The 143,016-nt window shown below is 43.0% G+C and overlaps 5 protein-coding genes across 13 annotated transcripts; 3 read left to right on the top strand and 2 right to left on the bottom strand.

Annotated features, from left to right (window-relative positions):
* The first annotated feature begins 17,122 nt into the window (after positions 1–17,122).
* Positions 17,123–21,460, top strand: C1GALT1C1 (C1GALT1 specific chaperone 1). 3 transcript variants are annotated; one of them, XM_050964547.1, is made up of 3 exons: positions 17,123–17,383; positions 19,477–19,802; positions 20,030–21,460. In XM_050964547.1, the coding sequence occupies exon 3, from the start codon at positions 20,053–20,055 to the stop codon at positions 21,007–21,009; it is 957 nt and encodes a 318-aa protein (XP_050820504.1). In that variant the 5' UTR covers positions 17,123–17,383; positions 19,477–19,802; positions 20,030–20,052; the 3' UTR covers positions 21,010–21,460. The 3 variants fall into 3 exon arrangements, with proteins under 3 accessions (XP_050820504.1, XP_050820503.1, XP_050820502.1); XM_050964546.1 differs by lacking the exon at positions 19,477–19,802 and adding an exon at positions 18,258–18,484 and having other exon boundaries at positions 17,124–17,383; positions 20,047–21,460; XM_050964545.1 differs by lacking the exon at positions 19,477–19,802 and having other exon boundaries at positions 17,125–17,383; positions 20,047–21,460.
* Positions 21,461–24,871: 3,411 nt separating this feature from the next.
* MCTS1 (MCTS1 re-initiation and release factor) lies at positions 24,872–46,342 on the bottom strand. Of its 2 annotated transcripts, none has more exons than XM_050964555.1 (6): positions 45,915–46,342; positions 35,343–35,495; positions 34,493–34,590; positions 33,156–33,289; positions 30,465–30,532; positions 24,872–26,021 (listed from the first exon to the last, which is right to left on the bottom strand). In XM_050964555.1, the coding sequence occupies exons 1-6, from the start codon at positions 45,932–45,934 to the stop codon at positions 25,940–25,942; spliced, it is 555 nt and encodes a 184-aa protein (XP_050820512.1). In that variant the 5' UTR covers positions 45,935–46,342; the 3' UTR covers positions 24,872–25,939. The 2 variants fall into 2 exon arrangements, with proteins under 2 accessions (XP_050820512.1, XP_050820513.1); XM_050964556.1 differs by lacking the exon at positions 45,915–46,342 and adding an exon at positions 37,512–37,691.
* Positions 46,343–47,779: 1,437 nt separating this feature from the next.
* Positions 47,780–79,499, top strand: CUL4B (cullin 4B). Of its 2 annotated transcripts, none has more exons than XM_050964491.1 (21): positions 47,780–47,903; positions 49,019–49,525; positions 52,659–52,774; positions 57,984–58,087; positions 59,171–59,240; positions 59,772–59,845; positions 61,484–61,646; positions 61,745–61,834; positions 62,272–62,354; positions 64,229–64,296; positions 65,508–65,626; positions 67,354–67,546; positions 69,615–69,719; positions 70,059–70,169; positions 72,362–72,447; positions 74,402–74,509; positions 74,816–74,929; positions 75,511–75,616; positions 75,690–75,862; positions 76,553–76,705; positions 78,745–79,499. In XM_050964491.1, the coding sequence occupies exons 2-21, from the start codon at positions 49,315–49,317 to the stop codon at positions 78,838–78,840; spliced, it is 2,343 nt and encodes a 780-aa protein (XP_050820448.1). In that variant the 5' UTR covers positions 47,780–47,903; positions 49,019–49,314; the 3' UTR covers positions 78,841–79,499. The 2 variants fall into 2 exon arrangements, with proteins under 2 accessions (XP_050820448.1, XP_050820447.1); XM_050964490.1 differs by lacking the exon at positions 47,780–47,903 and adding an exon at positions 47,970–48,137.
* An 11,807-nt stretch (positions 79,500–91,306) lies between these two features.
* On the top strand, positions 91,307–115,798 carry LAMP2 (lysosomal associated membrane protein 2). 3 transcript variants are annotated; one of them, XM_050964524.1, is made up of 9 exons: positions 91,307–91,431; positions 96,756–96,874; positions 98,330–98,540; positions 99,193–99,354; positions 100,233–100,444; positions 101,115–101,234; positions 101,674–101,752; positions 103,184–103,351; positions 113,190–115,798. In XM_050964524.1, exons 1-9 carry the CDS (start codon positions 91,353–91,355, stop codon positions 113,330–113,332), a joined length of 1,293 nt encoding a protein of 430 aa, XP_050820481.1. In that variant the 5' UTR covers positions 91,307–91,352; the 3' UTR covers positions 113,333–115,798. The 3 variants fall into 3 exon arrangements, with proteins under 3 accessions (XP_050820481.1, XP_050820480.1, XP_050820482.1); XM_050964523.1 differs by lacking the exon at positions 113,190–115,798 and adding an exon at positions 109,966–110,145; XM_050964525.1 differs by lacking the exon at positions 113,190–115,798 and adding an exon at positions 105,293–107,717 and having other exon boundaries at positions 91,308–91,431.
* Positions 115,799–118,545: 2,747 nt separating this feature from the next.
* Positions 118,546–142,235, bottom strand: ATP1B4 (ATPase Na+/K+ transporting family member beta 4). 3 transcript variants are annotated; one of them, XM_050964537.1, is made up of 9 exons: positions 142,072–142,235; positions 141,633–141,697; positions 135,676–135,838; positions 128,894–129,022; positions 125,605–125,709; positions 124,178–124,374; positions 123,200–123,256; positions 122,080–122,175; positions 118,546–120,245 (listed from the first exon to the last, which is right to left on the bottom strand). In XM_050964537.1, exons 2-9 carry the CDS (start codon positions 141,693–141,695, stop codon positions 120,084–120,086), a joined length of 972 nt encoding a protein of 323 aa, XP_050820494.1. In that variant the 5' UTR covers positions 141,696–141,697; positions 142,072–142,235; the 3' UTR covers positions 118,546–120,083. The 3 variants fall into 3 exon arrangements, with proteins under 3 accessions (XP_050820494.1, XP_050820495.1, XP_050820496.1); XM_050964538.1 differs by lacking the exon at positions 142,072–142,235 and adding an exon at positions 141,836–142,046; XM_050964539.1 differs by lacking the exon at positions 142,072–142,235 and adding an exon at positions 141,900–142,046.
* Between the last annotated feature and the right edge of the window lie 781 nt (positions 142,236–143,016).

Below are 143,016 nucleotides of genomic sequence, written 5' to 3'. Positions count from 1 at the left end.
GGGGCTTGATCCTGCTCCCCTTAAATTCTATTTGCAAAATTGACTTTAATGGGCACAGGGCTGGGACCAAAATTTGTCTGGTGATCACAGTGGAGTTCCTGGTGAACTTTAGATCAGAAAAGCCACCGGACAATAAAACACAAGCAGTTCTGCATAACCGGACTGACAAGCAATCTTGGGTCAGGAGAGACTCTACACCAGAGTCATGAATATGCATGGAAGGTGCAATTGCCTACACTATGAGCAGCTCTGTCAACAGCTATCAGTTCCTCAGTGCTGAAAGGACAAGAACTAAATCCCACACGATGTTTTTAAATTATAAGAAGTTGCCTTAATAAGTGTAAGTCATTCTGCTTCCCAAGACACTCAACCACCATTTTAAAAAGTTCCATTGCTATAAACAGACCTAAAGGACCAAGCATGGACAAGAGACCAGGTCAAAACCAACATGAAAATACCAAGGAAGGGTAAAACACAAGAAGTATCTAAACTTAACTAGACAGAACTAGTTTTGAAGGTGGGTGTTTTGAAGTGGATGTTCTGTTGGGGACACCAGGCCACCAGGAAATAGACAGACTACCAATTTGTTTCCCATTGGCTACCAAATAGCCAGCCAAGTCTTTTAGTCAAAACCAACTTGAAGTTGTCTCAGGAAGTAAGGACTATACTATTAGCAAAATTAGGGCTGAAATCTTCTAGTGTAAATAGGTGGCCTGATTTTCAGACGTGCTGAGAACTCACATTGCCCACTGGAATGGATTTGCCAATAGCAAATTACCACTGCTCCAAGTAACTAACCATCAATTTTCTTTAATTTTCCAAAGTAGCACAGTGTTTTGTCCTTGCCGTGGCTCCTCCCACATTTTTCTAGATTCTTTTCTGAGCTATTTTGAGGAGCTTCTGTCGGGGACTATTTTTGGGTTCTAAGTTGCAATGGCAGCATCACCAACTAACAGACTTTAGCTTGGGTGCAGAGGTTGGAGGCAGGTTTTGTAATAAGCTGCCACATCTTTCAGCACACAAGCCTCAAAAGCAAATGGCCCTTGATATCTTGGCCCTTCTATTTCAATATCAGCCTACAGTTCCCCAGCTGTTTTCTTCCTGCTGTTTCATTATCACAGCTGAATATCTCATCTAAATCACTGGACAACTCTTTGGCGGAGATCCCACTGTGATGAGGTCCACTGGACTTGTTTCACTGTTTCAATTAACTGAACTATGACCATCAGAATGCTTCTGAGTATTGTAGTGCACCATCCACCCTCCAGGCATTTCTACACTTATATTCCAGTTATCATTTTCCAAAGTCATTAGCTCAGAAAGAGAAGCCAGACAATGAACAAGAAGCTGATGAAAATGCTTCTGGCAATTCATTTGATAAAAGCTCTTTACACAAACTCCAGGTGTATTATTCATAGTTTATTTCAAAACTACTTAGAAGTGCAAACTAAAGCCAATTCCAAACTAAGCATCTTCTGACTTTGTTCTCATTGGGAGTCACCATGTCCAATCATAAGATGACAGGAGCTCTATTTCTGAGAACCACTGTTAAATGCTAATTTTGCTCTAAAACTGGAGGAGAGAGGATTCATTATTGAGTCCAAAGACTGTCATGTATTTTGTTAGGTTTGGATTTGTTGCCTAGCAGAAAGTATGTCTTGAACAGAAACTCATTTATGTTTTTGCTACTCCCAGGCTACTCTGATTCCAAGCTTTTTCATTAAGTAGCACATGCATAATGGCATTACACCTCTTGAGCAGCAAAAACAGCACATAATTTTATCACTTAGAATTCAGTCTTTTAGGCTGTGACTAGATACAGTACATTGCTGACAATTCACATTGCAAAACAGATTTATCTAGCCAGTATGTATTACTGTGCTCTCCCTGTGCTCACAAGAACTTTCACTTAAAACTGCTCGCCTACTTTTCTGAAATAACTGATTGTAACATGCCTAATTTTAATATGTTCCATTAAGATTTCCTCAAGTTAATTAAATAATAAAACTGACACCAAAGCTAAAAGTGAGCTTGGACAACCAGCTATTGCATTTCTCTTATCTGAATTGAAATGTATAGGTCTAACTTGGAAAAAGGACACATTGTCCTTTTTGAAACGGTAGATTTATTCTGAGATCCATGTGCTCCTCTCCAATGCAGATTGTGCACAGGATCAACCCATGGAAGTTCTACAGAAAATAGAGCAAGGAGGGGAAGTGACTATACAATACATACCTCCCCACCACCATTCCTCCCGTATCCACATCACGGAACCTCCTTCTTATGTAAATGGGGCAGCATGACCTGGCAGGAGGGAGGAGTTAGGAAACAGCTCTGGCCCCTGGCATGCTGTCATCAGAAAACAGCATAACTGACAGTAAAAACAAAATACAAAACCCACAGCTCATCTGTGCTGCTGACCTGAGCTGCAGTAACCATCACGTTGTACTCTCCAGCACAGGAGTGCTCCTGGACTAATAACAGCTTGACACCTCTGCCAGCCATGCTAGGGGATGACCTGGAGCAGTATAGAAAAAAGGGAAGAACTTTGTAGAGCCCAAGATCCATGGGGACCTTTTTCATGGCTCTGAAGCCTGTGCATGAAATTTGGCTATGCCCCTGTGGCTTGCCCAGCAGTTCCAAGGGGTTTCAAGGGATAACAGAATGGCACCTCCTGAAATGCCACACAGCTTTTCAGGTAAGCATTCCACTTCCATACATTTTTACATAGGAAAGGGGTCCATAAGGCCTAGTGGAAGAGAGGACTCAGGAGCATTTTGGTTCAATAGTTGACAAAAATGTTCTTGTTAGAGCAAAGACTGCAGCACTAGATGAGTGGCTTAAAAGACAAGGGTCTGCGTGCAAGCCAAGAGCAACCAGTACAGCCCACTGTGTTCATTAAATGATCTAACAGAAACAGGGCAGTACAGAGAGACTGGCCAAATTCTGCCCTCAGTTGCCCCTATAGAGCTGCATTAGCCAGCATCTGTTTAGAAGAGGCAGGGTTCTAAAATTTGACACATAGCCCCGATCACCACAAGAAGTGACAGAGAACCCCTCGGATCTCAGGCCTTGCACAGTTTCCTTCTAGCATTGGCAGCACAGCTGCCATTATTCCACCCACTATCAGCATTGCTCAGGTGTCTGTTCCAATGAGGATCAGAGAGTGCAAAGCTGCTACTGTTCATTCTCTTCCTGATCACAGTCACACAGTCAGCATGTCCCTTCCCAGGGACAGACAGGACAATCCACCTGGTCCATGAGCCCTTGACTAGTAGGGATGCTGAAGAGTGATGCTGTTCTCTTCCTTCCTACCCACACAGTAAGTATGTCATGTTCATGATGCACGTGGTCTCTGCTAGCTCAAAGAGTAGGAGTCCCAAGGTAGGTCTCACATTTGGGCTGCCTGTGTAACGCCAACAGACCCCAGACATCAGCGGATGGGATCAAACCTGGGACTTCTGGAGCTTAGTGCATGAGCCTCTACCGCATGAGCTAAAAGCCAACGGGCTGTTAGCTAAGGTAGTACAGCAAACTCTTTAATCTCTCTCTCTAAGTGGTCTCGGTGCCACAAGATGGGACAGAACACCACACCCAGGAGGTGTGTGTGTTACACCTGCACAGCAATGCATTTGCTGCTGATACTCTAAACACTCTTAACAATCCAGTTTTGCACCAAAAACACAGCTAACAGACATTTTTGTTTTGTCCAAACAGCCTCGGATGTCTCTGTGCTGACACTCCTATTCCAGTCTCAGTCTAGAAAAATAAACATCTTTGAGAATCTGACATTTATAATTCTGACATTCTTAGCCTTCTTCTAAAAGAACAGATATGGTCAGTAGGGGGACGATGTCCATCCTCCCTAACCACTGGGTACTCAGAATGCATCTTATAGAAGCTATTGAAATTCAGGCGTGCCAAGCTTTCATTCATCCTTTTCACTATTTACCCAGTCCCTCTCCTTTCAGAATAGTTTGTCCTGCCATAAACCTTTTGTCCCAGGTAAACCCCATAACAATATAACAACAACAGCACTTAGAGCTTTCCATCTTCAAACATTAACTAACTAATCTCCACAACCCCAGGGGAGGACGGTCCAGGCCCAGGCCCAGAAACATCATCATCCTCATTTTACAAATAAGGAAACAGAAAAGTTTAAGGAACTGGCTCAAGACTACAGAAGCACACGTTGTCAGACCCAGAATTAGGAGTTTCTGGCCCCCAATCCTGGGCACAGACCTCTGGGCAACACCTCTCTGTAAAAGCATTTTTCAAATACTGGGCCCTACAAGTTATGTAGCTCTGAGACCAGATTGCCAAATACAAACTCCTTGAGAACATGCCACAAATAACATCCTGATCTTTGTTTCATATTTTTATTTAAAAAGACAATTGAGTCTTTTTTTTTAAAGAGAGAATTCTGTTTCCATCTCTATTATATGCAAGGTCTTGCCGAAGCTTGAAAATAAGATTTTTTTACCTAAGGCTTTTTCCTGTCCTTTTCTATTTGATCGACAGTGACTCTCTGCCTTGTGTTTCTGAGAAAGAGAAAATTAACACGGCTATTTCCCCTTTTTTCCAGTCGTATTCGTGCACAACAGCCATCAGCTATGATGTCAGCCCAACTCTGGGTAGTGTGTTTGTTCAATACTAGCAGCACTGCTGGATGTAGCAGGACTTTAGTATTCAATTGATCGAGCAAGCATAGCATAGACAAAGATGATGATGATTTTCTCATTCCGCTACATACGTGTTAAAAATAGAAAGAATTATAAAGCCATCCCGTGGGCTCCTTTAGAGTCACACAATATCGTCGTCTTCTTTCCATATATTCCTATGCACCAGAGGTCATCTTTTAAATAATGGTTATGTTCAATGCCAAGCTCCTTTCTTTATTTTTCTCATCGTAGAAAGAGGAGAAAAAGTGATATGAAACTACTCTTACAATCTTTAATCAATTTGGTAGATTAAAAGGCCAGAAGAGAGCATTATGATCATATAGTCTGTATAACACATGCCATAAAATTTAATCCAGCAATTTCTGCACCTGGGGGATGAACTAGATGAAATGTTACCACCTGACCAGGGATTTGAACCCTATATTCTCTGATTAAAAAGATCCTTTACTAATTGAGCTATACAGGACTATATATTGCTTTAAAAGACCTGTTGTTATCCCTGATTAAACTGCAGCTGTGTCACTTGCAGCTACTATACATTTTTGCTCTGAATGGTCCTGATCCCACAAGATGCTGAATGCCCTCTACTCCTCAGTGGATATCAAGAGTGCTCAGCTTCTTGTTGAATTAGGCCCAATATGTCTTTCAGTTTCTGTTCTATTTGCCGGCCAAGGATTTGCTTAAAGTTAATATACAAATTTAAATTTTGATACACGCCTCTTTAGTTCAAGTCACAGAACAGCTTTGTCTTTGATAGAGATTAAATACACTGACCGTTAAAAATTTACATTTGAACATCAGAGACAAAATTTGAAGAACAGGAGGCTGAAGTTAGGCTCTAGCCCAGTGGTCTCCAAACTGTGGAGTCTGGAGGAACGTTTGAGGGGGAATGGCGGGGCACAGGCCAGCCCCCATGGAGGGGCAGGGAGGGAGTGCCACCCAGCCCCCAGCTCTGCTCCTAGCCCTAGTCCCAACTCCTGGCCATGGCTCCATTCCCGGCTACGACCCCAGGATCCTGGCCCCAACCATGTGCCTGCTCCTGGCCACAGCCGCCACCTTCTGGCTGCCACCCTAGCTGCAGCACTGACTGCGTCCCCACTCCCAGTTCCTGGCCCACTCCCAGACCGGGCTCCTGATCGCAGCTCTGGTCCCGCTCTTGACCCCCAACCATGGCTCCTGGGGGAGTGTGGGCCAAGTAGGTGAAAGAGTTTGGGGACCACTGCTCTAGCCACAGAAGCAAAGGAACTTCTAGGTATACCCTAGCTGGGTTAGACCCATGTTATAGAACTGTGCTCTAGTCCTAGTAAAAGTCAGGGCCAGAACACAATTCTTTAACATGATCTGGCTTTATCCATATAAGCTGGACCAGTGGAGTCCAATGCCTTGCCAGTAGGCTGGAGCCCATGGGGCTCAACATAACAATAAAGGCATTGAATAAATAAGTGATGGGGATTTAGCTACTACATAGTGGTCATATTCTACCCTTGCACTCAAATCTATTGATGTCAGTGGGAGTCCCTCTGTGGAACAAGGAAAGTTTGTGACCCTAAATGTATATCTCGATCCATGGACCATAGTTCAAAGAGGAGTCGACCCTCTCCATTGAATGAGTTTTATGCCCCTGGCTTTGCACAAACTGTGCTATAATAATTGGAACTCTATACAAAAAATGGCCAGTCTAGCTATGACCTAACTCATGGTTTGGAAAGCAAAGTCCTTTGGGAAAAAAATCCCTATTCACTCTGGACAGGAAGATTGTGCTAGAACTCTCCTGCTGACAATTACTAGCATAATTCCTACAATAATGTAAATGTTCCCTAGAATTTTTTTAAAAATCAAGGGAAGAAAAGCAGGAGGTAAGTGTGGTATCAACAAAACGTTTGTAAATAGGAGGCTTTAGAGAAGGTCTCAGGTCTTCTATAAAGAGTTTAGTTTATAAGATCTCCTCTAATCTGCCAGAATTTAAATAGCTATTTTATTGCTAATGAAACAGATTTTTTCGTGCCCATCCAACTATTGCTTGGTGTGTGCTTTATGAGGTTTGTGTGCTGTACCTCGTGCTCTGCTGTGAGTGGGGGTTAATTCACTTGATTAAGATGAATGACCTAAATGACTAAACCTACATCTGCATCAACTGATCTTGTTCAAAACAACCAGGTATCTCATCCAGAAAGGAAGCAGTCTGGAAAAGGAGTCCATGGGGACAGTGCAAGGAAGAGAAGGAGCAATAGGAGACCAAATAAAGTGCACACGAAAGCTTATCTAGACAAACAGCTAGTGTGCAGCAAGCTGGGATGTAAATATACAGCTCATTAGCCTGTCGCATACTGACTGTCTGAGTAGCCCCTGCTACCATGCACTAAAATTGCACTATGTGTGACACACTAGTGTGCTGTAGATTTACACCCAGCTTGCTGGTCACTACATGCTCATCTAGACAAGCCTTAACTGTTTGAGTCAATGGTGTTACTCTGGATTTACACCAATGTAAAATCAGGATCTGGACCATAAAGCACAACTGAAAGGTGAGGGATGGAATGTAATGAAAAATACCAGGGCTGAGCAGTGAAGTTCAGTAGTTGTGTTTAGTTCTACAATTTTTGTTCCAATAATGTGTGTGTGTGTGATATTAGCTGTCCATAGTGTGATAATTGTTTTGTTTCTTCTGAAGAAAGCTAGTTACACTCTCTGCCTTTGCTCTTGGTTTCACTACCTCCTCCCACCTGTTCAGTTTTTTTCAGCTGGAAACACAGAGAAGGAGCCAGCACCATGTGACTCCACACCCTACCAGCAAGTGCAGTTTTGGGAAATCTAATGACTGTTTTGTCCACTGACTTCAGTGGGTGCAGGATCAAACTCAACAGGATTTTGTTTGCAAAGAAAATGCAAGTACAGCCTTAACTAGTGAGACAGATGTGACACTGCTACAATCAGCTGAATGAGTTCCAAACTATTAGCAGCATTGTCGAGGTTACAGGAGGGAGATGTGTGACGTAAAGCCACATTCGGTGAGATGTGTGTTCTTCCATTAATTACTAGCTACAACTTGTCATCCCAGCTCTCTTCTGACCACATATTACTTCTCAGCAGCTTTTACACATACTATCTACCTTAACAGCAGAAGCTGTCTCCTTCCCATAATGCATCTATAAAGGCATCTGAAAAACCTGCTATACTGAAGGGTACTGTATGGGCAAAAAAATAGCCACTAAATCAGATGGACTGATGAGATATTTTCAGACTCTGATTTATGCACACATATTCATTTGCGGGGAAAGTTACCAGAGTTTGTCCCAATTCCTCTGTTCATCTGGTTTTCTAATAACTTCATCAATATCTTCTTATGAAAAGTTCTTCTTGGCCAACAGCTCAGACAAGGAGTGTTTGCTGCCTGACACTAATATATTAAATATCATCTCTAATGTTCACTATCTACCTCTGAATTAGATGGGATAATTGTAGACCGAATGTTGAATTATGCAATCTCAGTCAACATAAAAACCATAAATATAACCTATCTGGGAGACCAAATGTCTCAGGGGCTTGCTAATGGCCCTTTCAGCTCCAGGTTCTTGGTTTTAATCCAGCCAAAAGATGGTAGTGATCAGGAACTGGTGATTGGGGATGTGGCAGAAGTACTATACCATCAAGAGCAAGAAGGAGTTTACATTGCTGTTTAAGGACAGTAGGCACAACACAATCCCTCACTATTGGAATTTGATCTTGACACGAAGGTTGATAACCTGTACATGCATGGAAAGAGGGATCTTTAAACCAAGGCTGTGGACATCTCAGCTGAAAGTAACACAGAGCTCCCTAGCACCATGCTGGGACACCAGTTCAATACTGCTGAAGAATTCCACCTATTGACTCAATAAACCCACATGCTGCTAGCTCTTGGTTTTCCTTGCAGTTCTCCTGTCCTAAGCCTGACCCTGCCTGGTTCATGAGATTTGACAGGATTCTAGCCCAAGGCGGCCTGGTTTAAGTAATCTACCTGAAAAACTAATTTACTGGAGTCTTAAGAATGAAGGTGATGTGACATAGTGTAATAATCTTCTCAACTTAATTTTTCATTAGTAATTTGAGATGGAGTATGGCGGGAACTGGTAGGCAGAAAACTGTTGTGCTTTATTTTGGGGTGTTTTTTTTTTAAATATGCTATAATAGCACTAAGATACCTAAGTGTTGCTGAACTGGCCTATCCTGTAACTCCTGACACTTTGTGATGAAACAGGACCTCATCCATTACCATGTCACCTTACTCTATAATTATTTTACTATCAAGCAAAAACATCAGTACTGAGAAGCTCAAAAAGTCATTTCATGCTTATATTATGTTTTACATGCTGCTTAACTTTGTCCTCCCTGATCTGCTGCCTGATAAAAGCAACAATGAAAATATATTAGCGTGACATTTGAAATCTGTAGTTACATTAATCATTCTGTCAGGGCCATAGAGAATCTCACCAAACTCCAGCAGGAAAATAATTTGCTGAAGCAGTGAGTTGCAGCTCACTGAAACCCTTTCTAGTATACATTTAAGCAACTGCTGAAGCAGTTGAAACCTGGGCTTGATTCTTCAAACAGAAGATACAGAACACAAACTTTGCACTGACCTCTAGTCATTGGAATGTGATAACCACCCTGAGGGACAGAGCTAGGAAGAGGCCAAAGGCAACTGCATGAGAAAAGATAGGATCAGTGATCTATCTTTAATTTAGGAACTTCCAGAATACAGATACTGGACCATATTTTCCTCTCAGTCACACCTATGTAAACTGGATTTACTGTACTAATGTCAGCGGAGGTATTCTGGATTTGCACCAATCTGACTGAAGGCACAAGTTGGCCCACTCTGTCTTTATTTTTCGATGAACCACAGACAGTGGTGCTCCAGGACCTTGGGCTGACAGCAGAATGTTGTGGTAACCAATGTGCTTACTGTTCTCCTTCTTGTCATAGCTGATATTATTGCAATGTTTGTTACCTAAGATACAGATAGTCAATAAAAGTAAAAAGAAACATGGAAATGCCATTTCAAAGCACACTGCTCACTTAGCATTATGGCTAAATTCAGCCTTTTTGAGTTAGAGGGGATATGGAGGAGTTGCGCTGTAGTCCAGAACCTCAGGAGGAATTGAGCCTGACTCAGCCAGAATTCCTCCCAGGATTCCTTGGGAATGGATACTGCAGTGGTGAGCTGGGCTATCCTCTCTCCCCTTTGTGGACCCATATAGGGCAAGGCCGTAAAGGTACATGGTCCCCTTGCGCCTAAGGTCACCAAAATTAAAGTGAGCATGAAGAACGACCCTTAGAACTAAGAGTCTGAGCTCAGCTCACCTGAGTTGCCCACTTACTTCATGTAAACTCACTGGGTCAGATCCTCAGCCAGGGGTAAATCAGGACAGGCCCTTCAAAAACAACAGAGCTACCTCCATATACCAAGCTGAAGATCTGGCCCATTTGCTGTAATCATGAATCATTACAAACTGATCAAGAGATCATAACCACATGGTGAAGCCAACCTTTCCCTCTTTCTCTGCTTGATCAGGCTAAACATCTTCACCACTGAGCAAATACCTGATAAGCTGAAGGAGGAAGACTTGGAGCCAAGGAAAAAGCCAAATCAGAAAAAAACATCAGCCCTCTAATATACATGGAAGCAAGAAGGCCTTATCTGAAGTGCAAAAGGTCTGTTATATCATGGTAGAGTCAAGAGCCTCCCTTTGTAATGGGCTAACAATATGTTTTCATGACAGGAGAGCTCTATCTCCCAGGAGAGGCAACATTATCCATTCTCAAAGGAGAAAGTGAACAGGGCTTTTCTAGCAAAGTCTGTCCCTTCAGTGACTGAAAGTTTGCCCCAGCAACTAGACCACAATGTAAGAAACTCACTCATCTCTTTGTAACAATCCCCAGAGGTGAAGCATCCCAGGAAAGCAAACGATGAGAGGGGATGGGCCTCACCTAATGATGCAAAGGTTACTCCTGGGGGAATTCTGCACCACTGCGCAATGCAGAATTTTTCAGAAATTAACATTGTGTGTGCAGAATTTATTTCCCCACAGAAATGCGCTGCAGTGCTGCTAGCCACCACTAGGGGCTGCTGGACGCAGCAGAGCCCAGATCACACATAGAAGACACTGTTGGGGGGTGAGGGAGCTAGAGGGTTCCTGGCAGCTGCAATTCCCAGCATGCCCTGGGGGAAGGAGAGCATGGCACACAGGAAATTCTGTGCAAGCCTGAGATCAAACATTAGGCTGTTTCTCCCTCTGGATCCCTGGGCTCTGCAGGGGGAGAGGGCAGGTGTCTGCACAGGGCTGGGTTGTGGGGGTAGGCATCTGGGCCGGGGGGGGGGGCCTACAGCTGGGCTCTGGGGGGGAGGAGCTGTGGGTGTCTGGCCCCCTGGCTGGGCTTTAGGGGGTGGAGTAAGGGAACAGAGAAACAGGAACTGGGTTGTCATAGAGGTTTCTTTAAATCTCTCCTCTTATGGGAATTTTTGTGCGTGTTTGCATTTTTACAGACATACCTGCTGACAGGCATTTTGGAATAAATTACCAAAACAATTGAAACTGGCATGATTATGTAGTGTTCTTTTGACAAATAAAATTTGCAGAATTTTAAAATATTGTGTGCAGAATTTTTAATTTTTTTGGTGCAGAATTTTTTAATTTTTGGCACAGAATGCTTCCAGGAGTAAAAGCTCCACACAAATCTGAAAATCATCAAGGCTGGACCTCAACCAAAGTGAAAATCATCAATAGGTGAGGGACCAAGTTCTCTGCAAAAGATGTGAAATAATAATGCCTGACATTGACAGCACTTCACATTGACATAGCACCTTTCATCTAGGAAAATCTCAAAGTGCTTTAAAGGCTACCAGACAGATCCTGGGTTGGTATAAATTAACATACCTGCAGCGAAGTCAATGGAGCGACACTGATTTACACCAACAGAGGATCTGGCCCTTTATATTAGAGAAGGACCACATCCCTTAAAACTACAGTGCAGGCCATGAGGTAGGACATAACAGCTGTTTAACACAAGTACACTGCTACCAAATTATATCAGTGATATGCTAAAGATACGGGGTCAGATTCCCTTTCATTTATATCCAGACTAACTCGATTCACTTCAGTGAAATTACTGTGGACTTACACCAGTGAAACTGAGAACAGAGATTGGCCTGACTTGTCTGTTAGTGTTGAAAACTATTGAATATTTCTGGAATTATATCTCAAATTAGATTCTACATGACAGTAGAGTTGCCATATATTTAATGCTAAAATCACTGATGCATGGTTAGCAGCAACATTTCTGTTCTTATTGTTTTCTTCAGTTACTCATCAAAGCTTATTGAAGTCCAATAAAATGTTCCTTTGGGGGAAGAAGGGGTACAAATATTAGAAAGAAATTCAAGGTGGCGAATGATACTGCTTTTGGGAATACTATTCTTCTTTGTTTTGCTAAAGCTTCCAATTCCCACTCGCAGGAGGAACGTAGGAGAAAAGAAATGACTGAAAGGCTAAAAACATTAATCAGACTGCACAGCATCAACTTTTCCATCTTGGTAATGTGGTATATTAGAAATAAAAATTTAGGGACACAAATCTTTAGGTGCACCAGAGATCTGCATAATGTAGCTGGGGAGGGAAGGGTAAGGAGACTTTATCCCATCTATGTGCTCCCCTGAGGCTGCTAGGGGCTAGTTTGGGCCACAGCTTAACTCAGAGTAGCATCAAGGCTGCTCTAAATTCTGCCCGCTGGTATCTGGTTATATGAATATTTTACCAGGCAGTGAGTATCTAGCCTGGCTGGAGATGTTATCTGGCTGACAAGCAGCCTGCCTCAACTGAAGCAATGACCGCTGCAGCTCTCTAGAAACCAAATAAAAAGGTTTCTGTTGAATTGGGCTGACCTCCTTGATCACTTGAGATAGGCTCCAATAATCAGGGATGTGGGAGAAAAAGCATGTGTCTTGCAACAAGTTATTTATTGTGTGAAGTGTATCCCAACAAACTAGGCTTCACCTCAAAGCGCACCTCAAGCAGACAGTACAGTAAAAAGTTTGCAAAATGCTTACACAGGCAGTTGGTGGACACCAGCAAAATGGGAGCGAATCAGTGCTGTTCACTGACACACATTCAATTCAAACCAAGGCCAATTCTGAATACTTAGGAGTGGTTCAGGAAAATCTATTTATAATCCATTTACCAATCTGCTGAGGGTTCTTCTTTCATAGAACAAGAAATAATAATAAGCATCACTAAAGGAAAGTTCCTCTGTATGCAAAGTATTTTAATTAATAATGAGGTTTTATTTGCTGTTTAGAGATTGACTTGAGTTTTTTTCCTGTTGTGTCACATTGTGATGCAGAAAGCCAGCTGATGAATTATACTACGCAGATCAAATCCCCTCCTAACACAGTACATGGTGCTGATTCAACTAAATGATATATTACTCATTGAGTATAGGTCTGATGGTGTTTATTTGTATGGGACTTTATCCTGGACATGGTCTAGAGTTGGTTCTGTCTCCTTTACCTTTCATTTGCTATCCTGTATTCCTTTCATTAACTAGCTTGTTTTAAAGCAAGGGAGCAATGCTGGGAAATTAAACTAGTCACATAAATACACTCAAAAAGAAAGATGGAGAAGAGGAATAACAAACAAAATGGACAGTAAGAATCCTGCACTACATATTACAATTCTTTCACAGCAGTTGCATAGCCATTCCTACCACCACAGGCCCCGACTCCTCTCATAAAATATAATGCCTGAAACAATCTACATTTACTTCACCACCGATCTATAAATTCAGCAGAGAAAAAAATAAATGACAATACACCACAAGATGGCAGACTTTCTCTTCTTATTTTTTCTATTCATTTCCCCATCATTTATCATAACTTCCTCAGGACCAAGTAAGTTCCTTTGTGGCTACAAACTTCAGAGAAAAGAAGAGGTAATTTTTGCTACAAGTGAAATAAGCTATGTTTGGCCACATTTTATGAACAAGGTGTACGTTTTCCCTCTGCAAATATACAAAGACACTGAGGCAATCTGATCTTTTCTATAATCATGTTTACTTGCCCCAGGTGTGGAAAACTACTTCCATGAATCTCATGGTGGCAGTACACTAGCCTATTCCTAGGAACAGTTGTGGTGAGGTTTAGTCTAGCCATATTACCTCATGTTACTATTCCCAAAATAAACATAAGATGGATCTTGTTCTTTTATCTGTCCATTATCAGTTAACTGTTTAACAGATGGATTTTTTCCCTTATAAAGTATTATCATTGCTCTCTGTAGGCATAGGTCCTGCATCTCATTTCTGTTACCCTGGGGAAAGGTGGGGGCAGAATGAGATGCCCAAGGCACTGATCTCTGTCATTGATACGTACAATAACCACGGAGAGACAGATTCTAATATTTATATGTCCAAAAAGAGGGGGGAGGGGACAGAAAAATGTAAATCCTTTACTCATCCTTCAGTCCCTTCTCTATTTTGCATTCTCCTGCATGTTACATGGAGCTGCAGAAAGACCCCTACTCTAATGACCTCATTTTACAAAAAGGCCATTGACTTCCCCCAACCTCTGCCTTCTGGAACAGAGAAACTCAGTAGCACCTCATCAAGCTAACCTAATGATAGCATGTTTTGTCTAGTGTGTATGTTTACAGCTTCTCACTAGTGAACACCACCAGAATTACTCAAATGGGGTATAATTTTCCCTATAGTGTTACCAGCAGGATGAGAGTCTCTCTTACCTTAGGCTTGGGCTCTGAGGACCCCATGTCAGCAAGGCACGTAAGCACATGCTTAACTTTAACCTGAAACATCTGTGTGTGTGTATGTGTTATGTGTGGTGGTTTTGTGTGTTATGGGGGCAGTTCTCATATATATGGGGCAAATGATATATGTGGGTGGTATATAACTGATGTTGCATTGCATTGTGTTGTGCTGTGTATGCTGTAGTGGGAGTGCTGTGTGACAGACAGTAGGTACACGTGGATTGGTGGTGCTGTGTTTGTGAAAAGAAATATAAGGAGCAAGCATATGTGGAGGGGGATTGTACTTTGTGTGTGTGAGAGATGATGAGACGGCAAGTGGGGATGTGGGGATGAAGATGGTGCTTGGTGGGATGGATGGCAAGAAGGTATGAAACCTGGTGGTGACTTGTCTGTGATGGGGGGCAGATGGTATGTAGGGGGCAGTGCTGTGTGCAATACTGGATGGGCACTGTGATGGAATGAGACTGGATGAGGTAGTGAGTTAGTGAGCTACCTGGGATGTACATAGGGATGGTGGATGGATGTACAGGGAGGGACTGTGCTGTGTGTGGGCTGGATAGATGGAGGGCAAGTGGGTGTATATGCCAGGAGGGGGTTGGTATGTGGGTGTGGAGGGGGGCTGTGCTGTTGGGCGGGATGGATGACTGGTGCAGGGAGGGGGGTTGTGCTGCAGGGAGGCTAGATGGTGGGTGGGTATGTGGGGAGAGGGTGGTGCTGAGAGGAAGGGAGGGATGGTGGCTGAGGCTGTAGGGCTGTGCTGGGGCAGGGGATGGATGAATGGATGGGGACAGGGAGAAGGCTGAGCTGGGGGGATGGATGGATGGATGATGGGCAGGAGGGGCCCTGCTGGAGTGGGAAAGGGTTCTGTGGGGGTGGGAGGGACGGTCAGTGGACGGGAGGACCCGTGCCGCTGGGGGGAAGGGCTGTGCGGGGGGCAGGAGGGCTGGGGTGGCAGGGAGGGACCATGCTGCAGTGGGAAAGGGCGGTGGGAGGGATGGTCAGTGGACAGGAGGGACCGTGCTGCTCGGGGGAAGGGCTGTGCGGGGGGCAGGAGGGCTGGGGTGGCAGGGAGGGACCGTGTTGCAGTGGGAAAGGGCTATGTGAGGGTGGGAGGGACGGTCAGTGGAAGGATGGGATCGTGCTGCTGGGTGGAGAGAGCTGTGTGGGGGTGGGGGTTGTGCTGGGGGGGAGGGACCGTGCTGCTGCGGGGAAGGATGGGGGGGAAGAGCTGGGAGGGAGGGCTGTGGAGGGGGAAGGATGGGGGGGGAAACCTCGGGGGGAGGGACGGTTGGTGGAAGGAAGGGTCCGTGCTCCTGCAGGGAAGGGCAGTGTGAGGGGCAAGGATGGGGGGGAAGAGCTGGGGTGGGAGGGATGGTCAGTGGAAGGAAAGGACCGTGCTGCTGCGGGGAAGGGCAGTGTGAGGGGGAAGGATGGGGGGCAGGGAGGGAGGGAGGGACTGCGCTGCCGGGTGGGGAGGGCTGTGCGGGGGGGGAAGGATGGGGAGGAAGAGCCTGGGGGGAGGGACAGACTGCGCTGCTGGGTGGGGAGGAAGAGCTGCGGGGGAGGGACAGACTGCGCTGCTGGGTGGGGAGGGCTGTGCGAGGAGGAAGGATGGGGAGGAAGAGCTGCGGGGGAGGGACAGACTGCGCTGCTGGGCGGGGAGGGCTGTGCGGGGGTGTAAGGATGGGGAGGAAGAGCTGGGGGGAGGGACAGACTGCGCTGCTGGGTGGGGTGGGCTGTGGGGGAGAAGGATGGGGAGGAAGAGCTGGGGGGGGAGGGACAGACTGCGCTGCTGGGTGGGGAAGGCTGTACGGGGGGGAAGGATGGGGAGGAAGAGCTGGGGGGGAGGGACAGACTGCGCTGCTGGGTGCGGAGGGCTGTGCGGGGGGGGAGGGACAGACTGCGCTGCCAGGTGGGGAGGGCTGTGCGGGGGGAGGGACAGACGGCGCTGTGGGTGGGGAGGGTTGTGCAGGGGGGGGAGGATGGGGAGGGCTGTGCGGGAGGGAGGGACAGACTGCGCTGTGGGTGGGGAGGGCTGTGCGGGGGGGGAGGATGGGGAGGGCTGTCCGGGGGGGGAGGGACAGACTGCGCTGCTGGGTGGGGAGGAAGAGCTGGGGGGGAGGGACAGACTGCGCTGTGGGTGGGGAGGGCTGTGCGGGGGGGGAGGGACAGACTGCGCTGTGGGTGAGGAGGGCAGTGGGGGGGGAGGATGGGGAGGGCTGTGCGGAGGGGAGGGACAGACTGCGCTGTGGGTGGGGAGGGCTGTGCGGGGGGGAGGGACAGACTGCACTGTGGGTGGGGAGGGCTGTGGGGGGGGAGGATGGGGAGGAAGAGCTGGGTGGGGAGGGCTGTGCGGGGGGGAGGATGGGGAGGAAGAGCTGGGTGGGGAGGGACGGACTGCGCTGTGGATGGGGAGGGCTGTGCGGGGGGGGGAGGATGGGGAGGGCTGTGGGTGGGGAGGGCTGTGCGGGGGGGGAGGATGGGGAGGGCTGTGGGTGGGGAGGGCTGTGCGGGGGGGAGGGACAGACTGCGCTGTGGGGGGGAGGGCTGTGCGGGAGGGGGGAGGATGGGGAGGAAGAGCTGGGGGGAGGGACAGACTGCGCTGTGGGTGGGGAGGGCTGTGAGGGGGCTGTGCTGCGGGGGGAAGGGCTCTGCTGCGACGGCCGCTGGGCGGGAAGAGAGGGACGTGTGTCCCCTCCCCCTCACCGAGCCCCGCCCCGGCTCCGGCCGCCCCGCACTAGAACTCCCCCGCCCCTGCGAACCAGCGAGTGGCCGCGGCTAGAAGGGCCGCGTACGGCTCGCGCGCCAGGCTGGCCGGAAGAGGAAGTAGTTCCGGCTTCGTCTCGCGGTGGGGGTGGAGCTCGTCCTCGCTGGGCCGGTGGTCCTGTCCGATCGGCGGCACCGGTGAGTGATGGGGAGGGGGCGGCTCCCGCGCACGTGCCAAGGAAGTGTCAACGTTGAGAGAGAAAAAAAACCCCGTTCCGACGGGCTCCAGTGGCGCCCCCCCCGTTCCAACGGGCTCATCTGGCACCCCCCACCGGAAGAGGGGCAATACGCCCCCCGTTCCTACGGGCTCCCGTAGCGCCTCCCACCCCGGAAGAGGGGCGTAACCCCCCCACCGACGGGCTCATCTGGTGCCCCCCACCAGGAGAGGGGCATAGCCCCCGCCGTTCCGACGGGCTCCCGTAACCCCCCCACCGACGGGCTCATCTAGTGCCCCCCACCGGGAGAGGGGCATAATCCCCACCCCATCCCGTTCCGACGGGCTCCTCGGGTGGTCGTCCTCCCCTGGGGGTGATAGGAATAACCGCGCCCCTTCCATTTTACTGCTCTGGTGGGCCCCACCCACCTTTCCCAAAACGTGGATGACTCCCCCCTTCCTTTCCGATTGACCCGCCTCAGGAGAACAGGTTACGGTAAGCAGATGTCCCGATTTTATGGGGACAGTCCCGGTATCTAGGGCTTTGTCTTATGGAGACACCTGTTTCCAGGAGCCGCGCCAGGGTTTTTGGCGCCCTAGGTGCAAGGTCGGCTCGCCGGTCCCGCGGCTCCGGTGGACCTCCCGCAGGCCTTCCTGCGGATGGTCCGCTGGTCCCGCAGCTCCGGTGGACCTGCCGCAGTCTACCGGAGCAGTCTACCGCCCTCCCAAATCCTGGCGCCCTAGGCGACCGCCTAGGTCACTTAAATGGAAGCGCCGGCCCTGCCTGTTTCCCCACCACCACCATCCGCATCCTTTGTCCTGGTTTTTCTTACCTAATATCTGGTCATCCTATAACAGGTGCTGACAAGAGTAAACATCCCTCATCTCCTAGGCTACGTCCAGACTACCCGCCGTATCGGCGGGTTAAAATCGATTGCTCGGGGATCGATATATCGCGTCTAATCTAGACGCGATATATCGATCCCCGAGCGCGCTTATATCGATTCCGGAACTCCATCAACCCCAACGGAGTTCCGGAATCGACAGGGAGAGCCGCGAACATCGATCCCGCGCGGTGTGGACGGGTGAGTAATCCGATCTTAGATATTCGACTTCAGCTACGTTATTCACGTAGCTGAAGTTGCATATCTAGGATCGATTTCCCCCCCGTAGTGTGGACCAGCCCCTAGGGACCTGCCCCTGCACCACTTACCTTCTGCTTGAGTCTGTCTTCCTTCCACGTACCATATTTGTGCAGCAGCAGCAGTCACACGTGTCTCAGCAGTTACTGTCATTAGAAGAAAGTGTCATGGTCTAGCTCAGCCAGGCCAAGTAAAGCTCAAAGGATCCTCTTTGTTCCTGTGCCCTTTCCTAGGACAAGATTGTTAATAAATTGAAGACTCAAAATAGGGCACAACACTAAATAATAGTGACTGTTTCTGCCGCCCACACCTGGGAAGGGGAATGATTTATGCTTCTATGCTAGGTAGCGCTTTCCTGCCTACCATGGGGAGACCCACACTAGCACTCCCCTGACCTTGGGAATCTCTACTCTGCTGCCCTTATCTAAGAGGAAGGAAACCTTATACAGTATTTACGTTTCTGTAGGTTATATGCTTCCTCCTACTCTTGACACTTGCACCTATAACTCCCAGTTTTAAAGGCCCAACGGCTGTAACAGATTAACTGAAATGTATCTGTGCACCCACTGCCCTGTTACAAGGACCACTATGCTGGCCTTCCTTATAAAGGCACTAAACTCTCAAACCCTTTCCCACAGCTCAGGTAATAAATCTGATTAGGACATAATCCAGGTGATTGTTTCCCAGGACAGACAGCTAAGACTATTCTGCAGTTTAGTTGTTAAGGAGACAGCCCACAGAAAGAGCGTGCATCTTACTATACATGTGGCAAGACTCAAGTTTAGCCTGATCTCTAGTGATAAATTCCCCAGCCAAGGAAATGCAGTCACTCTGTGTGGAATGAGAGAAGCAGGATTGTGAATCATACCTGGTAATGGCAAGGCTTTGTCCTTCAAAATAGCTTTACTTGATTAAAGTTTTGGATTGTATTACAGCGAAAACCAAGTTCTTTTGACGGATGTTTCATCTGAGAGCTGCCTGTATCAGCAACTCTGCTTCTCTGAAGATACCTGGATTTCTATGCTAGGGTTCTCAGCTCCCTGGCTTGAGACAGGCTGGAGCTTCCTTAGCTCGCCAAAATTTTAAGCCCACGGGGCATAGGCAGCTAGTACTTATTCTGATACCAACTGCCAGTTTCCACTTCCTTTGTTAGAATAAAGGTAAGCTGCTCCATCCAGTGCACAGACAAGAGATTGAACACAGATTTCTGAGGATAAAGACCTTGAGGGAATACTTTTCCCGAGTTAATTTGGAAACAACTGTATCCTGTAACTTTACCATAATCTTTAGGATTGGTAAAAAAGCATTATAATTCTTGCTGCTCCTCTCATGACAATGTACAGTGGCTTAATTTAAACTACAGTAGAAAGTTAGAGGAACTATAATTGCAATGTAAAAGTTAGGAACCTCTTTTAAACTATGAACAGAAAAAGTTTATGTTGAGATAAAATTTAATCTTTACAAATAATTTCCATAACCTCTCAAAAGGTGTCTTTTCTTTCTAGGAAAAAATGATTTCCGAAAGCAGTTCTTTTGTGAAAGGTATGGTGTTAGGAGGACTCTTCTGTGTATTTGTTACACTCATAGGACATAATAAGATGGGCCATGGGACTAGAGCACATCACCATGAGCATCATCATATTCAAGCACCTAACATAGAAGATGTCTCAAATTTGTCAGAAGCTGAGCGCATGGAGCTCAGCCATAGTATCCGTGTTTATTGTATCATCCTTGTCAAACCTAAAGATCTTGGAAATTGGGCTGCTGTGAAAGAAACATGGAGCAAACACTGTGACAAGGCCGAATTCTACAGTTCTGAAAGTGTTAAGGTGTTTGATTCTGTTGTTCTCAACACAAATGACATGTGGGTGATGGTGAGAAATGCTTATAAATTAGCATATGAACGCTATAAAGATGAGTACAACTGGTTCTTTCTAGCACATCCAACTACATTTGCTGTTATAGAAAATCTCAAATATTTCTTGCTGAAAAAAGACCCATCGCAGCCTTTTTATATAGGTCATACTGTAAAATCAGGAGAGCTTGAGTACGTAGATGGTGATGGAGGAATTGTCTTAAGTATAGAGTCCCTAAAAAGACTCTCTAAAATTTTTGAAGACCCTGATAAGTGTCCAGAACAGGGAGGCTTGCTTTGGAAACTCTCTGAGGATAAACAACTAGCAGTCTGCCTGAAATATACTGGAGTATTAGCTGAAAATGCAGAAGATTCTGAAGGAAAAGATGTCTTTAACACCAAATCAGTTGGTTCTCTTATTAAAGAAGCAATGGCTAATCACCCTCAACAAGTAGTAGAGGGATGCTGTTCTGACATGGCCATCACTTTCAATGGATTGGCTCCTAACCACATGCATGTAATGATGTATGGCGTTTATAGGCTCAGAGCATATGGGCACAATTTCAAAGATGCACTGGTTTTCTTACCTCCCGCAGATTCAGACAATGACTGATAACTGTTCAAAGGCGGCATATGTATTGTGTAGAACATGCAGTCAGCTGTTAATGCATAATGTGACTTGCATGTATACAAGCTGGTGCAATTTTTGTATTTGATGGTATCTGTGTATTTTTTGCACATCGGGGTTTGTTCATTTTAGTTTTAAAAGGGGGAATCTTTTTTTTCTAAAACTTTTATACAAAAATGTTTCTGGCTCAACTGTGTTGGAATGAAAAATGTTAATGGTAATGCTAAAATCTTTGTGTGATAAAGGAAATGAATTTATAGGGGATATTTGTATGGCTAAATATTTATAAGTGAAAACAAATGAATCTTAATCTATTGTAATTTAAATATATTTTTGCAAGATTTTTTGATTTTGAACTCTTCCACGCACTCCTTGAAAATCTTTATATCTTTCTAAGATGTACAAATAAAACTGAAAATACAGATTTAGTATTAAAGTACACCTTTAAGCTGTTTTCTTTACCCTAGTGCATAGAGCAATTTTTTTTTCAGTTTGTTGTAGTCTAGAATAGAAATGTCAGTGGCCTGAATTTTTACACTTTCAGAAAAATGTAGCAGTATAATATGAAGAAACCTAATCAACTTCATAACCAACTGAAGGCTGCTGTGTCTACTGATAGTGCTGTTTAGTCAGACTTCTATAAGAAAAAAACATGCATTTCCTGTTTTACTTTGTACACGTGCTAGCACTGTGCACAGCTGGGAGAGGAGAGCATAACCATTCTCTTCACTGCCTTCTGCAAAAGCACGAGTGAAGCTGAAATTAAGAGGCAGCACACAGATGGGTGCAGGAGACAGAGGGATCAAGCCAGAAGATGTGACCAAGCATGTTTGGTATTGCTGTTGGGACCCATCTAAAGGATCCTTCTAACCATCAGTGGGGGAGGGGAATCTTCATGTAAAACAAATTTGTTCAGGTAACTCAGGAAATGCTCCATTAAACAGAATGTCTAGCAATTTCAAAAAATCACGATGGCAATGTACCTTTAATGTATTCTCACCCAAAACACTGAAGGTGACAATATTGAAATGCTGCATCTGAAACAAAAATATTGTTTGCTATAAATCCAAATTTGGGACTTTTCCTTCTTTCCATGCCATAGTAGACATTACACTACTGTTCACTTCTGTTCTATATTACGTACACTGGTTTTATATACTTAAGTACCATACTCAAGCTGGCTAGTTAAGTGTTTACACATATCACTGCTTCTATGGAAATAATTGGGTTAGCACAAGGGAGGGTGTGTGTGTTTTTAGAGAAAATATCAACCCCAATTGTGGAAAATGTTGTTTTAAATTTCACTTTTACAACAAACTAGTATTAGTTAGCCAATTGCAAGTGTCACAGAAAGGTAGATAGTGACTCAGCGTCACTAAATGTGTAGTACAGACAAGTAGGGAGAAGGTTTGTAATCTGGAATGACCAGTTAAAAATTAAGATGAAAGGATTTTTTTCATTCTTTACCATTTCTATAGTTAGAAGAGTATCCCTTTAACTCATTTATTTTTTCAAAAATTGTTACTGTGACATTAAAACCTGTTAAGCTGTGGCAGAGGAAACTTCAACCAAAGGTAGTTTTATCAAATGTGGATATACATTATCAAAGAAGTCTCTTATAGAAGAACCAACCAAAACTTGTGGAAGTTAAACATTTGAAATACATATATTTAAAACAAACTGGTGCAGTTGTTGGCTGATTTCATTCACCTCATCAAGTCAGGTGTCCTTTTTTAGTAATACCTGGCTCACTCTTATATTGTACTTGGCATCCAGAGATCTGCTATGTAAGGATTGGCTGTTTCATGTAATTGTATGCACAGCAGAGATTCTACAAATAGTTGGATGTGTTACTACTCAAGTACAAGATATTAACATTTATTTTTAACTAACCCATTCCAGTAAGTCAGAAAGTGCTTATGTATTTTCTAAACTCCATATTCATAAAATAATCTTCCCAAAATTATTTTGAACTGCACCTATGGTCAGAAAGGAGACTAAAAATAGGCATCTCCTTACTCAGCTCTCCTACTGTGTAATTCAGAATTCACATAGTGACAAGTTTTTACTCCTGTAAGGAACGTGGTGTCACATGTTATGGGAAAGGGAGCTAGAGTGTATTTAAATCCATACACAAAATTAACTAAATTATAATTAGAGAATCTTTTATGGCTGATGTGAGAACCAGTGAGAGCACAGCTTTACAATCCTGGATATTAGAAAAAGCTAGTTTGGAAGTGTAGCAGAGCTGAGCTGGAAGCCAGTGAAGCAATAAATGTGGAATATTACACTCTATTTAGAGAGCAACTACGTTTTAAATCATTACAGTCTCTACAAGTCACCAGCCTCAGTCCCCCAAGGTCACAGTACCACAGTAAATAGCAGTATTTCTGTGTAGAATTCTTCTGCCCCACCCTTAATTTCAAAAGACGTGGAAGGAGGGGTGTAGTTGTCATGTACTGTTGGTACTAGACTGCTCTATTATAGCTCCTCTGTCTACCTACACATTTCCAACATTTTCTTTGTGGAAAGGGCTATATTTTACTGCACTCCTGCCCTAGCAGAAGGGAACTAGCAGGTTACTCAGTTTATAAAAGTCTTTTTGGCAGGGGGAGATTCAATAGGTATTTCCTTCACCCATTCTTGGTTGATGCTGATAGGCTAAAACTGGGAGGCCTGGCCTACGCCCAAAGTTGCAGCAGTTCAACTAAAGATGTCATTTTAAACAGATTTAATTAACTTGCTCAGTGACTGGACATTCTTAAATCAATGTAAACGTACCCATCTAAAGTTACAGCAGCAAGTTAGAATAAGTGTGTCCATAGAGCAGGGGTTCTCAGACTTTTGTACTGATGACCCCTTTCACACAGCAAGCCTCTGAGTGCGACCTCCCTTATACATTAAAAACACTTAAATATATTTAACACCATTATAAATGTTGGAGGCAAAGAAGGGTTTGGGGTGGAAGCTGACAGTTCATGACCCCCCTGTAATAATCTCATGATCCCCTGAGGGGTCATGACCCCCAGTTTGAAAACCCCTGCCATAGAGGGACCTGCCCTGATATTACTATTCTTTTCCAAGTAGTGGCAGGGCAGGCAATGTTAGCGCTATTTGCTTTACTTGAAAGCAACTTTAAAACTATGCAAATCATAGCCAGAAGCTATTAGAGGTAAGATACTCCCATCCCTCATTCTGTGATCTGTAACCAATTCACTTCCATTTCTTATGTTATCAGCTTCCCTTGTTACCCAAGGGAAGTTTAGTTGACAGTATTTCATCATTTAACATCAACAAGGGAGTCAAAGGGAAAGTAGAATAAATTTCCTATGCAGCCCCTCCCAGAACAGGCCCACTTTTCTGTATTGTGTCAGATGCTTTGTGAAGTAAGGAAAAAATTCTGAATTTACTTGACTAGTACAAATTAAGGCATGTAATGTAATCCCACATACGGTTAATGGTGAGTTCAGAGAAGTTTTATTACCAAGTTTAAAGACTGACATGTAACTGTTTTAGAATAACGTGAGCACTGATATTTGTATTGCTTTCTTTGTGCAACAATGTTAGAGTAGTACCCACCAAACTGGTTAGTTTAGTTTTCATTCCTTGGTTAATGCATTAAGTAGCTGGAGCATTAGAATTCTGCCACTTTCAAAAGTGATGCCTTTTAATTTAGTGTTAGGTGAAGAGGAGAAATCTTCAAACTAGCACTACCTATTAAGTAAAATATATTTCATATCCCATATTTGTAATAAAACTTCAGGATAAGGGAAGAGAGTATTTTTCTAAGTCAATAGTTCTTGAATTAGAGAATCCAAAAATGTTGAAACAAAACACACACACAGAATGAGACAGAAGCCATTTGATACAAAATTAAAAACTGCAAATACAAATAAGATTTACAATATTAATAAATCCTTCCAACAATGAGTCATGTAGAGTTATTACTCTGGTCATTCTATGAGTGGTAGAGACCTCAGATGTTTCCACACAACACAGCATTCTTTCTGCATGCACAATCACTTAAATACAGAGGATGAGTCTGTGCATGCAGTCCCTGTTCATTAGTAGTAACAGCACATGTGCAGGTGATAGGGTGCACAAATGGAGGCCTAGTTGATACCCTTTATAAAATTTGGCCCAGAAATACTACTAGTTACAGGATCTGTTAGCGCTTACCACTGTAGCCATTTAAAGTTTCCCCAGTTACTACAGATTTTCAATGCAGGGAAAAAACTGATCTCAAATATCATGTGGTAGCTGATCATTTGAATAGTATATCCTGTGTATCCTGGTGATGTCACATGTCTCACAATCCAGTGTTTATTTTATAGTCCACAAAGCTAATTGTATCTTAAAAAATGGCCACTCAGCTGAGTAAGATATTCACACCATTACTGTTGGACAATAAGTTAAATTAGAATTTGACACAAAGTATATGGAACATAGAAACATCCAGTTTGTGTTTTGTGAGTTTGACTTTTCATCCTTCTAGACTGCCTGTTATCAAAAGCAAATGCATTAACACATTTTAGAAATTTTATATACAAAAGCATTAAATATATCCTAAATCCAATTTAAATTACTGTGCTAGGAGAGAGCACAAAATTGTACAGCTGTTAGCTTTCTCTCTTCCTGGCAGGAAGTGTTCTATTCACTGTTCACATATGACCTTTTCATCAGATATAATCTTCAAGCAGTCTGACAACATGGGTTTAGGATAAACGCTTAAGAACTGTAATAAAGTCTAGAAAACTATTGCCACTAACAGGACTTTAGCATTCACTTGATTTATTTAGCGTAGCCACTGAACGAAATAAATTTGTACATTCAGTCACATTAAAAACAAAAGGAATTACAAAGCAGTCCATTTACTCTAAGTGCATTCCTTTGGGGTCACACAGTTTCTTCTGCTTCACTTATAGGTCTTCATATGCCAGAGGCCATCATTTAAATAATGGATATTTTCAATGCCAATCCCTTTGTTGACTTTCTCACTGTGAAAGGAAAAATTAAATGTAAAAAGGTATAATAGTTCATTACCATATTCTTCCAGTTCAACCCAACTAATCTTTTGGGCTCATCTACATTACATTTTGTAGTCATAGATTCATAGACTCTAGGACTGGAAGGGACCTCGAGAGGTCATCGAGTCCAGTCCCCTGCCCTCATGGCGGGACTAAATACTGTCTAGACCATCCTTGATAGACATTTATCTAACCTGCTCTTAAATATCTCCAGAAATGGAGATTCCACAACCTCCCTAGGCAATTTCATGTTAGTTCACTTATGTTAAAATACACGAAAAGCTGTAGAAGAGCCTCTTTATGTAAGTTGAACTTGACTTTATACCTTAGTTTTTAATTTAAATTAAACAGCATCTTTACAAAATAACAAAGTACATAAAAAATAATCCTTGAAGTAGGAATCAAACTTTAGTGCTCAGCTGCACCTCACACCACAACCAGAAATATCTGAGGAACAAACAAGTAGTATGAAACTAGAAAAAACAAACACCATCTACCAGAAAAAGACTGTCCAGTGCTAAGAAACACCAAAAAATCCTGTCAGACTGAAATGAAATAACATTTTTATCATCGGGTGGTCTTCCACTCACTCAACCAAGTACATCATCTATCTGCTGCAGATTCTCTCTCTCATGCATAGAGCCCTGCAAATCCACAGGTATTCATTTTATATCTGTGGATAGCAGCACGGCTGCAGCTACAAATTTTGTATCCGCGGAGGGCTCTGATGGTAAGAGCTGGGCAGGCAGCTGTGAGGAACTGCAGCATGGATCTTCCACCTGCCCTAGGTGGGAGGTCTGGGGGGCAGAGAGTTGCTTGGGTCTCATGCCCAGGGCAGGTGGAGGGTCTCCCACAGCTGCCCGCCTGCCTCTTACCATGGCTGGGCTGCAGCTCCAAGCAGTGCCCCCGGCCGGAGCTGGGAGAACTGCGCTGACAGCTGTGGAGAGCCGTGGTCCCTCCACCTGGCCTGGGCTGAGGGGCAGGGACACTGAGCTGGTAGCCTGCTGTGGCCCCCTGTCCAGTGCAGGTGGAGGGTCCGCTGCAGATCCCCACAGCAGCCAGTGCAGCTCTCTCCAACCGGGCTCCGACAAGGGCGGAGGGGGAGGAGAGAGAGGGGATGCCTCAGAGCCTCAGTCTCACCCCCAGCGTAGAGCCCTGAAAATCCACCGATAGCCAGAGATAATTTTTGAGGATAACAGATCGGATGCAGATACACATTTGTGTATCCACACAGGGCTCTACTCATACAAATTTCCATGGCATCATAATTTTTTCCTCCTGCTGGGAAGGTAGCTGTGGAGGAGACTGCACAGCCTAATGTTCTTATAGTCTCATCAGCGAAGCAGCAAGAGGTACTAATGACCTATGATCAGTCCTCTCCCTCTGGATATCAGTTCTCTACTGATATAACACTCATTTTTAATGGCCTAGATTTATTGATTTATTTCTTAACTGAGGGGCCCTGTTCAACAGGATCATGTACTGATCCAGGCCCTTTCATCTGAGTGCTAGGGACATCACACAAAACTGAACCTCAGTCATCTTCGTGACAGTGCAATGCACCACCACCACCCAGGCCACTCCTAGATGTGTTTTAGGCATATTTTAACTCAAAACCATATTTGTGCTTCTCTTCCACTTATTTATGGTAATTAACAGCACAGGCTGTTTCTATGTATTAGGTAATGATTTGAATTGAAGAATTCCAATGCCTGCCAAGGTGACAAAAGTCATTCAAGCAGCAGGAATCTCCCAGTTGTCATCCTACCAATTTGTAATTGCACCCTTTTGATAGAACCCTCAGTTATTCAACCAACCCTTCTATTACTTGAGAAAACTTCACTTTCTTCAAAGTTCCAATTAGGAAAATTATGACCAATCCCCTGGCATACATCCTGGTATGGCGTCAGAGATGGAACACATTGCTGGAATCCAGAATTTGAGAGTTCTGAATTCCAACTCTGCCAACAGCTCTGGTTGCAAGCAAGTCACTTAGTGACTCAGTTTCCCTATTTATAAAATGAGAATACCTACTTCCTTCATGAGAGTTGAGAATTGCAAACAATACATAACTTGAAGTGCTCTGAAACGTACAAAGTGCTTTAGAAATGATTCTTCTTCTCATAGCCTTTTGTTTCTAAATTATGCTTTGTGTGCATATCCCCTTAATACAAACACCATATGGAATTTAATTCCAGCCCCAAGCAGGAAAAGAACAGCAATCAGTCTAGGTTTAAAAACTGGAAGAAATGTTACATACCTCTGGAGATATTTATTTATTTATTTTACAACAGCAACTACCCCATTAATCTAATGACTAGCCCAACTGTAAGCAGCAATTTGACTTGTTACATGCCAACCTTCTGTCATTGATTGTAGCTGCAGAAAACAAAGTGGTGGGTGTTCTCAAAGTACATTAAAAAGCAGAAGATTATGAAACAATATATTATAGTAACCTGGGCACTATATGGGTTCTCTCTATTCTCATTTTCCTTTGTTATTTGTTTTTTCCTCTCTATTCCCTTATCTTTCTCCCCTTCCATTTGCCTTTCTTTCAGAATGAAGATATTCAGGGGTTAGACTGCAAGACTGGAAGTTTGAATACCTATATTCTAGCCCACATCTGCAATGACCTTGGGCAAGTTATTGCAGACCTGAGACAAGACTACATGTATCCACACTTCCCTCTATGTTCTCATCTGTAAAATGTAGATAGTGCTACAAAATAATATTTATCTACTTCTCAGGGAGAGTTTCTGCTTATTTAATTATCAGAGGGGCAGCCGTGTTAGTCTGTAAAAAGCAACAGAGAGTCCTGTGGCATTTTATAGACTAACAGACATATTGGAGCATAAGCTTTCGTGGGAGATAATTTTTTAATGTTTCACATGTTTACAGTGCCACATCAAGAGCCTCAAAGTGTAGAAATTTCAAGAGCATCTCACTGATTTTAGGAGTCTATGTATCATTTTCAAAAATCACTTAGGCATCGTCTACACCTCAAACTTAGGTTGACCTAGCTAAGTCACTCAGGGGTGTGAAAAATGTCAAACCCTGAGACACAGTTAAGCCCACTTAGTGCACAGTATAGATACCACTACGTAGATGGAAGAATTCTTAGCTGCAGCGCTACAACTGTGCCACTGTAACACTTGTAGTGTAGAGTGCCTTAGATACTTAGAAACCTGAAGGCTGGTCTACACTGAAAACTTACATTGTCATAGCTACATTTCTCAAGGGTGTGAAAAATCCACACCCCAAAAGACATAGCTATGCCAACCTAACCCCCCAGTGTAGACAGCACTTGGTCAACTGAAGAGCTCTTCCATTGACCTAGCTACCGCCTCTCAACGAGTTGGATTACCTACAGCAATGGGAGAACCCCTCCATCGCCGTAGTGAGTGTCTACACTGAAGTGCTACAGTAGTGCGGCTGCAGCGCTGTAGCATTTTAAGTGTAGACACACCCTAAGGGCTTGTCTACACTTACATTTTATAGCGTTCTAACTTGCTGGCTCACAGGTGTGAAAAATCACCCCCCTGAGCGCAGCAAGTTTGAACGTTTTAAAGTACTAGTGAGGACAGACTCCCAGCACTTGCAGCTATTCACCTCATGGAGGTGGATTACTCTCACACTTCAAAGCGCTCCCGCGGCTGTGCTTTGAAGCTTCTAGTGTAGACGAAGCCTTCGTCAGTTAGGTGCTTTTGAAAAAAAACAAAACAAAAAAAACTTACATTAATAGTAGTTAGGTGATAAAAAGTTTCCTCCCCCTACTTTCTGCAGCTAAGGAAACATCCCTTTCTGTTAACCATTCTCTAGTAGTTTTTCACTTTGCTTCCAGAAGAATCTTAGCCAAGTTACCTAACTTCAGCAAGCAGGAATTCTATGCACAGGAGATGAACTAGGGGTAGGACAAGAGAACAACATGAAGAAAAGGGCAAGTGGCAGAAATAAAGAGTGCCAGTAAGACTTCTAATCTCTACTGTCCTGGCAAACATGAAAAGTTCACCTCATTACTGTGATGGACTCAAGCCTCTTAAACCTCAAACTACAACTGTCGCAGGACATTGACCCCTATCAGTTAGCAAGTATTTTATATACAGACACTTTTGTTTGAGGTCTTTATGTAAATAAAAACAGCAAACAAAAATTAACAAGCTGACACTGTCCATATTTCAGAACATGATCCATCATCCCTTTCTCACAAAAAAAATTAAAATACTGGTTTGCAGTTCAACAGGGGGAAAAGATTTTTCTCTGTGCTTCTTAGAATGATACAGCAGGAAACACGCCTGAATGAGTTCTGCACAGCCACACAGAAAGCCTGGCTTAGGTCACTGTCTTCTAAATGTAATTAAGAATTATCACAAGGGATAGGTTATACAGTATATCAATTTTAAAAACAAGACTCACATGTCCTCAGCTGACATCTTCATGACTCCAACACACAGTGCATGTTGTTTTCCTTCTGCCATTATTGCCTACAACGTACAGCTAAGGAATACGGGGTTTTTTTTAAAAAAAAAGAAAAAGAAAAAAGCACATCTCAGAAAAATAAAAGCAGCAGAACATTAGGAAATTAGGACACATTTCAGAAGTGTCAGTCACTAAGTTAACTCCTCTCAAGAGCCCAGTTCTTAAATATAATTGTAAGCACTAAAGCATTGTATTCTTGCACAACGTCTGACTGAACAACACTGGCGCTCTAGATTTGTTAAGCAGAAAAAATATAGTGCATTAAACTGCTGAGTCACTGTGCAAAGAAAGACACCAGTTTTTATTGCCTTTAAACAGCAGTGAAATAAAAGAAACATGTAAAGTTAGTACTGTATTGCTGTTAGTTTAACTGCTTCCTTTATGCCTAACAGCGAAAGGTGATGGCCCTGCCCTACTTAAAAGAATGATGTACAACTTTAATCAGTGTATCTGGGATGTTGTTTTAAACTACCAGGAAGCCAAAATCCTGAGGAACATAACCAATTACAGAACTGAAACAATATTAAGACAATAAAGTTGTGACACAAACGCCAAGCCAAAGGGTCCCGTTCTTCACAAACGGGTCCCATCACAGACCTGACAAACTCATTACACTGAACACATTTTGCTAGGTATTTATCCATAAACAGTAACCTGTAAGGTATCTACCGAAAGCTTGTAACTTGTGAAGATGTTACATTGTGAGATGTATGTACAGGTAATATTTCAGGCATAAATGTATCTATATTGAAAGTATGCTTTATGGACTTGAAGTAAAAAAGTAAAGATTAGTCACTAGGACGTCTCGGTAATGGCCCATTGGGGGCAAGGATGGGTTTGTCACGCTGCCCTGTTTGGCCAGTGATGCAATTTTCAAGACTCAGTTGTTTAGCCTTGTGCAATACTGAGACTTTGAACAGGAAGCCATCAGTGATAAAGAGAGAGAGTCAAAACCACTTGAAGGTGAAAAACCGAACATTACAACAGAGAGAGCTTCACCCTGGCTGTGAATAGAAACAAAAACCTGTTTTCAGTATAACTGTGTTGGGAAGGACACACTGCTTCCAATCCATTCACTGACTGGGGTGCTTTCATGAAAAATTTGGATCCTGGTTACTGAGGAACCACCACTTTGCTCTGCAACAAACTGAACTTGGAAGTGGGGGAATCTACTTTATTGAAGAGGAAAGATACTACTGTAAATATAAACAGAGATTTGCAGTTTATCTCATAACCACGTGTTTCCACCACACTCTTGTGTTTCTAGTTAAATCATTATACTTTCTTAGGAAGAAACAAAAGTAGGTTTATTTATGCACTCACAAGAGTTGTGTACTTTACAGGAGTGGTGGTTTAAATTAAAACTAGTAAATTGGGGAATGCTGCATCTTTGGGTACACAGGATCTGAAAATTCAGTGAACAGCCAGTGTCAGGGGCTGGGCATCACAAGGGGATGTTTCAAAGGGATTCGTGAACTGGGGTGCACTTATTGTTAGCCTGCAGGCAAAGGAAGGGTTGACATAAGCCCAGAGGAGAGTGCATGAGTGGGTGAAGGGTTCGCAGTGTCAGGGAGCTGCCACCCAGCTACCACAGACTACACCCTCGCTGGAGGCAGGAGGTAACAAAGTGACTCACAATCCTGGGTCCACCAAGAACCACCAGAGAAGTCAGATATACGCTCTTTCATTACTAAGGGCACAGCTTCACTAGCAACGTTATAGCGCTGACGCAGCAGCGCTTTAACATGGCTTGTGCAGTCACAGCATAGCACTGGGAGAGAGCTCTCCCAATGCTATTAAAAAAACCAAAAACCACTTCCACGAGGGGAATAGCTCCCAGCGCTGGTGCACTGTCTACACTGGAACTTTACAGCACTGAAACTTGCAGCGCTCGGAGGGGGATGGGGAGAGGAGTTCACACCCCTGAGTGAGAAAGTTGCAGGGCTGTAAAGTGTCAGTGTAGACAAGCCCTAAGGCTAACAACGACACATGCTAACTAACAGCAGCAGCACAGTAGAAGCATTTCAGATCAGCCAGGTTGGATCTGCCGATTGTTCCACTCTCAGTCAATGGAGAAGCAGGACCAGAGATTCCCTCTTCACACTCAATGGAGTTCATCACAGGCAGAGAGTAAAATCCTGGCTCCACTCAATTGCAAGGGTCCCTTTGCCATCAGTGGGACCAATATTTCATCAATATACAGTTGAACAAAGCTCGACTGATTTATTTTTATTTGCTTGTGTGTGGTGAATTACATCTCTCCTCTCTAATCTTCTGTTATTCTAGTCTGAATGATTTAATGATAGGGCCTAACTGTGCAATAAAATAATTGTGTTTAGATTAACGAAACAGCATCCTGACCCTCAATGAGCCCTTAAATAAGAACTACAGACAAAACTGTAATCATTAGTGACTATGCACCAAAATCAACATAAATAAGAACTATGGAACAATCTTCACTCTGCAGAAAGATCTGAATGCCTCTGTCCCTTATCAGGCTATTAGAGGCAGTACCCCTGAAAAGCTAGGATAATTCAGGACAGATTATGACTAACTCATAAAATACAGTGATATAGACAATTCACTCATCTTGTGGCACACATGAATATAATTGACCAAGAAGGATACAACAACTGTTTCAACAGCAGCAGGGTAAAGTTTTGCTCCTGGAGAGGTCAGGCCAGGACACATTATATTCGCTCCACTGAGTACAAATTTAATGGCTCCTTTATCAACCTGTTGATGTGGTAAAATAAATGGATCTAGGAGGGGAGGGGAAAAAAAGAAGAATTACAATTTACCACACTGTAGGAGGGACGACGACAGACATCAGTAATCCATGCCATTGAGTGGACTCAGTAATACACCTGCATGTTCTTAATCAGGTTAAAAAAGACAAAACAAGTTACAGGTATCACAAATTTAGTTTATTACAGCAGTAGATTTTTTGGCGAGATTTATCATCACCCCGTCAGTTATCTGGAGGTCGTGCTGTTTGGCAACACCATCTCCAAAGCACTGTCTCCACAGTTCTCATCCATTACGGATCCAAAGACGACAACTAAGATTGTTGAACCAAAATCTCCCACACATCAAGTAACAATTTCAGGAAGGGTTCTCATAAGGACACTTTACAATAATGCTATCCAAATCCATACTCCCCAAAATAAGTAAAGATGCAACCCTTCACCTCAAAAGTTTCAGTCTAAATGTGATGGGGCAGAAGTAGCGAGGATCACAAACCCACAGAAAAGAGAGAGGGATCAGGACATAAGTGTCATGGGAAGAGAGCAGCTCTGCAAAACTACATTTACAATACTGACACCAGTTCTGGACAGGTCAGGTACTATTTTCAAAAACACCTAAGTTACTTAGTAGCCCAAGTCCCACTGATTTTCAATGGGATTTAGGATCTTTTGCAAATGTTATCCTTTGGTACCAGAATAATGTAAACTAACAGGCAGAATTCAGAGAAGAGCAACAAAACAAAATCCAAAGGGATGGATCTGATCAAATATCTGTTTTGGAGCAGGAAGGAGTGGGGTTGAGGAGCAAAATACGTATTACAAGGATATTTACATGATAACCATATACAGCTATTAGACAGACAGACAGACATACTGGGTAGAACCGGGGGATATAATATGAGGTAATCGGATAAAACAACAATTTAGACTGAATACCAGGGAAAAGTCTCCCACAGGAACTGGGGGAAGCTTCACACATTTAAGAACAAGATTGCACAAAGCATCACAACAACTATGTAGGGACCAATCCCTCATTGGCAGCAAAAAGAACTAAGTGACTTAGCAGCTCTTTTCCACCTGCAGCTTACTAATTGGATCTATTTTGTTTTTATCTAGGGCAAGTATAAGCAAGTGGTAAGTTTTGCTGGATACAGAAATTACAGAAACCTATTTGAGTTCCACTCACCCCTTATTATGCCCAGCTCCCAAGAGACTTACATTTGTGAAGTAACCTTAGCGTTGGGTAAAATGTCCCTTCTCTTTGCCTGAAGAACAGTAACTCTCCATTTACCGTGAGGATTTCTATATGTTCATGACTGCAAGATAAAAGAATTATTCTAACAGCCAATTCATTTTTTTGGCTAGTGCATCATACTACTCAGTCTCTCCTGCATCTCACCATTTGTTTGATGCAGAAATGGAGCATTCATGCAGTAACATTTTAGTCACAATTTTCTTTACTAAGCTCATATACCTAGTTCCTCAACATTTCCCCCCTTAGCAGCAATATAAAAAAGAGGCACAGCTCTTCAGTCACTATGGGTCTGCTTTCTCTGTTTTTTTTTAATTTAACATTTGACAGTGAAGTTCAGTGCAAGTATACTGTGCATTGTGCACAAAAATAAAAATAAAATAGAATCAGTCAAGTCATACTTGGAAGGCCAGATATGGTGAAAAAAATACTCTCCAAGTTTCCACCTCCTCATAATACACTCTTCTCAACCCCACTTACCCGACAGTAAACAAATAAGATTTGAAGAAGATTTCTATTTTTTTTGTTGAAAAATATGTATTCTCAGGGATAATTATTCCCAGTAACACCAGCCATGTACCAGGTGATGGTTCAGTTATTTGGATGAGTTCTTACATAGCTTTCCAAAAGCACAGTGAACATGGTTTCTTTTGGACTAGTCATAATTTATAAGCTCCTACATGCATTCTCATCTATGAGACCCAAGAGAAAAAGTATTTCTCAAAAAAGACTTAATTTTGCTGGGACACAGAAGAGTATATAATAAGTAAACATCAAGGCAATTTGGAAGCAGAGTTTACAAGAAGAGAAACTTACCATCTTACTATTTTGACAGGATCTTTTTTTGGCATAATTTGGTTAAGCCATGGTTCAATACCAGGAAACTGATCTATCAGCTGGTTCTTAATGCCTTTAATAACTGATGTCTTCAGCTGGATGCAGTTGGATACGTTCTCCTTTTCATCGAACCTGCCAAGTAATAAAACAGACTTCACTGTCTGCAATATCATAGTATGATCACTATTTTAAGTTTAAAAAGCACATGTAATTTAGCTATCAAATGTCTGGCAGTATTGCAGTTGTACCTCTTTCACAAAAGGTTACAATTTAATGCCAACATGTACTACTCACAATAACATTTTCTAACTTTAAACAATATGCAACTCATTTGTTAAAGGAAATATATAATCTGATAATACAACAGAATTTACAACATTTCAGTAGCAGTTAAATGCCAGTTAGATGCAGAATACTTGCTTTCACAGCAAATAAAGACCAATATTCTCCTAGCTTGGGTCAGTCCCACTGAAGTCAACAACACTCTGCCCAGACAGAGGGGTCTTCCCCAAAGGCTGGATCCTTCTCCATTAAAGTCAATGGGAGTGTTTTCATTAACTTCTAGTTTTATGGCTTTTCTAGTTTTCTGCTCCCATTGAACAACCTGCATGATTGGGGCCTAAATATGTCTCATTTCGTTCCAATAATACAAGTTATTGTGGGTTTGTGGGTTTATCTTCGCTTTGAGTGTGTACACTAAAAAAGCATGTTCTCTCATTGCTTTGGCAGATGTATGTTACCAAGCTGATTGTTATTTCAGTACATAAGAGAATATGTTTTAATAATTCTAAAACCTATTTACACAGCCTTTTTAATATATTTATTTAGATCCAGGATACATGTGAAGGGAACAATTTAAAAAAAATGCATTATGTATGTTATCTCAGGTGCTGGGTGCCTTAATGATGCCACCGATCTACTTTATCACCAAACTATTTAGATGTGAAGTTACAAACTGAATCTGCCACGTGAACGTATTCTCTGAAATCCACGAGCTAGAAAATAACAATACAAAAGCATAGCGAGGGGCACTTACACTTAGGGACAGGCCTAACAGTCTAAAGAAAGGTTACAAGAGACGAGTGCTAAGGACTGCATTGTGTTGGTGTTTCAGACACCCCTTATTTGTATCAGCTATCGGACATTTACACTTTCAGAGAATCACAGAATTGGAAGGGACCACAACATGTCATCTAGTGAAGTCCAGTCCCCTGCATTAATGGCTGGCCTAAGTATTACCTAGACCTAAGTATTATCTTTAGGTATAATATGAACCTATTAAAAGGCTAACTGTTTAATAGCATTCCTTTTGTGATTAGACACCACTACAGAAGATGAGAAATGCACAAAATACAGCATTATAAAGAGAGCATCAAGCCTTTAAGGGGGGGAGGGATAGCTCAGTGGTTTGAGCATTGGCCTACTAAACCCAGGGTTGCGAGTTCAATCCTTAAGAGGGCCATTTAGGGACCTGGGGCAAAAATCTGTCTGGGGATTGGTCCTGCTTTAAGCAGGGGGTTGGACCAGATGATCTCCTGAGGTCCCTTCCAACCCTGATATTCTATACAGCACTGAATGAAATTGTGAAATATCGGTGCGCATTTTATCCCCTGCGTTACTTAAAACGCACACCAGCCAGGCCCATGTGCTGACCGATGGTAACACCGAGGTACCCACCCAGCATTCCTATGTATGGCTCCATCTCACAGCACGGACTCTACGACTGATGCCCTTCGTGTCACCGCTGGCTAGTGCAAGGCTCTCACACACCCACGAAGCGGGGACGTGGGCGGGGTGCGCAGTGGTTGGGAGGGCGATGTGGAGGCACTGTGGTGGGTGGGGGGAGGGAAGTGCCCACCCCGCCCCCAGGGGTTGAGGGCGTGGGCACACGAACCCAAGCCCAGCCGCAGTGAACATTAACGGGCTCCCAGGCGGGAGGCTTCCCCGGAGACCCAGCGCCCGGGAGCCAAGGCAGCCCCTGCCCTCTATGCTGCCGGCGGCAGGACGCGTCGCCACGTATACGGAGGGAATCAGCAGGGCCCCACCCGCCAGCACAAGACCCCCAGTTCCGCCAAGGAAGGCGGGGCCCGGCTCCACGAGGGGCGCCCATTAGCTCCCGCAGGGGGAGCAGCCCCCCCCGACACTTACTTTTTGAACATCTTGGGGACGCTGGGTGCCGGCCGCAGAAGGCGGGCGGGTCCCTGGGGGCCGGGCCGACGGAGGGGCTGCAGGTGGTACTGGCATCCACGGGCTCCGATCCTTAGATGCCTCACACGAGGCGCCGGACCTCCCGTCAGCACCAACCGGAAGCGAGTCCACTTTACGGCATGTCGCACCCCTCCATAACAACAGAGGGCTGACTGCCAGCCAGGGGCACTACAACTCCCGGCGGCCAGCGCACGGCACCGCCTCCTTGCGCACGCGCGCGAGGATTGGCGGAGGATGGTTGTTACAGCTCTCACTACCCACTCCACTTGGTGGCTTTAACGGAGGGGCGGGACACTGCAGCCCCGTGCACCTCTGAACCCTGGTACGCCTGCTGCCTCCAGTGCAGACTTTGTGAAATCGTAGCCTATGGTTCTGCCGAGCGCTCCGGGCTCACCTTCAACCTGGCCGGCTCTGCAAAATCCTTAGAAGTCCTGCTAAGGATTTACTAACTGAATTGCTGGAACTGAGTTGAGGTGGCGAGCTCAGCAGCGCAGAGTGATTGTGCCAAGAAAGCCCACAACCTAGGGAGGTTGAAAAGTGTGTGGTTAAGAACTCCAAGGCCCCAATGCTGTCCTCTAGCTCAGCTAGCAGACAAAAGATTAGATTGCGGGGGTAGGTGAAGGGGAAACGAGGCCATGGCATCTCTGCTCCACACCATGTTGTGCAGGGGAGATGCTGGGGACAAGGTCTCTAGAGAACATTATTCCACACACCCCTCAAAACTTTGGGAATAAATCATACTACTATGGGGAGGAGGTTGGTAGTAACACTATAACAGAACACAAAAAGTCCACACCCTCCATGCTTTACTGAGATCCACAGTAGGTCCAAAGACACCAGTGGCTTTGGACTGTCCCTCCCTGTTTCACATGAAAGCTAATCACACCTCCCCTCACCCAGGAGTTGATGTGGATAAAGCTGAATAAATTGTAACACAGGCCTTGTCAATGCTACAGTTTTGTCAGCAAAAGTTATGCTGCTTTACTTAAAACTGCTGTTGCATGTCCACACTAGCTCCTTGTGTTGGCAGAGTGCATCTACACCTAGCAGCTCTTGTGCTGAGGCTGAGAGCAGTGCACTGTGGTAAGTATCCCACTGTCAACTGGCCGCAGAGGGTGCTTTGGAATGGGTTTACAATGCCTTATGGGGCAGGTACAGCATCACCTGATGCAGGTTTCTAAATCCCATTGTTCCAGGGGCATCCCAGTAGATTGTGAGATGCTTTTCCAACTGAAGAGGGTGGGAGGCAAGAGTGGTGTTTCTGGGTCAGAGGAGACAGCAAGCTTACTGACCTACACCCCACCATCAGCCCCCTAGTTCTGCTCAGCACAGCAGCCTCTCTCAAAGCAGCCCACTCTGCCTTTGGTTCTCTGAGTTCTCCCAGCATCCCAAGCAGCTCTGTGAGCTCTCTGTCCAGAGGAATGTCAAAGCAGCACAGCAATTGTTCCCCTCCCCTCACAGCAGCTGGCTGTGTTCCTAGTGCAGGGCAAAACAGGAGTATTCCATATTAATGATTTGCTCCTTGTTCCGGGAGCAGAGCAGCACACTCAGCTGTCATACTTCCCAGTTCTCAGAGCTTTGAAAAGGGAGGGGCACATGCCTGCAGGGCAACAGAGATTAAAACAGTGAGCAGAGTGGTCACAGCAAGCATTATGGGATATTGGTGGATGCCAGTTATGTCAACAAAATAAACAGCAGTGTCTACACTGACGCTTTGTTGCTTTAACTTTGCTCCAAAAAGCTTTCACATTATGCCTCTCGTTGAGGTGGTTTTGTCAGCAAAAGAGCTGCGTTTTGCTGCCAAAAGTAGCTTTGTAGTGTGCAAGGCTGCCAAGAGTGGATTCCGGCCCCAGTGAAAAAATATTTGGGGGCCCCCAGCAAAGGCAGACTGGCTAAACAGGGCCGACGCAGCCGGGCCCCAGGTCTCCTTCCGGACCGCTGGGCCCCAGTAATTTGTACCGGCTTCCTCACCTCTTTCCATCGGCTCTGTTAGTGTGTACACTTCTACAATGGGTTAATTTATCTCCCAAACTATAAAAATCCTTCCTTATATTGTGAATCACTGATATGGTTTATAAAAATAACAAAATATATACAGAATTTTAGCAGACCAAGTTCAAGGTCATGAAAGCCATAGCTGACAAAGTACTACAGCAGGGTAAGAAAAAATTATTAAAGATAATGTTAAAATTATATTACACACAAGTTGAGAAAAGTGTCTGTACATCTAGGTATAGTGCTTAGATTACCCCAAAACACAAAAAGTTTGTTTAAAAACCTCACAAGATACATATAGTACATAATCTGTAATAACCCAAGTTTAGATAAATTTAATGAAAGTTTAGATATAGAATCTGAATACTCAGGTACATCACTCATGAAAAGTTATACTGAGAGTTGGTTGTAGAAAGCAAATATAGGAATGAGTGTAGATTGTCCCTCAGTAATTAAGCATTTAGGATGGGTTGTCCCTTTAGTAGATATAATCCATCAGAGAAGTACTTCTGTTACTAAAGCAAGATAGTATGGAGCCTTCTGGTGCAAACAATCTGCATTTATCCATCGCATCTCCTTACCTGAAAAGCCTGTTAGTATGATTTTCATTTACACGACAAAGCCAAGAGAGGCCAAAGTGGAAACTAGAAACTACAACAAAACTTTTCAAGAAGTGCAATAGTTAAAGGATTTAAATTTCCCACTAAACTGCATAGTCCAAGCAATCACATTAAGATGGGAAAGATCTATTTGATCTAGTCTTTGTCCCTGCCAATGTGGGATTATTCCCAAGGTACATTTATATTGTTTTCTTCAGTGTAAATAACTTAAGTTTCCACTTCTTCCATTAACAGTCTGTTCCAAAGCCTCTTATCACTCAGAAATTTTTCCTAATATTCAGCCTAAAATTTCCCTCTCAATTTCATCCCACTACTCCTAGTTGTCAGGGACATCACTTTCAGTAATTTCTCTCCCTCCTTAGTGTTAATGATCTTCAAATATTGTAGAAAATTAATGGTAACTTACATCCCACCTTCTCATTTGTCACTTACCCTCCTTAGGTCATATCTACACTACCACTTATGTCACTCAGTGGTGTGAAAGAACACACCCTAAGCGACATAGTTTGACCAGCATAAGCAGTAGTGCACTGTCATAAACAGATAGTTAAGGGTTAATGTCTCTTTTACCTGTAAAGGATTAAGAAGCTTAGTAAACCTGGCTGACACCTGAGCAGAGGACCAATAGGGGGACAAGATACTTTCAAATCTTGGTGGAGGGAAGTCTTTGTTTGTGCTTTTGTTTTTGGGTGTTATTCACTCTTGGGACTAAGAGGGACCAGACGTACACCCAGGCTCTCCAAATCTTTCTGAATCAGTCTTTCATGTTTCAAAATTGTAAGTAATAGCCAGGCAAGGCAGAGTAGTCTTATTTTTGTTTTCTCAACTTGTAAATGTTTCTTTTGCTAGAAGGATTTTTACCTCTGTTTGCTGTAACTTTGAACCTGAGGCTAGAGGGGGTTTCCTCTGGGCTATATAAATCTAAGTACCCTGTAAAGCATTTTCCATCCTGATTTTACAGAGATAGCTTTTAATTAAAGAAAGAAAAGGTAAAAATTTTCTTTTTAAGAACCTGATTGATTTTTCCTTGTTTTAAGATCCAAGGGAATTGGATCTGAATTCACCAGGGATTGGTGGGGGAAAAAGGAGGGGGGATGGTTAATTCCTCCTTGTTTTAAGATCTAAGGAGTTTGGATCTGTGTGAAGCCTCTCAAGACAACCCAGGGAGGGGGAAGTCTGGGGGGAAAGGCAGGGGGATGGTTAATTTCTCCTTGTTTTAAGATCCAAGGGGTTTGGATCTGTGTTCCCCAAGGAAGGTTTTGGGGGAACAGAAAGTGTGGCAGACACTAAATTCTGCCTGGTGGCAGTGTACCAGATCTAAGCTAGTAATTAAGCTTAGAAGTGTTCATGCAGGTCCCCCACATTTGCACTCTAAAGTTCAAAGTGGGGAAAGAAACCTTGACATGCACACAGCGCTATGTCAGCAGGAGAAGCTCCAAGGTCTCTAGTGTAGACATAGCCTTTGATTTCACAGTATTAGGGCCTGATTCTGGGAGGCTTAAACTGTTAATTTTCCCTCATAAATTAGTCATTCTAGCTCCCAGTCACTTTTATTGATCCTCTCTGAACTCCTTCCATTTTGTCTATATTTTTGAAGTACTGAAGTATTGTTCTCAATGTGGCTGCACAGGTCTAACTGATTGGAATTTAGTAAACAATTATACTGATGATGCACAAGGAGGAATAGAATCCCACTCATTCACTACAAGCTGTATGGCTGACAGGAATAAAAGCAACAAAGTTATTTTTGTCCCTAAAGTCAACAGGATACAACCCTGAGCCCACACAGAGAGCTTCTGACTCAAGAGACTAACAAATTTATCTGGGCATAAACTTTCGTGGGCAAATTTATTATGCCCAAATAAATATGTTAGTCTATAAGTACTCCTCGTTATTTTTACATAGTCATTTTTCAGAGTAATATTGTGCCTTAAAATAGTATATAGTGATTATTTTTCAAATAAGACTCTCTGCAGCACCAGTATTTGTTATATAATACGTACACACACACACACCACTTGAAAAAATTAACGCTGTTTACTTTAGAGAGGAGACAAAACAGAGGGGACAGGGCAAAGGTATACTAAATAATTAATAATCTAGAGATGACAGGGTGAAGAGAAGAGCTTGATCTTTCTTATAATAAAAGACCAGAGACATTTCGTGAACTCCAGAGTCAGCACTTAAAACCGATGAAAAAAATTACACATACCATTATCCTATGGACCTCATTGCCCAATATGTCATCGAAACCAAAAGGATAGACATTATATAGATATAACGAGAACACCCAGAGGTAAAATAGTACAGATTTTAAAAAATCCTACAGTTTGGAAAAGATATCAATTGTCATGTTTCAGGGCATAAGCCAACCTTTACATGAGAGGTATTAGGAGGAAACTTTCTCTGTGAGCAGGTTATTCCATAATTCTTCTAAAATATTTCTTACACCTTCCTCTGAAGCATTTGGTAATGGCCATTATCAAAAACTGGATACTGGATTACAAGGACCATGAGTCTGACCAAGTATGGCAATTCTTATGTTCCTCTCGTGCTAGGGCTGAGATTTTGCTGTAAACTACATTGGACAAACTGAGATCTGAAGCTCTCATACAGGAAGTCTTCTATTTTACATTTTTAAGTAATTTCTTAAAATTAGCACTTAAAATATATGTTAAATTGATCACAAACCTATTGCACTGTAATGGGTCCCCATTGATTATTTTTCCTTGTTACCTGCTAACATTTGACTACAGATTAACCACTTTGATACATGGATTGAAATGTTTTCTTTAGTACCACTATCAAAATGTTATTACCTATTGCTAGGGCCCTACCAAATTCCTAGCCATGAAAAACACGTCACGGACCATGAAATCTGGTCTCCTCCTGTGAAATCTGTTCTTTTGTCTGCTTTTACCCTATACTATGCAGATTTCACAGAGGAGACTGGCATTTCTCAAATTTAGGGTCCTGATCCAAAAGGGATTTATTGGGAAGGTCACAAGGTTATTTTAGGAAGGTCATTCAGAGCTAGGTGGCCAGAGAGCAGCGGCTGTTGTCCTGGTGCCCTGCTCTGAAGGCGGTGCCCCGCCAGCAGCAGCGCAGAAGCAATACCATACCAGGACATCTTTACTTCTGCACTGCTGCTGGTGGTGGCTCTGCCTTCAGAGCTGGGCTCCCAGCCAGCAGCCGCTGCTCTCCAGCTCTGAAGGCTGCTGCCACAAGCAGTAGAACAGAAGTAAAGGTAGCAGTACACATCCCTACCACAACTCCTTTTTGGGTCCGGGCCCCTACAATTACAACACTGTGAAATTTCAGATTTAAATAGCCAAAACCATGAAATTTACTATTTTAAAAATCCTGTGACCGTGAAATAGATCAAAATGGACCATGAATTTGGTAGGGTCCTAGCTATTGCACAATAGAGCTTTTATTATGCTTTCAGAAGCATTGCTTCTTTGTTACTTGGAGCCTTAACACTGCTTTTCTGGGTGTTGTTCCACTCTCAAAAAATAGTCCTTCAAAAAGAAACCAGAAGTAATTAACATTATTCAAAACAGAATATTTTTAAACGAAAAAAATCTTCAAATTAACCAGACCAAACGCAATCCTTCCCCGGCCTCTGAATCCCAAACAAGGCCCTATCTTTTGCAGAGTGGAAAAAGATCCGACTCCTGAAGACTGAACATTGGGGCTGGTCAGGGAGTCTGTCACTGGAGAAGATCCTGATGCCACAGGTGATGACAGGTAAAGAGCCACCCCTGAAGGTGGAGGGGGAGTGGAACAACAGTGGCTTCCCATGAAGATCCCAGCTGCTGGAAGGGGGAATGGGTTCTGGTGAAGATAGTTATGTTTTATATCGTTGATTAGGACCAAATTATATTTTGTCTGGTGATGGTTGCGATAATGGATGTACAATCACCATCATGGTGATTAGCACAGTAAAAAAAAACCTAGATTAAATAGTTAAAATAGATTAGAGAAAGTATCTATCAATCTTCTTCTAGTCTGACTAGACATAAATGCTTTAGTTCTTTATATAGCTAATAGAAAAGGAAAATATACATACGGGCTCCAATCCTGCTCCTGTTGAAGCCAATGGCAGTTTTGCCATATACTTCAGTGAGAACAGGATCGAACCCATAGTGTATGCAAACTGCAAGGTTCTTTTCCCAGGCAAAGTGAACTGGCCAACTTTTATACTGTACATTTAACTAGGACCTAATACTTAATGAAATTATAGCTGTGGTACACAGGGTAAAATGTGTACCTGCATAAATGTAACATTTATTCAAACAGTAAAATAAATATATGCAAGGGAAATGTTAAATATACAAAGATGAAAGAACTCCAACATTATACAAATACTCAAGTGTATAAGTAATTTAAAAAGCAATTATCATGCATTTCATTTAAAAAATAATCAGGGACCTCATTTTATCTTTTACACAAATAGTCTTGTTATTCTCTTACTGGAGTATGAACAAGAGGGAAAATTTGTCACAATGACAAACTATTTCAAAAGGATTTTCTTGAGCTCTTTGGAAGACATTTATTTTCTGTAAAACAGCTACACCTTAGTAATCATAGCCTGGCTAGATATAGTAACCCTTTTTAGAGGACTACTGTTAAGAAACAACTATATTCACACAATTTATAGATAGTATTAAGAACATAAGGCCAAATGTTGCCTTCAGTAACACTTGAGTAAACCTGGAGTAACTTCAGTGTAGCCAAATAAATCAGTGGTTTTACACCAGTATAACTTGAGGGCATAATTTGGCCCCAGGGTTCACATAGAGGTTTTTTCCAGTGAGAAGTTAGCATCTCCCATCTTTTGATACGATGAACTCTTTCAGTCTCACTGGGTCCCAAGGCAAGGACATCACTATCTATTTTCCAAATCCTCCCAGTTCTCTCTCTCACATATGACTGTCTTTGGAAGAACATCTACAAACAAAGACTTCAAGGCTACTTTAGTGTTTGCATTATCTGAATTTGTTTGCATAGAGCATCGTTTTCCAAACTTGTTCGGCCGCTTGTGTATGTTTACCAGACGCGTCCACAGGTTCAGCCGATCGCAGCTCCCAGTGGCTGCGGTTCACTGCTCCAGGCCAATGGGAGCTGCTGGAAGCAGTGGCTTGGCCCAGCAGCTCCCATTGGCCTGGAGCAGCAAACTGCAGCCAGTGGGAGCCGCAATCAGCGGAACCTGCAGACGGGGCAGGTAAACAAACCGGCCCGGTCCACCAGGGGCTTTCCCTACACAAGCGGCGTCTCAAATTTGGGAAACACTGGCCTAGAGTGTCTTTAAATGAACCTCAAAGCATTTAAACTGAAGTTTTGTAATACAACTGTCCATCATTCTTAATTTCACCAAGATTTACGCAGAAGCCTGTTTCTTAGGTTGCGTAACACCTTTATTAGTAGCAGCATTTCTATGCAGAGAACCTCATGCAAGTGGCTTTGCACTCTCAACTTCCAGTGAAATCACCTTTCAGGATCAGATTCTAAATATACAGCATTTAAAATTCTTGAATAATTTAAGGAGCGTTGAGCAAGTGGATAGTGAAAAGCAAACTGATAGAGACTAGCTAAACTAACTAGGCTAAAAAATAAGTGATAATAAAAGCAACACAGTTATATTTTATCTTTATTACACTATTAGTAACCAATCAATTACACACTTATTCTATTATGCATCCACTCAAAAGCAAGTTCAAAATACCTTGCATCTAGAGGAAACATTCCTGAGTTATTCTTCCATCCACCAGTGCAATTAGGTTTCAGGACTCAGGAGTTCTTTTTCTACTATTCAGACAAAAAAAAATTTGCAGCATATCTCATAAAAATTACTTCCATGTGTCCATGAACCATACTTTCTGGAGTCAAGACAAGTTAGCATATCATTTTCTATCATAATATAGCTGCCAGCAGTCTCTCTTTGAGGACCTCTTCTGCCCAAAAAATGCAGATGCATGAGCTCCTGTGGGTAGTCCTTTGACACTCTCTGTGGCAGCAGGGTCTGATAGCACCTACAGCTTGTTTTGTTACTTCCACAAATATATCTCAGTCCTCAATGACTCACAAAAGTACACTTGGTGGATTTTTTTTTTGTATTTTTTCAGATGATGAAAACACACCAGTAGCACAAAAGTCTGTTAAGATGTCAATGGTTCTGACTCTAAACCAGTGGTTCTCAAAGCAGGTCCGCCGCTTGTTCAGGGAAAGCACTGGTGGGCCGGGCCGGTTTGTTTACCTGCTGCGTCCACAGGTTTGGCCGACCATAGCCCCCATTGGCCTGGAGCGGCGAATCGCAGCCAGTGGAAGCCACCGCAATCGACTGAACCCACCGGGGCTTTCCCTGAACAAGCGGCAGACCGGCTTTGAGAACTACTGCTCTAAACTATAAAAAAGCCAAACTTATTTTGATTGAAATTTGCTAAATTTTGGCCTAACAAATTTTCACAAGAGTTATAATTTTCTAAAAAATAACCCATTTGATTTTTGCAGAATTAGCTGTGGAGGGAAAACCTCCTTTTCCACTATAAGCCAACCACTGACTAAAGTCTGAAATTTGAGAGCAAGATCAAAGATACCATCATTTAAATAAGTCTAGCCCAACTTTCTAATTCAATTCTTGTTTGCATATTACTGTTTGCCATTGTGTAAGTGAGTGGTACCTAGTGGTCAAAGAACAAAACCAAGATTCCTGAAATCTGGAATCTTTCTAGCTCTACCACAGCTTTGGGCAAGTCACTCCACTTCAGCTGTTTCAGTCCCTGTTTGTTAAATACGTACCTGCTTCTCCAAGCGCTGGTGATGCCTAGTTAATATTTGGAGAGCATCCTCAGATGGAAGGCACTAGAAAAGTGCAAGTGTTCCTGAATACTTCCCCAGCTGTAAAGTAGGTAGCTTATAGTATGCCTGCATAGGCACAGGGCCAGGGTGACAATGCAGCTACATTACCTTGACTGTGAGTTTTTGCAGTACATGCACTGAATGGGGAGCAGTCAAGCATACCTGGGTATCTGCCCCTGCAACCATCCAAGGTCCAGGTCATTCATTCCTCTCGCCACCCCCCACACCATTTTTGTGAAACCCAAGAGGGGAAGGTAGGAAGACAACACAAGCCACAGCCGGAGGGGCTCAAAGCAGCTGAAGCTGTGTGAGTGAGTGAGGCTCTGGGCCTGTACTGTGCAGGACAGAGGTCAGACTAGATGATCGAGATGGTCCCGTCTAGCCTTACAGTCTGCGGTCTCGGAGTGCAGGAGAACAGGCCCTACACAGACAGACACGTCTGCTGGAAAGGCTTAGAGCCAGGGCACAGACATCCGGCGACAGGCAGGGGATTTCACCCAGCTGCCCCCGGACCAGCGAGGCAGGCAGGGCCGTGAGAGGACAGGCATCCCCCCGCGCACACAGCCCGGGAGAGGCAGGCCCGGATCAGCACGGCCCCAGGGCGGGAGCGGGCAGCCCGCGAGCCAGGTGGGCGGGGAGCCGTCCCCTCCCCCTCGGGCTGGCTCTATCAGCGCCTGTGAGGCGGGCAGCGGCGAAGAGGGAGGGAGCAGTCCCAGGGAGCAGCGCCAGGGGGCACCCCCGCCGCCTGAGCGAGCGTGGGAGAAGCCAGGCCCAAGCCGCCCCATCCCCGAGCTGGACAGCGGGAGTGGCCCAGGCACCACGAGAGCCTGCACGTACTTCTCTGGACAGGGCAGAGGTACAGGAGCCGACAAGGATCAAACCAACCCCCTCCAAGGGCTGGGGTGGGCGGGCGTAACCCAGGCACGGGACACTACAGGGAAGCAGCCCAACCCTTCCTCTGCTCCCGCCACGCGGGGTCGGGATGTAGCCACGCCTCCTGCCGTACGACGTACCCCACGCTCCAGAGTGCGAGGGGATAACGAACCGTCCCGTCCCCCGGCGCGAGCTGCCGGCACCATGATCACTTCCGGTAGGTCAGAGGGTAGCGGAAGGGGTGGTAGAAGGTGGCAGGTTAAGCCGGACGGCGAGTGGGGAGAAGGCCCCGCAGGGAGGCTATTCCCCCGCCACGTACTTCGGTCTGCCGGTGGCGAGAGACCCTCTCCCCCTCCGGCCTCCACCGCTCTGGGGCCCTCGGTAGAATTTCCGGGCGGTTGCCTCCCAGAATGCCTGGCGGCCGGATGTGCCGCCATCTTTAGGCTCCCTCTCTCCCTTGTATTGACAATAACAAGCCCCGATCCGTCGCGTCCCCCCTCCCGGGAGAGGGAGAGAGAAGGAGGCAGAGAGGGGGGAGGAGGGAGAGCGGGGGAGCTAAAGCGAGAGGGGCGGGGGCTGAGGTAGAAGAAGAGGAAGGAAGGAAGGAAACGGGCAAGGGAGAAGGTGGAGAAAGGGATCTATAGACAAGAGGGAGCGAGAGAGACTCACTCACCCACCCCTTTTATTTTCTCTTGAAGAAAGAGGGTAGGAGTAAAAGAAGGAGAGAGTGAGGAATTGAGAGACCCCAGTGGGAGCAGAAAAGGTAGAATATAGGTGTAGAGAGGAGGACTGGGAGAGGCTCGTGGGTGGAGAGAAGGAGGAAGAGGGACGCTGCTGAGGCGTAGAAGCAAGAGAGGCATGCGAAACTACTGAGAAGAAACAAAGGAGCAGTGAAGAGAGGAAATAAGTGATTCTACCGAGAGAAGAAAGTGAAGGAGGGGGGGACTGAAAGACTCTGCTGGCAAAAAGGAGGAGTTGAGAGACTCCTCTGAGAGAAGACAAACCAGAGACTGACTCTAACTCTCTCTTTGTGTGTCACACCAAAAGAATTTGATGCCCCTCAGTCTGTTCACCTCTGTGTGTTCATGTTTCCCACAGGTTTCTCTTCCCCCAACCCCCCAGCAGCAGCTCAGGAGGTCAGACCTGCCACTGATGGTAATAGCAGCAGCAGCTCCTCCTCCTGCAAGAAGAGAAAGTTAAACAACAGCAGCAACAACTCTGAAAGAGAAGAGTTTGATTCCATTTCCTCCTGTTCCTCTTCTCCTTCCAAAAACAACTCATCATCATCTTCCTCCATCATCACCACGTCCTCGGGGGGGCCCTCATCCAACCATCACCTGCAGAAGAAGCTGCGCTTTGAGGACTCCTTGGATTTTATTGGACTCGATGTGAAGATGGCTGAAGAGTCTTCCTCATCCTCTTCTCCTGCTGCCTCTTCACAGCAGCAGCACCAGCAACAGCTCAAAAATAAAAGCCTTTTAATTTCGTCAGTAGCTGTGGGGCACCATGCAAATGGCTTGACCAAAGCTGCCTCCTCCACGGTCTCCAGTTTCGCCAACAGTAAACCTGGCTCTGCCAAGAAGTTAGTGATCAAGAACTTTAAAGGTAATAACAAGCCATAATTTGTCCTCACCTTTGATGAGTTGATGCTCAACTCATGTGGTATTTCAACATGACAGGCTATCCAGTTGGCTTGTAAATAGGCTTTATTGGAAATACTCTTCTGTGGTGAACACCTGAATCTGTATGTAAAAAGGAAAAATAATCTCTTATGGTGTGGACTTGCCAAATCTAATACACACTTGGAGGCAAACTCCATCATTTGGGATTACTTTTAAGGCAGCTTTCATTGTGTCTCTTGAGAGAAAGGATATGAGACCTCTTACTCGTGATTTTTGCTTTTAAATCAACCTTATTCATGTAGTAATGCCAACTCAAGAAACAACAAATAGTTTAGTCCAGGGTGTTTGACAAGTCTCTGCAGAAGATAGATAATTGTCCATCTCATTTTGTCCATCACAGTATGGTCTCTGCCTATTTTATTTCATTTTTAAACAACTTAACATTTGTAGGTGATTACTAAGCTTTTATGATTGAGCTGCTCTTCTCTTTCCCGGGTCTCTAAATGGATTGGAATACTTTTTTTTTCGTCTTTTCTTCTCCTTGTTTCTCCACTTCTCCATCCTGTCACCCGAAGAATGTGTGCTGCTTTTGTTGCTTGAGTTTTGGAGTGCTAGGTGAGGCCAGGCAGTGCTGATTGCTGCAGAATTAGAGAAGCAAAGCTTGGGCTGATGGGATGCTGCCTGAGAGCTATTTCAGCAAGTAGCTGCATTATGGGCCATTATAGGAGCAAGCAGGGAATGTGCATAGCTTTCAAGGAGCTGCCTGTCAGTTTACCTGAAAACCATGGGCAAAATCCAAGGTTCATGCAGCTTTTCTTGTTTCTTCCCCCTGCACCACCTCATGATAGTCTCACAACTTAATTCCCTACCTCTATTCTCCTCCCTCACATTGAGCAAACGGTGGTTTATGTAACATTTGCATCCCAAAGGATACTGAGGTGCTTCTTCATATGCTTTAAAGATAAACAAGAGGAGAGGGGCTTTTTATCTTATTCAGAACAGTAAGTTTGTAGTGCATCTATATCTAGTGCTAATTTATGGTGCTCAAATTAGATTATAACTCTGTTCTGTGGTATTCATGATAGCACTTATGAAAAGTTCTTCCACCCTACTCCGGAATGCACTATCCTCATTTAGTTTGACTGAGTTCTGGAATTTTAGGATGGTGATGCATGATAGCGAAGTCTAGTCTTTGTTTATGGCTTCTCTTACAGGTCATAGGTGAACGGAATATGGGCAGTAGCCTTTCACAACTTAACTTAATGTTTGTTAATGTTGTAGATTACACATTCCTGTGACCACTTGTTGCATATTATGATTTGTTGTGTTGTCTGACACTTCAAAAATGTACCAGCTCTGTGACTATTATTTATTGAGTCAGCATTAAATGACAGTTTGAAAATATTTCTTTAATTATACCTTTATCTGTTACTAATAACACCTTATTAAAATTAGAATACATTTTTAAAACAGTAATTTTTCACTGTTTTATTTATGCATTTCTTTTTTTAATTCACTCAGCTTGGACAATGAAAGTGAGCTAATCACATTTCTACTTAGTACATAAGAACCTGAATGGGAAACTTGCATAATGCTGGAATATTGCCAACACTGTAGGAACTATATATTTAAAACAAAATACCTGTCTCTATTATGACTCCCCCTCCTCCAAAAAAAAAAAAAAAATCACAAATTTCTGTTGTCTTAATTTTGTTTAAAAACTGGGTTTGCAAAACCTAAACTGTGGGCCAAACTTGACCTGAAAGTGTGCACGTCTTTCTCTTTAAACTCCCTCACCACCCTTCCTTTCCCATATCCTAATATTCCTCCTGGAGCAAAGATGATCACTTAACTTAAATATTTTGTTTTTAGAATTCTAAGTCTGCTCTGTCGTGAAACCCCTGATACTTTTTGATGCCTTGAGATGTGGCTATGATCCTGGCTGAAAGAGAGTGAAAACCAATCATTTAGGCATCTCATCCATTTTTGTTAATTGTTCAGAAGGGTTCCTGTTGAACACTACAAGGGATTCTCCATCTCATAGGTGTTAAGGTCTCCACTTATGCTGCACTTCTCGCCCTTGCCAAAAGCTAGTGTTACTCACAGGATCCTGTTACTGAGCTAATTAATATTACATTTTTTTCATTAAAAAAATCCCCAAATATTTCCATAAGCTTGCTTTAGGCAATCATTTTGTGGTTAGATTTATGATTTAAAAATTAAACTCGCTGCAGCACTGAAGATTTGACTTCGGAGATTTTTGTTAACCCGCTTTACATACTTTTTTGTTGAAGGTAATGTACAGTGGAAGAAGGCTGTACTAAATGATAGTGGAGCTGAATCTTTCCAAGTCTGATATACTTAAACATAAAGAACAGGGCTTGAAAAACATAACATACACCTGCTGGCCAGAACCTGCAGACCTTGGAAAACACCATTGGTTCAGATTGGAAGGTTTTCTTTGCAAACAGAGGTCTATAATCATAATGTTTCCTGTGTAAATATAGCTTGTGCATAAATTATAGCTCTGCATAAATTGAAGGGATGGGTCTCCTTCACCAGTTTCCCACCTGGCCATTGTATAGATGTTTTTCAGATCGTGAGGAAGAGTAGTACATAATAATTACAAAGTTCTTACTAGGTATATACAGTTGTCTGTCTTGGAACATCTGTCATACAGATCTAAAAAGGACTGGCTCCATTTTACCAACACATGATGATCCGTCCGTATGTCACTTTCTAATTATTTTGTCCTGTACTGCTAGCCTAATAAAAAGTCAGTATTAATGAAAGCATAGACTAACAATATTTTTTCACTTGAACTGTGAAGTCATAGGTATTGCAGAGTTTATAGACCAGTGTCTGATATCTGCTACAAGTGCTGTGATGTGCAGGCATAACAAGGTGACTTGAAGACTGAGAGTCAAGTTGAAATTTAGAATTTCCTTGCTACCTAACAATAAAAGCAGAATCTGATAAATGCCTAAAGAGACTTTCTTCATGTATGTTTTAGTGGAAGCTAGAGTGTTTTTGCAAATCCGTTCTCTTCACATCATAAAACAGCTAGAATTTTCTGCTCTCCTTTAACAGGATCTCAACCTTTGTTTATCTCCTAGATAAACCTAAATTGCCTGAAAACTACACAGATGAAACCTGGCAAAAATTGAAAGAAGCTGTGGAAGCTATCCAAAACAGTACTTCAATTAAGTACAATTTAGAAGAGCTTTATCAGGTAAGTGGGCCAGTCTATTTTTAAAGCCCTTCAGTCTAAATAAAATCTGGATATGCTCTGTTCATTTTTCATTTCTCAAAATGATTTTTGTGATGATTTAAAAAAACAAAAAGGAAATATGACAATTAGTAGTTACTTTCCTAGTGAACAAACTATTTACTTAGAACAGTTTCTCAAAGTGAATTTTAAAAATCCAGAATAAAGGATTTGCAAGAGCTAAAGTTGAACTGAGAACATTTTTACCTGCCAAGAGCATAATCTAAGGTGTGGTTTCCCTTGCAACAGTTGACACGAATTAAATAAGGCAAGGAGCTGTATTCCCTTTACTACTGCTTTTGAGTTTGTGCTGTGTAGCTGCTCAAGGAGAAACATGAAATCCTAAAACGTTTGGTGTTTAGGTAAGAAAAGGACAACTTGGATTAAAATATAATCTATTTGTGTCTGTCTGAACACAATCTGTTCATAATTTAGGATCATAAACAACCATTTTAAAAAAAAAGATTTAACTTTTAAAGTAGGTGTAAAATGTGTCATGTTATTTCCTCATGAAAATCATATTCATTTGGTTGTCATTGCTTGCCATTAGAATTATGTATATTTGACCGTGAAAACATTCAAACTGCTTCCCCCCCGTTATTAGTCATGATTATTTTGCCCTGATTATTTGTTTATTTTATTTTATTTTTAAAGAATGCTGTCAGGTCTAAATTGAGTCTTAGACCTTTTTTAATAGGCTCTTCAGTCCTTATACAATTAATTTCTGTTTCTGCATTCTTCATGTACAGTTACTTAACTAAATTTGTTTAGTCAAAATAAGAGGGACTTCCTAAACTTAGGAGGGGTGGGGGATTGTACCACCTAGTGCTGCACCTAGTTATAAAGAAGTACTTCTATTTGTTCTATTTTCAAGCTTTTATCGTTTGATGGGTTTTCATGTTTTTTCTCAAAAAGGTGAATTTTGAACTCCATCAAATATGTGATGACATTCTATTTTTAGGTCTTATTGAAGTTTGGAATGGGTAGAATTGCCTGAATATGGGCTGATTTTTTTTTTTTAATTTTTTTTTTTTTTGGTCATTCCTATGTCCCATCTGTGTCGCGCGCCTCTCCCCCCAGCCTCCCACTTTAGATTCTTATTTTGAACTTTTAAATCAAAACCAGTGAGGTTAAGAAATTTCATGTTTGGCACGTGCATGGTTCCACAATAAAGAGCGCCTTCTTTGCAGCATTTGGAGGAATTGATGGCAAACTAGATACACATGCAGTTGTTGATTTCAGGGTATTTCACCTCAGTACAAATAGGCTTATACTGTATTGAATAATGCAGAACTACAAATAAACATGTTTTTTTAAAAATAAAATGAATCATGGGCTCATCTACCACTCAAAGGACAAACACATCAGTTAACTAGTTGAAATGACCTTTATCTACAAAGTCATACTGAAAACCTTTACCACTACTTCAAAGTAGTAATTTAAAATGAACTTGCTCTCTTAGAGGTTGATATCAAACCACGTTTCACTGTGCTACTTATGCTCAAGGAGAGTGAGTTACAACTGCTTTGACTGTTATGACTTTGAATAGCCTAACGTTGAAAATCTCAGCCATAGTGTTCCTATTCCCTTAAATATATTTAAATAATTGTAACACTTCATACTTGACTGCCCTCTAAGTTGAATCTAAAAATAAATGTCTTAATTTAAAAATAGTAATAGCGATTGCTAGTATTTTAAATGCTAAATAAACCAGTGCTGCTTGTGAACAGCTGCTTAGTAAATGGATCTGATTCCAAATATGCTTTGGCAGACACCATTATCTAAGCAGAGAGAGGAATCGCACAAAAAAAGCCTGTAGAAGTTCCTTCCCACACTCTTCAAAAGGGTTTATTCATATTTTGTTTTTGAACAGAGCTAAGCTTCTTGGTTTTAGCTTGACACATCTGTGTGCCAATAAAATCCCATCCAGTGAACATTTTTTAAGGCTTTTATTTTTTAGACCACTAGCCATTAGCGCTGTGTTAGTTCTTCTACTTCTCAGATTGAAGTTGGGGAAGAGTGCACATAGATAAGCAGCTAAATAATCCTGGAGAACTGAAAGCTTTATACAAATATTTATTTACCAGAATAATTTTCTTCAGTACGTCAATACTAAAAAGTAGAGGCCTAGACTTGGGCGATAATTCCCTGTTTAAATGTATGATTACAATGAGAGAGGTCAGCTTTTTAAACATTTCTTGAAGTACCCATTGCTGTGGCCTCAGACAGCAATTTATGGTCCCCCCCCCACCTCCACCTTCTCCTCTTCCTTATCATCCCTCAAAACAAATGTAAACTTCACAATACCCAGATGGGTCTGGGGAGCCTTGATCCCATGTCCTGAGTATGGCTAATAAATCTGAGAGTGCAGAATCCCGAGGCAGGGCTTTTTATTCTGAACAACCCACTTCTGTGAACGGCAAGTAGATAGTGTGATTATTTGAAGTGTTACCACACAAGACATTCTGCTATTGCTATCGTTTTAAGTATTGATCTAGTACAATGTTGCAGTAGCAATTGTACAGTATCGTTGGAGATACTTCCATTTAAAAGGACACAGTTTTCAGTGGAAATTCCCTCTACCTGCCTATTTTTAAAAAAAAAAAAAACTTGTCTGTTGTGTGTTCTGAAATTTCATACTTTGGGTGGAATTTTTTCTCCATTAAAATGCATGTATTTTGTATTTGATTTCTTGTGTCAAAACAAAAGGTTTGAAAATCCTATTTGACACAAACGCGTCATGAATTTTCCACTACTTACAACTGTAGAACTCCAGATATACATGTGCTCATGCATGTATATGTGTGAAGTTTCATACATTAAAATAAATTAATCTGAGTTTTGTTTCACTTATTACACATTGAAATAAATACACCTGGGATGAAATCCATCCATTCATAAAGGGCCTGTATAAAGTCCTCCAAAGTGCGTAAGTCCTTGCATCCTTGCAAAGAGTGGGAAACGGAGTGTATATTTATGCAGCCACTGTTTTCTAAGGTTGGTGTCGGTGGGAACTCTGTAACACCTCAAAATAGCATGGCAAAGAGGGGTGCTGATCAGTTGGTCAGAAACCATTGCCTGCAGATTATGGAGAGCCAGCCATTGTTAACCCTGCTTATTAGCTAGAAGAATGGCTGCAGAAGGGTTGTGCATCTGGCTTGAAGATGGTGTTCCATATTTCCAGCCCCCAGTAGTCCTCTCCCCCCCACCTCAAAGCCCATTTGGGTGGAAGAGGGGTTACATTTTGTATCCTGTGTTTACTTGAAAGTTTGATCTGACTTCCCACATTTTAATAATATGTCAGTTAGAAGCTGACAACGTAAGCTATAGTAGCATGAGAGAAAGAGAGAAAACTCCAACCCATATGCCATCAAACTGAACAAAGAACCATACAGTGTTTTTCTGTTAGATCAGTGGTTTTCAACTTGTGGTCCCTGGATCCTTGGTGGTCCACATACTATAATTAAGATTTCCAAAGGGGTATGCATCTCCATTCAAAAATTTTTAAGGGTCAGCAAATAAAAAATGGTTAAAAACCATTATGTTAGATTTTTTTTTTAAACGAACTCAAGACTGAGAATTTTCAAGAACTCTCAAATATCAGGAAATTCATTCAGTTCTGGCTTTCTCGGCAGCCAGAACTCAACCATTTTGTGCTTATGTAGCATTTTGTATTATATGTGTTGTTTATACATCTTGCTTTCATGACTAAAACTGCATTGAAAAAAATGATGAATTCTAACTCAGTAAATCTGCGTCCCATATGTATTCAGAGTTAATTGTTTCTGACAAAAGAAGTTTGTACTCCTTTTTTATTCCCTGTTCATCCTTTGGAGCTAATATAGTTCTGAGTGAGTGAGCAGCATTCATTTCACAGAATTGCTAACTTTGGACTGTAGAGTCTTTACTGTTGTTGCAGAAGCTAGAAAGAACCCAACTTAACTGTCAGATCCCACTCTGAGTTAATAGTGAAGTGAGCAAATACAGTCTGAAAATCATGGAGACAACACATGTGGAGCTAAAGACTAGCTCTTCTACAGATACCCACATATTCTTACACAAAAACCTTGTTAACCTAACAGTTAAAGTTGTTCATGTGCATTTCATTTAAACACAATCAGTACATATTAGGAAAACACCAGGTGAGGGTCCATCCACGTAACAAGCAACATCACTTCACATTGCCATTATGCCTACAGACTTGATATTAACTGCCTTTTACTCTCCACTTAAACATCCGTGATGCATGCATTCATTTTTTCTAAATCACACTCAGGTAGTTTAAGATATTTTATTGAGAAGGTATAGAACACAGAGCACTACCAAAAAAATCTGAGGTCGTAATTAGGCTTGCGTGACCTGGAGAGATGTTGCAGGATACCTCAAGATTTAGAGGAAACTTGAAGTGGGGAGTGTGAAAGGGTGACACTGGAAATGGTGCTCTCTTGCACTAAGGCTTCCCTGTCTCTCCTACTGGAACAGCAAATGGCTTGGTAAGTTTAGTAGCCCCTGAAATAAAACCTTAAGTGTCTGTGCTTCAAAGTAATAAAACCCATAAACTGCTGGAAAATTGAACTACCTTTGTTCCTTTAGGGACAAATCCTGCATTTCTCACTTGGGCACTTAATATATGTCTACGCAGCAATTAAGCACCTGCAGCTGGTGTGGGTCAGCTAACTCGGGCTCACAAGGCTCCGGCTGCAGGGTTGTAAAATTGCTGCACAGAAATTCAGCCTCAGGCTGGAGCCCAAACCATGTGGCCTCCCGGGTGGGAAGGGTCCCAGACTCTAGCATGAGCCCAGACATCTAAACAACAGTTTTTAGCCCGGCAGCTCAAACCTTATGAGCCTGAGTCAGTTGACTCAGACCAGCTGTAGCTGTGCCACAGGTCCTTTTATTCCAGTGTAGATGTATGCTAAGACTCCTACTGAAGCCTGTAGACCCATAGGTTGTGAACTGTTTAGGGGCAGGCCCTTTTTGTGTCTTCTTACTGCTGTAAAGTGCTTCATACATCTCCTGTGCTCTGTAAGCAGCAGTATGTAATGTAAAGTTCGAGAGCGGGTAGATCTTGCTCAAGGATCAAAAAGAAACATATCATGCTATTTTTTTTTATGGAAGCCATAGGGAGAAATTCATATTTATCTTGCTATATCTGTTTCATTATTTATTTTAGGCTGTTGAAAATCTCTGCTCCTACAAGATTTCTGCAAACTTGTATAAACAATTGAGACAGATTTGTGAAGACCACATCAAAGCACAGATTCACCAGTTCAGAGAATATCCTTTAACTGAAAGTCTTTTCACCTGCCAATCTCAGGAGTCATGTTTCTTGTGCATCAGTTGATGGCATTGGGGAGGTAGCTTTATCTTATATAGTTTGGCATTGTGGCTGTTCTTTCTGCTTCTGCCAGACTATAAGATAAATGTTTGTAAAGCCATTTGAGATCTTCACAGAGAACAATGAAGCAAAATGAATGCAGTCCCTGAACTGTTTTATTTATAACGCACTTCTATAGCACCTTCTAAGTATTAGCAATGGCATCAACTGTTGTAAAGCACAGGAAGATACCTGAAACTGCTTTATGTGCAGGTAAACAAAGAGAGAAATAATTTCAGCAGCTTTAGTTTTGAACTGTATTAAGAGTCTATAGAAGTATCTAGTACTCAGTTACTGGTTTGGGATCTTTAAAGCATTCCTGCTGAAATGGAAAATGGACTATTGCTAGTATTTTACTAAAAGGCAGACTTTCAATAACCCACTAATTTTACGCCTGCATATTTTGTACCCACAATAAAATGTGAATGCAAATATTACATTTAGATATGTACCTGTAGGATTTGGGGTCACATGTTTGGTATTAGACACCTTAATTCTGGCATTTGTGCTTGGAAATGATCTCGTGTGCAAACTTTGTAAACTTGAGTCCCTCTGAAAATATGGCCTGAAACTGTAACATTCTGTATGTTTACACTTTAGTAAATCATTGTGTCTGAATAAAACAACATATAATGGAAATTTTCCATATACTAACGAAGTACTGTTGTTAACGTAGATTAGGCTTCTGAGTCCAAAATCTTTTGTTTTTGTTTTTGATAATGGGACTTAAGCTCCTGAGCGATTTTAGGTGCTTTTAATAATTTTACCTTGGTCTTGAACTACTGTTAATAACCATGACTCTAATAGAAACGAAAGATAGCATATGGAAAAAAAATAGTGATCCTTTCCAAAAGGTAGCTAGGGAATTTGTGATGCACTCTACTGAAAGTATTGTGCAAAAGCAAACCAGTATTGTTGAGCTTTTTGTGTAACTAATGTCAGCTACGGGACTTTTGTCATAATTTTCTTAACTGCCTTTTCATGGATTCGCTGGACAGTGTTCTTTTTCTAAAGAAAATAGACAAATGTTGGCAAGATCACTGCAGACAAATGGTAAGTGTTTTTTTTTCTTTTAAAAACCTGTCTATTCCTGACAGTTTACTTCTCTCTCATATTTTTCTTTTTTACAAATACACTTTGTGCTTCTGAACTGTTATCTGATATCTAATGTAAAGGCTTCCTTTATAGGAGGAAATGACATCTAACTTGTTAGAAATGAAGCTTTGAAAGCACTTCCCTGAGATATGCTTCCGAACATATAGCTTTGGTCTTGAATAAACATTTGAAACACACATTGCGTGTGTATATGCTAGTCCTTCCTCTCGTGTTTGTAACTCAGAGACTAATTCTAATTTTACCATTGGTTCATATCTAAATGCTATTTTGAATTCTGTCTCACCCTAAAACAAATACTAAATATCATGTTGATCATCTTACTTAAAACATCCCACCGCATACTAATAAATGCAGTATACTCCTGAAATTGTTGGTAATGTTGACACGTACACATATATAGGTATATGGCATTCCAATTTCAACTGATATAAAAATGCTGCCGAATTTTTTTCCCTCCTTCCCCAACAGATCATGATTAGGAGTATCTTTTTGTTCCTGGATCGAACTTATGTTCTTCAAAATTCAATGTTGCCATCTATTTGGTAAGGATGCAAAGAATAAAATAGATTTTTTTTAAAAACTTTCATACTATCTTACTATTTGAAATATAGGAATTGCAGCTAGCTTATAATTTTCTGTCCTTCTTGAAGACAGAGATTTTGAATTTATTTCCATGAAATGTGAGTTTTGCAGTGACTAATACCAAATTTTAACTGAACTGATACCATCTAACTCCAGTTTGCATAATACAAGAAAGCCTTTTCAGTAATTGAAAAGCCAGGATTTAGGGTCAAAGGGTCATTGGCTACACATCTGGTTATCAAAGGTAGTGAGAACATTTGTTACATCTGTAACATTCTAAAGATACAATGCTTTAAATATATTGGATAACTAATATGTACAACTCCTAATTTTATAAATGGGTAAACTAAGGTTATGTCTACAGTACCAGCTAGAGCTGTGATTTCCAGGTCATCTACACATACTCACATTAGCTCGATGAGAACTAGTGCAAGTATAAATAGCAGCGTAGCTGCAGTAGCAGAGGCCACAACAGCATGGCTTACCCATGACGAGTCCATGCCTACAGGCAGGTTGTATTCAATATGGCTAAGCCAGTGGTCCCCAACCTTTTTTGTCTGGCGAGCGCCAGACGACGAGCCACGAAGAACTGTGGTGGCAGACTAGCATCCACCGAAATGCTGCTAACAAGTGGCAACATCAATAGGTGTCTCCGCTGACAAGTAGCGTCATCCAGAGGCGTCGGATGACGCTGCTTGTCGGTGGCGTTTCGGTGGATGCTCATCTGCCAGCCAGTATGCGGGTGCACTTAGACACCCCGGCAGGCACCATGGCACCCACAGGCACCGCCTTGGGGACCCCTGGGCTAAGCCATGGCACTGCCTTTGCTACCATGGCCACATAGCTTGATGAGAGCTATTCTGAATATAAATAGCAATCGCAAGTAAATGTATATGAGCTGGGAAATCACACCCCTAGCTCATAGTGAAGACATGATCAATGAGATGTTACAGTCAGGATTTTCAAAGTGAATTGCAATGATTGGATGCCTCAGTTTTGGGGCGTCCAACTTGATATACCTTAAGGGTCTAACTTTTCAAAAAGTACTGAGTACCCACTCTCAAATCAGACCCATTTAAGGCATCACGTTGGACGCCCAAACTGAGATCCCTGCCTCCACATCACCATTCATCATTTAAAATCTTTGGCTAAGGACACCCAGTGATAGAGCTGAGATTAGAACCCTGGCTTCCATTCCATGCTTAGTTCTTATGACAAAACTGCTTTATCTTTGAATATATGCTAGTCTTAATATTAAACTGAGGAAACACTTTTTAAGGCATAACAGTTTTTAATCTTTCTAAATCCAGCTAATCCAAGCTAAGAATGGTTAATGTCCTAAAACAAGGTGATTATCAAAAATAATCACCTTGTATATGCAGATACGAGAACATGTACAAGAATTTTACTTTAGATAGTTGCCTATTGTTGTATTTGTGCATTTTCACACCTCTGAAATAGTTTAGGAAACTCTGAGAAAGTAAATATTTGAGCATCAGGATTGAGAACGTGCTGTTGTTTTTATTGTAATGGTTAAAAATAAAAAATCAGGGATGGTTCTGATGCAAATTATTTAATAGGCTTTTTTATCTTTTTAGGGATATGGGTTTAGAGTTATTTAGGACTCATATAATTAGCGATCAGAAAGTTCAGAACAAGACCATTGATGGCATTCTTCTCCTGATTGAGAGGGAAAGAAATGGTGAGGCTATTGATAGGAGTTTGCTCCGAAGCCTTCTAAGTATGCTTTCTGATTTGCAGGTGAGTACATTTTCTTCGGTTTGCAGAAAACTGAAAAAAGCATCACACTTGTATTCAAGGATACATTGCTTTAAACTGAATTCTTCTTTATTCCCTAGATTTATCAAGATTCTTTTGAACATAGATTCTTGGAAGAGACTAATCGTCTGTATGCAGCAGAGGGGCAGAGACTTATGCAAGAACGAGAGGTATTTTATGTTTTAATCTTTTTCCTCTTGTTTGCAGCCACTGATGAAACATCTTAGCCAAGAGAGAGCAAAATAATGTGTACCTGTAGTGCATTCTCTTGGTCCTGCTAGTGAAGGCAGGGGCTGGACTCGATGACCTTTCGAGGTCCCTTCCAGTTCTAGGAGATAGGTATATCTCCATTTATTATGTTTTATTATTTTATTATTCTCCTCATGCATCAGGATAGCAGGAAATATTTTCAGCAATAGTGTGACCCACTATTACCTTTTCAAAGACTGTACTGGTGGCAAATGTACTCAAGCACCATCACTCTAGGACCTGGTGTTCTTGGTCCCAAAATTGGTCCGTAGCTGCTGCTGTCAGACTTGGGTCCCAGCATCTCTTCAACATTTCTTCATTATGTAAACAGTAAAATAACTTTCTTTTGTCTTTTCAGGTTCCAGAGTATCTTCATCATGTCAACAAGCGATTAGAAGAAGAAGCAGACAGAATTATCACATACTTGGATCAAAGTACACAGTAAGTGTGTGATCTGCCTTGGCTTGGTATCTTTAGCCATTTGGTTCTAATCCTATTGAAGGCTTTTGCCACACAAAATAACTATAGTTATTGACAAACTTACTATTTGTATACAAATGTAATGTAAGCTACCAAATGCTTCCTCCTCTTCCCTAAAACTACTTGGAGCCATTCAATCATTGTCTTATTTTGCACAGCTAACTGGAGTGGTTCAGATTAGAGGCTGATTTGACTTTTGGGCAATTAATTTGATTTGTGGGACATTTTAGGGGAGAGAGCCTGTGTTCCTACTAGCAGTGGCAACTACGTGTATGAGCAAATACTCAGTTACCTTCCTAACGAAAGTAGAGAGAGGCCCACAACAGTTATTGGGTATTCTCAGAAGGAAAACTCTCTAAGCTAGTGAAAGGATGTAAATACCATTCAAGGAAGAAAACCCCTTGAATGTCAGTTTCTTAGATAACACAGTCATCACCCTGGAAACTTAAAATGAAGATTACCTTTCGGGGTGGACTCAGGTGCAGGAGGTGGCTGGTGGGGATGCTGGAATTCCCCTACTGAGACATACAATGAGGCCACTGCTGTGGTTACTGGGAGGAAGAGGAGACCTGCAACAGGATGTATGGCCCTCTTTGAATACGTGGACGGCAGGTCTTACATTGGAGTTGGGAGGGAGCAGGCCACTAAATGATATAGCAGCCTCTTACTATAGTGCAGGGGTTCTCCCAAGAAATATTTTGGTGGCCTCAGATTGTTGCCAGAGCTCTTGCTGCTGGCCACTCTGACAAACTAGTCTCGCTGTCCCTGCCCACCATAGTCTTTAGCAAGAGCCCACCCCAGGGAAGATGTCAGGAACTCACTGGCTGCCTGTGGAGTCCCAGGCTCCCGATGCCCCAGCCAAGCGGGAGCAGAGGAGTGCCCCAATGACTGAACACCATAGCTGCCTCCGGGGCTGTGCACACCAGCCCCATGTGTCTCCAGAAAGGCTGCTTGGAGCCCCTGAGGAGGCTGCATGATGCAGGACGCCGATCCCTGCTGGCGCCACCAAAACAAACACCCAGGCAGTGTGTCTCACTGCCCTTGGTAACAATTATTCAGGAGCAACAGCTGGATGCTGCAGGGAGAGGCTTCTGCTCCCTCTCCTCCTCCCCCCCCCCCCCACACACACACCCTCCCTGCCCCAAAAAAATCTCCACTCATGCTTTGAAGGCTTTCGTGGCCACAAAAAAAAATCTGGTGGGTGCATTTGAGAAATGCTGCTCTAGTGAATGAGGAGGCAGCACGAGAGATGAACTCTCTGAGGGAGGGGATTTGGGACTGCTGTGTATGCTGTTGCTCCAGTCCTGCTGTCCCCACTCCCCGCCCCCTCAGCCACTAGAGTTAGAGGCTGCTAGATCCTTCAGTGGATCCCTTCTTACTGAGTCCATTATTAGCAAAGTCCCCATTCTAATTTAGGAGCTGTTGGTTCAAATACCTGTCATCTTTGCCCCTTCCTGGTCACTGTCTCCTTGCTTTATGATCTCTTGAAAGGCCTCAATGCCCTCTTGTGTGAGGTTGGAGGAAGCATATTCCCTGAGGAGCTGCTTCCCTAACTTTCTGCCCTGATGAGATCCATCTTGTGCATCACCTTGAGGCACTCAGATATCATAGTGATGAGTTTACTATAAATCCCTAGTCAGCAACCAGCATGTAAAGTCACCTACTGGGGGAAACAGTTTAAATATATTTATTAAACAAACAGCCCCGAGTTATTGATCAGGAGAACCACCAAATGCCAAGTGTAGCTTTAAGTCAGGCTAGTCTGTTCTTCAAATGGGATTTAAAACTGTTAGTGATAGAAAAAGGAAAAGTAATTCTAAACATTTCTTCTATAGGAAGCCACTAATTGCTACTGTAGAAAAGCAACTGCTAGGTGAACATTTAACAGCCATTCTTCAGAAAGGTAATCTTTCTTCTTTATAGAAATGTTTCTAATTACTGCTTCGGGGCTTTCATTCCTGTGCTGAAAAGAAAGTGACACATTCGGGTGCTGGGGGAGGACACAAGCCACATCATTCTTTAACACTCCTTGCCACTCAGTTCATGAAATAGCACTGAACATTTTGCAGGAGGGCAAGTCCCATTCTCCTTGTCAGAGGTAAGGAGCCACAATGGTGTCTTCAAATACATTGCAGAGCAGAAGGAAAACTCAAATTAAAATACAGATGTTGGGTTGAGGATTCAAGTAACATTTTGAAGATCACGAGTGGGGGTAGCCTTTGCATTAGGGCCCAGTGTAGCAAGGAAGACCATTCAGGATTAGCAAGCAGAAATGCTACTGTACTCTAAAGAAGGCAAAAGCAGTTAAGATACATGGCTTTAGCCCTGTAATAATCTCTCCTCCTGGTCTCCAAGGGAGGTGAATAATGGATACATGAGTGCAGCCTGCACCAATTGTTCATCTAATATGCTTTAATAGTTTTCCTTTGACTTGAAAATTACTAGACACCTGTTAGCCAAATAGTGTGTGGGTATTGGTATGGGGGGGGGGGGTTCTGTTAAGAAGCCCTGCCCCCACCTGTTACCCTCACTTCTAGTAGCTGGGAAGAGGGATTTCGGGTTTCTTACTTATGTGATGTCCCTGGACTCTGCTGTGGTTTTTTCACACATCTGCTACCAAGAGGTTAATATGAAAGATGAAGATGCTGCTTGGCTACATGAAGAGACTTGCATTTTTATCGGGTTATAAAGCTTAATTTTCTGCAAAAATTGAGGTTTAGGACTTCTGAGCTTCCAAGCAAAGCTTTCCAGGGGCTAATGAAGCATAAACTTTTTTTATTATTGAATTTAAAGGAGCAATGAAGTATGAGTGAGCAAAGCTTATGTGATGAGACGGTTATATAGTTCGATAGTCCAAGATACGTGGCCCAATTAAACAAGGGCTTTCAGGTACAGAGTTAATTCAGATTGCCATTCTATTTTTTGTTGTCTAGCCAGTTTGACTGTCCAAAAAAAAAAATCGACAAACTCTTCCATTGGAGAAGAAATGGATATATTGAGTGATAATATGGCTGGGTTAACATGAGATTTGAAGTTCTTTACATGCCAGTAGCATGCATGGATCATTTCTGATGATTATACCTCTTTTAGATGTTTAAACTTTCAAACTCACAGGTTTAAACCACCTTCTTGATGAAAACAGAATTCAAGACTTGTCTCTTCTATATCAGTTGTTCAGTCGGGTCCGGGGTGGAGTGCAAGTTCTCTTACAGCATTGGATTGAATACATAAAGGTACTGATATATATCAAGGATCTTGTACTGACTTTTTACAATCACTGAGGATTGTCCACAAAACATGTCTTTTCATAAACAAGTATTACTGCTTAGAAAGATGCAACATAGTTTTAACAGATGACTTGGAAACTTTTAAACAGCATGCTTATATGCAGCTGAACAACCTGTGAAATTGCACTGGGAATGATGTATTGTTTTAGAATAATTGAATGTTGTCTTGAAGTATCTATCATTCCAAAATCTGGATTTTTGTTTTTGGTTTACACAGAAAAACGTGTATTGATCGAGGAAAGACACATTCCTGGTATCTTCCTGTCGCTTTAGAATAACATTGGCTGTCATTTATACCTTTATTTCCAGGTCAAGTTTACCTTGTCTACACTTACAGAGCTGTAGCGCTTAATGATGACTCTACCTACGCCGATGGAAGAACTTCTTCCGTTGGCATAGGAACTCCACCTCCGAGAAGTGATGACTATGTCTATGGGAGAAGCCCTTCCATCGACATGGCACTGTCTGCACCAGGGGGCTAGGTTGATAGAACTGTGTCACTCGGGTGTGGATTTTCCACACCTCTGAACAACATAGTTATACTGACATAGGCTTGGTCTACACCACAACCTTAAATGATACTGCCAGTTATATTTTTTTATAGTTTAACTCTTTGGGTTTCCACTGGTTTGTTCAGAAAAGTCCACTGAGAAATTTGGAATTTAAAATGTTAATTCATACTGATTTATGTGTACCAAAGGAAAAACACTTCTCTATTTCTAACAGTGACACTTACGTGATTGTATTTTGATTACTTTTGTCTGTGCACCAGCATCATGGATATTGCCAGGCTAGGATCTTGTCTGAAAGAGCAGTTTGCTGCCAACAGCATATGTGGGGTTTTGTTAGTTTGCTGTTGCCTTGTGTTGCACATAGAAAAAAATCCAAAAGCACTAACTTTCAGCAACAAATGTAAAGTTTTTTGCTTATTAAGTGGAATACACTTTCATACATGCAGTATTTGTATTCCTGAGTGTGTGAGTAGAGTATCACCACAGTCTATTGCTCCAGCCTACTACACTTAAATTCTCTGCTTTAACTGAGTGGTGGATTTAGGGGGGAAAAGCTACTTAAAAAGCAAAGGACATACATACATACATACTAGATTACAACACTAAAGACCTTTATTATCCTTCATTTATTCATAGGAAAACTCCCATTGACTTCAGTGTTCAGTAGGCAGATGATTCTGTAACTTTAATAATATTGTCACACAGGCATCCTAACTTTGGTAGGAGAGTGCTTTGTATTACTGTTGTGGTGAAATTGACTTCACTGGGAGTCTTGCCCATGTAAGTCTCTGCAGGAATGAGTCCTTACAGCATGTAATATTTTGATCGTATATAGTTTGACTCATCTTTAAGTGTTTGTATCATAAAGTTGGCTTACCATTGTGTTTGCGTCTCTTCTGAAATGCAAGTTCTGCTATACACTGACTTCAGCAATTTGATTTTTTTTTTAATTGCTGTTTATCTTGGTATGGTGATTCAAAATATAAAATACTATCTGTGTATAGCAAGTACATTCTGCCATTTTAATTATTGTTGTGTTAGGGAAGCAAACATTTTTTCATTGTACAATCTGAACTTTTACATCATCCAACTTCTGTTTGAAGATTTCATTTGGATCTGGTATTTAGAATTTTGATTGAAGGGTGAATTTTTGTTTTTCAGGCATTTGGTAGCACTATAGTAATTAACCCAGAAAAAGACAAAACTATGGTCCAAGAGCTGCTAGATTTTAAGGATAAAGTTGACCATATTATTGATGTCTGCTTTCTGAAGAATGAGAAATTTGTCAATGCTATGAAAGAAGCATTTGAAACCTTCATTAACAAGAGACCAAATAAACCAGCTGAACTGATAGGTATAATTTTCAGTCTCTCTTTCTACATAGAAGCTGTTTTTTCTTTTGTTGGTTGTTTTTTTGTTTGGGGTTTTTTGATTATAAAATTTGAACAGATGATTAGGGGAATGATGGGATTTTATATATGAAAGGAGGCTTAACAGAAAGCATAACTAAAGTGTATAAGCTCCTACCACAACACACATTTCTGCAAATGCACCTCTACCCCAATATAATGCAGTCCGATATAACGCAGTAAAGCAGCGTTCCGGGGGACAGGGCTGCTTTACTTCGTTATATCCAAATTCATGTTACCGCAAGCGGTTCCTCTGCGCCCCCCTGTTACTTACTGTGGCCCTCCCCAGGTCCCCCCGCCCCAGCTCACCTCTGCTCCGCCTCCTCCCACGAACACAGCGCAGCTCTGGTTCTCTCCCCTCCCTCCTAGGTTTGCCACACCAATCAGGTGTTTTGCACAGCAAGCCTGGGAGGGAGGAGAAGCAGAGCTGAGCGGCGTGCTCATGGGAGGAGGAGGAGAAGGCAGAGGGGAGGTGAGCTGGGGTGGGGAGCGGTTCCTCTGCATGCCCCCCTCCCCTTACTTGCTGCGGCCCCCTTGCCCCAGATCACCTCTGCCTCCACCACCTCCCACTCAGGCTTGCTGCTCAGCTCTGCTTCTCCTCCCTCCCAGGCTTGCGGCACAAAACAGCTGATTGGCATGGCAAGCCTGGGGGGAGGGAGGGGAGGAGCGGAGCTATGGTGTGCTTGTGGGAGGAGATGGAGTGGAGGTGGTCGGGGCACAGAGGAACCGTTCCCCGCTCCAGCTCATTTCCTCCCCTGAGCATGCCACTCCATGCTCCCCCATCCCCTCCAGGTTTGCCGGGCCAAAAAGTTGATTGGCGTGGCAAGCCTGGAGGGCAGGAGTGGGGGAGAAGCTGGGGCGAGGAGCAGTAAAAGCGGTTCCTCTCCCTACCCCGATGTAATGTGGTCTCACCTATAACATGGTGAGATTTTTTTTGGCTCCCGAGGACTGCGTTATATCGAGGTAGAGATGTAGCTTAATAGGATTCCAGAAGCATTAGATATTGTTATGAAGAATGATCATTCACAATTTCACTGGCTAGTTTTTGTTGGGGTTTTTTGGTTGAGTTGAGGTATATCAGCCATGCTTCAGGGCCCAAGTCAATCACTAACAGAGATTAGGCAAAACTTTCCTGACAGTGGAATTAGTTTGGTCTTCAGGAGTCTATGCAGTCCCTGTGATACTTCATATGTGCACAGAGTGACGTAGGGGTCTGCAGCCCGTGCAACTATGTAGTAGTGGATCCACCAACCATATGACCTTCCTGCCCACTATCTCTCTATCGTCTCAGTGAACGGAGCCCCTGTGGGCCAGTGTTCTGTGGCATATAGAAATACAGACCCTCTCACTTTCCTGTGCAATGGAACCATACCTGTTATGCTATCTGTTGGGCTGGTGGGGCTACCCTGATAGTGGAAATTTGCTTCAGAGTGCCCTATTTTTCAGTGGTCTCTGTTTCAATAATTTTAGCAGATATTCTCCCACCATTTGAAACTGAAACTGGCAATTGAAATCAGCTAGCATGCACAATTTTTCTTCCCCAGGTTTAAATTTCTAGAACGATTTTAACAACAGATTTTACTCTGGTACCTAATATCTTCTTTTGCTTCTACTTTAGCTATAGACCTTTATGTGGATTATGGTTTATTTTGCTTAAAAACCTTAATTTTAAAGTAACAGATGCAGGCCTGTGGAATAGTCATGAGTTTGTGATTTTTCGTCATCTTATATTTAAGCTGATACTCTCACTCATATGAGAAGAGGCCTTTGAACTATTGCAATTTAATGATGTTTTAAAGGCATGAATGAAAGTAATGTCAAAATGGCAGTGCTAAATTTGTTCATGGTAATGTCTAATTGTTCTGGCTTTCCAAAAGGACCATAGTTTTTGGGTTTGTTTGTTTTTTTAAACGTCTCCAGAATGAGCTAAATGTCAAAATTTAAATGTAGGTTCATTCTGATGCCCGGCAGAGTCAGGTTTTTTCAATTCCTTTTACCTGTTTTACTTTCTAGCTAAGTATGTGGATTCAAAGCTTCGTGCAGGCAACAAAGAAGCTACTGATGAAGAACTTGAAAAAATGCTGGATAAAATTATGATTATATTTAGGTTCATCTATGGTAAGGGTTACAGTTTTGTTTGTGTACAGTTGTTTTATCTGTAACATAATGTTTCTTTGCAAGTTGATTTTAATCTATCTGCCTCAAAAAAAAAAAAACCAAAAAAAAAAAAAAAAAGGCGTGCAGTATCTCTGTGGATTTAGTTTGTCTTCCAATCATTTAGCTGTAGAGAGTGCCCTAAATGCTCATGTGGTACCTAATTCAGAGCTAATTGAAGTTAACTGAAAAGCTCCCATGGACTTTAGATGGGGCCTGTTGAATAACTTTTCATTTAAATGTTGCAGTTTTCACAAACAAGTTTTATCTGATCATTAACAAATCATGTCCTTTACATTACAGGAAAAGATGTCTTTGAGGCTTTCTATAAGAAAGATCTAGCAAAGCGGCTATTAGTTGGGAAAAGTGCATCAGTAGATGCAGAAAAATCTATGCTTTCCAAACTCAAACATGGTGAGTATCTTGCCCTCCCTCCTTGCTTTTCTCTGTTAGAAATAATAGTCTAAATTAATATCTGGTTTTCCCCCTATAACAGATTTATTTATTTATTGGTCATCCTTTTTTGAAAGAAGTGAAAGGGAAAATGCAGTGGGTGTGTAAATCTTTTTCTAAAATATTATGTTTATCTTTAACCATTTTATTCTGTTATAAGAAAACAATTTCATATAAGCAAATACATTAGTACCAGGCAGAAGTCAGGAATTTAAAGTTCAAACTGACCATCTAGTTTGTACCATCCTAGTCTTCAGGGGTAAAACTAAAGGATTCTGGCACAAAATACTTATGCTATGAGAATACAATGTGCTTTTTGCTCTTGGGTCATGGTTTTTATCCAGTGTTAAGGACTCTCAGCCCCGTGTAACTGCCTGTCAGCTCTTATCAATGGACCTTCTCTGTTTCATAGTACAAAATCTTGTGCCTGGTCAGACAGGATTTCTAAAGTTTAATCCAGGTACAAACTTCAAGGATCTAAGATCATCATGCAGAAGATCAGCGTTAAAATCAATGTGCAGGTACTAGGTCAATGGCCTGGCCCTAGGACAGTTCTTAAATTAATAATAATATATTTCCTGAATTTCTGTTTGTGTGCTAGATTTGAATGGCTCTCTGACGTATGGTTAACCATTTTAAATGTAAAAAGAACGAGGTGTACTTGTGGCACCTTAGAGACTATCAAATTTATTTGAGCATAAGCTTTCGTGGGTTAAAACCCACTTCATCGGATGCATGCAGTGGAAAATACAGGAGGAAGATATATATATATATACACCTAGAGAACATGGAAGAAAATGGGTGTCGCCGTACCAACTGTAATGAGAGTAATTAATTTAGGTGAGCTATTATCAGCAAGAGAAAAAAAACTTTTGTAGTGATCATCAGGATGGCCCATTTCCAACAGTTGACAAGAAGGTGTGAGTAACAGTAGAGGGGGAAAATTAGCATGGGGAAATAGTTTTTACTTTGTGTAATGACCGATCCACTCCCAGTCTTTATTCCCAGGCCTAATTTAATGGTGTCTAGTTTGAAGAAACAGATTGACAGAGCCAGAAGAGTACCCAGAAGTCACCCACTACAGGACAGGCCCAACAAAGAAATTAACAGAACCCTACTAGCAGTCACCTTCAGCCCCCAGCTAAAACCTCTCCAGCGCATCATCAAGGATCTACAACCTATCCTGAAGGACGATCCCTCACTCTCACAGATCTTGGGAGACAGGCCAGTCCTCGCTTACAGACAGCCCCCCAGCCTGAAGCAAATACTCATCAGCAACCACACACTAACCCAGGAACCCATCCTTACAACAAAGCCTGTTGCCAACTTTGCCCACATATCTATTCAAGGGACACCATCATAGGACCTAATCACATCAGCCACAGTATCAGAGGTTTGTTCACCTGCACATCTACCAATGTGATATATGCCATCTTGTGCCAGCAATGCCCCTCTGCCATGTACATTGGCCAAACCAGGCAGTCTCTGTATAAGAATAAATGGACACAAATCAGCCATCAAGAATTATAACATTAAAAAACCAGTCAGAACACTTCAACCTCACTGGTCACTCGATTACAAACCGCAAAGTCGCAATACTCCAACAAAAAAACTTCAAAAACAGACTGAGGAACTGCAAAATAGGAATTAATTTGCAAACTAGACACCATTAAATTAGGCTTGAATAAAGACTGGGAGTGGATGGGCCATTACACAAAGTGAAAACTGTTTCCCCGTGCTAATTCCCACCCCATTATTCACACCTTCTTGTCAACTGTTGGAAATGGGCCATCCTGATTATCACTACAAAAGTTTTTTTTTTTCCTCCTGCTGATAATACCTCACCTAATAGCGCACCTTAATTAATTACTCTCATTACAGTTGGTATGGCAACATCCATTTTTTCATATTCTCTGTGTATATATATCTTCCTAATGTATTTTCCACTGCATGCATCTGATGAAGTGGGTTTTAGCCCACAAAATCTTATGCTCAAATAAATTTGTTAGTCTCTAAGGTGCCACAAGTACTCCTCGTTCTTTTTGCGGATACAGACTAACACAGCTACCACTCTGAAACCTGTCACCATTTAAAATGTGTTGCTTCTTAGTTTTTGACTGTGTTTTTTTAATTATTAAAAACTTCTCTTATAGAATGTGGAGCTGCTTTCACCAGCAAGCTTGAAGGAATGTTTAAAGACATGGAACTTTCAAAAGATATCATGATACAGTTTAAACAGGTATCGCTGTAAAGCCTGCCATGGCTTGTTCTCTAGTGTTCTATTACTTTCCTTGTGGGTATGTATGATGCATCCCAGGGGTACTCAGGGTTGGGAGGCACCTCACTACTACCTCCTCTTAGCTTGAAGGAATCTTGGCTGTGCCTGCTGTGGATCAACTCCTTGAAACCACCAGCCTCTGGCAGCACAGCACAACCTCGCTCACTCTGTAGAGTAGCAATACACAAATCCTGGAGTCTTCAGAACATTCCCTGCAATGTCCAACCTCTTATCCACTGAACACTCTCAGAATTACCAGGCCTTGCTGTTCCCAGAGGATTAGTACACACCAACTTGTAAGATTCAACTCAGGATCACCAATTTACTTATCACAGCACTTAGATTTATAGTGAAAACAATAAGTTTATCATCAAAGAACAGCGATTCAAGTGCTAGTGAATAAGAATATTGGAAACGGTTACATATAAAAAATCATAACATACTTTCTACTGACTAAATTTAACTAACAGTTTACACCCCTGTCTAAACAAAAAAAGCTTATTTCAGCCAAAGTTCTCTCCAGCATATTCAGCAAAGTCTGGTTGAGACTTGTTTTTCATAAAGCAAGCTCTGTCCCTTTATGTTGTCAGTGAAGGATTGTCAGGGTGTCATCTTTGCTTCCCAAATACAATAGGGCAAATCCTTGGAGTGCACCTCAATATAAGGTTCTCCCCAGCTCTCCTACCCTCACCCTATTCTGGTGTTTTTTCTCTTCCTGCTAGTTAGTGTCTCTGAAGTTCCCACAATCTTTCCTTAACATTCGGTTCTGACAGGTGATAGGAGATCCAATGTGAACTATACAGTACTTAGTTTACATGTAAAGAGCCAGCTAGATAACCATTCTTGCCAGAAAACACATTTGCTGGTGACCAGGCCCTAGACACAGACCTTCAAGAACATAATTTTCAGTGTAGATACATAACTGCTTACACAATATCCATACATGCATTTTGCAATGATGTTAATAACCAGCGTGACACTGGCTTTTATTTGAGATCTCTCATGGCACTTTGGTGAACTAGAATGTACATGCCAAACCCAAGAAGTTCCTATAACCCCTCTGCACCTCCTTGCCAGAGGGCATTGAGGTTCTTGGGTCACAGTGTGTTATGGCCAAAATGTTTGTTTAAAGCTCTAGTTGTAAATAGTTCCTTACCATTTGAAGTAACTTAGTCTCCTTCAGAAGACCCAGAGAATAACTTGCTCCTACAGAGTGCAGTTTTTTTAACTTGTTTCTCTTTTGTACAAAGATCCTTGGGAGGGGATGATTTTTTTCAAGGACAAAATGCAATTAGAAGTACAACTCCTACTGAAAAGTCAATGGGAATGGAATACTCAAATCCTATTTGTGCCTTTTGAAAATCTTCTATCTTAGTTTACTAACTGATTTCACTAATAACGGAGCAAAAATCAGCAGAACCAAGTACCTGCTGGAATTTAATAGGAAATAATATTGAAATAAATGTGCAGACTTGTTGAATGTCTAGCTTAACAGCATTTCAAGATGACGAGACTAGATCACTGATCTAGTGGATAGAGTAGAGCACATGGTGTCAGCACAACTCGGTTGTGTTCCTGGCTCTGCTACTGATTTGGGTTGACTTTGGTCAAGTTATTTAACCTCTTGGCTTCAGTTTTCTCTGTCTTTTAAATAGTCTGGTACTCCACAATGGCAGTGTATGGGTTTCTTTACAAACAGCAAAAAGGGTTTTGAGAGCCTCTGAAAGGTGCTATCATACTTGTTCTAATACTCATGTAGTTAACTTGCATTCTGTGCAGAGAATATATCATGAGGTCACTTGCATTCTGTGCCGACATGGCACTGACAATGCCTGTTTAACTTCCTGGGTAGTTCTGCCTATAAGAATAAGAGAACAGCACCACTTTTTCAATATGCTTTTGTTTCTCCTTGCAGTATATGCAAAATCAGAATGTACCTGGTAACATTGAACTAACAGTGAACATCCTGACTATGGGTTATTGGCCAACCTATGTGCCTATGGAAGTCCACTTACCACCAGAGGTAAGGATAACTGTATTGGATTTTGTATACAGAAGTAGAACACGTCTTAGGCTTGCCATTAGTTAATGTTTTATGTTTAACTGCCTTTTGAATAAAGGATTGAGGATTATAACTATTTTTAAAAATAGATCAACCTTTAGGACATAAATACACAGTTAAGGTTTTGTTTTTTAAAAGAGACGTTAACACTGTTTTTCCTGTCTAACCTTGCTCTTCCCTTAAACTGTTTTGTTTTCATTTCATTTATTTGTTTAAATAAATGCAAATGGAATGAAGTGGAGTTTTTCTTTCTTTCCTGTTCTCTAGATGGTAAAACTGCAGGAGATCTTCAAGACCTTCTACCTGGGAAAACACAGTGGTAGGAAACTTCAATGGCAATCAACACTAGGTCACTGTGTACTAAAAGCAGAATTTAAAGAGGCAAGTATGAGTCTCTCTGGGTTATTTTCTGCTGGTGTATTCCTGCAGTCTGGATATTGTCAGTTTTGAGGTACTTTGGTAGGACCATGGATACCTCTAGGAAAGAATCTTGCAATATGATTAATATTTAGCATTGGCAATAACCTTTTTGAATTTCTTTTAATATAATGACCGTCCAGATTGGTGCCATTGCAGGAGCTACCCAAAGTATTTTGTGTTTAATGCATCAGAGACTCTGGTATTGGATGGTATAATTCTGTCTTGTGTGACACAAGATAAATGACACGTTACTTAATTTATTGGTCTGAAAGTAGAGATAAGTACTGCACACCATGTTTGTGATGGTGGGGAACAAATAGTAACTGAACATCTCATGTCTAAGACTGGTACTCTATTTCACAGTTAGCGCATGCTGGTTAGTAATATGCCTTTTCGGATTCCTGACCTGAATAAAATGGATAGCTTCTAGCTTCCCTGCAAGCCAAGTTGTCATTTGAATTAATGTACAATACATGAATGATTTTTGACTCTTTTTCTTTCCGAGAAGACTTAGTAACATCTGATCACTTCATCCTTGACAGGGCAGAAAAGAGCTTCAAGTCTCTTTGTTCCAGACACTGGTGCTGCTTATGTTTAACGAAGGCGAGGAGTTCAGTTTAGAGGAGATAAAGCAAGCAACTGGGATAGGTCAGTATTAAATGCGGTAGATGGTATCTGAATGCTGTTATCTAAAATACTAAACAGCTTGTTTCTGCTTTAGAGGATGGAGAGTTAAGGAGAACACTCCAGTCATTAGCCTGTGGCAAAGCTAGAGTACTGACTAAAAGTCCCAAAGGCAAAGACGTGGAAGATGGTGATAAATTTACATGCAATGATGATTTCAGACACAAGCTCTTCAGGATAAAGATAAACCAAATCCAGATGAAAGAAACGGTATGGGTTTGGGGTTTTTTTTTCTCAATTGCTGCCCTCTCTCCTGATTCTTAGTTCAATTATCTTTTGCATGTCTTAAAAATACAGTAAACTTTCTTTTGTCCAGTGTAGAATTTGTATATTTGGTCACCTACATGAAGTATGCAGGTGTGCTTTGTGTGGCAAGTGAACCATAGGACTTAAATCTGGATTAGCAAACTAATCCAGATTCCCTTGCAGCTATCCTATTAATCAGATTTGATAATCTACCCATAGTTCGAGGAATCTGAAAGATTTAAGTAGTACCTGTTGTTGTGTATACCATTTACCTTTGTATTCTGAAGCTTTACTAAATAAAAACTTTACAAACTGTTATGGATTAATCTTGCTAGATTACATGGGAATAAGAGAATTTAGAGCCTTAATTGGCATTCTGTTCTCTATATTATGGCTAGGCATTAACTTATCATTGGGTTCCTGCTGATAACTGAAACTATTTTAATCCCCTGTGTGAGTATGTTTCTCTTTGTAGACAATAGCCTTTCAAAAAGGACTTTGGAAGGAAGTCAGGAGACAAATATATGACACCAAAAATGCTGGGGTTAATGTCTAAGCTCTCTGCAGGTCAGACAACCATGAAAGGATCACTTTGACTGTTTTAGTGTTCTTAAAACACTTTTTTTTTTTTTTTTTTTTAAACTGCTCATCCAGGTAGAGGAACAAGCAAGCACTACAGAGAGAGTATTTCAGGACCGGCAGTACCAAATTGATGCTGCAATTGTGCGAATCATGAAGATGCGCAAGACTCTGAGCCACAATTTGCTTGTGTCAGAGGTGTACAACCAGCTTAAATTCCCAGTAAAGGTAGAGTTCTGATTCATTTTCTTTCTTTCTTTCTTTCTTTTGCTTCAGAAGCTGTTGTTCATTGCTATACTTTCTCTTCATCGGTGTTGTAGAGATCACTTGAATAAATAATACAGCTAGTGAAGCATTCTTATTTGGTAGGGAAAGTATTCCTTTCTAGGAATTGTGTTTGATGTGCCAGTTATATATATTTATTTATGCATTCGAGTGAAAAGACATAGTAAGACTTTTTTTAAGTAAAGCTACAAGATAAAGCGTATTATTCTAGAGCCTGGTAAACTACTGGTTGTGAATAACATTAAAAACGTAGCCTCCTTTTTGTTTGTAAGTCATTCTCGGACTGATTATTTTTTGCATACATTTATAAGTAAGGCTGCGAGTTTCCATGATTTCTGCAGCAGCTGATGCGCCTGGTTCAGGGGCAGCTCAGGTAGCCCCTGCACCAGGAGCACTGGCTGCTGCTGAAGCAGTCTCAGGCCTCCTCCAGCAACAGCATAGTTTGGGTATAGGAGGGGGCAGGGGATGGGGTGAGGTGGGCTCCTGCAGCGATATACCCCCTTGGTCAGCAGCTAGGCAGAGGCGTGGCCAGGCAGCTCTGCACGCTGCCTCTGCCTGCAGGCACACACCCCCCCAGCTCTCATTGGCTGGGAATTGCAACCATGCTTCTGCCTAGCAGCTGAGCGAGGGAGATGTCACTGCTTCTGGGGACCCCCTCTCTCCTCCCCCCCTCCCCAGGTAAGCGCTGCCCAGAGCCTTCCTCACCCCACCCTGGGCCCCAGTCCCCTGCCCCCTCCCACACCCAAACTCTGCTGCTGCTGGGAGGGGGTCCTGGCCCGCCTTCCCCCAGCATCCGCGGGGGCCCCAGGAAGCCCCTCCCCCCCCCCAAGTTTTAGTCACAGGTATTTTTAGGAAAAGGTCATGGAAAGGTCACAGGCTGTGAATATTTGTTTACTACCTGTGACCTGTCTCTGACTTTTACTAAAAATACCTGTGACTAAAATGTAGCCTTATTTATAAGCCTTATTTGTTAAGGAACATGTTCTGGCTGTGCATTCTCTGAAAAGACTATGGGTAGTTATTTGCGACAAGTTGCATAGTATTGATGCTGCTTCCCAGCTGCTTAGTTCAAACTTCTTATCAAGAAGAGAATAACAAATACCTAATACAACTTTTCAGACAATTAGTTCTGGCTAAAACTTTGTGTAAACTGAGATTTACAAACACCTGTAGCTTGTGGCTGTCTCAAACAATGAATGAGATGAATGGATCGCTCCCTATAGATAGAGACAAGTTCATATTGAACTTGAAGCTTAGTTTGCAGATAAACATGTGAATCACTTGTTTCATTTTTCAGCCAGCTGTAACTTCTGGTGTTCTCCACTTTCTTCTGTACCTTTCTTGAAAAACACCAATTTTTAAATTTTCCCTGCAGATAAGTAAGCATTTATATTGCATAAAATTGTCAGCCAGGCATGCATAGGTATAATAGCTGACGTAAATGCTTTTTCTTCCTTGTTCGTGAGTGTCTTTTGTACAACAGCAATCTGGGTCACTTATTTATACAGTATGCCTTCAAATGTACGAAGTACATCTCTGTTACTGGATGAAAGCTCCACACAAACAGAAGATAAGCATTTTTATATATATAATTCTTATATATATATATATGTGTGTGTGTGTTAGAAAATACCCTTTGTGACCTGATTTAGAAGATACACAAGCGTTACATTATGGGAAGTTATGTCTGCCTAAATTTCAGTTTTAATGGGGCATTCGTGTTTGACAGACCCCAAAATTGACAATCACACACATTTGCTTTCTATTTCTGTGAAAGACATTTTAGAACTGTCATGCTCTTGTACCTGAAGGATTTTCTGTGGCATTTCTGTCATTGATCAATAGGACATTTAGCTATTCAGATGGTAATTTGGAAAATGTATTCATGTAATATTCTTAAAGTAGGAGGAACTCAATGATCAGAAACTTTGTAGAGATGGCTGCAAAAAGAAGTAGTACTGATGATCTGCATTATTTTACAGCCTGCTGACCTTAAGAAGAGAATAGAATCCTTAATTGACAGGGACTACATGGAAAGAGACAAAGAGAACCCAAACCAGTACAACTATATTGCATAAACATATGTTGGCCTTTGTTTTTCTGCACATTTGGTGTCATACTAAATTGCCAGTGGATAAACTAGCCTGTTGATCCCATTATTTGACTTTTTATACTACCGATGAATGAATGAAAGCGGTGTAATAGAAAAGTATAGTAGAGTGGACTTTTTTCAGTGGTTAATATGCCCATTTAAAGAGTACTATTTACATTTTAAGAAGAATGCTGTTGAACTCTTTGCATGTTATTTAGTATGATGTGCAGAAAACTGTAAGAGAGTACCTGGTCTTCGTGATTCCATTTGTCTCCGAGTCTGAAGAGGAGTCCCTTGGTATATGACAAATGTTCTTTTACATCTTTAAACTATGAAGCAGAAGGTTAATTAACATACAGAAAATAGCCTTTAAAATGCTTTAAACTGCATGCAAACATTTAATTTACTGTACAGGATATTGGATATATTTATCAAGTAGCAAAACGACCAATGATTTGATTCACTCATATTTAGATTTCACCCGGGGTAGGGAAATAATTACCAAGTCAAGTTTATACTTATTGATGTAGAAAACATTCTCTGTTGCAATTAGGAGGAAATGTAAAGGAAACGGTATCAATATAAAATGATTGTAAGGTTACAAAATATGTACCATTCCTTAAAAAACTGTGTCACTTACTTTAATTAACAAGCTTAGACTTGTATTTATATGGCTTACCCCAAAATGTAAAGCGTTTACCCTATTCTTAACATAAAACAGCAGCAACAGAAACAGTGACAGTTTTTACTAGTCTTCAGCAGGAGAGTCCAACTCTTTGTAATAACACTCAGCAAAAGATAATGTATTATAAAATGAGGCAAAAAGCAACACAGTTCTTGCACACACACAAAAAAAAACACCAAAAACTACATGAACAAAAATTACAAATGGATTTTACAAATGGCTTGAACTTCACCCTAGATTTAGAAAGGGTGAGAATCTTATAGACATATCCTGCGTTGGATTGCTTTTATGAGTTATGTCAAGCCAACCTAAAGCCTTAAGAACTCAGTCCTAGACAGTAGCAAGCTTTGCCTCCTAGAACCCTAAGCCTACCTCTCATGCAGAAAGATACTTAAATATTGCTTCAAGGCATCTAGATCCTGTTTTCCTAGTTGACAAGAGCATTATTTGGATCTTCGTGAAACCTGGGAGGAAAAAATAGCTTGAATACAGAGGTTCCCCAGACAGAGAGGTTATTGCTTGAAGTTTTTGCAACCAGAAACATTTTTTGCTCTAGCAGAATATGCCAGGATTATAAAGTGGCAGCAGAAGAGTTAATTTTTCCTAGACATGTGACAGCTCTGGTACCCCTCCTCACCTGGTCAATCATTTGACTCAGTTTCAGCCATGCGGCATAGCAAGATGAAGAATCTGATTCACTTTCAGGCATCTACAGCCCTGAGAAATGCCAGACAACCCTAGGAGGCAAGAAAATGTGGCTTTATTTTAAAATAATAATAATAATGGTCTTTCCTTAACTCGCCTGATGACTAGCACTCGTATATTCCTGATGATCTATTATTTCATCACCTTATGGCCCTGTGGAGTACATAAAACTGGAGAGAGAGAGAGAGAGAGTGTGTGTGTGTACGTTATATCCAGAATTTCCCCTTCCTGAATGTTGCTTTTCTTAGACAACTATATGGTGTGAATTGCCTTTCTTTTTTTCCTCAAGCTCCTTTTCATAAAGTGCTCACTTGACAAAACAAAGAAGCTGGGTTCTTCCCCAGTAAAGAGCACTCCTCATTTCATATTGTTCCCTCAATGCTGACTTCCTATAAAATTTGCACAGCTCTCTTCCACGTGAGTTGCAGTAGGAAACCTGTCAATTTTTTGCATAGTAGTTATCGGTCTAATCCAATGGGAGACATTCAAGGTCACTACCTTCGAGAAGCATAATATATCCAGTGGGGGCATTTCTTGTGGAGGCTGCTCCTGTAGGGAATCAGGCAAGCCTATAACTATTAACTCATAAGCAGAGAGCCACCAGGGAGAGGAGGACAATGAAATTGAGATCATGACTTTTCTATCTTCATTATGTTTAAACTTCTTTCTGTATCTGTTGCATCATGTCTCTCTTCTCCATGTATATGGTGGTTCTGTTTTCTCAAAAGATTTATTTAAAAGAAGATACTGTTTATGGAGGGAAAGCTTTAGAATATTCACTTTTAGGAGAAGGACGGAAACCAAAATATTTGACTGCCCATGTTCCAATTTGTTGCAACAGTTTATATACAACCAACGCCACATACTTAAAAAGGAGACCTTATTAGACTCTCTAATTGGATGGGTATTGAATTTCAATTATAACCAACCAGAAGGTTTTGGTTTTGGTTTTATTTTTTTTTATCCCATTTATTTCAACCAGTAAATGCAGAAACTATTGTGTAGAAAACTCATGTCCTGAATTGTCGTCATACTTCAAGTTTTGACACTGAAACTGAGGTACCCTTTTCACTGGCAGTCCAGCTATTAAACTAACCCAATGAGTGGCCTATGAGAACACTGGCTTGACCAGGAACTGAAGAAAAGCAGGGAAAAGCATGCCCTCATATCCCTTTATTTACCCCACTGGCCTATCCACGACAAATTGTTCATTTCTTCTGCTAGTGGTTTTTGCTCCTGGCTAGTGACAAAGCTGCAGCCAAGATTAGCATCCAGCCATACTTCTTGCTGGGATCACGTGCCTGCCTACTGAGCCATATATTAATTTTTGTTTTAGTGGGCTTGGACCACAACTCATTTGGCTATAAAACAGCTTGTCTGTTTGGCTACATATTTTTAATCCTGACTCTTGCATGCAGTTTATAGCAGACTTGTTCATAAGAAATTGCAGTTTATTCTTAGAAGTATATATTTTAGGTTTTTTTATCTTTATACCCATAAATGGACTATTTTTTTGTCTTGGCTGGTTTAAAAAAAGTGACCATTTTGTTTAAATGCTGTAATTGCGAAAGTGTTGTAAACATTGTTTTGTTCTATAGTTCACACAAAGGTGCCAAAGTAAATAGTTAATAAGAGACCTAACAAATTTGTTAAGTTGCTTTAGCCGTGGTTTATATTTTGAACTTCCTAAGTCTCATCTTTCAGTCACAGTATTTTTCGTTTCCCTAAACATATCATTTGCCCTAATGCTTACTTTTAAACAATGTTTTATTTGCGCATCTAAAAAAATGTTCAAATACCACTGTTTTTTAGTGATTTCATATAATAAGAAGAGTATTTTCTTTGAAAAGTTACAGTAAAGTTGTAAGAGTACAGCAGCATTCAAAAAATGTAATATACTTTTTGTATAACAATTCTTCAGAAGTATCTCTGGAGTGAAAAAAACTAACCCTGTTACTTTTAAGAAGCCTCTTCACTCAGCTACTAGAATATAAAATTGTGCTTCTTTAACTGCATCAAAATGTTATAGTTATGCAGATTTGCAAATGGGGCATGTGTCACCATTGCATCCTTTAATGCAAAAAGCAAAACCTTTTTAATGTTTCATAACAAGTCTAAAATGGGTACAGAGAGTCTTTGTTAAGTTGGTAAATAATGTAAATACATGTCCTTTCAAAGAGTGAGTCTGTTATCTAGGTATTTTGTGTCATTTAATAAATATTAAACAGTTTTGTGTTGATAAACTCTTATTTGTGTGTGTGTGAGAAGTGTCTTTTTAATCAGACTTGTATATAGTGGTGTGCTAATGTGTCTTTAGCACTCTCCTTTATATCTTTGGGGTGTATTTTGATAACAAGATTTTGGCTTTCTTCCTGAGTTCATCCGATTGAAGTAGTTACCTTTTGTTGAGGTATCACACTTACTTGGGTTTTCCAGGTGGGTTCCATTCTTCGATTCACCTTGTTTGTTTTATTTTATTTTTTTTGAAGATCTGATGCACTGTTTTCTAAGAGAGAGGCTGGTAAACATGGTTTAAAAATTAAGGGTCTGATCCAAGCCCCATTAAATTCAGTGACTTCACTGAGCTTTGAACCAGGCCCAGAATGCATGGGAGTACGAAAAACTGCACTAAAATACTAAATAGGGCTTGCTGCCTGTTTCCGTAGTACTGAACCCAAATACCCAGTTCCCAGGCCAGACTGGGGAGTGACTCCTTGAGAAAACGGGACCGGCTGCAGCTAGCCCCAAATCATTGTTTTTTTGTCACTACTGGTGCTGCTGTCAAGTGAGAGCTTGCTCAGAATCATTGTATATACTAATCTGAAAAAAATACATTGATACTCACTTCTGTACAATGCTGGACCACCTTTTTGGTGGGTTGTGCCATCTGACACTTGGTGCCTTTTGGGAAAACTTGTTCCAAGCATAGGACTTGTTCATGCCGAATTCACTGCCAGAGAGACTTCCCTCTCACAAAGCAAGTCCCACTGATGTCAGCGGGACTGCTCTCATGGGGAAGGGTTTGCCAGATCAGTTGCTTTTACAGTGAAGGTGCGGGTCATATGTTTCAACACATAATGGCAGGCTTGAAGAGTCTGGCGGCCCGAAGCAAAGCAAGTCATTGATTCTCTGCAATGCCCTCTGCTGAAGACTAGGATGTACTGCAGGAACAATGAGCTTGAATGATACTGCAGAGACCTTGTCTAAGAAATCAATGCTCCTTACACAGTGCACTCTCTATATGGGTATAATCAGTATGTTCTTCTTCCTGTGCATCTAACCGTTTTTTAGCTTAAATAATTCCCTAAAGCAAAGTGAGGGAAGGGGGATGAAGGCTAATTGGTCTCTTAATATTTTCTTTCTGGAAAAATAGAAGATATGTAACAAACAAGGCTGCTGCTAAGACCTCCTAAAATACGGTTTTATTGTATAAGGCCATTTGCAATAAGATCAGTTACTGCTGTGTGGGTGTGGGTGTAACAACCACCCTGCTCAAACATAACCCTCTAATACTTAATCTACAAGAGAATCCCTTCTGTGGTAGCAGTATAGGCCCAAAGCCATGCAGTAGATTCCATCCACAAGAGAGCAATGGCATACACTCAATCAGTGTGTTTCAGTATGAAAACAAGAACATTTTTCATTCTCACTAATACATCCTATAGTTTACAGATGAGTCCTGTATTGGGGACTTTTATAATATGTCCTGAATTCCACAGAGACCGTAAGCACTGGAACCTTTGTCACCCATCGGCATTGATCGCTAATATGAAACATAGTTAAAATGCCAATGTTTAGTCCTCATACAATCTGACTTTAGAAAGAAACTGTGTTAGGAAAATGCTGGATTGCTAGGTCAGTGTAAGTTACTGTCTATCACTCCCACCACTCCAAAAACAAACAAACAAAACCTTTAACTAGCTTGCCATTTATTACACAATGCATAAAAGTTTGGCCTGGTCTACACTACGCTGTTAAACCGATTTTAACAGCGTTAAATCGACTTAACTCTGCACCCGTCCACACTACACTGCTCTTTATATCGATTTAAAGGGGTCTTTAAATCGATTTCTGTACTCCTACAAAACGAGAGGAGTAACGCTAAAATCGATATTACTATATCAGATTAGGGTTAGTGTGGACGCAAATCAACGTAATTGGCCTCATTATTTTACAGTAGCTACCCACAGTGCACCGCTCCAGAAATCGACGCTAGCCTCGGACCATGGACGCACACCACCGAATTAATGTGCCTACTGTGGACGCGCACAATCGACTTTATAATATCTGTTTTATAAAATTGGTTTAAGCTAATTCGAATTTATCCTGTAGTGTGGACGTAGCCTTTGATTCTGTCATCACTGTTAGCCCTAGCTGCCTGACTACTTAATATGACTGTAGAACAGCTCTATACTGTAACTGATGCTGAAGAAAAAACTGAATCTCAATGAGCGAGGGGTTCCATTTTATTTAAAGCCCGATCATAAATTGCTGTCACCTTAGGAAAAAGCAGAGAGCTAATGCAATCAAGTTAAAAAGGATTAGCAACTGATTGCTCAATTATATAGCTCCTCATGTTGAAATATTGTCTGAATCACGTCTCCCTGTCCTGGTCAGCTCACAAAACATGTATCTAGTTGTTTCAGAAAATCATACTTCAGCGCCTGTTCCCTTTCTTTGAAAGTTTTGCTTTGTCTGTTTGTTTTTTTTTCCTGCAGCATGACCTATTATCCCTATAAGTTATAACAGAAGTTTCCTGTTTCTGATTAAAATGCATCAGGTGACTGCCAGAGTCCTGACTCAGCGCTTTCATTAGGGTGCTGAATTTAATTGTTTGGTTTACTGTCACCGCCTCTTTCGGACAATCTGCATTTCAGAAACGAGTGGCCAGGCCACCCAGGGGGGCGGGGGCCGCAAGTGGCGCAATTTGCCCCATGCCCCACAGAGGCCCCCACGAGAGTTTTTCGGGGGCCCTGGAGCGGGGTCTTTCACTCTCTCCAGGCCCCCGGAGCTTCTTCCAGTCCGGGTCTTTGGCGGCAATTCGGTGGCAGGGGCCCCTGGCCACCGAAAACCCCAGGTCCCCTGAATGCTCTGGGCGGCCCTGCTAGTCGCTCCTAGACGCATTACTTTATTATAGTTTCAGAGTAGCAGCCGTGTTAGTCTGTATCCACAGAAAGAACAGGAGTACTTGTGGCACCTTAGAGACTAACAAATGTATTTGAGCATAAGCTTATGCTCATATAAATTTGTTAGTCTCTAGGGTGCCACAAGTACTCCTGTTCTTTTTATTATAGTTGTTACTCACCTTGGGTATTAAGAAATTGCTTTAAAGACACCAGTACAGCAGTCCAAAGTTGTCAAAATCTACTCTTTTTTCTAATGTTAAAAGGCTAATGCTTTCATGTAATGTAGAATCCTCGTAATGGTAACATCCTGGTGGATACAGTATGATCCTCATTAAGCAGCTGTTCAGACTATAGCCAAATCCTGGACATTCCTGAAGGGTTGGCAACTGTAAGAACAAGCCAAAGAAGAGACATTGGGAGAACTTTTTATAGTTTTTATTGGACTTTCTCTGCTCTGCGCCGATAGGCTGGTTCCTCCAACCTTCTCCCTCCCTCTCCATCACTTTCCACCTCAGCCTCATTTCCCCTACCCTCTTCTCCTCTACCTGTCTCCCTTGCCCCCTTCCCTTCCCTTCCCTTCAAATTGGTGCCTCCTAACTAGCCCCCTCCTGCTCCAAAAAGTAATGGCCCTAACATGCCATCTGCTGCCATCGCAGTCTTCACTCTGCCAGTGTGTTTTACCCATCCCCCCACCCTGGGTCTGTCATGTCTATTTAGATTGTAAGCAGGGATCGTCTGCTCCTCTGTTTGTACAGCACCTAGCACAATGGAGCACTATTCTTGATTGGCCCTTAGACACCAGGGTAATAAACATGATTAATACTAAGTATTCCTCAGAGGCTGGATCCTGCAACATCCTTGATTCCTATTCCCTTTAGTGGGACTGGAGACTTTTTTGTACCTTTTAGGATGGGGCACCCTAAGTCTGACCCCAACCCACAACTGTTGCTGTCATGCTCGCTCAATAAAAATAGCTCTGCGGGTTTACAAAATTAACCTGGTCGTTTTTGCTAAAGGGAGAAGACTTTATTTTGTCCCTTCCTAGCTAGGCTAGTTCCAGAACTAAGATGAGGGCAAAGCGTTTGGAACCTGCCAGAAAGGCGGTCGTGCAGGCTGCATACCTGCCACTCTGGGGCTGGAGAGAAGATCTTGAAAACCAAGTCTCTGTTAGTAGGATCAAGGTAATTTGAGTTAGGAGAGTGAGAGAGAAAAAGAGAGAACTAAGGGGCTGACATAAGGTTGGAAGCTGGTTAAAATATGCAAATATCCCCTGCAGAAGACTAAACTCAACACTTAAAGGGGCTGAAGGGTGAGTGAGGGTTCTGAAGATTGCAGACCAAATTCATCTCTGGATCCTCCAACTCCATTAACCTCAATGGAGCTTGCACTCACTCACAACAGAGTAGAATTTGTCCCAGTGTTTCCACAGGCCAGGCCTACAGAGGTCCTCAATGGCTCTGCCTTTTGGGGCTGGGACCTAGAGAGAGATTCCCTCAGGGGCTGTCTCATCATCATTATCACTGCAGCTAACGGAAATTTGCAACCACAGGCCCAGGGCAGCCATCAGCATTTCTTGCATGATAGTAAAATAATAATAAGGCAGAGACTGTATTTTTGTCATTTTTTATGAAGAAAAATTAAATCCTGCTGCAGCTCCCACTTACATCAATGCAAGTTTTGCCACTGACCTCAATGGGAGCAGGATTGGGTCCATCAATTGTGTTAGAAAAATTAGCTTTCCCACAATTTCCAGGGTTGAACTGTCTCCTCGTCTTCCCCTTGCTTAGAACAGTCACCATGACATACCACCACCAAGCAGCTTCAGCCAATCCCAGAACACACAATGTATTTGATAAGCTCAAAATGAGATGAGGTGACATCACAGACAGTGGGGCGGGGGGTGTCAAAGCAACCATGTAAAAAAAACCCTGCCTGAATGTTTTTAGTGTTCTTGATTAAGGGGAACACTCTTAAGGGGGCCGTGTCAGGTTAAAAATGAGATAGATGTTAAGAAATCGCTTACCTGTTTCTAATCATACCTTGGCATATTTAGTGATAAGCAAATCTTCTTAATATTTGTTCAGTTTTAATAATCTATTTGGTCCCTTCTTTTACTCTACTAAACTCAGACAATGAAACAGACTAACCAGTTTCACTTTTGTTTCTGCTCATGTTCACATTCTGGCTCTGATGCACTAGCCATCAGATTGTACTGGATTGTACAGTATGCAAATAGTACAAGGGAACATTTAAATCCACATACATTTAGGAATGAACCCACAGGCCCTGAAGTAAAGCTCCAACTGATACAAAATGCAGCATTCCGGAATACAGATTGTTACAAATACATCAGCCAAGTGCTCTCCTTTCTTTAGTGGCTCCACATTCATTACAGAGTCTAGCTGAAGATCTCTGTTCTCATATTCAAACTCCTTCCTGAAACAGGTCCAATGTGCCTGAGAGATCACACTTCATGATCCTGAAAGCTGGACCTGGAGTACAAAAGTCACATATTTACTCCTACAAGAGAGAATAATGACCACAGATCTTGCTACGTTTAGAACTAATGGCTTGATCCTGCACCAGTGATCCTTCACCCAAGGAAGCTCTTCCATTGACTTCAATGGGCACAGGATCAGGCATTACATGTAAAATTAATTTCGTCAGCGTAGCTTTTTCCCAGTAAGTTCTACATACAAGCTAACAAAACACGTGTGTGCTGATCGAGCTATTTCTCCAACATACGAAGAAGGAAGGCAGAAAGATTGTCATTATTTCCATTTCAATAGAAATAGAAATAGAAATAGAAATGGGTAATCAGGTACAGTGGTGCCTAGAGAGAGAGATTATATATATCTGCATGCCCTCAGAGCTTGGGCTGATCCTGTGAGTAGTTGTACATTTTTTTAAAAGGAAGGGACTGAACTAGTTAATATGCCCATCCTGCAAGCACTTTGTGTGAGGAACTCCCAACAGTAAGACTCATTGATTTCAATGGAGTTCCATGCTTGAAGGGCTTGCAATATCAGGCTAATTGCTTGTGCAGTTCTTTGGAGAAATAAAGCATTACAAGTAATTACATAAATTACAATTATTGATATTATAGATAATTAATTAACTATATTACACCATCCCCCACAGGAACATACCTAGCACAGCTCCTGTGATCATCTGCCTTGTCTACATCATTACACTGCCTCTTTGACTCCCTCACCACATTAGGCTCACCCCATCAATTTACTCACCTTCTTGGCCTCACCTCACCTTCAAGAACTTTCATGACTCTGCTCCTCCCTCATTGTCTGCTCAAGTTTCTTAGGCCCTGCTCCTGGATAGGCCTACACACATGCTCAATTGCTTTTGCAGGTATTCTCAAGACAGCAACAACAAACTAGCATTTGCAGTAGAGCTAAGCAGGATCAGGGGTATAGCCCATGGTGTGACTACTTGTGCTTAAAGATAAGCATGTCAGCATTAGAAAACTTAAAGCTTCAGACTGTAAGATGTTAGGAGCAGGGCTGTTCATGACCACTTATGAAGCAAAATATCCAGCAAAATGGGGCCCCAATCTGGACTAGGCCTTCTGGATACTATTGTAAAATAAAATAAATAGTTTATCCGTACAATCTTCATACAACAGTAACATTACTTTAATGCATTTGTAATCATTATGAATATAATTCTAAATAACGCATGATATACATAATAGATTATCATTTTATGTTATAACCTCTGGGAAAGGGACTACCTTAATATTTGTGTCTTGTTCATTGTTGAGACAATGTTTTGGCAGTTGCCATAATTACATTTGTTATATTATATTTATATTTATTACTACTTATTTGAAAAACAACATGTGATCATGTCATTAAAGACCATTGTAATCCATACACCCAAGGTTGCATAGGCAATCTTAATATTGCCATTTACTAACTTTTGCATGCTTGACTCTCCAGCCTTACTATGTTCTTTAAATTATTTTTTTAAGTGTAATTTTTTAAGTTTATAAAAAAGCAAATAAAAAAGCACTCTGAAATTCCATCATGTGGCATCATAGTGACTCCCACATGGGACATCAGCAGACCACTACGCAGATCTCTGCCACTTGAGGTAACAGAGTAATGAATAGCAATACAGCAATAGGTTGTCATCCTCTGCGCTGACCAGCACTACGGTTGGATGGGTCACACACTTTGCCAGTGGTTTCACGGATATTTGTTGACAGCAGGGGTATATTGAGATTCAGGAATCCTGTGTTCCATTTCAGGCTCTGGATGGGAGTGTTCTGACTGTTTTCACCACGTCTGAAACTCTCTGCCCGTGCCCTTCAACCTGTCCTTGTCCCAGTCCTGTCTCTCTCTCATCCTTGGCTCCTTGTCTACCCAGTCCCAGGATCCATTTCTCAGTCCCAGTCACTGTGTCCAGCCAGTCCTAGTCTTCCCCTCCAAGCTCCCTGTTTGAGTCCCCATTGCTCCCTCCCCACACCCACTCCCAATCACTTATCAATTTCAACCCCCCCATCCCAACTGTTTGTATCCAGTCCCACTTTTCCCCTCCCAACTTCTTGTCTTCGCCCTCCCCTCCACTGGCTCCCAGTCCAGGCTCCCGCACAGGGCTCCTCATCCAATCTCAATCTAATCCCCATACGCCCCCACCACTTCCCAATTCCCTGTCTCAGTCCCACCCCTTTCCTTGGCTGCTTGTCCCAGTTTCCTTGTCCAGCCAGTGCCACTTTCCCCAACACTTCAGTCCCAGTGTCAGCAGGCTCCTTGTCCCAATCTACTAATCTACTAATTTCTCTCCTGCTAGGCCAGCTGTTCTCTCCTCTGCATTCCAGTCAGGCAGCGTCCTTCTCCACACTGCCTGGGCACCAGCAGGGGAGTCACTGACAGCATAGGACAGACAGGGTCTCCTGGTCTCAATTCTGGTGCCTGGCCTCTTGGTCCAGGAGCAACAATTACAGGGAAAGACTGATTTTATCCTGGAATCCCTGCACTGGAGCATGCTCTGTTGCTCTGTGGCGATAGCACTTGTGCAGTCTAGTCACATGTAGGAGCTCTGAGAAGATGGCACATACAATCTGGTCATGACTCAGAGCTGTAAAAGGTTCAAGGATGATCAGTGAGGGCAGATTCTTCAGGAATGTAGTTGCTAAAAACAAAAAAGTCTCTACCAAATGAGTGAACTGACATTTTTTAAAGGCTTACAACTTGACCAAATTTGAGTGTATTTTCACAAGACCAGCAAATGGCACCTCCCTGACACAGAGGCTTTACACCATCCTAACCCCCCGCCCTCGAAGCTTACTTCTTTGTTCCAAAGCATGGGAGTGCTAAAAATTCTCAGAGAAAACGTCTTCAACACTTTCTGATATGGGCAAAACAATGTATTTTTCCTTAGTGTCATTCTGAGAAACGGTTGAACCATTTTGGATGAAATTTAAAAAAAAAATCAGCCCGACAGACATTCTGCATGGAAAATTTAATCATAAACAGTTAAAATTTGGGAACATTATAAGCAACTGAAAATAGGGTCTTAGAACGGGAAGTGTTAGGCAACCTTAGTAGGTGGTGTTAGCAGTCCCAGTAATTAGAACACATTATATTACTCCTCTAGAGGGGAATGCTTTTTGAGGGGTTACAGCTATTTCAGCCTGATGCATCCTTGCTCTACAGAGATAAGTAAGCGCCTGGGCCTCGTGCATTTGCCTGCAACATCAGCAGTGCAACCCTGCTTTTTCTTACTCTGAGATGGGAGGAAACAGAGAGCTAAGTCCCCCTCCTATGTTGCATCCCTGGTTTGCCACCTGCCCGCCCGCCTCATTTATGAGGTGGACTATACCTGTGACCCATAAAATTGGCGGCGGGGTGAGGCCGGCTCTGTGATTGGCTGGCCCCCGAGTGCACCTCCCCATCATATGACCGGCCTTGCGCTCTCACTGCGCCCGTCCGTTCGTCTCGCAGGGCCCCGGCGCTGGTGAAGATGGCGACGCGCAGCCCCTGGCCGCGGCCCCTCAGCCTGCCCTGCTGCTGCCTCCTGCTGCTCGCGCTCGGCGGCCCCGGTGAGTGTCCGGCCCGGCCCGGCCCAGGAGGCGCTTGGGGGGGGTCGGGGGTCGGCTCTTCAGCCCGCGGGCGGTGGGGGCGAGACCCGGGGGGAGCGATCTTCGGGGAGAGGCTCCGCGAGGGGAAGGGGGCTCGGGGGGGCGGCCCTGTGGGGCGGCCCCGGGAGGAGGGATGCTCCCGGGGGCGGTTTCTGGCTCAGGGCTGTGGGGGGCCGGGGTGTGCTCTGGGCGGGGTGTCAGGTGGATGGGGGGGGTAAAGGGAGTGTGTTATTTGGGGGATCCCGGGGGGGGCGGTGGGCGAGGTCTGCGCGCGGGGCGGGGTCACTTCTCTGCGGCCGGGGGTTGCACTGCTGAGGTTGCAGGCAAAGGCACGAAGCCCAGGCGCTTACTTAACCCGGGGCAGGCAGCCCCACGAGCAAAGGCCCCGGCGCGAGGGGCAGCGGGGCGGGGCGGGGGAGAGGTCTCTGCGCTCAAACCAGCTCGGCTCGGCTCTTTAGGATGGTGCTGGTGAGTTTCACTGAAAGGGAGGAGGGGTGAGGGCTAATTCTACTTGTGTGGGAGCTTAAGTGTTGTTACTTTTCTGGTCTCATTGGGCTCCTGTGCTGTGCCTTGGGGTCGTGTCTGGGCTTCAGACAAAAGCATAATACAGAAGGTTCAACACAAATTTCAGGGCTGGTCTTAACTGAATTGCCTGTGTCTTTTGTGTGAAGTGACACAGCTGTGCCCCTATAGCTGCGCTGCTAAAAGGTGCGCAGTGTAGCTGCTCTTTGTCGGTGGGAGAGAGCTCTCCCACCAACAAAAAATTCCACCCTCAAGGAGATGCAGTAGCTTTGTCGTCAGGAGAGCCCCCGCAGACAAAGCGCACTTCACGCCAGTGCTTTTTGCTGGTAAAACTTGTCATTTGGTATGCAGGTGGGAGGTTCCACACCCCTGAACAATCAACATTTTACCCGAAAGTCCATTGTAGACAGAGCCCCATCATGTCTGTGAAATGCTTCTTTAATCCTCTCTAGTCTGTCTAACTGCTTATCTTTCTTCGTTTAATAGTGTGGCATTTCAGTTTTGACTCCATAATATAAGGCCTGGTTCTTCCCACACCACAAACTCAGGCTGATTTATTTTGTTTGGTTTTTTTTGCTACTGCTTTAGATAGAAGGGTGCACCTTAATGTAGGGAGCACAGACCGGTTCCAACTCTGTATCTTCCAGATGTGCTGTCCTATGCAAAATTAAAATGACCATGAATTTGATCTCTTCTAGCTAGTTGTACTCAGAACTTGTTGTCAATGCTGTTTCTAGGCACAGTGTATTGATATTTTTGCTGAATTGTGCTATCAGGTTAATCTTCTGACTATAATGAAGATATTGTAGTTGCTGGCCTTCTCCTTTCCACAGAGATAGGAGAATAGCATGGAAAGGGATATGGGAGAAGTAGCTATCTTTTTGTCTTGTATTATATCTCAGAATTTATTTGGACTAACAAAATATGCATTTTGACAGCTTTCTGGACAGTTGCATTAATCTTGTTTTACTTAAAGTACTGGGTATTCCAGAAGAGCCCTCTAAAGCTGTCGGTAACCAGTACCTGGGCAAGAGCCGCCTCCTCTAAAACATGTTCTTTCTTGTAGCTAAACCTGTCTCTACAGTTTTGCAGGTCCAAATAAGCTGCCAAGCAAAAATCAAAACTGCACAGGCTATGCTGGAGTAGTACTCTGCTTGTTAAAGTTAAGGGGCATCTTGCTCCACACCTTACTAGATGCATGTGATTCTTCATTTAGTGCTTTTGGTGCACTATCCTTTCACTTTGGGTGACTTAATCCAAAGTGAGAGTGATGCCTGGTCTCCACCAGACAGCTCAGCACATGCAGACCCTTTCTCAAAGTAGCTTTTGCTTTTGGATCAGGGGCCTGAGCTATACGACCAACTTTTGTTGGAACAGCTATGTCAGTCACAGATCACACTTCATCACACCCCTTACTGACGTAGCTATTCCAGCAAAAGTTTTGTAGTGTAAAGTTCTTCCACTCCCTACTGCTAGGGTTACCATATTTCAGGTTCTCAAAAAGAGGACTGGGGTGGGGGGAGAGGAAAGCTGGGGGATACTCACTGGAGGTGGGGGGCAGTGTTACTCCCTGTCATGGTGACAGGGCAGCTGAAGCCCTTTGGGGACTGCTCTGCCAGGACTGTGGAGGGACTGGGTGGGTGGGATCCAGCAGCTGTGGCTTGTAGGGGAGTGAACCAGTCAGATGCAGGAGAGAGACCATTTGGCATTCTTTCTGGGCTGCAGCCTGTTAGGCACTGCAAACTCGTCATCATCTTCTCCTCTCCCCCTTCATGTTGTTTGAAAGCCCTGAGAGAAAAAGCAGGCTCAAAAAAGAGACTATGTCTAGAAACCCTGGACATATGGTAACCCTAGTTTCTGCTGCATCCACTGCATGTCAGAACAAAAAACTTTTCTCATTTTTCTGGCAGAGCAAGCATTGTTTTCCCATTTATTTCTGTAGGCCGTGGTGGGTGAGTTAGAGAACATTGGCTTGAGTATTGGGTATCCAACTTATGCTTTTGAGTAGGGATCGCCCGTACATTCAGGCATCCTTCATAATCACTTAATAACCTCTAACAAGACTGATCTTTCCAATAAGTAGAGGATGTTCCTCTAAATTCTGCTTCCATTCTGCTCTTTCTTATTGGAGTAGTCCAGCTGGAAGGCAAAAGGATAACTTTGCACTTCAGTTGCACCTTTATCCAAACATCTTAGCCTTTTATGAAAGTGCATAAGTGGCTTTCGTCATCTGTAAAGTGGGAATGAGGCATAGAGGCAAAGAAACTTACTGGAGCAAGTCAGTAGCATGAAATAGAATGGATTCCTTGCTATGAGTCTCTTGCCCAATCCATACTGTTTTTCAAGACAGTGTGAAGATAGTAATTTCAAAGCCGGCATGTGTTGTGCTCTGTGGTTCATAAAATATTTATCATGAACATTTTTCTTTTTAACAAATTATGGTGTGGACTTGAATAACAATGCTGTGGTGGTACCCTATGCTGGTGACAACATGAAGATTATGGAGTTGAATATAACTGCCACTCTTACATTTGTACCTCCTGGCTTGATTTCCATGTGACAACTTTTTTACTAACATCTTGCTATAAAACTGTGCTGTCAAAACTTCCTGCTTACTTTATAGAGCGGGAAATGGTGGTGATGCTTTCATCTAGTAATACTAAGCATCCTCTTGCTGAATGTGTGATGGTAGAAAACCACATCAAAGTAGAACTCTCTGTGACCAAGTACAAATGAATTTCAGCAAACTGTATTGGTAGAGCCTGGAAACTTGAACAAGTTCTGGTAATGGTTAAATGCAGAGGCACTCAGAGACCCTGTAATAGCTTTGCATTTTGGTGACTGAAGCCATCTGGTAGCATATCATGTGGTAGGGGCAGGAGCATAGTGAAGGGAGGCAACGCTATGGAGAGGCTAATGAAAAACATGTCTAGTAGAGGGAGCAGGCATTTCTCTTAAAAAAAAAAAAAAAAAAAAAAAAAAAAAAAAAGGAGTAAGTGTCTGGGGACTGACTAGTACATACAAGGTCTAGCAGGGAAGCTTGGACGCTTACTTAAAAGACAAGGTTTTGCAAGTCCTTACAGCTCAGTCACTGCTTACGTGCTCTCTAATGAGGGTTGTTTTGAAATCTTGTGCATTACAAACTTTTTTTAAAGGTGGTGGTGGCAGGGAGAGGGAAGGTAGTTGTATACTAAAACAACAAACCCTTAAGTACTAACCCTCTCTTCTTGGAGAGGTAGTGTGTGTTTTGACTGGCTTTTCTGAACACTGAGGTGTCACTAACAAATGACCATGCATCACTGCATGGGCAGGCTGGCTTATTCATTGCAGTGCTTGGACTAAAATTTCTCAAAACTCTTATCCTTTTGGATAAACCAAACTGGAATCTTAATCGCTCATTGTACTATAACCTTGAATTCAAATGCAGATCAGGGTTATCTCCTAACCTGGTGTAATCGCTCTACATAGAAAGAATTTGTAGTGGTAACAAACACAACTTACCATGTTCCAAAGTTCTTTTGATAAGCTTCCAAAAACTTGGTCTTTGGTACTACTCTTAACATAGAAAGTGTATAAATCCGTTCTGGCTTGTCAGTAATGATAGGATATAATTCAGACAGGTTTTTCCTCGCAGTTTGAGTACAGTCCTCTGAATACAAAGATAATATTTTGAAAACAATGGCAAACTGTAGTCCAATATCCTTAAAGCTGACTTACCTGTCAGCAACTAGGGAGCTTGCAAGCTGAACCAGTTCCCACTGTTAGGTTGTGGTGTGTATTTTTATTTTGTTTTTTGGTTGGTTTTTTTTGTTTTTAACAGTGCATCTAAAATGCCTTTGAGAATAACTCAGTCAAAAAAAATCCTCAGGGTTTTGCGGAAAGGAAGCTTAAGGTGATCTATGTTGTTAAAACACGGCTTGTGCTCCTTTTGCCTGGAATGCCTCACTTTTTATATTGGGCAAGACCTGCATTTCTAACCTCTCTTCTGAAGACTGTGGCCAGCTGGCGAGCTAGTAAAAGTATAATATTGCAGATATCAAGAAAGTGAAAAAGAGAAGTGCCACCTCAGTCAGATTTGTTAAACTTTTAAACACCTGTAGTACTGGCAACCTATAAAGAGTCAAAAGGGAAAATAAATGTTATCCAGGTTCTTCAGTTAAAGTCCAGAAACACAAAATACAATTTAAAAAAGGCGCGCACACACTCATTCTTTGCAGGTCATCTTAGGTCATATCTGTTGATAATGGCTGTAAGCAGTCATTATGGTTTGTTTTATCTCACTAACTAGTTCAGGGGATTCTGTTTTGAAGCACTAAATATCTTCAGTGTTAAAACCTTAGTTAAATGAGTTATTGACATAACCTCTTAAGCTTTGACAAGCTGCTTAGCTCATGCACAAAGTTCAATGTGCTCAAACTTTCTAAACTTCTTCTTGCTTTCTAGCTGCTTTAAGTAAAATGCAAATTCTTCTGAGCTAAATTTGTCTACATCAGACAACTAATGTGCAAAACATTCCTTGTGTGGCAGGACTCCATACAACTCCAGAACTCTTCTGCAATTTTAATTTCAGAATCCAGCAGTTATATCCTGTTTCTAATTCTAGTATTAAAAATCACGTAACTTTCTTCATGTCTCTAGCAAAAAGCCTGGAAGAACTTGCTCTGTTTACAATTGCAAAATGTTTTAATGAATGAATTTGTGAAATATAAGATAAAATGAAGTATCAGTGTCTTGTAAGCAAACAATTACTATATGTATTATAGGTTTTCTCCAGTCACATGCAGTGGAAGTAGATGTGAAAGATCTCTCCAATAATACGTGCATATATGCAAAATGGATGATGAGCTTCTTGATAAAATATGAAACAAACAGTAGTGAATATGTAAGTACTGAATTTAGTGTTAACTTCTGATGTTGGATGTACTATCCATTTCACTTCAGTTCAGTCTTGAGAAACTTCAAAACAATTACCCTTGTAGCTAGCTAGTCCTGGTAAAGTTGAAGAATAAGTCAAGTTTAAAAGAGGTAAATAGCTGATTTCAGCTTTTTTAAAAGCAGTTAGTGTTTGTTTAAATAACGTACGTAATGTTACTGTGTTGGCATAATACATTTAAAATAACATTTTATTCAGATTGGACAAGAAGTTAGACTTCCTTGCTCTGTCTTAGCACGGTACTCCAAGTTAACACTGGGTATTATTAAAACAAGATATTTTTGTTTGAAATAACTCATTAAACTCTCTACTGAATCATGTTTAACTCTAAAACAAGGACTTTAAGCTATTTGTTTGCAGGCAATTAGGAAACTTTTTAATCTCCCTATAGTCTAATCTTCCACTCTTTAAAAACTTCTAGTTCTTATTGTTACAAACATCGCTTTTCAAGTGTAAATTAACTGTCTTCCTGAGTCTGTAGGTTATTGTAGAGAGGGTAGCAGTACTGCAACTCCTACTTCTGTGCTGCTGCTTGCACTGCCTTCAGAGTTGGGTAGCTAGAGAGTGGCAGCGGCTGTCTGGGAGCCGACACCAGCAGCAGCGTAGAAGTAAGGATGGCCTGGTATGGTATTGCCATGCTTAGTTTTGCGCTGCTGCTTGCAGAGCTGGGCCCGAAGTCAGCATTCATTGCTCTCTGGCCACCCAGCTCTGAAGGCAGTGCAGAAATAAGTGGCAATACCACAAACCCCCCAAAATCTTGTGGTCCCCCCCTTATAACTCCCTTTTGGGTCAGGACCCCAAATTTGAGAAACACTTGTCTTCTCTGTAGTATCTATATAGTATAGGACGAAAGCGCACAAGACCAAATTTCAGTCTGTGGCATGTTTTTCATGGCCGTGAATTTGGTAGGCCCTTAGTCATGCTTCATGGCTCTGCTCAAGCCTGTAGCAGGTTCTCACTCAAAACCATAACTGTTAAATGTGTTCTGGCCACGCTACCCATACTGAATTACTTCAGCTAAACATCAGTTTTCCTGAGTGGGAGTAACCTTTGAAGTTACTGATGTAAAGGACTATCTAAATGCTAGGGTTTTTTGGTGGGGTTTTTTGTTGCCTTTTTTTTTCTCCCAGGCAGATTAAGCTCGTTGGCTAGATCTTTCAACTCCTATTGTCTCATGAATCCATCACAGCACTTTTCTAATTCAGATGGTGGTAAACTCTAGAACAATGTGTATAATAAGGTTACTTTCTTAACCCTTCTATGAGTTCAGTTCTCTGTTCCTATTTCTTTGTTTACATTAGGAATTGTTTTATGGGAGCTTCCACTTCAAGATTGACACTTTCTAGGAAATACTCCAGCATGGGGAGAATGTCTGTCTGAATTAAACTACTTTTTTTCTTGTAGAAAAATGCAACCTTATACCCATCTACCAATGTAACACATGACGGAAGCACCTGTGGCAATAACACACATGCCCCACTACTAGCAATACAATTTGGAGCAGGTCACTCTTGGAGTATCAACTTTACTAAGACTAATGAAACTTATCAGGGAAACATCATCTCATTTACCTACAACACTAGTGATGCAGTCTTTAAAGATGCTAAAACAAAAGGTAATATGTGGGATTTTATCTTGTGTTGCTGAACAATGACTAAACTAAAGATAAATAACAATGTTTATTGCAATATACCATCCCTCTAATTGATTTTTATAGCTACTCATTCCTCTGCCCCGTCCCTCTTTCTTACAAGTGTTGCAGACCAATAAGAGCATCCTATCTGTTTTTATGAATGTATTGTAGATTCTAGTTAATATTTGCAGTAATCTACTAGACTTTCCCTCAGTATGGATGGGGAATTATTTTTTTAAGTGCTTGCTGACTTTCATGTGCATTGGCCAGTCTCCAAGAACACTAGAGTTATGATAGAAAGTGTTACAATGTACAACACTTTACTAAATGAGTGTGCATCTTGGACAACTAGTAGCAAAGCACTAACTTTGGACCCCTTTCCTGTACCTTAAGAATTTTAAAAGGAAGCATCCTGCTGGGAGGAGCAGTTTCTTTTCCAAGACTTGCTTAGTTAGCTTTGTAAGCTATAGTACCACTCTACAATATTTAAAATGGATCTGTGAAGGGGCAAAGGGGAAGAAAGTGTAGCAGCAGTGTTAAAGTGACTAACAGGCATCCTGCTCCTTGTATTAATTGTAAACTTCCCTTTTTTTGTCTAAAACACATTAAGATTAAACTGTATTCTTGCTTATAGGACCAATTACTATTGTTGTAAAGGACACTATGCCTCCAGTCCAACTGAATACTGTCTACAAATGCCATCACCTTGACTCTATTGAAGTGGCAAATGTGTCTCTGTTCTTCTGGGATGTCATTCTGCAGGCTTTTGTTCAAAATGGCACTGTTAGTAAAAATGGTAAGTCACTTAAAATTGTGTGTGATGGTTCTGTATCCAAACTCTCATTTTAAGAATGCAGTGCAGAGTGACTTTAATGTTGTAAAGTAGTGAATCATGGGGAATTTTTATAGTGAATTGCTGCTTATCTTGCCTAAACTCTTGAACCAACATCCATTGTCCTTGTTCATATGAACCAACCGCCGATCTGAAACTAGATCAGTGGGGCAGACTGACTTGAGTCTGTGTAATACATATTGGTCAAAATGCAGTTCTTAATGAATCTTTACTAGCTGACTTGGGATTTTTAAATCCTGATCCCTGAACTAATTGTACCACTACAACTAGATCATATCTGAGTCTCAAGGTACCTGTGTAAACAGGAGTCATACTGCCTCTTAGTCCAGGACTCAAACGTTTTGAGCCTCAGGTGTCCAGGTCAACAGTAACTAGCAGCTAGTCTTACTAAAGAGCACACAAAGCAAGTATACTGCACTTCAGAGGCTTGTTAGTCGTCTTTCCTTTAGAGCCACTAGCCTTGCCAGAACTTCCTCTGCCCACTGTCTTCACCTGCTATATCAACAGGGTGACCTCTTTACGTACTATGCTGCTCCTAACTTTGCCAGTGCAGAATAAAACTAGCTTACCTTTTCCGTTACTGTTAATGGAAAGACAGTTGTGTTTGAAATATTGCATGGTTACTGCATGCCTTGATACTAAAACATCAAAGATTTGACTAAACTCTGTAGGAGGCTTAAAAGGCCAAAATACTCCTTCCACAAAAAATGTGACAGCAGAGCTATGTGTAACAAACAACCTCTGACAACTGCTTAATCTTATCCAAAATGTATCTTCATGCTATATAGTAGCTAGGAAGTCACACGTTACTTTTTTTTCAGATTCTACATGTGAAGCTGATAAATCTACTGTTGCACCTACCACTGTTGCCAACTTAACTACTGCACCTATCACTACTGCTTCATCACCTCTGCCAACTACAACTTCTAAACCAGTGGAGAAACCACTCATTGGAAACTATTCTCTTAAAGATGGCGATAAAATCTGTCTTCTGGCTACAATGGGGCTGCAACTGAATGTCTCTCAAGAGAAGGTGCTGTTTTTAATATCTTAAAAGCAAAGAGGAAGAGTGCTGTAATATTGTTTCCATAAGTATGGATATATGACTAGAGCCTGACAACTTAACCAATATTTGGCATTAACTTCAGTGTTATGAGTGCCCCCTCTAGTATACATGTATCAGACCAATCAAGGGATACTTTCTAGCTCCAGAACTCCTGCCTAACCACCTTTTTAAAATGGTAACTTGCTGAGGAATATCTTGATATTGTAACCTGACCAGGGCATTTCAATAGCTTTTAAGGCTGGGACCTGCAGATGCTCTGCTTAGTTGCAGAGGGAGCCCAAATTAAGGCATCTGATTGCCAGAGCTGTGCTATTTATCTGATGCACAAAATAAAGGAAGGATCTGTCTTCAGCTCCATAAAGTTGAATGGGAGAGAATGTCAGTGGGCAAGATTTTTTTTTTTTTTTTTCCCCACTCATCTTGTCCAGTACTGCAGCCTTAAGTGTCACTGAATCACGTTCTGCCAAGCTATTTTAAGTCTACCCTGGCATGAAGAGTCACTTTGTTTATGATATGTTCTTGTTGAGAGTAAGACTAAACATTGAGGGAAAAATAGGGAGTTGCATTCTGCTGCTGTCAGGGCTTTTTTGAACCCCTAGAGGCTTCTTGACTAACCAGTGTTTGGTTTTAATTTCAGCCTGTTTTGATTAACATCAACCCAAAGACCACTAATGTCACTGGTAGCTGTGGCAACACATCTGCTACTCTGCGACTGAATGACAGCAACAGGAGGTTTATTGATTTCACCTTTGCTGTTGTAAGTACCATATTACAGTTGAGCACTAAGCTTCCAATTAAGTCTTCATTTCTTGTGTCTAAACACTTTGCATGTAATACCTGTATCTTAAAAGCTGCTTACATACTTGATTGTTTCTAACAGTTGTATAGGTGGCTGGTATCTTACTCTACAAGTGAAGCAACTGAGTCTCTTAATTGACTGCCCAAGGTTACCTAGTGGCAAAATGAGGATTGTGCTCTAGGAGTGTCTGGTTCCAGTAACGTGCTCAGTATACTAAATACGCTCTCTATTAAACGGACCGCACTAGTGTGTAGCCTTTGTCGGTAAATGCTCTTTCACACTTGTAGCTTACCTCTGCAGTATGCACTTTTAATCTTCTAAATATATAATGTACTTGTGTATGTGTGTAGGATAAACCTTCAATTTTAACACACATGGGATTTTTTCTCTTAAATAGAAAAACACAAGTGCAGACACACAGAGATTCTATCTGAAAGAAGTGAACATCACCCTGATCAGCTCTATAAATGGTTCTGGTAAGATACTATTTGTCTTAAAGAAAGCACTTCAGTGTTGACTGCATTCTGTCTATATTTAGCAAATACTTGTCAACTAATTGTTTTAACCAATACTAGTTCATACTCCATGGTCAAATCTACAGTGACTAGCTATAGTAACAAATTGTGTCTATATTTGCTTTAGAGATTGCTATAACTTGCTACTTTCCTTATCCCATTTTGGCCTTGTTACAGCCATGTAGCACGTATTCTTTCCTACCTCTGAAGTGCAGTAAAGTTCTTAATCCTTCCTTGGGAAAGGGGATACACAGCCACTTTGCTGACAGTCTTTAGTATGAGAACCTGAAGTGAACAGTTCTCATTAATAGGCACAGCAATATTCTTTGCAAAGAGGTGCAACCTACAAGGCTTAAGCATATTCTTCCAGATCAGTGGTTCTCAAGCTATGGAGTAGGAGGTACACCACTTTTGTCAAGGGAGCACAAACTCTTCCCCTCACCCCACCCCCCAACTCTGGCTGTCAGCCCCTGGCAGCTGGGGCTCATGCAGAAGGACTGTGCACACCCAGGAGGCAGGGTAGGGGATAAAGGGGACTGCAGGGGAGGGATGGACGGACTGCCTGACTCCCGTGTGCAGGAGGGGACAGACAGATGGACCACTGTGAGTGGTCACCAGCAGTAGCAGCACAGAAGTAAGGGTGGCAATGAGGCACTAAGTCTGCTGTAAAAAGTGATATTCACAAATATCACTTTTCACATTGTCACCCTTACTTCGGTGCTGCTACTGGTGCAGCGTTGCCTCCAGAGCTGGGTGCCCGGTATATGTACCTGGGGGCTAGTCATAAAGGAGTACAGACACAAAGAAGGGGTCTGTGATGAAATAAGCTTTGAGAACCACTGTTCTAGACATTTGTCTTACACATCTAAGGTAACTATCCTTCTATATGGAAGGAAAACTGTTCTTCTTTCCTTCCAAGTTCTTCCAGATAACTGAGAATTCTCACTCTAGCATTTCAGAAACAAAGTAGTGGTTTTTTAATTTTAAAATTCTTAAATGTGGGTTTAAAAAAAGTGGATTATGCTGGCCTACTAATATTAATTATAGAGATTGTCTTAGACATGTAAACAGTTTATACTGTTGCAGTGACGAACTGCAAGGGCAGGTGTGAGTAGACTACTGACTTAAAACTTCTGAAACTGCAACAGCTTTAATTATCCACCCCTCCTCTGTACTGAACCAGACTTCCTGTAGTCAACCAACTTGTAACTGTCCTTTAAACTGCTACATAACCACACTTCTGAGAAATGGACTCTGTACATTTCAGCTGAATAGGCCTATGATCTTGGTAGTATACACTTTGAACCTGGCACTCTCGATAAATAGACTTTTTAGTCCATAGAAAACTCCTCAACATATGTCCATGTTGGAATTATTATTTTTTTTTTTAAGAACCTTTAAATGCCGGAAACAACAACCTCAGCATTTGGGACACCTTCCTGGGCAGTTCCTACATGTGCCAAAAAGAGCAGACTGTTTTGGTGACTGAAGATCTTCAAGTACATACTTTTGATCTAAGGATTCAGCCATTCAAAGTACAAGACAACAAGTATTCTAAAGGTAAGAATAAACCCAAATCAAGCAGACTTGTAGGGTGCTCTAACGAGGTTCATAACATAAGAGTGGATAAAAGCTTTATAGATACTACCATAACTAATCCATTGGCTAGCACTTTATTTTTGCTTAGGCTAAAATGACTCTCAAATTTCCATTTGGGAAATGGCACTAGCCTTCTATCCTGGTTGATATGAACACCTTGCTTTTAGCAATGTTTTGCCCTGGAGAAACCTCTCAAGAAAAAAAAATCACACCACGAACTGGCAACAGCCCTGTAGGTTTATACAAAAGGGCCTAAAGACCATTGAGCTTTTGGCAATCTTCCTCCTCCCCCCACAGCCATAGAGAACCGCGGTTGACTTACTGAAATCTGCAAATGCTGGGAGTGAGGGAGACTGCCCAGAGGGCTGCAAGAAATAATGGGATGAAGCTTGGAAAAAGCACTTCTGCTGAATTTAATCCAAGCTTTTTCTGATCAGACTGGAGGGGGGAAGGATTATTCAAGTGATTGGGGTCCAAAAAACTGGAAAAAGTTCTTACTGCAAAGTACAACCTTGCATTGGCCAGGGATGCAGGAAGACCTAATCTGTCTCATCACTAAATCTGAAGATATGCAGTATAAACAGTTCTAATTCTCATTGTGGAAGGCCAAATGGACTTCTGCATAATTCTGTAAATAGTACTTGAAAACTAGGTATATGTTAAAGTAGTGCCTGCAGCCCACTTCTGGGTTTAGGTCAGTTTGTAGACCGATAAAATATGTAAGTTGGAAGTGTGCCTTAAAAAAAAATCTCATGTTTAAAAGTATACTGAAAGACTTATCATAGTAATATAGATAGATATTGGAACTGGAAAAGGTTCAAGAAAGAGCAACAAAAATGACTAAGGTATGGAACAGCTTCTGAGTGAGGAGATGAATAAGACTAAGGGAGTTGGCGGGGGGAGGTTATGATGGAGGTCTATAAAATCATGACTGATACGGAGAAAGTAAAGAAGTGTTTACTTCTCATAACACAAGAACTAGGGGTCACCAAATTAATAGGGAGCAGGTTTAAAACAAACACAAGTATTTCTTCACACAGTGCAGTCAACCTGTTGAACTCCTTGACAGAGGGTATTATGAAGGCCAAGACAATAACAGGGTTAAAAATTAATTAGATAAATTCAGGGAGGATAGGTCCATCAATGGCCCCTAGCCAGGATGGGCAGGGATGGTGTCCCTATCCTCTGTTTGCCAGAAGCTGGGAATGGGCAACAGGGACTGGATCACTCAATTACCTGTTTTGTTCATTCCCTCTGGGGCACCTGACATTGGCCACTGTTGGAAGACAGGACACTGGGCTAGTTGGACCTTTGGTCTGACCCAGTTTGACCGTTCTTGCGTTAACATTGAACTTCTTTTAAATGCTACTAAATAAATGAGTTCTGATTGCAATTGGTGCTCCCTGTTACAGCCACTTCATCATCCACGTGTTAGCTTATGACCACTTCAGCTGGCTTTTCAATATTGAAACCACATTACTTTTGAACTCATTTAAAACATCTGTGTACACACTTCAGCCTGACTTACACTAACTAGGCTTTTTCTAGCTTTATTTAAATCTCTAATAGAATTGTGATACTGCAATTACTCATTCATCTAATACAAGTTTATATTAGTTAACATAACTTATCCTCTACAATGCCTTCTCTAATGACTCTTAAACTTTATCATCTTAGTAAATAAGCTACTGTCTAGCAAAAATGCCCCATCTGCTAACTAGAACATAGGGAAACTTCCTATGAATCTGTACAGTTTTCTCACTAAACTATACAGGTATGATAAATACTTGCTTGTAACTTTGAGCCTTCATGTTAAGGAGAATATTTTTGTTTCCCAAGAGAGGTACAATAGCATGCTGTCTCTTTATTTATTTCTTGTCACAACCTTTTTCTCATCTACAGCCCAGGAGTGTTCGCTGGATGATGACACCATTCTAATACCAATTATAGTTGGTGCTGCTCTTGCAGGCTTGATTGTCATTATAGTGATCGCTTACATAATTGGCAGAAGAAAAACCTATGCTGGATATCAAACCTTGTAAATCTGAATGTGATCACTGTTCCGGTTTCACTTTAATGAAGCAAGTGCGAGTTCCCAAATGCAAACAAACCACTTCAAGTAAACATTTGCATCATCTAATTAGGGCTGGAGACTGTGGGTGCTTTGTCTCTTTTGGTATTTTGTCAGATAAAACAATGGGAATGTAACTCTACTTCCTGGACTAAGAAAAACATGGTTTCATAGTTGTACTCAAAAGTAGCAAATAAGCCTTATTTGACAAATTATTAGGTAAAGATATTACCTTGGGATTCATGTGTGCATATTACAAATATTAAACTAAGCAGGGAACAGCCTGAAAAGGGAACAGTCTAAATTAGGGCACGAATGTGATGCATTGGCAACTTGTAAAATTGCATTACACTTGTACTTGTCTCACCTGCATTCCTTAGTTACTGTCACAATTGCAGGGTAACCTGGCTGCCTTTAACTGTATATTAAACCTGGAATGCTTGCCAGGGACTTCAGAGTGCCTAGTATCTCTTCTGGCTCACAGTACTAAATGCCATACTAATGTTTTTTTTCAAGCAAGTTTACGTTGAAGTGACAGTAGTAACCCACTTAATTCCAACAAGCTGCAATAGCTCCCTCTTATTTTGGTAGCTTCAGTGGCCATTCTTCTAGTTAACCCATTCATTTAGATATGTAAACTTAAACTTCAATTGGCATATCTGGGAGTTAAAGCCCAGTTTCTAAATGCTTTAGAGAACTATTGTGCACAAGTGACCAGAAACCTAGTACCTGTTATAACCTGGCATCCCCATAAATACCAAAACAGAGTTCTACTAAAGTAGTACAGTATTCCTGCTGGTACCAGTTATAAAAAGGGAATAAGAACCTTAAGTATTTCTAGAATTTAAAGGGCACTTAACTTTGTATCATAGACTTTCTGTGCAAGGTGTCTTGCTCGCTTCCTTTGAGTGATGTGTGTTTAAAGAAGCTCTCAGTTTAATGATCCAAAATCAGTTGTCACAACTTCAACTGTTTTTAAATCTCCATATTAAATCGTTCTTTGCTAATCAAAACTTGCATTGTAACTGTTCCATGATGGCATTTCATCTGCTGATTCATGTACTTTGTGCTTAATTGTGTTTTGTGCAGAGATGTAATATTGTGCATTTGTGTGTAGGAGGTTACTAATGCTGTGAAGAATGCAAAAGTAAAGCATAAGTCTGAGGCTGACACACTGCACCTTTCTCCTTGCTGTTTGGAGTAGGTCCTCTACTTTAAAACAAACAAATGTAATGCAATTGGACTGTTTCTTAAACTGCAGCTATGTAGAGACTAACCTTCACTGTATATCTTTAAGTTTCTCTGGTCTCCTAATTAGTGTGGTGTAATTCATAGAGCACTGCGTAAAAAAGGTGGCCTTTCCTAAAAGGAATGAGTTTTGTTTTAATACATGGATTGGTCATATTAATGAACATAGGACAAGCTGAGTGTAGCAGGGAAATTTGGTGGTTATTTTTCTTAAAATTTGGTTTGGAATTGTCATGGTAATAGATGCTTATTAGGGGTATACAGAGCTGCTTGTGGCATGTTTGGTTATGCTTTCTAAAAACAATCAGTAACACTAATTTGGTTCTCGGTAACAAAATTAGATTTCATAGTGACTAATGTATATTTAGGACTCTGACTAAGAGCAAGAATGGTTGAATAACTCTTACTAATGCTTTTTGCAAGCAGAACTCAGGCCTTAGTCTAATATCAACCTCTGATTAAAAATAATTAGAAATGTAAATGAGGAACTAGCTTCAAACTTAATTTTTAATTTGAGAATTTCTCCAAAAACATAAATTGTATTAAAATATCTTCAGTTGCAACAGTTCTTATATAAAGTTTCTTTCTTTTTGTAGCACTCCAGTGATTGTTGGTGTTTACATGTGCCAGTTATGTACTTTTTTAACTAGCATTTACCACAGCTATTTTCTTTATCCATCTAATGTCTTAAATCTCCCAGGTTTCTACAGGCAAACTCTATTCCTGAATTTGACTAAACTCTCACCTTCTCTTTGAAGGTGTAGAAATGTTACTTAAGGAAAACCAGTGGATTTGTCCAAGAAATTGACTCTGATGAAAATAATTCTAGATCTGGTGTGCTGATAACTGGCGTGCCGATAACTGGCTCATGTAAATCTAAGTTTCATGTGTCTGCTTAAACTGTTTAAACCACTAGTTCTCTGTATTGTATTTCTCCATAGGGACTTGCTTGTCAGTTTACTCTACATATTGCTTTAAACAATAAAGATTCTTTTATTTCTTAAGGAACCTTGGTAACTTTTTTTAATTAAAGCAATGATTTCTTGAACTGTAGTGATCACTTAATTAGACTTCTTGACTAAAATTGATTCTTAATTTTAGATCAGATTATCCAACCTAATTGTAAAAATTGTAGGACCACCTTCCTTAATCTTCTCTCCTGTTGCTTAGTTCTCTCTGCATCTTTCTGTAACACACTAGGAGGGACTGTCTGTTGCTTATAGGCTTTAGTCTTTTTCTAACCACTAGTTTAGATATTAAATCACTTCCATTAGAAGCTTGGCTAGCCCACATGTTGTGAACTGTAGAACACCTCCCTAACCAAATAGATTTACACAATCTAATTTCACTAGTCAAACTCAATGATTGAAGTATTAGTCTTGGTAATAACTAAAGCAGCAAATAGGTCAGTGTCTCTTTAGCAAGCCTAAATTTACCTGGGGATAACTTTGTTCAGCAGAAGTGGAGAAGCTTTAGGGACTTCTTTCTCTGAAAATTTTGCTTGGTAAGCAAGAGCTCTTCCTGTGTGCTAGGATCCAACCAGGCCCTGCTCATAGGAGAGGGGATAAGCTTTCCTGGAAAGCTGCAGGAAAAATGGATAAGCTTTCCTGGAAAGCTGCAGGAAAAATGCTGTCTGTTGCTGATTCTGTTAGTTCAGTCTCCGGCCTCCAAGAAGATAGATGTCATTTACAAAGTGCAATAAAGGTACCTAGCAGTTGCCTCGCTGTTGAATACTCCAGGTGGTCTAGAAGTGGTGGCATACAATGCTCGTATTGCATAAATCTGTCCTTCAGAAAGCCATAGAGCAGGCATAAAATTCGTTCTGAAAAGGGAAGACTTTTCTCTTTGTATGAGAAGGGTAGCCGTGTTAGTCTGGATCAGTAAGAGCAGAAGAGTCCTGGGGCACTTTATAGACAAACGGACATATTGGAGCATAAGCTTTCATAGGTGACTACATCCGACGAAGTGGGTATTGACCCACGAAAGCTCATGCTCCAATGCGTCTGTTAGTCTATAAGGTACCACAGGACTTTGTTTTTTGTTTTTGTTTTTTTTATAGTTAATCAAAAGCACACTACTTGATGTAAATGTGCTTTCTCTGTTGCTTATGATTCAGAATTGATTACCTGTGCTGCTTGTCATAAGTCTCCAGAAGAGCTTTTTGACAAAACAAACAGCTATATGTCCAACTCATGAGAAAATGCTGGGCGTGCAGATGTACTCTGCATGATAAAACCACGGACTTGTCTCCTTTCAGATTCAGTGCTTTAGCTAAGATGTCACAACATGCATGAATAATGATGCTGTAGTGTAAGTCCCTTGTTTCAAGAGTAAATACTAAAATGAATCTTCATTTGCCTACCCCTGATACTGATGTACTAGCCTGATTTGGCAAAGGGACCACACATCTGGTGTACACAATTGTATTGGTTATAGTCTGACAAGGGGGGAGTAGGAGAAGTAAAATCAAAGATCCTCTTTTGACTCCTGGCTATTGGTTTGGGGTCAATCAGTTAAAATCTCACTGTCTTTCCTTTCAGGCTTCATTAGAGTCAAAGCCCATGCTGTGATTGAAGTCTCAACTGTTTTTTTTACTTCAATCTACAATGCCAGCACATGTATCTTAAACTCAGTCTGAGCTGAGTGAAGCTTTACACTTCAAAACTATCTAGAAAATTAGGTTCCTCCAAGAGGCACTCAGCCTAAGTCGAAACTTAAATGGAGCTTAAGCATCCTCTGAAATATCTTCAAGGATGAGACCGTGGTGGCAAAATTGCAAATTACTAAATTTGCATCAAGTAATGAACGTGCTTATCTTGCAGTGCAAAAACTTGGGTGACTGTAGTTGTAGTCCTTAGCTTTTTGTTCCGAAGCATTTTACTTTTCAGAAATTAAAGAGCTTTAATAAAGAGAAGTAGATTGTTCACATCTTCAACTGAACTACACTCAGATGCAAAGTAAGTTTTTCAACATCACTTTTCTTTTTATTTAACTGTGAAAGGTCCACCTTAATATTCTGACCAGTGGTTAAAAGTCCAAGACTGGGCCTGTTGAAACAAAATATTGTGTAATTTCATCATAGTTTTAAAAATGCAGAGAGGCAGCATTGCACTCATATTTATTTATAAACAGGATCTGGTTGAAGGAGAGCTCTAATACTGGATGGGAAGCTATGTAAACAGTTATGGAGAGATTGCAGGGTTTAACATTTCTGTTCAACTGGCTTTCTTTTGAAACTTGCCCTCTTTCCATCTAGCTGAAGACTGCAGCCCAGATGTGGACAACTTCATTGTGCCCATAACAGTGGGAGCAGCTTTGGGAGGATTAGTTGCTCTAGTGCTTATGGCTTATTTTGTAAGCCACAAGAAACACCGTAATGCTGGATATCAGCAATTTTAAAGATGGGAAAGGGGTGGGGGAGGGGAAAGAAACTGTCTCCTCATACACCTGAATAGTTTTGTCAAATAATTTCTTGAAAATTACATTTAAGAAACCATTGACTTTTAATTAGCATTACATCTGAACTTACCCTGAGTGATTTAGTCTGATCCTTGATCAGACTAAAGTTTGTTTCCATCTTCTGGATGTGGATGTGATGCTGCCAAAAATACCAATTCAGTAATTCTATGATCTATGTACACAATGGCTGTATGTGAATTAAGTTTTTTGTTCCTAATTGCTGTGAATGGCACTTAACCAGTACTAAGTTTGCTGTGGATGTCTTAAACTAATGTATGATTATACACATTAATACTTGATTTTTATTACTATTGATAGTGCCTTATATACTGTTTGTCAAATATTAAAGCTGTTGTGTGAATGCCCCTATTAGCAAGGTTAAAACTGACTTTTGCGATTTAAAGATGCTCTGTAGGTGCAGTTCTCTGGACTCAACTTTTTGAGTATGCAAGTATAACTTGCATGTTCTGCACTTTGTCTGGGTCATCTTTTGTACAGCTGGCCTACAGAACAAATATTTGTAAGAATACAATTGTATTTTGAGCTACTAACTAATGGATCTCATGACTGTCTCCAATGTCAAAAACTGATCTTCAAGAGAGAAGGGAAGATGGGTTGGGCTGGAACCTAACTCTGTACAGCCTTAATGTGAACTCACATGGTCAGTCTGTATAGCTTCCAAAGTCCTCCAAGAGTATTTCCCCTTTCTGTCTGTGGAACAACAGACTTGCAGTGATAAGTAGTGGAATTGGTTATTTAGTGTACAACTGTTTGTTTCAACTTGCAAACTTGGTAGCCACCGAGTGATGAAAGGTTAGGTTCCACAACCATTCTTCTTTGATGTGAAAGGGACCTCCCTCTGACAGAATTAAGGAGATAGCTAAAAGTAGCTTAACTACCATGTTCTCCCTGCCCTGCTAATGTAAACTTAAATCTTGTGGTGGCTAATGGACACCTTTCATCAGTATTAATGACTTCAGTATTCTGATGCGCTATTTAATGTTCAAGTCCTCTTACCAGCCAAAACTGATTCAAAGTGGCCAAGGTAAAGCTGTAAGTATTGTACCTCAACCTGAAAGATAGAGAAGTTATGATCACTCTTTTTAAACAAGCTCGCGCTGTAAATTGTCCTTCCTCCCCTGCATTGCTGAACTCCACAACAACAGACTCTGAATTGGAATGAATACTGCTGCAGGGGCCAGACTTTATTTTCCTCCCTTTTAATCCAATCAAAATACAAACAGTTTGTTTTTTTTATAAACCCAGGCTTTGTCCTCCTAATAAGTGGCACCTGGTTACCAGCTTAATATGTCTGAGCTAAATTTGGCACAGTAACTAAAGCAGTGATTCTCAATCTGTTTACCACTGTGGTCTGTGTGGGCCACATCCACACAATACTACCTGTAGGGTCCTGAGGATGTCACTTGGGCTGCAGTTGTGTGCTGATTTGGGCTGCAAGTGGCCTGCAGGCCATGGATTGAGAACCACTGCAAGCTAATTCAATTCGACTCACATTACTGGGCAGTGCCTTAAAGTAGTAGCTGCTACCTTTTGACAGTGCTCCGTCTGTCCAAGATATGTCTTCTAGTCAGATATAAAAGCAAGCGAAATCCATTCTTCAGGAATCTCCCAAAGCTTTAACAAAGCCCTCTGCTTCAAAATCACACCACCGGTATTAAGGTGAACTAGATTAACATGTTTATAAAAATTCTTCAACTCATCCTGTCTCTTGGATGGTCATCCAGTAGCAGCCATTAACTTGGGGCATTGGACATCTAATTACTTAGTGCTGCTCTAGAGATTTGTTTTCAAACCAAAGTCAAACCACTTTTTCCTTGCAGGAGTCCAGTTGGGTAAGTATTTCTCCCTACTTTACACACAGGGAAAGTGAGGCAGAGCTGTTGCATAACTTGCCTGAGGCTTATCATTGGTGTTGGAGTCCCATGCTCTGAAAAAGCCTGTACTGACTCTGAATTTAGCATTTGTACCAGAGAGGAATTAAGTAGTGTATACTTCAAAACTGTGCAAACCCACTTTGTGGCATTACAGTGAATGTTTTTTACAATGCTGTGTTGATTTTAGTAAGAACTACACAAATCTTCTCTGAAAGTGATACCTCCATGACCTCTTTGTATTGAATGGATCAAAAATAAAGCTATATGCACCAATGGTGTCTTTCAGTGTTTTCAGCTACTCTGATATATTTTGGGGATTGGTCCTGCTTTGAGCAGGGGGTTGGACTAGATGACCACCTGAGGTCCTTTCCACCCCTGATAATCTGTGATTTTGGTCATCTTTTATGGCCTTCTATACAGTGCTGCTTTCCATATTACCTATTTATGCTCTCCTTTCCCATCCATTTCTGAAAATGCACAGTGATCTCAGAGGGGATGAGAAATCAGTTTGGGAGGGGTGGAATACATTTTAATCATTCCAATGCTCTAATCCAAGTAAATTCTCAAATCCATATGGTGGTGATCAGCTAATATGTCATCTCAAAGTTAATATTTTGTCCTGGGTTATGTGTCATCAGTGAGAGCCACAGGCTATGCAGAGAGCAGAACATTGAAAGTGAATGCTAATCTGAAGATCTGAAAAGAGATCTTTATTCTCTGAGAGCCCTAGATGTAGCCAAATGTGATAGATTTCTTCATAAGCACTTGAAATGCACCTTCTGGCTATAGGCAACCTAGTGACTATTAGCTTAAGTGTCTAGAAGAGAAACAAAGAGCAACTGAATTATGCTAACCTGTCTAGGGATGGGTGGGTGTATGAATAAGCATTTAGATGGATCCAGAGGGATGCTAAGCACATGCAGTTCCTATTGAAATAAGTTCTGGGTGTTCTGTACCTACTAGAATCAGATTTAGGAAGAGATGTCAGCTTTAAAAAAAAAAAGGGGGGGGGGAGTCATGGAGTTTTTAAAAAAAATGCAAGTGTCTGTTTGCTCCCTGCTTGATTGGTTTCTAATGCATGGTTTCCCTACTAATTTCCTCTCCCTCACTTTTTTGTCTTCTACAGCTGAAGAATGCTTTGCAGATTCTGACCTGAACTTTCTTATCCCCATCGCAGTGGGTGTGGCGCTTGGCTTCCTTATCATTCTTGTCTTTATCTCTTATGTCATTGGAAGAAGGAAAAGTCGTACTGGCTATCAATCTGTATAATCTTTTCATGCTGCCTCTGCTGCCTTTTTCCCTTAACAGAAGTTATTAGTTCATGGTTTTCTTTGACTAGATATATTAAAAAACAAAGGATAATGTATTTGTGCATATGATTGTGAGAACAAATTTAGACTCACTTGAAGCTACTGTAAGGTTTTGGAGTAAAGTAAAACTGCTCCAGGAAACACTTATGATCAATATTTGTCCCCGGGCAATGTGATTATCTTAGGCCTTTTCAGTCAAATAAGGATGCATCTTATTTGCAGCATTTTTAATCTCTATTCTTTTGCATAATATCACAGCTGGTGAGTGAGGCTTTTATTTTATATGCAGCTACTCAGTTTATTTCATATAATGCTGAAGTTAAAAAAACAAACAAACCCCTGCTAGAGGTTTGAATGCTGTGTAGTGAAGGATTGTATATGCTGTTGGAAAGAAATGCAAAATCCTTCCTAGCATTCAGTTACAAGCAAACTTACCACTGCTGCCTTGTTTCTGTTTTTTCATGTAGCTGCTGTTCTCTGTGGTTAGCTTAAAGCTGCTTTTCCTGTTGCATCCAAAGGTGGTTCTTGATCCTACAATAAGTCACCCAGAAGTTCCTTCTCTTAGTAACTAGTGTATTTAATATCAGTGTGGAAAGGATTATCTTTTTTTAAGTGTAAGAGGGTAGTGGGTGAGATCTAGCATAACAACTTACCCAAGAATGGAAGAACCTGACCTTAGTGAACAGACACAGCTTTTAAGGAAGCCTTAGGTGTCCTGAGCTGTGGGGTTTTTTGTTTGTTTGTTTGTTTGTTTGTTTTTTGTCCAAAGAGCACGGTGTTAAGCATCTTCTGTTTGCTAACCAAAAAGTGGTTCTGCTCTCTGACTTTAACTGAGCCTATGGTTGGGGTAAATGGGAAAACTTTGAGTTCACTGGGTCCAAGTTTCCATTCTGTCTATGTAAGGGAAGAATAATCTAGACTTCTCATCCTGTATTTCAGCTGATGGAATTGGCCTAACTTTAAACATCTTTAACTCCACAGAGGTGTGCTCTTACTCTACTTTCCAAAGTAGTTAGTATGCAAAATAGTGATTGTAAAGGATGAGGTTATAGAAAACCACAGTAAAAGAAAGTGACCCCACCAAAGAATGGGATGGTATGTTGGACCCAGTCAAATGCCCTCCCCTATCATTAATATTGTCATACACTTTGAAGGGCCTCTGTTCCATGTTTAGGCCTTAGCAGGATGGAAGCTAGTTATCTTGGATTAAATTCTGCAACCCCTGAATGGGTACATTGGGACAGGAGCATCTTCCTCCTTGGGGCCCCTTTGATGCTGACCTGCAGAAGCTAGTTCTACTATTGTGCTCTCTTTCATGCTAGGCCATGTGACTAGCTGGGCTGCTGGCATCATCTTTGCATGGGTGTTAGTAGCTGGCAGTAGGTTGTGTGGGAATGTGTTTAGGATGTTCCTGAGCCACTGCAGGGGTAGACTGCTGCAGAGCACCTCCACCTTATTTACAGACAGGAGCAAGATCATGATAGTTTGGGTCTCGGAGATGATTGAGGGGAACTGGGCTAATTTAAGTCAAATCAGATGAGAAGCAGTCTTTTGTTTTTCAGTTTACTGGCTCACAAAATGTGTGTTCAGTCATGTGTGGATGAGCCTAGTGTCCTATAAAGAGAGAACCCATGAAGTAAGCTGTGATGTTAGTCAATACGATACAGGAGGATATGGCACATGAGGTGCTGAATGTAGAGCATGTCACAATTCACACTCAGAGTGGTGTTCTTTAGAAGCATAGCTGCCTTTAAAAAAACAAAGCTTAGTAAAAGCACACGTGGGGATTTATCTACAAGAGGTGTTCAGATACACTTCAATTTGAGTGGTGTTGGGCATGGAAGATTGTACACTACTGACTTTGATTTTAAAGAAACTCGTATCACAAAAATTGCTTTGGTCCTCTTCTGACTGCAGCATCAAACCTAATCTGTAACTGCATCTTCTAACGGGACAAAAATAGGGTCCTACACAGATGTGATCCTTTCATGATGGGGACTTAATTTAAGCCCAGTGGGTTGGGTTTTTGTCTCCCATTTTTTTTTTACTCTTGCTTTCCCTGAGTGGGGAAGTGCTAAATGGGCTACTCTGGGCCTAACACACATGTCCCTCAAAGCATATCACCTCCACAATGACGTTAGGTGGGTTCTATTCGTGCTATGCTATTCTTCAGGCTCCAGATCTGAGCTTCACACATAACATTCTTTTAATCCATCTGGGTGACTTTAATAATAAAGTGCAGCAGTTTCCTAAAAAAATAAAAATTAAGTGCTATTTTGGACTTCATGAGAAGTCAAAATCAAGCAAGCACTTTAAAGTTACTGTAGAATGAAGAGTGATATAAACATGGTTCTCTGAATTTGCAAAAGATTGTACACGTGCTGATGACAGTATCTATATTAAAGTTAACTATGATGTTCGTCTACTTTTGCTAGTGTTAACGCTCTTGATAGAGATGAATGCGACTTTTAAAAGCTTTATCTAAGGGGCTGGTGTGTCATGGGTTTCAATAGCCATGAAAACTCATAACTACTTGCTCTCCTTCACCCCCATGCTCCTTTCAGGTAAGGACTGAGGCAGAGGCCAGGTGAGTGGCATTTGTGCTGCCAGTGGTTGTGTGTTCCACAGTCTGTGGATAACCAAATTTAAGAGGAGTGAGTTATTAAAACTCTGAGCAGAAGGGATGGTAAATATGTAAATGCTTTTTTCATAATGGCAAACACTAGAGGTTATAGACAGTGTTATATTTTTAATATAAAGAAGAAAAGGACTTTAGCATGTGATTATGGATGAAAAGAGACTTCTGTGTATGTGCTCTCTATGGCCCTGACACTTCAAACTTCTGAGCCCTTCAGTTCCTATTGAAGTTAATCAGCAGGGCTCAGTACTTGGCAGGAGTGAGCCCTATACATCTTCTGAATCCAGTCTTTTTAGTTTTACCAGTGAAACATGCAGCAATTATAAAATGTGTTCACATGTCAACACAACTACCAATAAAATTCTGATTGCTGAATCTGTATTACTCATGGAAGCCTGGGATATACAGAGAACACAGCTTGATCTTCAGATACCACGGGCAGTTTCTAATATTCTTGCCTTGAAAAGTCTTGTTCTGACCTGTCAACTACCCTACATTGATCTGGGTGTTGTTGACAGATGCCTCACTAAATGTAAGTGATTGAAGTAATTCTGCATATTTAGAGGATGGCAGAGAGGCCACCATTTTCACATGTAAGTACTAAAGCTAGGTATTTATATGGATTAAATATTTAGACACGTAAGTTCCTTGATTTTTTAGAGGTGCTGAGCAGCCATAAATCCAGTTCATGTCTTGGGAGTTGTGGGTGCTCATATTTAGATGTCTGAATGTGGATTTGCTTAAACACGCAGGTTTGAAAACTTTGGTCAAAGTTAGTATCACATGCTGGTCTGTCTTCTGCCTGGACAATTAATGAAATTACAGCTGAGGTGACTTTGTCCCAATATGATTAAATCCCACTCCCTGCCCACAAGAGATTTATTGCATTAGATTTATTACTGGGTGGGAGCCCAGTTATAAAGCTTAAACCTCAGTAACTGGAGTCAGCCTTGTTTAGGATAGATATTTAGGCCTGTTTACAAAGGCCTATACTATAAGAATTTAGGTGTATTTTTATTAGCTAGTTACAAAGGTATAAAAATTAAAATTACCGTTTAATTTTTTTTAATACTGTGACAGTTTGAGGCCTGGTTTGTATGCTAAGCTTTTGGCAAAGCAGCCATAAGCTGGGAACTGTGTGGTCATTCTTACATTCCAAACTAGTCATATTGAAATAAGGTGCTATTGGGCTGTTAGGAATATCAGAACAGCATTCTATTTCAGTCACCTCCAGAGAAAGGGAAGAGGAAAGGGTGGGGGGGAGAATTAAAATCCTTTTGGTAAGGGTGGGGGATTGGAAACAGGAAATAAAAACAGGGCCATGGAAGGCTTTGTGGTATCAAAACTGAAAAGGGAAACACTAAGGAAAAAAAAAACACCCTAAAATCATGCTTGCTGGAAGTTTACCCCAAACAACATCAAATAGTTTGCACTGTCAAACTTCGGCTAGTGTTGCTCTCTCTTCATGCAAAAAGAATCAGGAAAGTAAGAGTAAAAAAAAAACCCCCTAACAAGCCTGCTCCAGGTACCATCTCAAGCCTGTGAAGTCTGGACCTAAGAAAATGGGCTGAGTGATTCCATTCATCACACATACCAGAGACTGTACAAATTTTTTTCAATCATTCCTAAATGGAGACAGTGCAAACTCACTCTCAATAATATGTTGTATTGCTGCACAGGTGGCTGTAGTGAAGGCTGTGCCCTGTTCCCGGGGTGGGTACTCCAACCACACTGACAGAGGAAGTACTTAACCCCGTATTGGCCTGAAGAGTCACTGCAATCTAGCAACTCCATGACTTCCATGTAGCCTGTAAGAGCAATTGTGCTGGCTTGCAAAATTATTCCCAGGTAGTCTCCAGGAGCAGCACTCGTGCGTCCCAGGAAGGGCCCATTCAGCCCTCTTCAACTGCAGTGAAGGTTTCAAATCCATGTGAAATCTTCCTGTGAGGACAGCGGGGGTATGTGATTACACCCGCCACAGAGGATTTCATGTCACAAAGGTTCTTTTAAGACATTCTGTCTCAAGAACAAAGGGACCATGTTTCTCAAACTTGGAATCTCTGGGCTAAGAATTTACCCAGCTTCTGCAAGAGCTCTAACAAACTTGGACTCAGTTTCTAGAGCCTCACAGGCATAGAGGGAAACATTGTACATTGTTGCCTGTGCAGTTCCATATTACCTGAGGCAAAATCTGTCTCATCATGTTGAAACAGAATGGGGAGAGGAGCCAGATCTGTATGTCACTCTGTAATACATCAGTACATATCCTAGGAATACTAAGGGGGAGAGATCCCAACGGTAAATTCCTCTGTCATGTATGCCACAGATTTTCCAGAAGAGAGAGCCCCAATTAGTGAAACCAGGTGAGAACTAAGGGACGAAGGCTGTAAGCCCACTTAAGGTTAACAGGGTTGCACAGGTGTCATCATGAGCATGATCTGATGATAATAGGGTTACACAGATGTAGCTGGGGGCAGAATGGCCTGCAGAACCTCCATTACTAATACAGGTGTGAAAAATGGAATTTGTAGGAGTGTCAGACAAAAATACCCATTTCTCTTTTATCTTGCAGACAGAAATCAGTGAATGAATTGGAACCACACACACACTGTTACAGTAATTGTATAGGGCAGCACTTTCTTTAAAAAATACCAGTAGCAGGACTCAGCATTCATGATAAACCCTGCACTAACAAACCAGAGGTCACAGCCCAGCACTCTTGACCAATCTAAAATAACAAAGCAACATTGACAGTCTTGTACTCCCAAGCAGGCCCACATAAACAAGCTGCATAGCCCAGCACTCTTGCAATGATAAATCAGAGGGTGCAAGCACAACGAAAGAAACATTTCAATTTCTACGTCCATGAGGTTGATCTAAACAGCTGTGGGTGAAATAAAAAATTATTGTGAGAATTCTGAATGCTGAAGTGATAGGGCCTGGTTAACCAACTGGCCAGTCACCAGCAGGGACAAAAATCCCACACAGTATATTGAGAATGAGATCACACCGTTAATTTCACCCATAAGGAGAAATGGCTACGTGTTCTCCCATACCTCTCTGGCTTTTAAAGACATTATCACTGTGATCTTTTGGGCAATGAGGGGTGAAGGATTTGAAAAGTTTGGGGGCAGTGAGCTGTGCTCTGCATGGCCATACAGAGTCCGCTTCAGTTCCCAGCTCTGGGCTGGGTGGAAGGAGACCCTTGTTTCCTAGCAATCTCTTCCTGCCAGTGTGACGTGCTGGGGGTCTAGGAGAGAGAAGCTCCTTTCAGTCTGGTGGACTCAAAGGGCCATGCAGAGAGAGGAGGAGTGTATTAAAGGGAGTAAAGGGGAATGTGTTTATCCTCCCAGCTCAAAGATGGAGGGAACAGTCCTAAAGATTCATAAATGACAATTATTCCTTATTATGGCTTCCTCTTTCCAATTGCAGCCAGTAACTTACATGTATCAAGACATGGTTGGAGCTACCACTGCGAATGCTGCTGTGCTGAGTTGGGCTGCTGTCCCCAGGCACAGTGGCTCCTGCAGTGCCAGGGCTTCTGGGCTCAAGGGATTTTGAGATGGGCCATTTTACTTGATTTTTATTAGTTTTCACATGTAACCCAAAAGATTGTGGGAGTGCCCTCCACTACTGATTCATGTAGTTTCTACCTGGGAAATGTACTTAAAACTATGATAAAAAGTAAAATATAAGGTCAGGAATGTTCCTTTTGAAGTGACTCTATGAAAATAGCATTAAAATGTCCTGTAAGCATTTAAAATCAATATTGAAATGTTTTTACCAGGGCTCTCTACCTGTAGTTACAAGACTGGATCTATACCGCCAATAAGATTTGTTAAGCATTTACATTTTAAAAAATGTAGCTCCTCAGTCTATATTATGTGCAGTTATCTCTCTATATATAAAAAAAATCCAATAAAGATATATCTAACTTATTTTGGAAACAATTTGTCTGTTTCCCTAACAAAAGAGGTGCTATATTCTGCCATTATGTTTAAAAGGTGGAGTGGAAAAAGCACCTGCTTGCCGTAAAGAGTTTAAAAAAGTGCTTGGTGAATGTTTGCATGGGCTACATTCCGATGCTGAGTGTAAAGATGATTCGGCCCAGGAAACGATCATTAGTCACATTATTCACAATTCCTTCCCCATTCAGTCTGCACTGAATGGGGACAAAATCATTCTTCTTCACAGCTGTGAAGTGCAGAGCCACCAGCGGGGAGGTGTAGTTGACCTGAAAAGGTGAGAGACTGGATCAGCGCAATAGTTGAGGGTAGGAAAAACACCAAATACTCTGTGCCACAGTCAGTGGAATAGAAAAATGGGCCTGATCCTGTGGTGGTGTCAGTGGGCTTAGCCCTATGGACTCCATGAGGACCACGGAAGCTAAGCTGATTTGCACCAGATTCAGGCTCTGACCCAGTATGTTTGAAAATGATGGGGACACATTTGAGTTCTCTAATATAATATTCCTCGCGGGTTGATTTGCTGCTATTCAAGCCAGAAGCCGTGATAAGTAGGGGAGGCTAACGAGGTTATAAAATACTTTCTGCCACCTTAAACTGTTGCTCCTTTGTCTGCAGTAATAATAAAGAAAAATAGTCCTGTTCCTTGTGATCAGTGTGCCCGATGTATGTGCTCCTGGGAAACAAAGGTCGGGGCATTCAGCTCATGTTTCACAAGGGAGCTGTTATTTGCCCTCACATACATTACATCTGTTTTCACAATGGGAATTTTGTTGCTCCCAGATCTCTCAGTCTGAACTCTTATTTTGAATGTGTTCTGCTCACCTAGACCACCCCAGGCCTCATCCTGCAAATAGAATCAGAGATGTATGGGACTGGAAGGGCCCTCACCTAGGTCATCTAGTCCAGTTCCCTGCACTCAAGGCAGGACTACGTAAACTAGCCCATTTCTACCAGGGCTTTGTCTATCCTGTTCTCAAAAACCTCCAATGACAGAGATTCCACGACCTCCCTCAGCAATTTGTTCCAGTGCTTAACTAACAGGAAGTTTTTCCTAATGTCCAACCTAAACCTCCCTTGCTGCAATTTAAGCCTATTGCTTCTTGTCCTATCCTCAGAGGTTAAGGAGATCATTTTTTTCACCCCTCTCTTTGTAACCACCTTTTATGTACTTGACAATTGTTACCACTTCCCCTCTCAGTCTTCTCTTCTCCAGACTAAACAAACCCCGTTTTTTTAATCTTTCCTCATAGGTCATGTTCTCTAGCAGGGCCGGCTCCAGGGTTTTTGCCGCCCCAAGCAGCAAAAAAAATAAAATTAAAAAAAAAAAGCCACAATCACAATCAGCTCTACCGCCGCTGCTTCAGACTTCAGCAGCAATTCGGCAGCTGGTACTTCCCTCTGAGAGGGAGTGAGGGACCTACCGCTGAAAAGCCAGACGTGCCGCCCCTTCCCCTTGGCCGCCCCAAGCACCTGCTTGCTGGGCTGGTGCCTGGAGCTGGCCCTGTTTTCTAGACCTTTAATCATTTTTGTTGCTCTGAACTTTCTCCAATTTGTTCACATCTTTCCTGAAACGCTGTGGCCAGAACAGGACACACTACTCCAGATGTAAATAGGCCCGTTGCAAACTAGGGCTGAACTTTTTGAAAGTGGTCACTGATTTGGGGTAACTCAATTTTTGTCTGCCCAACTTGAGCATGTTGGTCCCCACTAAGAAACAGGCCCCACACATTCCAAGTCGGGCATCCTAAAGTCAAGCCACCCCAAATCAGTGGCCACTTTGGAAAATGTCAGCCTATGGCACTACTGCTGTCAGCATATTGAACATGACTAAGCCCCTGATAAATATTATCATGCCCATTTTACAGATGGGGAAACTGAGGCACACAAGGTGCTCACACAGCAAGTCAGTGTCAGAGCCAGAAATACAGCACAGGAGTCCTACCTGCCAGCCCCCACTGACTGCTAGTTCACAGTGCCTCCCTGCTGGGTTGTGCTTTCCAGCCAGGTGCACTTTGCAAACAACTACCCCCGTCCTTCTCTTTCTCCAAGGAGAGATTAAAGGGAAGCCAATAGAGCATTAATCGCCAAGTCTCTACTTACGTGAGTGAGCTTGCCATAGTAGGGATAGTACATGAGATCAAATGTTCCATTGCCTGGGTAGAAGTCCACTGATTTAAGAGCACTTTCATTGCCTTTCTGTGATTAAAAATAGGCAGGTGTGTAGTCAGGCAGTATAGTACAGCTCCTCTCAGATCAGCAACACAATGGGGCTTTAGTGGGTACTTCTGGAGAGCCCCAGCACAAAAGGACTAGGTATTTTGTCACCTATATATACAGAGCACATTTACTGATAGAACCAGCTGCTGCTGGAATACGTCAGAGAACAAGTGCGCCATCGCCAATGGGACACAGGTCATGTTTGCCTCCTATAAATCCGTCTCCATGCTTCACTGCCTCCTCATTAGTAGCTAAAGGCCTGGGTCTAACTCCCACTGAAGCCAATGATAGTCTTGCCCAGGCCCTGAATGCTGGTCATGGACAGAGCGGGGGCCAGTCTCAGTCCCTCTCTGTCTACGGACCTGCTCGTAGGAGGGGCAGAGCCGAGCACCCTCTGCTACTGGCATCACTGGACGCTGGAAGGGCTCGGCATTCCCCAAGAGATGTTTGGCAGCTCACACAGGATCAGGCCCCAAATGGAGAGGCTCAGGATAATTCTTAGCGCTGTCCACCTTCACAGAGCTTTACAAACCTGCAGCCCTCACTCAGTCAGTGGTCCCTACAATGGTCTCAACGCAGGGGCTGGTGAAACATTCTGGGCCAAAGTCATCCCAGGTGTAACTCCATCGCAATTCATCATCAACGAACTGGGGGGCAGGGGCGGCTCTATGTTTTTGCCACCCCAAGCACTGCAGGCAGACGGCTTTCGGCAGCGCTAGTCCCACGGATTCGGTGGCACGCCTGCGGGAGGTCCGCCATTTCCGCGCCTTCGGCGTAACCGCTGCCGAATTGCCGCCGAAGCCGCGGGACCAGCGGACCTCCTGCAGACATGCCGGTGAAGGCAGCCTGACTGCCACCCTCATGGTGACCGGCAGGCCACCCCCCTGCGGCTTGCCACCCTAGGCCCACGCTTGCTGCGCTGGTGCCTGGAGCTGCCCCTGCTGGGGGAAGAGGGTGTAAGGCCCGTTCTGCAAATAACACTGGAGATACGTGAAAGAATTACCTGAATGGCACAGTTCACGCTCACAGGCGTCCCATAGCCAGGTCGATAGCCTATGATCTACGAAAAGAAAAGCCATTCATGCTTCTATGAGATGCGAAGCCTGGCCTGTGATACCCATCCAATATCACCTGCCCCCTCCAGAGGTTTTTCTCTCTCTCTCTCCATCTTAAGCTTATTTATCTGATCACATTGCATATGAATGCAAGTTATCTTGGAGGCATTTTCTGCTATCAGCCAATTATGTCATTCACCCCAAAGGGGGGTGCACAGGCCCACTTGTGAGCTCCCAGAACTCAGGAATGGAGAAGTCCAACAGACTCTCTGCCCCTTCAAGTTGAGGCTATACAATGAAATCAGCATGTAGCTCCCCACCCCGTTAAAAATTTTTCTGAACGTTTTCCAGTATGATGTTCATCCTTTAAAAAAAGAGCCAGGTTTACTAGGGAACCAATTTGTGCTGTTTCCTCAAATGGCCGCTTGACCCCTGCTTGACAGACAAATAGAAGCATACGTATTGAAAATGACTACACTGATCACAATCAAAAGGCCAACCCCTAGTTCTTCAAAAGCTTTTCCAAGCAGCTGATGAATTATCTCTACATTTATTTTGCCAGCAACATACCCTTTGATTCTATGATATTTGAAGATTTCAGATTATGCATGTTCCTTAAAAATGCACAATTATAAAGAGAGCAGCATATGGGACATGACCTCAAAAAATAACTTAATATCTGGAAAGAAATCCCGGCAAAGAATTAATTTCCTGTTGCCTATTTCTTGACCAAATCAAGTGACAAGGGGCTTTGCAAATTTTCTTTGATGGATTGTCTCCACCTGGGACTGGAGCTGCTGGTTTCCACCTGATATGGGAAGCTGATTTTACTGGCTCAGGGAATTAGCCTAGTTTCAAACCCAGCGTAATGATTAATCTATAGTACAGCCCAAGGAGGGAATTAAAATTACTGGCTTTTTTGGTACCCGGTTCATCTTCAACAAGATGCATGGCTGGCCTGTAGAGTAGCCAAATGTGGGATCCTCAATCCCAGAACAGTTCTGCAGCTGTGATCGCTTGAACTGACAGGCTTTCTTCTCTTCGCTTTCCGCGCCGTCTTGAACAAAGTATTGGCCTGCTGGGCACTCAATGTTCTTTTCCTCTTGAATGTTGTCATCATAAGCTGAGGTGAACCAAGAGCTGCTAGTTAATGCTTTTCGGACTATCACAATCTATCTAAACATCAAGGCTGCAATTGTCAAAGGCACCAGAGAGAGTTGGAAAATCCCTTCCCAAAAGACAAGGTTTAATACTCGTTTCAGCAGAGGTTCCATGTATGGAAACCGCACCGACTTTATCACACCCCTCGCTTTAATGGCAGGGAAACCAAGGCACCACGTGATGAGCTCTCGTGTCAAGATTATACATTTGGGACTTGATCTGTAAAGACCTATGCATGTGCTTAACTTCAGTCCTGTTCACTTCAGTGGGACCTCTACTTATGGCACCTAAAGCTAAGTACATGCAGAAATCTTCATAGAATTGGGACCTTAGTCAATGGCAGGGTTGGAAATAGAGCCTAGACATTCACTCCTCTCCCGTTCACATTCCAGCCCCTCCCAATGGGAGTTTTGTACAAGGAGCACCTGCGGAAACAGCCCTTAGCTTCTTCAGCCTGAAAAATGGATGAATGGCTGTGGATGTAGGAACATGGGTTTTTATGGCTTAGTTTGTGCTTCACCTTTTCTTCAGACTACGTTCCTATTTATTGCAATTGCAACTGAAAGCAAAGGGGTTGGACTTGCTGCTCTGCAGTCTACTAAGAAGCAGAGCCAAGCCCTTCCTAACTGTGGGCTTGTGATGCTGACAAGCCTTTCCCTGGCCTATTCTCCCATCCTTCTGGGGGTCCCACATGGTTTGTTTCCATGCAGTTTGTTCTGTCGACAGAAGGCCATCTGCAGGGAGACAAGGCCTGCGCGTTGTCAGCAGGATGCCATGAAAGGAGTGAAAAGCAGCACTGAAAACTTGGAAGTGAAAATAAAACTTGAGAGTAAGAAGAGTGAACGCCCAGGTTCATTTCACTCCGAGGAAGCTGCCAAAATGAACTGCAGGATGTTGCAGGAGAAATCATTAGAAAGGGGCGTCTCCCCCACACCCCATTTCCTGTTCAGCCCTGCCCAGATTTGGACATGCTCATTGTCATCTCCTAGAGCCTCTGTAACATCAGCTCTTTTGCAAATGTCACTGAGCTATCGACACCAGTTTAGCTTACATGATGTATAGGTTGGGCACCGCCTCATTCACGTTGCCCAGTGTCTGGAGGGCTTTTTACTGTTTATAGAAGGTAACATAAAAGCTACTAGAACAAAGTTATACAAAGACTGTGCTTTCTGTAAAGCTCCAACCACTTTACCTTGTAGGAAGTGATGCATGCTGTTCACATAAGGTGTCCATGTGCTGGGTTCAGAGACATTGAAGGCGATCGTAAATCCATGTAAGTATGGTCTAATCATTACTCCTGGTAAATAAAAAAGGCCCTTGTTGTATTAACCAGTCGCGGAGATTCTGTTGGCTCAAGGATGTATGTGCAAGGGGTTAATTTGGGTAATGCAGATCAATATTTATTATTTAACATTGCATTATTTCATTATTTATTTATAAGGCTACGGTCACGGGTATTTTTAGTGAAAGTCGCAGACAGGTCACGGGCAGTAAACCTGTCCATGACTTTTACTATATACTCCTGACTAAAACTTGGGAGGTGAGGGGCTCGGGATGGCGGCCCTGGGGGAGCTGCAGGTGCTGGGGGGGGGACACCCTGGGGGCGGTGCCACAGGTCCTGGAGGGGTGTGGCCTGGGGGGTCACCATGGGTACTTGTGGGGCGGGAGACATGGCCCAGGGGGTGCCACAGGTGATGGGGGGGGTTGGTGGGGCTGGGGCAGGCTCCCTGTCCTACCTGGCTCCTGGGAAGTAGTGACCCCAGCTCCATGTGCTGCCTCTGCTCTGCCCCAAGCCCCAGTTCTCCAGCTCCCATTGGCTGGGAACTGTGGCCAATGGGAGCTGTGGGGGTGGTGCCTGCGGGCGCAGGCAGCACGTGGAGTTAGGAGCTGAGGGAGGGGATCTGCTGTCGCCCTTCTGGGGAAGCCCCTCCAGGTAAGCAACACCCCACACCCCAACCTCCAGCCGTGTGCTCCCTCACACCCAAACTCCTGCTTCTGGGGGGTGGGGGAGCCGAGACTGCCCCAGCATCAGGCAGTGTGCCTGACCCAGGGGCTGCCCGAGCTGCTCAGTGGACCCCGGGCCAGGTGCACCAGCCACTGAAGTCACAGAGGTCACGGAAGGTCACAGAATCTGTGACAAACACAGAGCCTTATTTATTTAGCATTTATATTGTGGTAGCACCTAAGGGCCTGTGATGGCGCATCTGCCCAATACTGGCCCATCAGAGGTTAACAGAGCCATAGGTAGGCTGCACAGGAGGCAGCCAATCAGGGCTGGGCAGGCCCATATAAGAAGGGCTGCAGGGCAGAGCAGTTTCAGTTGCTCCCTGGCGCTCGAGGAGGGAAGACTGGCTGCCTTGCAGAAGAAAACTAGCACACTGGACAGAGCAGTGCTGCTAGCAGCATCCGGGGGAGCTAAAGACGGCTCCTGGTCAGCTGCAGGGATTCGGAGGCTGAGGGCCTGGGGTAAGGGTCAGGGGCATAGCCAGGTGGAGGGAACAGGGGCAACAGAAGAAAAAAAGGCTCCACCCACTGCAGCGCTTTTACTGACAGGGCGGCGCTCTGGGTCTTTGGTGGTATTTTGGCAGCAGGACCTTCACTAAGGGTGAAGAGGGTGCTGGGAGCTGCAGGGAAGTGACCCAGGGAAATGAACTAAGGAGTCGGCGGGGACACAGCAAGTGGAGGCCATCTACTGAGTCCCCGGCTAGGACCTGGTGTAGTGGGCAAGCCCAGGTCCCCTCCACCGCTTGCCACTGAGGAAATGGCCAGACAATTGGCTGCAGTTGCCACTGAGGGAAGTGGCTGGACAGTGGACTGCAGTTCCCCCGGACGGGGGAGAACAGCACGTGACACAGCTGGAGGGCTGTGTCATGGAGAGGATGCTGCAGTCCTGGGAGTGACGTGGGCCCTGGAGGAGAAGTGATGGCAGTGAGATACCACTAGAGCAGGGCACACTGGCTAGAAGAGCTAATCCCCATGACAGCCAGCAGGAGGCGCTGCAGTCGTGAGTGAACCTCGTGACAGGGCCACAACCAGGTTCTCTCCTGTTGTGTTAGGTACTGTAGAAGTACATAAAAAATTACAGTGCTGCCTTGTGAGTTAGCAGATGAATGTAAGCTACCACCTGATTTCATGGGGAGGGTTTAAGACTGAGAGGCTGATCTTCCTCTCATTCATTTTACACCAGAGTAACTCCATTGACTTCAAGGAGGTGCCTTCTGATTTACCACAGCAAAAGTGAAAGGAGATTCAAGCCTTTTGGGGAATATGCCTGTTCACGGTCCCCAAAGATCTTAGTAAGGCAAGGGGAGGGATAGCTCAGTGGTTTGAGCATTGGCTTGCTTAAACTCAGTGTTGTGAGTTTAATCCTTGAGGGGGTCACTTAGGGAACTGGTGTAAAAATCTGTCTGGGGATTAGTCCCACTTTGAGTAGGGGGTTGGACTAGATGACCTCCTGAGGTCCCTTCTAACTCTAAAATATTCTATGAAAGCAAGGACACATAATGTTTCAAATGGAAACAGACAAGCAGGGAAAACACATTTTAAAAAACCATCTAAACAGTGCTTCCATTTCACCAAAGAAGATGTAAAAAGGCCAAAACATTATTATTAATTTTTTTGCTTTGGTTTCACCTTTAAGACTTCAGTTTAAAGAGGCATCAGTTGAACTGAACAATCATTCTACTAATCACTTGTCATGGGAACGTTAGGTTTATTTGTACGTCTTGAGAGTAAATTAGAATGGATACTTCATGTTAGGGTATTTTAAGAGGATTGCATCTTCTTGAGAGATCGTTTGACTTGAAGACCTCTAGTATCATTCATGACATCATTATATCAGCATGTATATTCTGTATCATAATTGATTATAATAATCATAGTTACTGGTTGCTGACTGTGGGCTTGACATTGTGCAAACATACAGTAAGTGTAAGTACACTTCCTGCCTCCAGGAACTTACAATATAAATTACTAATCATTTTACTGAACTTCTAGAAATGGACGTGAATCCTCCTCTTCTAACAGGAGAGGACAGGACTCTGGCCATTAAAATACAGTGGGCCAGATCTTCAGCTGGGGCAAATGCATGCAGTGCCACTGCCTTGCTTTACGCCAGCTGAGAATCTGGCCCAATGTGGAAAATTAACATTCTGCAAGTTCTCAGGGAAACGACCACTGTCTCTTTGGCTGCATCCTTCCAGGTTAACACATATCACTCCAGCAGGCTCTTCTTGATGCTCCTTATCTTTGAAAAGACTGCTCCAGGCATGACAAAAAATGGGCAGTTTTAATCTGCTTTGTGGAACCTCACGTTAAATTTTTCCGTTGAGGAAATGGAATGGCAGCTACCTAACTCATGCACTTCCAGGAGCCGCAAAGACAGAACTTCTGTGTAGGTGGTTACCGAGACCGTTCCTACAGTCGTAGGTCAGCATGGGGCTCGGAGGGCAGTCAGGGAATGGCTGAGTTGCAGCGCTTACCTGGTGGTGAGACTCTGTCCCTGTACGTAGGTGTGTAGGGGCTCAGAGTGAGCAGCAACCCATATATGCAAAAGGAGAACATCCCAGCCAGAAACATATACAAAATGAGGTAAAAGAGTAAGATCAAGCCTGCAAGACACAGAGGACATGTCGTTGTTAGCACAGTTGCTAGCACTTCCACCCTCACAAAGGACAGGCCCAATCACCCTTCTTTGCATATGGAATTTGCTAACTCTGAGGGGAGTCTTTAATTTGAGAAGTGGCTTTCCCCAATCCAAACCCCCTCAAACTTTGGGAAAGTTTGGATCAGCCTGTACTTCCCAGCCAGCCACTATCTGCAACTGGCCCACACAAACCGTGGCTCTGAATCCTTCTGAGTGCGGGGAAAGTTCAGATTCTGAGCTCTAGCCACAATTTGCAGCCTGGCCCATCACAGTCAGAGATGGGTCTAAACAGGATCTATGTATGCACATTCCTAAACTGGATCAAACTGAATCCAGTTCCCACCCACAGCAGCTTCAGACCCTCTCTGAATTACAACACTGATGTCCTAGACAAGAAGAGGCAATGAATAGCCAGCCTCTAACACATTTTGAATTCCTTAGGAAAACTCCACGGATAGGAAAATTGCCCTATCCCTATCCCTATCCATCCCCACAAATCCCACCATCAGCTGTTCGACATCAGGAACCAAATGGCCAGGGAACAACGCAAATAACATAGACTAGAAATGCAGCTGCTCCGAAATACACTTTACATTTGGCTATGTCACAAGCCCAGTGTCCAGAGAACCGTTGTTATTGTTTTTTTTTCCAGGACCAGACTGACGGTTGGGGTTGTCTTAGGGGAATAAAGCCTATGAATAAAAACCAGTAGTTTAGAAAATAAAGTGAAACCGTAACACAACCATTTCCCAGGGAGCCGTGATTCTGCTTGTAGAACAAGCTGTGAGAACACAGATGTGCACTTTCACCTCTGCATTCTCTAGGTGTTTATTTTTGGTGGAACTGTTAGTGATGGGAACTAAATGGAAAGGAAAATTCAAGGGAGGACTGAACAGGGGCTCAGCAGGGGGGCTACAGGGGTGCTTGGTAGGGGGCTGAGACTGGGGGAATCTCTGGACCTGTGGAATCCAGGCCCTCCTGGAGAAAGCTGTGCTTAAGCTCTGGGTTCTGGAACAGAGAGCAGGCTCCAGCCATGGGGGAGACCTGAACAGAATTCCTGGCTTTCTGGGAGTACGGCAGAGACAAAGAACTAACCCACTGGAGAGGACAGAGCCATTCAACCGCCACCATCTAAGGTCCTCTGCGCCGGAGAGAGTAAAATCACAGAAATCCTGGGTGGGTGGACCAGGAAGCTGCAGGGGGGGTGGGGGTGGGAGGGACAGATGTTGGTGTGGTACCTTCCACCCTACTGCGTGGCTGCTGAGAGAGGGGCTGACGGGATCTGCATCATCAGGCAGGAGGGGGCCCAGTGAGTAACCAGTTACCTCAAGATGTCCCCCACAAGCTCTCAGCACAGCCACGCTGGTAGGGCGCCGTGGTGCCTTCTCATGGCCTCCTCTCCGAAGGGGGCAGTGACCAAGGAACACCACAGGCCAGATTCTGCTCTTGGTTACAAGGGGTGAATCCAGCCACTCCACTAGGGTGACCAGATCACAACACTAAAATATCAGGACACATTGGGGTGCCATCAGCCCGGCACACAGTCCATCCCCACTCTGCCGCAGGTCCCACCCCCTGCCTTCCCCCCCCCCACCGCACCCTTCCTCATCCTCTAGCCCCCTGCTGGCTCGCTGCATCCCTCCTCACCCCCCCTCCCGCCTCTGGCTCACCTCTTCACCCTCCCAGCCCACCACTCACCCCTATGGCACCGACTTCCCCTCTGCCGGGTAGGTGCTCACCCATCCCCACCTCTTCCCACCCAAGCATCTGCCTTCACTCCACCCCCATTCCACCCCCTTCTCCCAAGTCCCCACCCCTGCCCTGACTCTTGTCCACCTCCTCCCCTGAGCACGCCGTGTCCTCGCTCCTGCCCCCTCGAAAGCGCTAAGTGCCGCCAAACAGCTGTTAGGCAGCAGGAAGCACTGGAGCAGGGAGGAGCGGGGCACGGTATGCTGCCGGGAAGGGAGGAGAAGGAGGTGAGAAGGGAAGAGCTTGGCTGCAATTTTTCCCCATGGGTGCTCCAACCCTGGAGCACCCACGGAGTCAGCTCCTCCCTCCCACTTGCCTCCTTACCTGAATATCGGGACAAATGGCGTCCCAATCACACATTGATCGGGACACAGGACAAAGGGGGGAGGGATAGCTCAGTGGTTTGAGTATCAGCTTGCTAAACTCAGGATTGCAAGTTCAATCCTTGAGGGGGCCATTTAAGGAACTGGGGTAAAAATCTGTCTGGGGATTGGTCCTGCTTTGAGCAGGGGGTTGGACTAGATGACCTCCTGAGGTCCCTTCCAATCCTGATATTCTATATCAGACAGTCCCAATTTTATCTGGTCATCCTACACTCCACTACCATCTCCTGTGAGCCTGATTCTCCTCCCAGTTACCTGGCTGCACACTCAGGCAACTGCACTGACATCAGTGCAGTGCATCAGAGCTGAAGCCAAGCAACTGACACTCCACCTCACACCCCACAGGCTCTTCTACACGAGGGGATGGTTTCAGGCTTACACTCCCAGTTTATCTTGTTGTCCTAACCCTGCCTGGTGCATCTGATCATGCAGCCACTGTAATTCCTATGCCGACTCTGCCCAGTTGGGTCATAACACTGCTAGGTTTTTATTATTTTTATGATTATTATTATTCTGTTTTGCTTTGACAAACGCTGTGCATAATAGCGTCACAGAACTAGCCTGGACTCTTGAAAATCCTCACCGTAACACACAACAGCCAGCAAAGCATCCAGTGCTACCTGCCATTCAGGAATGAGGAATGCTTATTAAAAAAAATGGACTCTTTGAAGATCAGCTCATCTGCATTCATCATCATGTACTCACTGGTAAGCCGTGCTGGACCTGGAATACTCCCTTCCTTTCAGCTGGTATTTATACACGATGTGAAAGCTTAGGCCGATTCCTCATTCAGCATTCATTGTGAGGCACCTTCATTTTAAAAGTGTGATGCCTTGTTAGGTGCTCAAATGCCCTGCTCTGGAAAAACCTATTCAGCCTCCTCGTGTGAGCAAAAGAATGGGGTGGGTGTGTGTGCACACACGTGTGTTACCAAAGGTTGTACAGCACCGGGATTCTAGGGACCAAATAAATGTATTGGTCTAGAAAAGAAATACGCGAACAGACTAGTTTAAGCATGGCTGGGTTCTAGAACCATTGTTTTTAAGATGTTTGGATAATTTATTATATATTCAACCCCTCAAGTGCATTCATGATGGGAAGAGGAGGCGATCTAGCATTATTAAATGAAGGTTTTGACTGGAGGAGCCAGCACCACTGTTTTGAAAATTTTCAGAAAGTGAGTGTTTGATGCTTCAAGACTCATTGGAGCTTTGAGTTAATTCACACTGAGACACAGTAAGAACTTGCAGCTTCAGTCAATGCATCCGTCCCGGCTGGGTGTCTACACAGAACTGACTCAACCCACCCATAAAGCCCTGTCCCAGCACACATGGGACCTGGTAAAATCAGCTCTAGATGCTTTGAAGACTGTCTCGCCTGTATTCCAGTTAGTCCACACTCTCAATGTGGAACACAGAAGAGATTTTTGCTTGATTTTATATCTGCCACAGGAACAACAAAATCAGGCTCCATGCATGGCCAGAACAACACATGTATTATGTGACAACACTGTAATGCCACCCGAATACCCTGAGAGAACCTGCTTCAATCAGGAAATAAAACTCCCTCCAAATGCACACACCTAGCAATCACCTACCACCCCACATTAGAACCCATATGAGGTACCATTAAACAACCACCACCCATACTTGATGGAGACCACATCCTGAAAGAAATCTTTCCTGAACCCCCTCTTTTGGCCTTCAAACAAGCCCCCAGCCTCTCCAAGCTCATCATGGATGCAAGTTCCCCACAGACCAGGACACACCAACTCAAAGCGGCACCAGACCCTGCCCAAACAACAGCTGCAAAATCTGCAGACATATCTCCACTGTTACAATAATCAACACCCACGCCCCTGCCCCACACACCTTTCAAGATTCATGTGTCCTACACATGCCTGTCAGTCACAACATGTGGTGTACCTAAGGTGACCAGATGAGAGGGAGAAAATATCGGGACACATGGGGGTGGGGGATGTCCACCAGTGGAGCGCAAAAAACCCCCCAAAAAAGCCGAGTGCTGCCAGCGGAACGAAATATCGGGACAAATTGCGTCCCGACCAAAGATCGGTTGGGACGCAGAACAAACACCTAAATATTGAGACGGTCCTGATTTTATCGGGACGTCTGGTCACCCTAGGTGTACCTCATCCAGTGTACTAAATGCCGCAATAGCAACTAGGTGGGACAATCACTACCTTCTTGAATGAACTCATGCAGGAAAAGGATAAAAGACAAAAACATCCTATCGTCTGTGGTTGAACACTTTTCACAACGCGATCACGCTATCTGATCTCAAAGGAAACCTGCATAACACCTTCAGAAGATGAGCCTGGGAGGTTAAATTCCTAACTTTGCTAGACACAAAAATCATGGACTGAACAAAGATAACTGTATTTATAGCTTATTACAGCAATCTATAACTTGCTAACCCCTTTCCCCAGCTTCCCCCGCCCGCATGCATAGGTGCTGACTCTGTGGGTGCTCTGGGACTGGAGCACCCACAGGGAAAAATTGGTGGGTGCTCTGCACCCATATGCTACACAATCTGTTCCACATTGTATTTAGCTGTGACACCTCCCAGAGCTCTGTGTAAACTTGAAAGCTTGTCTGTCTCACCAACAGAAGTGGGCCCATAAAAGATATTACCTCACCCACCTTGTCCCTCTAATATCCCGGAACTGACAGGGCCACAGAAACACTATAATGATGGTCATTGACTAACCACAAAAGCAATGAGGCTCTGGTGGCACCTTAAAGACTAACAGATTTATTCGGGCACAAGCTTTCGTGGGTAAAAAACCCATCTGAAGAAGGGAGTTATCCACAAAAGTTTATGCCCAAATAAATCTGTTAGTCTTTAAAGTGCCACTAGACTCCTCATTGCTTTTGTGGATACAGACTAACGTGGCTACCCCTCTGATACTTGACTAACCATAGACTCTTTGGCACTCTGCACATTGGCTGGGTAGCTTTTGCAGCTTCTGTAAATCACTCCGTTTTCTCTTGCTTCAGCTGATTTCCCACAACAGGTCTCTTGGCTTATATGAAGCCACTCACTGTGGACTTTGCAGGAGACGCTGAAAACTTGACAGAAGCAAACACGTTGCAAGGCTTGTCGGCTCATTACTGTTGCCAAATGCTCAGTGCTGCCAAAACGTCAGTCTTTTGCTTGTTTGAATGCAGTGCCGGCATCACATTGTCTGGGCTGATTTTACTCCTTTGGAAATTGACTAAGAACATGATTGTCCGTATTGCCAGATGAAAGGAAGGGAGTATGGGGCTGAGACAGAAGCTCAAGCCATGGAGCATGTGCAGGGCCAAATCCTGCTTCAGTTACACCAGTGCAACTCATCCGCACCTGATTAGGATCTCATTTACTCTGACTTTTAGACCAGTCTAACTCCATTAACTTCACTGGCACTACATGTGACTTACACTAGTGTAGGCTCAGAAGCAGACCCATTGAGATCCACCGGGATGCATGGATATTGCGGGGCAGATCTTTGGTTCACTCTAAGTAATATCACTCAGCCTCGGACATCTCCTGCAGTACGTGCTCTCTGTTATGAGTCCTAGATTTACTGTATGGTAACCAGGGCTGCAGATTTGTCACGGCATATTTTATCAAAAATCATGGAACAGTCATTGGAAATTTACTATAAGTGATGAGTTAGGAGCAACTGGTTTGTAAGTCCTGGGTGTGAAAATTCAGCTATGCCTCTTTAACAATAATATACAGAAATCCTTCTTCCACTGCCTCCTCCTCCTTGCCCTGCCAGGGGGACACCGACCATCTGTAGCAGCACCCTCTGTTCCGCCACTGCAAAAATCCCAGCCTGGTAAGGAGAGCTTGCAGTGCCTCTCAATCACATTTTGCCCAGCCACCCTGCACCCTGGGTGACAAAGGGCAGCCAGGCCAAACCTGAGTGGCACCGCAACCCCAGGCACCAGACTGCAACACCCAGTGGAGAGCTGGGCCCAGCTCCACGCAATAAGAGCCACCATTGCGGGCTGAGTCGGCGCAGGGTGGGCCTGCTCTCCAACTCCCCTCCACTGGAGGTCTCCCCTCTGCACTAGGCCTGCAATCCACCTAGAACCGTCCTGCCGCCCACTGGTGGGTCACAACCCACCGTTTGGGAAACTGCTTTATTAAAACCCCAGACACAAAGAAAAGTCATGGACCAGCAGAAAAATCACAGTATCTGTGATATTTTTACCACCATGGCAAACATGCAGCCATAATGTCAGTATAATATTTCTAGCACAGGAGAAAAACAGGGGTAGCTTCCTCATGGCTCTATGTTCTATGGGCACATTCACTGCGAGCATTTTATAGTTGTTTACTGAACTATATGTGTATGGGTCCTTTAAAAGGTCTAGGATTTAGATTACATGTGCTCTGCTGGGCCATAGCAGGGAAATTCTCAGACAAGTGAAGAAAGAAAGAAAGAAAGAAATATTAATTCAGTCATTTAACCTACCCCAGCTCTGAGCTGTTCTTCCCATACATTCTCTCTTCTCTGAATTCCACAGAAAAGTTTTCATTTCTTGAATTACATCTGCCAACGTTTTCTTCCCCATCTTTTCCTTGTGCTTTTCCTGCTCGTCTTCAGAGTGCTGTGCTCCCTCTTCATCCTTGTTTTCCTAGAATAGTTACAGAATGCAACCGCCCTTCCGCCAAAATGAGTATCTCGTTGGCCAAAAATAAATGCAAGACTACTTAATATCTGGAGATGTTTCAAATTTCCATTTCCTATCCCCATCATCTCGCCTGTGTTACGGAGAGTCCCTTTTTTGGCTGTCGTGGTTTATAATCATTTAGATCCCAGGATTTATTTTCCCAGGACAAATATGGCTCTGCAGTCACACTGCACACAAGCCTCTCATCCTGGTTCTCCCCTTTGTTCACAGTGAGTCTTCGTTTCTAACCCATGTGAACATGATGAAAAGAAGCATTATTCCTACACCTCTCATATGCACCTCTGAGGTGAGTACAGCCTTTCCTGTGCTGTGATACGCATCAGGAGGCGATGCTGTTAAACAAAGTCTTCCAACTTCTTCTTCTTAACATGCTTCTTTTTCTGTTGGCCCCTTACTGAAACTTAGGGGGTTTTTTTGGTTGGCCATCTCCCAGTACCAGAAGAAAGGCAAAGGGGGAAATCAGGAGCCTGAGATTGACAGTCCTCAGGGGCAATGAGTAGAGGCCAGTGCTCCAGGTCAGGTCAGCCTGATTGACAGGGAAGGCAGATTAATGAGGGAGTCAGGAGGCCGGGGGTCCTGCCCTCCATGTGGCAGCTGCCAGGGCCAGAGCTAAGGAGAGCTGGGGAGCAGGGTTGCGCTGGCCAGAGCCGGAGGGGCCAGAAGAGCAGCCTAGGGAGCTGGTGGCAGAGCAGCAGCAGCAGCAGCAGCGGTGAGGCAAAGTGGAGCTGGATCTGGAGCAGTCAGAAGCCAGGTGCAGTGAACAGCTGGGGAGAGCAAAGGGGGACCCTGGCAGCAGACCTAGTGCAGGGAGATGCAACCAGGCAAGAGGCCTGCAGGCCAGACTTGGTGGGGGGATCATAACCCTGATGGGGGGGGGCTGATGCTGGCAAGAAGGATCCCACCGCCTAGAGCCTGAGAGCATGTGGCCACCACTTGAGCAAGTGTCCAACCCTCAGCATCCCTGCAGCACAGCCAGAGCCTAGGAAGGTGGCCTGGGACATGTGAGGAAAAGACTGTGAACTGCCCTGACATTCTGGAGACAGCTGTTTCCCCGAATGGGGTTATGTGTATTCCTTTAACCTTTCCCATTGTTTCCTTGTTTTTTTTAATTGGTTGCTCTTTAATAAATTATACATTGCCCTGAATTGTATGTAACGATCAGTGGATCAGGGAAGCATCCAGAACGGAGAGAGCACCCCAGAGGGGGACACCCTATCCCTGCCCTAAGTGACCACGACAGAGTGGGGGTCGAGCCCCCCCAGAATCCTGGGCCCAGCGTTGTCAGGGTTATACAGGAGAGAGGAAGGGAAGCTCAGGCAGGTCTCTGGGTAAAAGGAGTGGGATTCTTTCGCTAGCCAGTTCCACTGGGGTACTGCATAAGCTAGGAAAGTTCCCCACAATAGTGGGGCTGTTCCCCCAATTACACTAGATTGAAGAGCCCATTATTCAACATTTGTTCCTCATGTAGATATTTACAGACTGTAATCAAGTCACCCCATAATCTTCTCTTGTTAAGCTAAATTGAGCTCTATGAGTCTATCACTTTGGGTACATCTACATTGCTAGAAAACCCCTGCAGCACCAAGTCGCCAAGCCCGAGTCAATTGACTTGAGCTCGTAGGTCTCAGGCTCTAAGGCTAAAAATTGCAGTGCACATGTTTGGGCTTGAGCTGGAGTTGGGCTCTGAGACCCTCCCCATCATGGGGATTCAGAGCCCAGGTTCCAGTCCAAGCCCAAAGGTCCTGGCTCTGTTGACTGCAGGGGAACTTGATCCATTTACATCAGAGGAGAATTTGGCCTCTGATGCATGAAAGGGTTTTGTGGTTTGGCAAGTGGGCAGACAAATAAACAGGGACATAGTGTTTGATCACCGCAGCCTCCCCTCGTCAGCAACTTCATCTAGCATTCCCCGGGCGCTCAGCACCCTCAGCTCCCATTGACTGCAGTGGGAGTTTAGGGGCTCAGCAACTGCAAGGTCAAGCCCCATCCTCAGAGCCAAAAGAGAGAGACACAATCCAAATGTAACCCAGACGCATGCAGGAGGTATACTGCTCCTTTAAGAGGGACCGCTCAGCTGCCCTGGCAATTCCCTCTTCTCTGGGAGGATGCAGAAAGTGCTGGGAGGCTGGAGCTGGCCTGAGCACACCCCTCTTGTGCTGCTGCTGTATAAACTGCCTGACCAGTAGGAGGGGGCTGAGAGTTGCCTGTGGAAGTTCTTGACCTGGCAGTCTGGTGTGCATGTTCCCAGGAGACTGTAAGGAGGTTGTGTGCAAGGAAGCCAGAGGACTGGGAACCTGTTGGTGTTTGATGGTATGGTATTTGATGCAGGTGAGGTGGCAATAAAACAGGTTTTAAATCAACCCCTTCTATCACCCTCATCACTGCTGGTATCTGAATGAGGCAGAGGTGGAGAGTGCAGCCAGATTGGGGAAGTATTTAAAACTCCCCCATGTCTCTAAAATCAAACAAAACAAAGTTCACAGTGGGGTGGGGAGAGAGTGTCTGATCCTGCTCGGGGGACTCCCCGGGCCTCACTGGGGTAAGCGAGGCAGATTCTGGAGCAGGGTACATAACTGACCATGGCAGTGGGACCAGATAAATGAATGCATTTGAACTAAGGAACTGGCAAAAATTCCTGATTAAAAAGAAAGCAGTGTTCCAAAGGGGAATAGAGGAGTGAGGCGGAAAGCAACAAAAGCAGGGCCCACTGAGAGCTTTAAAAGTTCTATGTAAAACCTTTAAGATCAGCAAAATAGTGTGCTATTGATATGTCTACAAACTACAAGCAGTTTGTTATTTATTCATCAGTAGTAGTACAGTAACACCTAGATGCCCCAAATAAAATCAGAGGCCCACTGTGCTAGGAGCTGTACATACATGTAGTGAGAGACAGTCCAGGCCCTGAAGAACTTGCAATAAAGAGGATGGGAGGAGGAGAAACAGCGAGGGGAAGGGACAGTGGGTCAGTGGTAGAACCAGAAATAGAACCCAGGTCTTCTGACTTCTGATCCAGTGGACTGGGAGCCTTCTCTGTGATCCCCTTGGGAACTCAGGGCCAGAGATGGGCTCAGCTCAAAACCATGAATGTGAAACTGTCCCAGCTCCCCTGAACTTTGGGGAAGCTCAGATCTGGATCCAACCTTGGTGGAGTGGGCCCATCTATGCTTAGAACTACAAGGGCTAGAGGGTAGGCTCTGGAGCATTGATGGGCTAATGACAGGCTATTGTGAGGCTCACACACTGGGTCACTCTTGTTTCTTTTCTAGCACAAGGGCAGCAAATCTATCCAACTGGACAGTAATTTGAAAGGTAGCACAGCCTAGTGGCTAGGGCCCTTAACTGGGATTCAGGATAGCTGGGTTCTGTTCTCAATTCAGCTCCTAACCCACTGTATGACCTAGAATGAGTCACCTCAATTCTCTGTACCTCAGTTTCCCTTCCTACCAGTTGTCTGTCTTCTCTGTTTATACTGTAAGCCATTCAGGGTGGGACTGTCTCTTACTATGTGTGTGCTTAGCACAACTGCGCCCTGATCTCATGTGGCGTCTCTAGGGCTACTATAACACAAATAGTAATAACAATTTTACCCCTGTTTTAAGACACTGGACATGAAACGTGGAGTAGCACTAAGTCTCCCCTGAAAGGATGATCTTTGTATTTGTATTGATGAGTCCCCGCCAGCCCAGTCATTAGCATCTGTAATGATGGGAATGAAATCAACATCCTCTGCAAGGGAACTATGGAAGCCAGCCAGGGCCATCATTTTTACAGTATCTGGTTCTCTGTCCCGCTCGGCACAATTTGTACTATGCAGGTGAGGCAAAGGGAGTGAAAAGCAGCCACCGTGGGCTGTCCTGATCTAGAGGAGTCCCCAGTGGACATGGACCCAGCATAGCCAGCTCCTAGGCCTGTCACTGGGCAGCCAGCCCCAGTACAGCGCTGTATCAGGACAGGGAGAGGAACTGGCCAAGGCAAAGCATACTACATGCTGCCAGTCCCCAGCTGGCAGATGGTCCCTTGGGGATGATTGCCAGTTGGTGGAGTTTAGAATAGTCCCCAGGCTGCTCTAAATTCCCCCAGAGCCAGGCCTGGCACAGATCCAACTAGAAAGCCAAGGGATCAGAATGGCCCAGCCACTTTGCTCGGTGCAGCAGAGAATTAGAACAATCGAGTGTATTCATGGTCTAAGCACAAATGCCCTAATTCTGGACCGTGTCCTGGCCCCTTTCACCACTGACAGCATACACGAGCTATAAACCAGCCAGATCTTCCCACCAGGAAACACCTCAAGAGGGTGGAGTAGCATAGGGCATGCCCCTGGGATAGTGTGTGGTGCAGGGGCATGCCAGGGCTGTGCTGGGCTGGGGAGGAAGGTGCTCTGGATATTCTGGAAGGCCAGTGGATCCTTTAGGGGTTGTTTCATCCAGGGCAGATATTAGGGCATCCCTTGGGGCTGCTTTCATGTATGCTGGGAGCCAAACTTGCCCATGGCATCCCCAGAACCTGGAGGTGAACGGTGGCCAGAAGGCATCCTGCTCTCTTCCTGCATGCTATGATAGGATCCGCTTGGCCGAAGCCCAGAATGCAGGTTCCCATCTCACCACAGTGCTGCAGGCCTGTTTTCCCTCAGAAGTGGCATAACGCATTTCCTCAGGGAACTAGGCATCTGCGTAGGTTAAACTGACAGCACCCCGCATACCCCAGCAGAGAGAGACTTGCCCAGGGAGCTCTGCCGGGAAGCTGATCCATCCGAACTGTGTTGCCCTGGGAAAGGCTGCCAGTCACTTACATAATCCCTTTGGTCTCCCCTAGGACAGTTTGTACTCTGATGTATCATGTGTGTCTGGGTTACCTTGTGTCAGAGACTCTCAGATGAGACTGTCCTGTTTAGATCAGTACTTTGCTGTGTGAACCCGCAGAGATTCAGCGTGGAATATGGCTTATGGGGCTCAGTCCAGGTGTCCCCATTTATGTATCCAAATCCCAGCTGCTGGGGTGTTCTACCTCCCCTCTCCCTGTTAATTGCTCCTGCCAGGAAGCAATTGTATAAGACAAACATCTGTGGTACATTAAAACTGGGACATTCAGGGCTAGATTCTCATCTCAGAGACAGCCGGGCACATCTGGACCGCAATGGAGCTGGAGCGATATCCTGGTCCTAGCAACATTAAGAAGAGTTTTCCCATTCATTTAAATGGCCCTTACACCGGATTGACTCTGGTCAGATCAGCTCAGAACCTGCCTTTCTGTGTCTCCTTAAAACCCCATTTTTTAAGCAGCGCTGGGAGAAGAGATGGTCAAACAGAAATGGACCCAAGCTCATTGTTCTAAGTGAAATCACTTTGGCTCATTAAGGATGAGACTATCTTGTGCCCCAAACCCTGGGAGCACTTGACTTGTTTCCCTGGTCTGTTCTCTCTCCTCCCCACCCCGGCCTGTTGGTTCTCCATTGAAAAGGATTAACCCCATCCCAGTCACAGCAGGAAAAGCTTGGCTTGTTTGCATTTTGCAGTCCTGTTTGCCCGTGTGGCTCGCCTCCCCGACTCCCTTTCCAGCAGGAGGTCACTATAGATCAATGGTGAGCGCCTGCACTCTGCACTAGGGCACAGGAGCAAGAGCGATCCATAAGGAAAAGTCACTATATTTATCACCCTCAGACGTGAAATGGGATCCCCCTTCTGCAACCCCCCCTTCCTCATTTCTATAAGGGGCCGTTTGCAGCCCCCAAAAGACTTACCGGCTTCTGGTGGTAGATGTCCCGCTGGCCTTCTGCGCCTCCAGAGGTGGCATTCATTTCCATGGCTTTGTGTAAAATGCAGAGAAATGGAACAATTACTATCGTCAAAAGCCACGTCTGGGGTTAATGGTACAAACTGCTCTCAGTACAGTACGGGCCACCCCAGTACAGTGAGTGCGCTCCCATCACTTATTCCAACTAACCAACAAAGGGAAGGTGCACAGAAAGCTGGCTCAGCCCTTAAATTAAACGCAAACGATGAGAGACATCTGCTTATTCTCCATGGGCAGGAGCCAGCAGGACCAGCTGGCACCTGTGGCTTTTTTGGATGTTCGAGAGGGAATCAAAAAATAACTCTTTCATCGGAAGGCTGAGCTCATGCAACAGGATCCTGTACAACATTTAAGGTTCTCTTCCACCTAGAGTCGTTTGCACTTACAACACAGTCAGCTGCACGGGACTCCCCAATAAGATAACCACTTAGGAAGCAGGTCGCCTCCCCTTGGTCTTTGGAGACTAGGAATCGCTTGATTAACAAGTTAGCAGGCTGTGACTTAGTGGCTGAACATATACGTCAATGTGTGCTTGTCAGTCATGGTGAGTCCTGGGTGAATGCTCGCAAAGTCTCTTCTGTGGCTGGGGGTTCTATATTTATCACTTTGAATCAAGAGGGGCTGCAGCTAGGACTCTGCAGTGTCAGTTTCCCAGACATATATAACTCCAAGAGTCAGTCCTGACCAGCTAGAGGAACTCGGCAGAAACAGCCAAGAATGCCAGGCAGCCCTACTGGATTTCTAATTATGTCATGTGATCCCACTGGGCTAGATAGATGAGCATGTTACTTTCACAGCTTCGTGGGTTATGGGCATGACACGCTGCTCCCCCTGAACGAGGCTGTTTGCAGCAATGGAAATCATCACTTCCAGTGGAATCAGCACTAATCAAGAATGGTGCACGTTGGGACTAATTCATTGGCAGCTTAAGCAGTGGTGTATATTATCCCTGGTGACACATGATATGGAAAATGGGATTGGAGTGTGTGTCAGTAGTAAAGGATTGTGATTTGCACTATTTGGTGTTCTGTGGGTGTGTGAACTGGCACACTTGGGGACGGATTCTGCTCTTGGGTACACACTGATGTAAATGTGGAGTGACTCCATTGTCAGGTGAGTTTACACTGGTATAAGAGATCAAAATTTGCCCTAAAGGGGCAGCACTGGGAAGATTTTGCCACAACAGGCTTCCTATGCACAGGGGTGCCCATTTTGCACCACCTGTAAAGTTAGTGTCTAATGCTCCCTGCAGCATGCTGGCCCACTCCGCAGGCTGGTGTAGATGAGGAGAACCATGGCCTATCCTTCCTCATTTAGCCACCTGCCTTCCC

The sequence above is a fragment of the Gopherus flavomarginatus genome, chromosome 8 (assembly GCF_025201925.1).
Source record: "Gopherus flavomarginatus isolate rGopFla2 chromosome 8, rGopFla2.mat.asm, whole genome shotgun sequence".
NCBI classification, from domain to species: Eukaryota; Metazoa; Chordata; order Testudines; family Testudinidae; genus Gopherus; species Gopherus flavomarginatus.
The sequence above is the reverse complement of the archived record's forward strand: the minus strand, read 5'-3'. Positions and strand labels throughout refer to the sequence as shown.

Excerpts from the sequence above, each read along its gene's own strand:
- C1GALT1C1 (XM_050964547.1), top strand. The coding sequence starts at position 20,053 with ATGATTTCCGAAAGCAGTTCTTTTGTGAAAGGTATGGTGTTAGGAGGA.
- MCTS1 (XM_050964555.1), bottom strand. The coding sequence starts at position 45,934 with ATGTTTCCTCTAGATGCAAG. Across the intron at positions 30,533-33,155 it reads CTGCTGTTGAAACAGTTGTT|GCAATAATGGCAGAAGGAAA; the intron begins GTATCCTTCTTG and ends TGTACGTTGTAG. Across the intron at positions 26,022-30,464 it reads AAGATGTCAGCTGAGGACAT|TGAGAAAGTCAACAAAGGGA; the intron begins GTGAGTCTTGTT and ends TTCCTTTCACAG.
- CUL4B (XM_050964490.1), top strand. Across the intron at positions 49,526-52,658 it reads AGTGATCAAGAACTTTAAAG|ATAAACCTAAATTGCCTGAA; the intron begins GTAATAACAAGC and ends TTTATCTCCTAG. Across the intron at positions 76,706-78,744 it reads AGCTTAAATTCCCAGTAAAG|CCTGCTGACCTTAAGAAGAG; the intron begins GTAGAGTTCTGA and ends ATTATTTTACAG.
- LAMP2 (XM_050964524.1), top strand. The coding sequence starts at position 91,353 with ATGGCGACGCGCAGCCCCTGGCCGCGGCCCCTCAGCCTGCCCTGCTGC. Across the intron at positions 98,541-99,192 it reads TAAAGATGCTAAAACAAAAG|GACCAATTACTATTGTTGTA; the intron begins GTAATATGTGGG and ends TCTTGCTTATAG. Across the intron at positions 100,445-101,114 it reads TGAATGTCTCTCAAGAGAAG|CCTGTTTTGATTAACATCAA; the intron begins GTGCTGTTTTTA and ends TTTTAATTTCAG.
- ATP1B4 (XM_050964537.1), bottom strand. The coding sequence starts at position 141,695 with ATGGAAATGAATGCCACCTCTGGAGGCGCAGAAGGCCAGCGGGACATC. Across the intron at positions 129,023-135,675 it reads AAGAACAGCTCAGAGCTGGG|GCTTGATCTTACTCTTTTAC; the intron begins GTAGGTTAAATG and ends TGTGTCTTGCAG. Across the intron at positions 124,375-125,604 it reads CATGCATCACTTCCTACAAG|CTTATGATGACAACATTCAA; the intron begins GTAAAGTGGTTG and ends GGTTCACCTCAG.